Raw genomic sequence first — 124148 nt, forward strand, 5'->3', positions numbered from 1 at the left:
CAACTAAGTTGGATTTCCAAATATTTTGATGACAGCAAACAGGGAGCGTGGAAAGATTCAGCCCTTCATATTTTTAATAATTACCGACATGCAAATCAAGGAAATCTTATATTTCTCACCACGCATTCTTCAAACTCATTAAAAACTCTACCCACCTACTACCGTCAAACAATAAAAACGTGGAGTCATCTCTATAGAAAATTCAACAACCACAAAAATCTTACCATCGAGGAAGTACTAAACCAACCCATATTCTACAATCCATATATAAGACACGAGCGTAAAATCCTTAAACCATCACCAGAATCCACAAACAACAGCATAATCAAGATAGTCGACATTTCAAAAGTATTTGCTAACGGCTTTCTAGAGAGTCAACTCCTCGGTATAAAGCAACACCTTCTAACAAAAATAATAAATTCACTACCACCGAAATGGAAACACCTCATAAATTCTCAAAGCCAAAATTACGACCACAACAAAGCACTAACATCTATTTATCTAAAAAAACTCACCCTCTCTCAAATTTATAAACCTCAAACCAAAAAATGTATACACTATCTCCAAAAATGATGCAGAAATAAACCTAACAGGAAAATTTTACAGATGGGCAGACTACTATAAATATAGCATGAGAAACATAACAACAAAAGACTGGTCCCAATTATTTAACTACATCCACAAAAGTAACATCAACAATAAAGCAGACGAAATTAAATACAAACTAATACACTTTGCAATTCCAACCAACTCGATTTTTAAAAAAAGAGGCTTTGTAACAGACGATCTCTGCCCTCAATGTATGAAAAAAACGGAAAACCTTCCCCATATGATGTTTAGATGTGAAAAAGCACAACCACTTATAAAATACACACTCGCTCTTATTCATAAAATCTATCCACATCATCCACCTCTTAGAAATACATTCAAAACTTTACTTTTTCCTTTAACACCTGTAAATAGTTTTTATATTGGAAATTTAATTCTTAACGAACTTTTATATAAATTATATTGTAATAGAATGAGGTCGTTCCATGAAAAGTCGATGTTTGCTAAAGTGAGTTTGTTAGAGGAATTCCAAAACAAAATCAAAAAGATTTTGTATGAAGAATTCGAAATTTCAAAAATATCAAACAGTAAAGAGTTTTTTCTTTTACAATGTGAAAAAATCTGGAGCGAAGATAACAAAATTAAAATAGATATAAACAACAATCTTTTTCTAAACTAAAATGCCCAGATTATTTTTGGAACTTTTTCGATTATTTTCGAATCTTGCTTTTTATGTTTTTCTTGTTTTTTTTTTTTTTTGTTTGTTTTGTTTTTTGATTTTATTTCATTTTCGTTTTTTGTTTGTGTATGTGAGGTCTTCATTTTTTTATATTAAGTATTTAACTCTTGTGAGTTTTAAATGTGACTTAGTAGTGGAACAGTGGACCGTCTTATAATTAATGCCATTGTATTCATTATTAATATCTCTACAAGGCAGACGCCGGAGGAGAGAAATAAACAACAATATGATTGCTAGTGGTTTCGATTTAAAAGGAAACTTCTTTTAAGTTTTATAAACGGTGTAAATCGTTAATAAATCCGAAGACGGCATATTAAAACATTTTTAATACTCAAAGTTTTTTTGCAACTTTTTTGATTATAACTTAGATTTCAATGCGGTAGAAATAAAGGTATTATTTTGAGGTACATGAAACAATACACAGTTGATTTATGAACACTCCATTGCGCCTTTACCTTATATTTATATCTGTAAATGGCGTAAATACGATTTGGGGGGGGGGGGGGAATCAGGGCTCAATTATAAAAGAAAGAAGACACTAAACTAAAAAAAAGGTAGGTACGTTAAAAGCGTAGGTTCTTTTATTGAGGTGGAGGGTACTAAAAAGGGGAGGGGAAGAAGGATTAAAATAAAAGCGTACGTACTTAATGAACGACTCCTAATTAGAAATACATTTATACATATACAATTAGCAATGACAGTTAAAATTATGCTTGAATTTTTCGGCTTTTAAGCTAGACATTAGGGGTGTTCAAAAAAATTTTTATTATAAAACGAAAATACACAAGAAAGCCAATATGGAGCAAATATGAAAAAAATACGATTACAAAAAAAAATTCTAAAAATATTGACATTTACCTTGTGCTCAAGCAGCAAAAATCCCGGAAAATGCGCTAAATTGTTTCCAAATTACTTGGCTTTGAGCGCAAGGTAAATCTCAATATTTTCTGAAAACAAAATTTTTTATGTAATAATGACCCAAATTTTTTTTAGATTGCTATGTATTTCGGTTTTTTCATAAATGTTGTTTAAGTTAAAAAAATGATTTAGGAAAAAAATAACTATATGCAAATACGCAATAAAGTTTTATTTTTTTGACTAAATTTTGCGAAACTTTATTTTATTTTAAACAACAAATACGAAAAAACCAGAATACACAATAATCTAAAAAAAGAAATTGGACCATTATAATCACATTAAAATTTTTTTTTTACAAAATATTGAGATTTACCTTGCGCTCAAAGTCAAATAATTTGGGGACAATTTGGGGCATTTTTCGAGGTGTTTGTATTTTTTTTTTTTTTAAATTGATTATATTTTTTATTTATTAGTTATCGTTTAGAATTATTTATATATTTGGTATTCTAGCTGAGAGTTATAGTTACAGTTAGAGTTTATTAGATTAAATAAATAAAAAAAACTTATTGTATATAGTTTAGAATTATTTATTTATTTGGTATTCTAGCTGAGAGAAATAGTTTCAGTGCGACAAAATAGTATAAAATCTTCCATAAAAATTATTTTTGCACTACAAGTTATCTGATAAAAAATAGACGCATAATTTCTTATTGATATTATTTCATTTTAATTTCTTTTTTGATATTTATACATTACATTTCAAGCAAAAGATTGTTTCTTTGTTTAAATAAAATTTATTCTTAAAATTAAAAATATGCAAATTAACAATGTGCTTTTATTTTGATTAGGTATAATAAGTTAGGCTGTTTACCCTTGATAATTTTAGAAATGATAAGATAGTTAAACCTCAAGAATTGATGTTTAAATTTTTAGTCATAAACTAAAAGCCAGGGCAAATTTATCAACACAACATATTTAAAAACGAGACATATGAAGGTTAGTTTTTAATATAAATTATTATTTAGTAGATAATAATATCTACAAATATTCCTATTAATGTAAATTAAGGCAAACTTTTATCAGTTTATATTTATCAAGATGATCACTTATGCTTATGATCTGTTATAAGAAATAATGTTCTCTTTATAAAATTATTTTTAAACTAATGTATGCACTAACTATTTTAGTCCTAAAGTTAATATTTTTTCTTGCTACTTGATATATTTGCGGATTGGTTGAGTTACATATTGTTCTTTGCTGATTTTTTACAAAAATATTGTAGATAAGGTAAGTATGGGTATTAAGGCCCGGCGGGTAATAAGGCCCACTAATCCAAACTTAGGGAAAAAATAAATTGTGAAACTTTTTTTCGACATTAAAATATTAGAGTTATCTGGTTTTATCACTGGCAGCAAAAAAAAATCAGCATTTCTTTACCGCGCGTTCGACAAAGCAAGATTACTTTGTTAGTTTCGTCAAAAATTGCTTAAGTCTAATTTTTAAGATACGTATTTTTACATTTTAAAATATTTTATAAAGCTTCTATTTTTTTCAATTGCATTTATTTGCATTAAGTACTTATTCGTTATCATTACTCATCATGTAATATTTATGCAAGTGTTGAAACAAAAGGATACATTATCGATAAACGTAACAGGTTCAAAGCGGGTAATAAGGCCCACTAAAAATCGGGTGAATATATCGACTGAATCTGGTCTATCACCAGCTTCAGTCACCCAACCCAGTCCCTCAACAGTTTCAATCGATCAACCTGAAATTAATCTTAATGCAAGTTTCAATGATTTAATGCCGAGTTCTGCTAAAAAGAAAAATATGGCTATGGTCGGTCGCAAAAAAAGTTTTAACTATGTTGCTAAAGCCCTAACGAAAGAAGATTTTCAATCTTCTACTTCTAAAGCTGTTAATAATAGAAATAAGGGCAAAGGAAAAGCAAATGTTTCTAAAGACCTGAAAAAAGATTATTCTCAATCTTCCACTTCTAAAGCTGTTAATAAAAAGAATAAAGGCAAAGGAAAACCAAGTGCAAAGAAAAGTAAGTCTGTAAGTGTGGATGTGAATGATTGGTTTTGTTTGTTATGCCAGCAAAAGTCTGTAGAAAGTATGCGACAATGTTGTAAATGTAAAGTATGGTACCACGAGGCGTGCATGGGGTATGATTCTGAAGATGAGGAAGAATTAGTATGTCCATTCTGCGAAGAATAATGTTTTTCTTTGTAACATTTCTTTATTGAATTTTTTAATTTTCTGTTGTTATTCACTGTTGTATAAAAAATTGATTCTTTTAAAGTATATAAATATGCAAGATTACTTATTATTTTATAAATGTGAGATAAACTATGCATTAAAAGAATGTTTCCAAACTTTTTTCTGGTTTTTCTTTATTTTTTTTTTGTATTTTTTTTTACATGGGCCTTATTACCCGCATAAGGGGGTAATAAGGCCCAATTAAGGTATGTTACAAAAACATGAATAACTTTTGTTATAATTATTTCCTCAATATGCAGATAAGATTTTTACATCAAGGAATGATTAATCTTAAGCAGCAATCGAAAATATTTTTTTAAACTTAATTTTTAAAGCCTAAATGACCAAAAGTCTGTTAGGTGGGCCTTAATACCCATACTTACCTTATATGTTTTTGAAGTTCTATGTTTTTTTTAAGGGTAGTTTTTGAGCAAATGTTGATAGATTTTAATGTTCTTAAGTAAATCTGCTTTATTTTGCGTTTAATTTTAAGATTTCTTGCACTCAGTAATAATGGGCTTTGAATATGCAATATGGTTTTTTGAGTCTTTTAATTAGGAGAATGAGCTAAAGCACTGTCATTATTAGTCTGTGTTTATTTCTACATTTAAGCCAATTTTTATGTAAAGAATAAGAGGTTAAAAAACTAATTTTTATTTTAATTCATTTGATGTTTAATAAATTATTCTTGTTCAGAAAAGAAGTGTCAAAACTTATTATATTGTATTAAAGCTTCTAATCTTTTTAACCTTTTTTTAAATTAGTTTTATACAAAAAAATAGATAGAACATAGATAAAAAAATAATGTTTACAATAAACAACCCTTGAAGTATAAATGCCAAATTGGTAGTGTGCAAAGACCTTTTGCTCGTAACAATTGTGCTAAAATTCAGCCTTTGAATATATTGTCAACTTATGATATATTTTTAAATTTATAAGCATACATCAATGCAAACACTCTATAAATATCTATAAATATCTTATCTCTATAAGTCCTAAATCCATCCTTGTATGGAACACTTTCGCCATATCTTGGGCGGATCTTCTAGCGATGCCCTTTCTCTTTTAGACAAGGTGCAAAAATGAATTGTTTTTGCACCTTGACTTGCTCTTGCAGCAAACAAGGAGCTTCTCTTGCAGCCAACCTCCAACCATTATAACATTATTGTAATGTTGCTTTTCTTTCTATTTTTTATAAATACTACAATGGACAATGCTCTAAAGAGCTTGCGTCACTTGTGCCATCTACTAAAATTCATTCTTGTGTTACTCATCATTTAATAAAGTCTAATTGTTTTACTATGACTTTTCCTAAGTGCTCCCAAAATTCTTATTTGTCTAGTTTTTTTTCCTTAAACTTTTTTTTTCATTTGCTTCATCTTGTTTTCCTGATTCATATAATTCACAATCTATTAATTTTTCTGTTATTCGTTATCTTGCGCTATAAATTTCATCTTTTCTGTAACAGTAGTTGCTTGCAGCCTCGTTGGAAATAAAGATGTTAAAAAAAAAAAACATTTCCAATGTTAGCCCAACGTATTGTATTAGCTGGGATGTCCTGCATTTTACACTTTTTTTTTGTAATAAAAAAATTAGCAATACAATAAACGAAGTAAATGATACAAAATTTCCAAAGAAGTAAACTAAAATTAGATTCATCTATAGCCTGCAGTAATTTATGTTTTAAAAACTATTTTATCTAGTTCAAAACATATAACAGTATACTGAACATCAAACAAATAAGATAATAAAGCATATTACTAACCAATCTGTAGAAAAAATAATTAAATATTTATGCTAAGTAATGCAAATGAAGAAATAAAAACTTTACTATACTTAGGTCACAAACAATTCATAACATAACTATTAACAATAACAAATCATTTAGTTAAAGCATAAAAAGTAAATAAGTTTCTCACCAGTCAACCATCACAATTGAAACTTGTTAAACTAATTAGCCAAGCACATTTTATAAGCCTTTTTCCTTTAAGCAGAATCTTTTTCACAATTTTAAACATGCAAGCAATCCAAAAAACATTACGCAGAATAATTTTTGGATTATCGGCATGTTTTTATACTACAATAAAACACATAATGCAAAACTGCCTTCAAAAAATCTTTTAGGCATCAACCAAGAAGAATCCACCCAGTTATTAATTAAATCATATCCTTAAAGTTTTCTAAAAAATAAAAACAACCACAATGCAAAATAAGAAAAGAGTCAAAGAAAAAAAAATCTTACACTACCTCCTGTAAAATTATAAATAACTTTGACACAAAAATATTGCTAAAATTGAACACGTAGGAAAAAAATAGACACTGCGCAGCTCTCTGTTTAAGAAACAAATCAAATCAAAACAACATCATAAAAAAATAGCCAAACAAAATACATAAAAGGTGTAGCAACATATTTCAAGTGTAACAACATTGATCAAGATAACACCATACATAATGGTCACAATATAAGTCTCTATATATAGAGAGATATATAATATATATTATAGAGACTTATATTGTGATTTTTGACTTATAGATTATAAGTCAAAAACCAGGCTTTATAAATACAACATATAAAAGTCATTTTTGACACAAGCTTTGAGCTATTATTCATTTTACTAAAGTGTATGTCTGATAACAATATTATTTTCAACACAAATATTAAAAATTCACTTTATCTTGCAGATAATTCACTAGTAGATATAACTGGCCGATTTGATGGCACATAAAAGAGAACCACTTTTAACTAAATTTTGTGTGTGGAGACAACTAAAAACTTCACCTTTTATCATTGGTATCTCAACTTTTATACTTTGTTTTGGAGCAAAATTCTAAACAATTCAATTTCGCTTTACTCTATCTTCTATAAAGTATAAACGTCATGAACTTATTTCTGAAATTGACTCGCTTCAATTTACACCTTTAAGATGACACAATTTAAAGAAAACAATCCAGTCATTATAAATAATTATTCCTCTCCTAAATGAAGACATCATTTAGGAGAGGAGTAATTATTTATAATGACTGGATTGTTATATAATAGCATTATTGATGCTAAAATTTAATTTAGGTAAAGCCTCATGTAGAGTTCGATGCTTTTAAATTAAAATTAAAATTTTAATTTAAATTTAATTGATTTCTCTAAATCTATAAAAATACCTAGTCTTCTGTCCACTTATTCTTGTCTAGAATATGACCTTTGAAAATTAGCAATTTTAATATAAATAGTCAATTGCGTTTTCCTATTTAAATATTAACTTATTTATATAAAAATAATGTTACCAATGTTATTAAATTTTTTTTTTCGCTTAACCCATCCCATTCGCTTTCAAAATTTTCGCTCTTAAGTTTCGCGTTAGAGACACCGAACCATCTAAATCAAAACAATCCGATTTGGAATTAATTATTATTTTAATGATGGCTTCTTTTACTGCTATTTAGAAATAAAATTGATGCTAGTTCTTTTCAGTACTTTTGTCAGGCATCTAAAGCTGTTTTTCGGGAACTTAACCATGATGAACTTATTGCTGTCGACAAAAAAGAATCTATAAGCAAGAGTATATCAACTTGGTCAAGAGACATTTCACTTTTGCCAAATATATCTCACAAAGTAAAAGCTTCCATAAATTTGTTTATTGTAAAGTCTAATGTTGCTGCTTCTATGAAACGTAAACAATACGAAGTTTTTATACATTTGTGCCAGTCTACTGGTGAAATACTTTATGGTAAATGCCATTGTAAAGCTGGTGCGGGGGGCTGTTGTAACCATGTTGATGCACCACTATATCAACTAGTTGACAATAAAGAGTTAGACATTAAAGTGGTCCCAGAAACCTAAACATGTGCTGATGTTTTACAGATATGACATGTGCCAGTTGAATCATCCAACTCTAAAGCAATTTTGTTTTCAAATTTTGAAAAAGCTGATGTTTTTAAAGACAAAAATAGTACTTGAAAAAGAGTACTAATTTTGTCTTTATGTGTTCCTTTAGTATTGTATCAAGAAAGATGCAAACGATTGACATCTTTAAATTTTGGTAATGTAATAAATAGGTGGAAAAAAATTTTAAAAAACATTTAAAAAAAGCTTTACAAACTAAAAATATCAAAGTAGGAGAAAGCTGTATGTGGGGAAAGGATAATGAAGAAACAGCAATAAAACTATATGAAAGCCTAACGAAGTCAAGTGTTACTCAATGTGGGTTTTTTATAAACCCAAAATGCCCTTGGTTGAGTTGTAGCCAGTTGTTCATTTAACAATTGAAGAAGCGTGTCAAGATAAAAACTTTTATATGAAATTTTACAATGGTATCCAAAATTAAAAATAAAACATCCCTATTATTATCAATGTCAAGGTGTTATGTCACTAACAGAAACTAAAACAATTGATTTTATTGTGTACACAGAAAAATCATTGCACATCGAAACAATAGATTATGATGCAGAATTATAGAATACAATTTTTTTTCCAGAGTTAACAAATCTTTATTTCAAATTTATGTCAACAGAAATATTTAAAGTAAAATAAAATTTACAAAATATTTATAAAAGTTTTCTTATTTTATCTTGTTACACTATTTGCTATCAGCTTTTATTACAGGTTGTAGAAAAGTAACTAAATAACAAACTATGACCCATATTTCATTTATGTCAGCAGCCATTGAAAGTGGAAATGTGTTTTGTAATATTTTTGATTCTTGCAATTGCATGTTCAACATGAATTTGTACAGATGCAATTCTTGTTGTTTCTAATTCTTTTTCCAATGTAAGTTGGAAATCGCCTTCAAGAAATGGTGGTATGTTGGTAATTGATAACTTATTCCTTTTGGTAAGTCATTTATGAAATCGAAACCTCGATCTGCCATCAGACTATCACTTTTTTCTAATAATTTTGGTATGCCACAGTGGTTTGTCATCTGTTTATCGCTTGATCTTCTTGCATATAAATCAGAAACAAATGTAATTGCACCACTTGGTGCAATACTAATCAAATGCTTTGCTGTGTGATGATGTTTATATTTTGAGAACATTGCTGATTGAGTGTGATAACTAGTTGGCATCACAGTAAAAATCTCTGTACAATCTATAATTACACGAGTATTAGGGTATACACTTTTAAAGCAACTAGGCATTGTTTCATTAACTAGTTTTTTTGTTGGCCATATTGGAATTGATTTAAATTTTATGTGCAAAAAATCATACTAAGTAATTAATATCCTATTGGTAGTGCTTGATGAAATAAAACCGTATTGCTAAATCTTCTATAGAAAAGGCGCAAGGTAGTTGAACTAGCACCATAACAAATTCCTCTTCAACATTTAATATACGTGATCTTCTTGTTTTAGATGAAGAAGTTTCACTTAAATCATCAGTGATAATAGAAATCGAACCCCAATAATTGAGTGAATATATTTCTGGTTCTAAAAAATGACTACTTTAAATAGTTCATAATTTTCAAAACCTGTGTAAAATTTGAAATGTTCTCTTGTGTTGAAACCTTTCAACTGCGAATTGTGATAGAAGTATTTTTAAATTGAGTTTACATATAGCTTTGAGTGTTTACTAACTGTTGTTTTTCTTTTATAATGTCCTCAATTTGATCTTTAAGAATTTTATTTCTTTGTTTTAATTTTTCTTAATTTCTGTAGCTCAAAACAGGAGTTAACAGTACTTCACTATAAGGTATTTATGTTGTTTTAAGTATTAAATCAAGGCTATTTTTGGTTTTCCTTGGTTCAGGAGCAGTTAGTTTAATTGTTTTTGGAATATTTGTTGGAGCATTGTTCATATAAGTTTTTTTGTTTCCTTGAAAGTGTGTTGAACAAACTCTGTGTGACGAAGAAGGAATAAAGTCTTTTCTGTTAATTTTGGCTGACCATAACTTTCTTAAAACTTTTTCCTTGGGTATTAGATAAAATGATAAGTTTTTATTGCGGTTAGAATTATTACTTTTTGAACTGAAGTCAACTTCACTGTTAAAAGTGAGTTTAACTTCCCTCAGTGAGATCAAATTTAGTAAAAAGAGTGAAGTTAAACTTTGTGAAAACAGTGAATTTGAACTTTTTGTAAACAGTGGTTCACTGTTTTCACAAAGTTCAACTTTTTTTTTCTTAATTTTTTATTTACGTAAAGCTGATCAATTACTGAGTAAAAGCAATTGCTCATTTTTATTCACCTGGCCTTTTATCAACGTATTTTTGAGTAGTTGCTTTTGCCATGAGCATTTGTTTTTACCTTTTACTTTTACTCAAAGCAATTGCTTGTGAGCGTTTGCTTTTTTTATTCACCCGGCCTGTTGTGCATAGAAATTATATACAAAATCACAAAAAATATTGTAATCAATTCTATTTATAGATAACCAGTTGGAAGTTTAAGAAAATTGCAAGGTCTATTTCAAAATGTGTCTAAGTCGCAAAAAAATGTTTTAAGAAAACATATTTTGATCAGTCATCTCAAGTGCTTATTTCAAAAAATTGTAAATCTGTTCAAAGCAGATTTTATCAAAGTATGTATTTTGTAACTTAAGTATTTAATACATAACTAAATCAACTCTATAACTGTAAAGCTCTTTAATAATAAGTTAAAAAATAATGATCAAAATATATTATCTTAAAACTTTTTATTTGTGACTTTTCGAAAAAAACCAACGGCAACACTACAAAAACGTGGAACTTTTACCAATTATTTGTCATTATAAGACAAATAATTGGTAAAAGTAAATGTGAAAAAAATAATAAAAAAAATAATCTCCCTCAAAAGCTTTTAAGAGATGGGGAAATGATTTATAATTTAAAATATATAGCTGAAAAATTAAACTCATTTTTTCTCGAAGTAGGACCAAACTTGGCAAATAAAATTCCGCAAAGTATAATAAATTTGAATCTCCTATTAAATCAAGTAATTCTATTACGGAAGAATTTAATTTAAATCTAAGCGAGATAAGGAATGATTTTAATAGTCTAAAAGTTAATAAAAGTGCGGGCATTGACAAAAGTAGCGTGAATGTTGTTAAGTCCGTTTTTGAAATTATTCAACCGTCGTTATTTCATATTTTTGACCTTTCCCTAAAACTAGATGTTGTGCTAAAAAAACTTAAAGTTGCCATAATCAGTCCAATTTTAATATCTGGTACCGAAACAAATGTTTCAAACTACAGACCTATCTCCATCTTACCTTGCTTTTCAAAATTACTGGAACCTATTATGACTTATATTGCCTATTATGACTTATAATTATATAGACTTTATAACTATTTAATGTTAAACAATATGCGGTACATTAAAAATTTGATTTTAAGAAAAATAATTAAACTAATCATGCTGTAGTCGATCTGATTAATCATCTACACGATGTATTCAATTGACTATTTTACTTTAGGAGTTTTTATTGAACAATAAAAAGCCTTCGATACTGTTAATCTTAAGATACGTATAAAAAAACTAGAACTCTATGGAGTAAAAAATAAAAACTTACTTTGGTTTGAAGATTACCTGACAAATACTTCACAATGCATTATTATGAAAAAAATGAGAAAGAAAAATACATTACATGCAAAATCATTCCCCAAACTATTATCACTTATATTTCAACCTTCAATTGATCAATATGAATTATCAGTATTTTGTTTAGAAGCCAATGTTACTCCATTATAAAGGAAAGGTTGCAAAATTATCGTTTTGTCTCACCTCTGTTACTTGTAAAATTCTTTAGAAAATAATTAGAGATAAAATCACAGAACATTTATTGCATAATAATCTTCTTGTCAACACAGATTTGTAACAAAATAAATCAAGTACCACAAATCTTTTGGGAAACCACAGATTTTATAATCTTTGCACAATCAAATAAAAAATTGAAAGATATTATATTTTTTGATTATGCGAAAGCTTTTCGATAACGTACCGCATAAACCTTAGTTAAATGATAAAAAACGTTTGCAATATACGTTGTTGATCGTAATAAACGTTATGATCTATTAGATAAGATAAATAAAGTTGTTTTTTTTTCTGATTTTGGTTTTCAATCAGCAAGATAAGATAAATAAGGTTTTTTTTCTCCTGATATTGGTTTTCCATCAGCGAGAGTCAGGGACCATTCTGGTTACTAAAGCCGTTGTTAGGGAACTCGAAAATTAAAATTTTCTAATACCAAGTAGGTCTAGTCGTCGTAATACCAAGTAGTCTAGACGTCGATATGTCTAAATTTTATTGTTTTTTCAGTATCGACATTGTCAAATTGACCAGAAAAATCCATACTTTAAATTTTGAAAGATAAGAATTTTTTGATGGTGAAACTAGTGAAGAAATCAAATTTCAAATTAAAATTTGTCAGAGACGAATTGTTGTAAATGGCTGACATTTGTTGAAAAAAGGATATTGCTTAATTGAGTTATCTGAAAAACACGAGCATCGGTAAAAGGATCGAATCATTTAAATCTTGCAAGAGATTTTTATTTTAACGGCATTGTGTCCAGATTTTAAAATTTAAAAGAGTTAAAACAAAAATTAAAAGTAAAGTTTAAAATTGGGTCAATAAAAAAGTTAAAGAATTAAAAAGCGCGCACATCTTTGTAGCGAGGCATGAGTTAGCGAGGTTGAGGTAAACATTGCGGTCCGTTATAGTTTCGCGCCACAATTGTAAAGTACGATGGCTACTACTGGATTTGATCAATCTGAAGTTTTTTTTTCAGATCCTTTTGGATCTGAAGATAATGCGAATTCGAATTTTAGCTCCAATGTAAATGATACAAGAAAAAAGTTTAAAGACTTTGTTAAAGAGTTTCACGAAGTAAACTTTGTCTTTCCGTACAGGTATACCTCATCATATGTAGGGTTTATATGTAGTTAAGTTGTTTATAATATACATTTTATACTATACATATACTTATAAATGTTTTTCTATGCGATTTAGATAGTTGCTTACAGTAGAAAACTGTTCACTAACAATAACTAATTTTTTTTTAGTATTTTTTTTAACTTTAATGTTATGTATATTCAGGTATTTGATTTATATTAGTACTTGTACTATTGTAAATTTCCTTGTTTGTTTTAACTTATTTCGAAATATATTTGATTTGATTTTGATTTAATTTAATTTAATTTTTTTATTTTTTTTATTTGTATATGTTTTTTGGCTTTTTGACTAGATGTTTTGTTTTTGTGTACTACATTCTAGCATCTTTTTACCGTTTTCAACTTTTCTAGTTTGTTCATTTTGTGCTTTTTCAACTTTTTTTTTTAACTCATTATTAAGTTTTAATGCTCATTAAAGTTGTAGTTAAATATGATTACTTTCATTAGAAATCAGTTTAATTGATTTTTCTGATTATGATAAGATATATTTTATTGATTCAGAATTATATAAAAACAAAAGTTTAAAAATTTAAGAAAATACTCTAATTTGCTGTTAAAGCTAATAAATTTTACACTAAAAATGCTGATATTTTGTTATTTTTATTGTTCCATAGAAAATTTAAAAAAACTCGGTTCTTATTGACACTAAAAAGCATAACTATTTTAAACCCTGGCTATACCAAAACCTATTAGTTCCTGATTGATCTCTGACCTTACCCATGTACTTTTGTTTATGCCTAACATTGTGTCAGTTGATGTATGTACATACATAATAACTTTTATCCCTATAAGTCACTCAATGTATGTAAATTTAATTACACTTATTTTGCAGTTGGTGTATATGCATTTATTTTCGCTAATCCTGTTATGAGAATAATGAAATTTTAAATTTGTTTTTGGTAAAAAATAAGACAAATGATAAAAAAACAAAAAAACAAAGCATTTGTTTTTTTTGGCCCAAAAATATGGATTTCACATAAAAAAGACTTATCATTAGTTTAATTGTAACTGTAATTTACATTACAGTTTTAAACCAAAGTTCTTTTTATTTTAAATCAAAGTTATTTAGGTTAAGTCTAGAAGATTAGGGGAGAATTAAATAAATATGGGGAGAATTAAATAAATCTAGGGGAGAATTAAATAAATATGGAAATATAAAATATTCATGCTAAAGTAGATATAATATATTCACTAGAAAAATTTTCACTTTTTTTTAGGGACCAGCTAAAAAGAAATTACAGTTTAGGACAATATTATTTGGATGTGAGCTTAGATGATTTACGTAGTTATGATGAGCATTTGGCTGATAGAGTTGAAAAATCGCCAGCTGAATGTATCCCTATAGTATGTATTATTGTTTTATAATTATTTGAAATAAATAAAATTGTTATGGGTATGCGCTTATGTAATGTAAACATGATAAGTATATCTATTTAGTTAATTTAATGATAGAGGACATAGGACCAAAAATAATTAAATAACTTGGGAACAAAAATAAGTAAATATTGCTAATTGTATTCAGAATAATGTGAACTTAATAAAGTTATTATAAAGAAGTGCCTTTTTAGTAATATTTTGTTACAGCTCTTTTCCGTATCCCCGTATTTATCCTCCGGGATTTCAGTTAATTTATATTTCTGGGACTTAAAATAAGATCTATTAAAATAAGATTAAAAGTTAGTCAATTAAAAAATCAAAGCTAATAATAGTCAGAGTAATCGTTAGAAAAGTCAATCTGCAAAGTGTTTGAAAATTGAAAGATGACAGTTTCTGGCCAAGAAAACCATTTTCATTATTGTAAGTATTTCAAAACATGTCAAATAATTTAGAGGTTATTTGAAGAATTCTGGGGAACAATTGACAAGTTGTAGGAGAAAAGTGAGAAATAAGTTTAGCAATGGAAACCAAAGTGGTTTTAATAACAATCTTGATAAAAAGGTTTTAATGTCTAGCAATGGACTAACTTATTTCTAGAATGACAGGCAAAGTGATATTTATAGGTTCAAGAGGTGCAATGAAATTGTCATTTCTTGAATTTTTTAGAAAAACTACAGAAATTTAAGAATTTCTAAAAGAATTCAGATTTAAATTTGTCACAGACAAATTGTTGTAAATGGCTGACATTTGTTGAAAAAAGAACATTGCTTAATTAAATTATCTGAAACACACGAGGACCAATAAAAGGATTAAATAATTTAAATCCTGCGCGCGCATCTTTGTATCGAGGCATGAGTTAGTGAGGTTGAGGTAAAAAAATTATATTTTTGCAATTTGTTTAAACTTTTATGTTTATAGGGTGTCACACTTACTTTATGTTTTGAATAGAGGCATGATTGTTTGCTCTTTCGCACAGAGATTTTTATTCAACGTAAAGCACTTTTGAATTTAGATTACTTTAAATCTCTGCGTACAAGCCAATGATGTTTTAAAAGGTCGTTAAAGCAAAATGTTTAAAAGATCTAAGACATTATAGTGAATTTTTTATTCATTCTTATTTTATTTAACAAAACAGCCTGGTTTTTATCTTTGCTTTTAAAATGTTGCACAAAATTAACTTAGAATTAAAAATTAAAATTATCATTTTATCAACATTGTTTTTGTTAAAAAATTTTTTCAATAGTTAATCAATGTTTAATAGAAATCAGTAATTTTTTTTGCTTCAACATTTTTCGCTTTAATGATCCTGAACTTTTTAAAGTTATATTCACTTCGATTTACTGAATAGAGAAAGTACATTACAGTAAATTTACTAATAAACTAATTCAAAACAACCAGTTAAGTTACTACAGTTACTCAAATAAAAAAACTTATCTACTATATTAATTTACTTAATTCAAACACTAACTAAAGTTAGTCACACAAATGTTTCTATATATATCTTACATGTTGTTAACACATAATATAAGGTTTTAACTAAAAATTATTTTAACAAGAAATGTCAAATAGGATATGAAAAACATGATACCATTTTTTAAAATTTTATTTAAAGCCATATCAAGATTAAATATTTTCTATAATTATGCAAGTTGTTTTTAGGAATTTTTTATAAAGAAATCTATTTGAACAAAAGATTTCTTCTTAAAAAAAATCTAAAATTCTCTCATATAAATATTTTTGTAGTTAAAATTTGAAACCAAAAAATAAAAAAAATGAAAAATTTGAAAAGTTTTAATGTTCAATAATTAAAATTTTATTTGCGGCGGCATCCGTTATACAAAATGTCATAGCAAGGGTTATCCTGAAAGTTAAACGTATATTTAGATACAATAACAAAATCAGATTTAGAACATAGTGCAAGTGAGGAAGAAAATTTTATTTAAATTGCATTTTGAATAGTATATTTTTCTTTGTTTCTTGAAAAACTGTTTTTAAAGTAGAAACATTCTATTGCAAAAATTAAACCAATGATTATTGCAAACCTTAAAACAAAAATTAAATTATAAAAAATTTAAATAAAAAAAGTAAATTTTCTATCTGTTCAAGGAAATTTTTTTCCAAAAAAATTTTTTTAGCATATACTTAAACTTAATGAAATATAAATTGATTTATTAAACCAAATATTTTTTTGACTTTTTATTACAAAGCAATTTGAACAAAAAAATTTAATGAAAACATCAACTTAAAAACCATTTGAATGAAAAAGTACGTTAATATCATGTTAGATTTTTGATAGTAATAGCAATAAATTATAAAAAATATGGCATCTAATGTTTTTTTGGTTTGACCTTACTTGTTTGGTCTACAGATATGGATGCTTATGCATTTTTTTAAATTAATTATTTCTATTTATTTAATTTGTTTTATTTTAAACATGTTTATGTTATTAATGTTATAAAAACTTATCTTTATAAAACAGCAACACGAACAGTGTCACAAATTTGTTTTATATTAACACAAGCTCTTTATATTATCAAAACATTGCAGTTTGTTTTATTGTTGTTATATTGCTTTTAAAAATAACAGTTCAATACTCATTAAAAATAACACATGTTTTATCGTCAGCACGAACCTATTAAATAGTTTTCTACAACTAATTAAAGTGGTTTAAATATTGTAATATTTGCATTTTTACTGAAGAAAATCTATTATCAGGAAGTGACTCAAAAATTGATTGCAAGATTTGATGCTCACAGACAAACAAACAGACAGAGACAACGAGTTATTAAAAGTATTGGTAAAAATAACAATTACGAACTAATGTGCAAATGATACAATTTTATACTGATGTGACCCCCCCTTCCTTTGCATTAATTTTTTTGCGTTGTGAAAATAATGGATCTTAGCTTCAGACTACTTTTTTGTATCCATTTCTTGCAATTATCAAATGAGATTTATTATCTAAAAAGTTTTCCTTGTGAAAAAGATTTAAAAAAATGATTTTGAATAGAAATAGTAACCCCTCACTAATGAAAGAGCCGTGGGTAGAGTGAGGCTTAAACTGATAAAGGGAAAAAAAAAGCATTCATGCCTGCATAAACCTAGAAGAACAAAGGAAATCTGAGTTGTGGTGAGTTCATAAAACTGGCTACTCTTCCTGTTCAACCGGTTTCGCTAGGGGGTATCCAACCCCCTATTAAATTAATTTATATTATATAAATTAAATTATATTCAAAAATTAGTCAGCATACTTGGATGTTGGAGTCAGCTAAATTGGATTTGTTGCTGACAGTCGGCAAATGTTAGCCAATGAGGACCTTTTTTTTTTTTTGGTCTTAGCAAAATTTATTTTTTAGGTCTTAGTTGGCAAAAGACCAATACATCACCCCCTCCTTCCCTTAAAGGTCTCTTCGGGATGGCCCTGTATGAGCTCCTCCTGTAACTACAATTAAGTTTTTATTAGTTGTGGTTAAGATTGTGAGTTTTATCTTTCACCAATGACTCAAGAGCCTCTTCTACCCTCTATATATAAAATTAGTTTACAGTTATGACCAGAGCAAGTAATAATTTAATCTAATATATTAAAAAAAAAGTTATAGTTTATATATAAATATATATCTCGATTTTAATAAATAAGGCAGCGTATAACTATTTTTTAAATATAAATATAAATATTTTAGATATAATAATATATTAATATATTATTATATCTAAAATATATTTAAAAAATTGTTATACGCTACCTTTTTTATATAAAATCGATTTATATATTTATAAACATCGTATAACAAGAAATGACTTTTAAAGGTTATATATACATATATATATATATATATATATATATATATATATATATATATATATATATATATATATATATATATATATATATATATATATATATATATATACGGACCCGTAATATGAAATTTTTTAGAAAAAAGGCAGATTATAAATTTTAATAGAATATAAATTTTTCTTTATTTTACAAGTTGTTTGAAATAAAGAAAATTTGCAAATAAAGGGGTCCATCGCACCCTCCTCCTCATATATATTTCAAATTTCATATAAAATTTATCGATGATGTTCAGAAAAAAGCATTTAATTTAGAAGTTTATTTTAACAAAAAAAATAGTTAACATAGTAATAATATAATCTGTGTACATTTTGCCTCTAATTACTGTCTTTGGTAAATGAAATATCATCGTTGCAAATATCATCAAAGGCGTTATTGTCAGAATTATCATTGCCAATAGATTCAGGTGCAATATTAGCCTTCTTTGGTGCCCGACTAGGTATGCCTATTAGTCTGGCTTCTGCCTTGACTGCTGCACGTTTTGCATGCATTGGCATTTGTTTTAATTGATCCCCAAGCGCCTCTGCCACCTTATGGGGGTTAATGCGTTTTTACGAATCTTAGCTGCAAGGTAAATCTCAAAATTTTGGAAAAAAAATTTTTTAATGTGGTTATAATGGTCTAATTTTTTTTTCAGACAATATTGAGATTTACCTTGCGCTCAAAGCCAAATAATTTGGGGACAATTTAGGGCATTTTTCGAGGTGTTTTGCTGCTAAATTTATTTTGTCAAAAAAAGTTTTACTGTTGCGCTAATGTGATTTCAATAATTATATAATTGGGTAAATGCTTTTTTTTTTTTTTAATCGATTCTATTCTTTTAAAGATGTAGATTTTATTTGCTACATATTTGGTTTCTTGTGTATTTTTGTTTTATAATAAAATTGTTTTTGAACACCCCTAATGTCTAGTTTAAAAGCTGAAAAATTCAAGCAAAATTTTAATTATCATTGCTAATTGTAAATGTATAAATGTATTTCTAATTAGAAGTTGTTCATTAAGTACGTACGCTTTTATTTCAACCCTTCTTCCCTCTCCCCTGCATTTTGATATACTCTTTTTTTTGGTACCCTCCACCTCATTAAAAAAACCTACACTTTTGAAGTACCTACCTAACATTTTATGTTTTTTTTAGTTTAATGTTTTTTATAATGTTTTTTTTTAGTTTTTTCTTCTTTCTTTTATAATTGACTCCTGCCCCCGCAACCCCAATCGTATTTACACCATTTACAGATATAGATATAGGTACAGGCGCAATAGAGTGTTCATACATCAACTGTGTATTGTTTCATGTACCTCAAAATAATACTTTTCTAGCACATTGAAACCTAAGTTTTAATCAAAAAAATCGCAAAGAAAATTTGAGTATTAAAAATGTTTTTATATGCCGGCTTCGGGTATATTAACGATTTACGTCGTTTATAAGATTTAAAAAAAGTTTCTTTTTAAATCAAACCCACTAGCAATCTAATTTAGCTATTTTATAAGATATAGGAATTACATGTGATCTTTTATATATTAAAAAAAATTAAGTAAATATAATATAATTAGATTGGATTGCCTGTGGGTTTCATTTAAAAAAGATTATATTTTAAACTTATAAATTTAATAGCTTTTGAACAAATAAAATGTAATATAACTATATATAATCTAAATGTGAGACGCAATTATAATACGTATAGATTTTTTTGACGTAATGTTGCGTCTTAGTTTACACTTATTAAAAGTGCACTGTTATAATTATAATTGTCATGGTTTTTTTTTAACTTATATTTATAAGTTAAAAAAAAACCATACTGGTATTTTTTTAACTTTTAACAATGTACAAAAAGTTATTTCAAATTTTTTTTTATAACAAGTTTGTCACGAAAAAAATGTTTCGATTCGCAAAGTTGCAATTAACTAATTGCAACTTTGCGATTTGAATTTTTTAACAAAAAATTATTTTTCTAAAACTTTTTTTAGTTACTAATGTCTCGACAAATGCATCGTTGAATACCATAACTCATAAATGAGTTACAGTATTTAACAAATTTGTTTAATTAATAATATTGCAAATGCATTGAATACATTTTTAATGCATTGAATACAATATTTTTTTAAAAAACTAACCCACAAGCAATCTAATTCTTTATATATATATGATTTTCACTACAACCTATCTTCACATACTATTACGTATTAATTAAAAAATTAATACTCGAATTTAATGTGTCACAAATTTAATTTATTATACGTTACCTTACGTCTAATTTTTTACTTGTTAGAGTGTAACCAATTGAGATGTAACGTTACTTTAAAAAAATCCATTTAAGACACGTAGTTTAGTTATGTCTCAAATCTATATTTAGTAACGTTACGTTACGTCTCATTTGGTTACACTTTATAAAGTTAAAAAAAAGTAATTGAGGCGTAACATTGCGAATTGAGAGTTTTTTTTTTTCGTAACAAAGTAAGCAATTGAGATAAAGCTATTTTACAATAAATATAAAATAAAAGATGATATTTAGCAATACGGCAATATAAAACAAATATTTACCGCATTTTCAAGTTTATTTACTTAATATTTCATTAAAAGTTAGAGAATGCAACCTTGTTACCAATTGTAACCAATTGAGATGTAACGTAACTTTAAAATGTTATAGGGAATACATATATACAGACTTTGTTTTAAAGAACGTTTTAGCTCATTAGCTCTTCATGATTTTGACGTCTCTTTATGTATTTTTTTTTTATTTAAGGATATTAACTTTTTTAAACTACCACAATAAAATAAATTACCGCAAAACAAGTTTATTTTACTAATTAAGAAAAACAAATTTTGTAAATGTACATATTGTGGAATATCTATTTTGTTTCAATTGTTTTTTATAATTTTAAATAATTAAATTTACTTTTTTTATAATCATTTAACATAAATTAATGTTTTACTTTTCTCTAGATTTTTATAAATGAATTAAAATAGGTTATTATTTTTTTTCATTGTTTCTTAAAATTGCGGCTTCACTTTAATTATTTTTTACTTTAAAAAGTTATTAACAAACAAAAAAAAATTACTTGTTGCAAAGAAAAAAACTCAAGTTAAAAACTTGACCAGCGCCTTTTTTGTGTGATAAACAAAAATTTAAGTTTTCAAGTATCATTTATTAAAAAATAAATGCTGTTGCGCTTTCACTTGTCTTAAAGGGATCCCAAACCTCCGAGACATGTTAAGTTCATATTAAAGAGAATGATTAAAAAAAGAAAAATGTTGGGCTAAATTTTTTTGATTAAAACAAAAGAATAAATGCATACCAAGAAAAGCTAAATTTTTTATTTAGTCGAAGCTCGCCTTCTCCATTTTGTTGTAGGCCAAAAAGTCAGCGTTATATATTATATAAGAATTTGATAATTTGTTCAAGAGCATTTTTAATGTCATGTACTAAAACTCTTAGGAATAAAACATGCTTGAATAAATTATCAAGTCTGTAGATTGCGGCGTATATTATGTTGACTTTTTGACCTTCAACAAAATGGAGAAGACAAGCTTCAATTAAAATAAAAAAAGTTAGTTTTTCTTAATATGCATTTATTCTTTTGTTTTAATCAAAAAAATTTAGCCCATTCATTTTTTTTTAATCATTCTCTTTAATATGAACACAACGTGTCTCTAATTAATTTTTTTGAATTTAGGTAAAATTTAAAAACTTTTTTAATCAAAATTCTTTCTTAATTATAAGGAAATGTTTTTACTTTTTTAATATCGCACAGTCTGTTATTTATATAAAGCTGAACTATTATAAAATATTATTTTTCTAAACTATTATTTTTCGAAAAATAAAACTTATAAATATAAACGTAGACATTGCAAGATCTATATTGTTTCAAGAGTAAATTCAACCAAAAAAAAAAAAGTTATATCCATTAAACAAGTTTTTGTTTTTTTTAAATAATAAAAAAAACAACTATAAAATATTGTTTAAAGTTTGTAATAATTAATGTTTTTTGATTTTTTTGATAAAATAAAAAACATTGTTATAAAATCATTATAAAAAAAACCAAGTTTAAAATAACCCCTAAATAAAAATAAATATGAACGTTTTTTTTTCAATTCTGTAATTATTTTTGTATGTTATGAGAATTTGTCTAAATAAATATTCTTTTTGCAAGATGATAAATAAAAAAATTTTTATTATGATTTAATTTTTAACGGGTCTATACTTTATTTATTTATTTTTTTTACTGAAAAAAATGTTTACTGGAAAAGTTAGGCTAACAAAAATAAAATTTTCATTGTTTTTTTCTTAAATTATTACATTTGTAAATAGTGGGAATAATAAATGTAATTGTCATGCAAACTTTTTTATGTAATCGTCATTCAAATTTCTTAAGTGGTTTTTATAACATTAATTACTTCTTTTATCTTACCTTTTGTTTAAATATTTAAAAATGATAAAAAATGGCTTACGTGAAATGACTTACCACTTACATATAATGGTTTCAGTGTACGCTTTAAAACAAGGCTTGATATATATATATATATTTATATATATATATATATATATATATATATATTTATATATATATATATATTTATATATATATATATATATATATACATATATATACATATATATACATATATATATATATATATATATATATATATATATATATATATATATATATATATATATATATATATATATATATATATCAAGGGGTTACCATAAAACATTGAAACAAGGTCAACAATTTTTTGCTGACCTCTAACACTTTATGGTTGGCATTGCTGAATGTTGACCCTAATTCCAAGGGTTGTATATTTAATGTATGTTTAAATCATATATTTACCATATGCTTACATTAAAAAATTGTTTTTAAATAATTATGAAAAGCAAAAACCTTCTAGTTTTTTAATTAAATATTGCTATTATTAAATATTGATATTTAGTATAGCTGGTTTTTTTGTTATTAACTTTTCTTACTTTGTTAAAGCATAGCTTGCTTTTATGCTATTGACTTGCAAGCATGCCTAGCTTTTTTTATGTTAATTTTTGGGAATTTTATTTTAATTTATTTTTTATGCTGTCAGGGCTAAATAATACTTTGTTGATCTTTAAAATTAGTTTGAAGAGGCAGTTCGTGAAATTCTGGAAGAGATAACGAAACCTAGATCTGCCGATCAAGAAGAGATTCAAGATGTTCAGATAACTCTTCGTTCAGAATCTCATCCTATGAGTATAAGGAGCATGACTGTAAGTTATCGGAATAAAAATTTAGTTGCCTTAAAAGTATGAACAGAGTTTTTTTTTGTATTAATACAATCTTATATAATTTTATCAATTTAAATGTCTTTTATAAAATTGTTTTATGGATATTTTCTAACCTGATATTATTATAGTGAGAATTATTTTAATAATATCAGTTAAACTCTTTGAATTTGTAGTCCATTCTTTTTTGTTAAATAAGAAATTTATTGTAAAATATATTATATATTTTACAATAAATTTCTAGTAATAAAAGTATAGACGTGTAAGGTACCCGATTATAACCTGGTATTAAAAGCACATGTTTAATGATAACTTTATGGTAAATAAAGTTATCATTAAACATGTGCTGTGGAAAAGTAGTTGTGACCTTTAGCCTGAAATCATAGTATCCAGCCAAGCATTCATTATGCTTATCACTTAACCAAGTTTCTGCAGCAGCTTTTTGTTCGATGTTTAAAGGTATTCCTAAAATTAAAGAAAATTATATTCCTGTTTTTTATTTTATAAATGAGAAATGTAAATTTTTTCGAATATTTCTGAAATTCCGGATATTTTTTCAGCTTTTAGTTTTTCCGGATATTCAAAACATTTTCTATCCATGCAAGTTGGGGTATAAGTTTTTGTAATATATTTATTTTTTAAGCTTTTTTACTCATCACTTATAGAAAAATAAAGAAAAGTTTAAAAAGAAAATTAGAAGCCACTCATTGAAAAGCAAAATTAAAAGGAAAATAAGGGAAAATATATTCCGGTTTTTTTCCAGATATTTTACTCAAACAATTTTCCAGATTTTAAAATTATGGCCTGGATGATCTATGCTATTTATTAGTCATATTGTGTTAGTAGTCTTGAATAGATGTTATTGCGTAATGCAAATTATATAAGTTAAAATAATATAATTTTATCTCTGTTCTTTCAATTTTAGGCAATCACCTATAAATGTAAACATTTTTTAAATATATATTCAAATTTTTAACAGTATATTGAAGCCATAGTTTACAATATTTTAATAAATAATAATTTTATTTTACATATCTACCTTATATCACATTTCTTCAGTTGAATTTGAAAATTTTTAGCTTCTCAGAAAATTGCAGCATTATCTATTATTTTCTTGATATTATGTTTTTAACATTTTCATGCTTTTCTATAATATCACGGTAGTGGTCATAATTTTTAATATAGGTCTATAAGCAGTCTACTTGATAGTTCTAACATCTATCATTTGGAAGTTGTTGCATAACTTCATTCCTATCCAAAAGCCATCCCTGAAATTAAAAACTAGTTTAATTTGTTGGTATATTAACTTTAATTCACTAAATAGAAGGGTAAAAAAACTAAAACTAAAAACCACCACCACCACCACCACCACCACCACCACTACTACTACTACTACTACTACTACTACTACTACTACTACTACTACTACTACTACTACTACTACTACTACTTTTAGTCATAATTTATTTTCTCTTTCTTTTTTCTTCAATGGAGATCTTAAGGTCTGTTTCAAAAAGTAATAGTTGATGTATTGAATTATTTATGTATTGTTTTTAAATTGTTATATGACACTGAAAATTCTTATTGTTTTAGTCAGAACATGTATCAAAACTTGTCAAAGTCCCTGGTATAATAATAAGCGCATCTGCTATGAGAGTTAAAGCTACCCGAATTACAATTCAATGTCGAAGCTGCCGTAATACTTTACCAAACATTGGTCTTAAGCCTGGTTTAGAAGGGTATGCTATGCCAAGAAATTGCCCCTCTGATCAAACATCAAAGCCTGCTCCTTGTCCGATGGACCCTTTTTTTATTCTGCCAGACAAATGCAAGTGTGTAGACTTTCAGGTAAGCAAAAATCTCTTATACTTACATTAAAAGTATTAAAAAGCTTTAGTACTTAGTGGCTTAGTTTTTTTACAGTTTTTTTTCAGTGTGTTTTTTTCTTCACATTCCTTCTTATAGATTGTTAGTTAACAGTCTATAAGAAGGAATAACAAATAAAACACAGAAAGAATTATAAATAAGAAAAAAACTTAAAAAGAAGAAGGAAAAAAACTTAAAAAGAAGAAGAAAAAAAAAGGAAAATAAAGCACTAATAAATAAAGATGATATTAATAATTGCAGTAATAATATAATAAAAATAATAATTGCAATAATAATGTGAATAAAAAAACAAATAGTAACTATATCATGACAACTTTAATAAAAATTATAACTAATGATAAAAACAATGGTAAAAATATTAGTATAGTAAAGTTTATAACTATGACAGAAATTAATAAAATAACACTTGCAAAAATTAGGACAATAATCATAAAAACTATTATTACAATTGAATCACTATCACTATCATTATAAATAATATTAATAAGATTTAAAAAACAAAGATAAATTAATGATAATAGTAATATTAGTAGAGTTAAAAAAGACAGTATACAATAAAAGTAATACTAGTTTATATATACAGTAATATAAAAAAAGCAATAATAATAAAAGATAAAATTAATATTCATTAAATATATACTCAAATATAAATTTCTTAATTTGATTTCGATTGAGAAGAAGAATGTTAGTAATAAAAGGGTATTTAGTTAAAATCTTTTTTTTTATAAATGATATTATTTGGTTCCAGTGAGAAATACATTGATGTTTAATAGAGAGCTTGCCATATTTGGTAGTGTTGAAAAAGGAAGTGTGCATGTTAAAATTTTCAGTATTTCGAGTGTAATATTTGTGTGTCACTTGTTTTAATAAAAAAATGTTGGGGAACACAGTGTCGTATTAATGATAGCATACTATTGGCACGTGAGAGTTTTTTATTTAATTGAATTAGTTGATAGTACCATGATAGGTTTTTGTCAAGAAATATCCCGAGGTATTTTATATATTTAGATAGGAAAAGTATTTACCATTAATTCTAATTTTCACATTATTACTATCAATCTTTTTTTTGGAGGATTAAAAATAATAAATTCAGTTTTATTGATATTTAGGAAAAGACTGTTACTATTTAACCAATGACACAAATGATGGAGATCTGAATTAACTTTTTTACAAAGCTGTGCGAGTGATTTATTTATGCATAGAAGATAAGTGTTGTCAGCAAAATGATGAACAGTCTAATTATTTATAGAGAGAGGCAGATCGTTAATATATATTAAAAACAGTAAAGGTCCTAGAACAGAACCCTGTGGTACATCATACTTAATAACTTTACATGTGGATTGAAACCCATTAATCGAGACAAACTGAGTATGATTGTTAATATAGGATGAAAACCAATCATTAGCAATACCCTGTATACCATAGTGATACAATTTTTCAGTTAAAATCTTATGGTCAACTGTATCAAATACTTTTTGGAGATCAATAAAGATGCCACAGGCAAAAGAACCACTATTAATCAGGACTTGATGGCAGAGTATCTGCAAGGAAACTTTGACTCCAAAATCAAAAAAGAGACTCAATTAGGCAAAACTACATGAAAAATGGACGAAAAGAAATATTTGACCCCCCCCCCTCCCTTCCCTACCCCTTATACATTCTTAAGATTACCAAAATTTTAAAAAATACACATTTTTATTTATATTTATATTTTAATGATAAATATTGTAATAACTTTAACAGATCTAATATTATAGTTCTAAAGCTCTAAATTAGATACACAGAATCATTAATGATTTAATATATAAAGCTTTAAAATTAAGTATTTTGTTTATGTAACAGTTGTCAAATCTTACAAATTCTACTGAAGAACTCTCTGTAGTTTTCTTTTGATTATAAGTGGGAAAACGTTTTAAATTGTCATATTTACTATATTTTCTTATTTAATCTTTAGGCTAATTAAAATTTTGTTATCTGCAAATATTTCTAGTTTTCAAATATTTAGTTTATTGAAAACGCAAAACTTTGTTTTCATGTATATTTTTCAGAGTATATATTTCTTAATATTATTTTGTATTATTTGTTCATCTGATTCTTATTTATTGATTACTTAAAAGAGTTAAACTATATTTCAGTCTATATATATATATATATATATATATATATATATATATATATATATATATATATATATATATATATATATATATATATATATATATATATATATATATATATATATATATATATATATATATAATATAAAAAAAATATATATATATATATATATATATATGTTGTTTAGATTGATAGATTTTAAATATCAATTTCTCTGTAAAAGCATCAGTAATTTTTAATTGTACCTCCATTGTTTTAAATAGATTTGAATGACAGTTAAATGGATAGACGAATAAAAGTTTCTAGAGCATGCTGGGACAGATACAGTAAAAGGATGAGGACTCTACTGAATGGCGAGTCAAGCAAGAATGAGTTTCAGTTGATGGAACTAGAGATGAATAGCTCCTTTGAGCAGTGACTTTGAAAGAGATGTAACCTTACAATATATATATATATATATATATATATATATATATATATATATATATATATATATATATATATATATATATATATATATATATACTACTCTTTTAAACTACTTACCCAACATTTTATGATATTTTTTTAAATGGATGAGTGAGTCATTCTTATGTGTTAACCATTCAAAAACAAAAATATTATGGCACCACCTAGCATTCAAAAAGATATTATTATTAAAGGTACTTTTTATTAACAAGGAATGCATAAGATTTTTTTTTTTGTTTTTTTTTGTTAATCCTATCTCCCCAAGGCCGAGAAGGCCACTATAGACAAGGAGGCTACTTAATTGTAGCCTCCTCGTCTATAATGGCCTTCTTGGCCTTGGAAACCCTCTCTCAACTCTATAACTCCAAAACATGAACCTTGACAAACTAGGCCGCTGCGTGGAGAAATAAGATGAGCACAGTACTACCAGGGACGTGGTGGGGATCGAACTCGGAACCTCTCGCTTATGAAGCAAGCGCTCTACCACTACACCACTATGGCATACCACCACCACTACGGCATACCACCACCACTACACCACTACCTCATTTGTTGACTCAGCAAATAGTTTAGGGGTGATACTTGACAATGAATTATCTTTAAAAACGCTTACAAATAAGATTGTTAAAAACTTCTACAATATATTGAGCAAAATATCCAAAATAAAATAATTCTTATCTCATAAAGATTTGTGTACCATAGTGTGTTCACTAATATTTTTTTTTTAAACATCTTCGCTTCCAACAAGGCTGCAAGCAGCCACTGATTAAAGTTGGAAGTTACTGAAAGGAAAAAGATTAAGATTGTAGAGCAAGATAACGATTGACAGACGACTTAAAGGATTGCAAATTATATGAATCAGGAAAGCAAGATGAAGGAAGCGAATTCCAAAGAGCTGATGTTCGAGGAAAAAAACTAGACGAATAAGCGCTTTTGGAGCACTTAGAAACAGTTACAGAAAAAGGATGACACATAAACCAAGGCTCATTCTTGCTTGGCTTCAACAAGTTGCATCCTTTTACAATTCAAAAAGTTGCATCCTTTTACTGTTTAAGGATGACACATAAACCAAAGCTCATTTTTGCTTGGCTTCAACAAGTTGCATCCTTTTACAATTCAACAAGTTGCATCCTTTTACTGTATCTGTCCCTTAATGCTATAAAAACTTTTATTAATCCAGTTTTTGTCGTTGCACATCAAAAAAATTTTATAACTCTTACCCATTTTCATGTTTTTCTTTTTGATACATCCAACAACTTTTTAAGTCTTCAGTTAACTGTTTCCTAGTATTTTAACTTATTCTCTATTTTAAGGTAACTCATAACTTGATAGCAGTTGCTTGCAATCTTGTTGGAAGTATTAGAGTTTAAAAATATATAAATATATACCAGTATTTAATAAATAGTAAATGTAAGTATAAAATTATAATATATAAAGTATTATAAATTTTTTTCTAGCCCCGGCTATCAACCCCTGCTAAATCTTATAATTTATATGTAGAGTCACCCTTCGGAATTAGAGTTGGCTTTCGGCAATGCCAATCTAATTGCTGAACTAAAAGTGTTTGAGGTCGGCAAAAAATTGTCGACCTCATTTTTATGTTTTATGATAACTCCTTTGTGTAATTTTTTTTTTTGCCGACCTGATGCTGACCTCTAACAGTTCATTTTTTCTAATTACGAGGGCTGTAGAGCTCAACCTGTTGCAAATCTTACCTCTGAATTTCAATTTGCTCAATGCCAACAAGTTGTTGATACAAGAAATAATATTGGTATTAGTACGACACTAGCAATAATTACTGATGGTAACCGTGTAAATTAACAATTTTTTGAAATGTTGAAAACAGTTGATAGTAAACCATAGTTAAAAATATCAGGTATATATTTATTATATGATTATGTGCATCTCTTAAAATCTGTACAAAACAATTGATGGACAGAAAAGACTAGTGAGGTTCAATTTTTACACAATAGTGTATTGCTTTTATGGCGTTAAATTGTTTGTTTGTCTGAATATCAATTTCACAACCACTCTCTTTTTAGAACACAAACTTTAAAAAAAATCAAAATATCTCTTTTTAGAACACAAACTTTAAGATTGAGAATTGGCTTTGGCTGAGTGGAGTGATTCTGAAACTTTATATAAAACTGAGTGCAATAGTCTTTTTAAACTCTCTAAACTTACAGCTAAATCAGTTTATCTGAAACCAATAGAGAGACTGTTAAGTTTTGTTTGTGTGCTTTTTGCAAAAAAACAGTAGCATCCATTAGAACACATCCAGAGATTGAAAATAAGGCATTTGAAGGTACTGCTGTGTTTAATGAAAAAATTATTTCTCTTTGGAATGTTGTTAATGTCAAAGCACCTGGTGCTAGCATTTGGTTTAGAAATGAATTATGTGGAGAAATCCTCTCAGTTGGTGATCAACAGTTACAATTGCTATGAGATATTGCTGAACTGACAAATCTTATGAAACCTACAGGTAAGAAAGTAAAACTACTTACGTTAGGTACTAGCAATGCAATAGTGTATACATGTTATGGCTTATTTGATCTAGTAGAAATGTTGTTGAGTATTGGAGCAAAGTATGTTTTGTTAGGTTGGTTTTTAGCAGATCTACTTGAAAAAGCTTTTTCTAAACTTCAACAGGGATTTGGAGGTACTTACTTTATAAATGCTAAATTTGTAATTAAAAAAACTCATATTTAGCATACTAAATTACAACTTAACATTCCTGTTGATTGTATTGATGGTCATACTTGCGACATATGTTCTATGGATATTTCTACTGATAAAAATGAACTGCTGGATAATATACACAATCTTAAAAGCTCAGTTAATATATCTACATTAGTAACTATAGTTTACATAGCTGGCTATGTGCAAAAAAGAAAAGAATCTAAAATAAAAATACTATAGCTATCATAATTTATGTGAAAATTAGTTTTGTAGTTTATTATGCTATTTTCTTGTTATGTTTTTTATTTCCTCTGTAGCCTTTATGTCTCTCAATGTATTTAGATATGTAAATATTTACCCTGTTAAGATATATTAATAAATATTTTTTTTGTATGAATCGATTTTTGTTGGTGATTTTTATTGTTTCCTTTTTTTTAGTTATAGTTCTGTAAGCAAAAAAAAGTCATCTTTCTAATATATAGTTATATTCATTGTTATTGATATTTAATATTAAATTATTATTCTTGATGAAATTTGACATATGAATAAATATAATTATCTTTTAACAATTTTCGGTTTTTCTTTTATATTTGTCTTTATTAGAGATTTGTATTAGAAAACAAAATCATATATAAAAATATATCAATAAAAGTAATAAAAGTTTAATCAGCGTTCAGTTTTTACTGCATTTCGCGTGATGTCAAGGCTTGTTAATATAGAAGGCCGTGTTTAATTCTCATTAAATGTAAAATACTTAATATAATCTTACATTTGTTAATGTAAATTGATGAGTAGTTAAAAGAACACTTAGTTTTAAAATGCATATTAACAACAAACATGTAACTATTCTTTTAAACTTTCAAAAAATTTTTCCTCTTTTAACTTTAATTTTTCTTTTTTCCTTTACCTTGTTATTATTTTCTATTGCTTTGTCTTTCAATTCTTGGATATACTAAGTAGTACAGATGTTCAGTTTTCACTTGTTTTCTTGCTCTTTCAAATTTGGTTTTACGAAATGCTTTAGACAAGGGAGACAATTTTTGTATACTAAATTTTAAAAAAGCAGTTATTAACAATTCATTCTTGTGATGATATTGTTTTGTTGAGAGTTTCTTGAGGTTGAGTTAACTTGTCACTTGCGCTTCACTTTTTAGCACAGTAAAAGTGTCTTTTATATATCCCTTTGATATGCATGTTAGACTAAATTTACTCAGCTTAGCTTCATAAACATTAGATAATTGCAAGGATAGAGTGTTAGGGAAATTGTTTACCAATTTACCATCAAACATGGTTAAATCTAGTTTGAATTTAAAAGTGATGGTTGTCCCAGGTTTCCCTTCTTCAACTTCTAAATTTATCTATAACTACTAGCCTATTCATTTCAGTTTTAAGACATTCATATTATTCGCTTGTCAACTCTTTTATTTTATCTTGGTATTGCAGATGTGTAAGGGCCTACAGTAGTAATGTGTACCAGGCGTCTTCTTGTTGAACCATGCTGATTCTTATCCGATAGTTAAGTGGAACAAATGCTGTTTGAAAATTGTTTAAGCTAAAGGCATCTTCAGTTTTCATTTTCATGGGAAAACTAACTTCCATGGTTTTAATGTTGTTGTCAGAATTATTATTATGACAACAACAAAATCTTTCTTTGTAGGGTCTTTAGAGATTTTCATATTGAAGCTGATTCTAAAACCTCCATCTAGTGTCTCCATGATGTTTTTTCTTTTGTGGTTGAGCCTGAAATTTCTAAGGACTTTATTGTTTGACTCAAATAAAAACTGTTAAAACATCAAATAAAAGTTATTACAATAATTTATTAGAAGCATTGTTACAGTTAAGTGGTAATCCAATCTTATTTACAAATCTGAACTATGGTTTGAGTAGTTTAGTTGAATGAGTATTTAGAAAAAACAAAAAAAAGTAACAAATTAATACCCGCTGAAATTTTGGCCTGTGTAGAGTTTTAAACTCACTTTGCATATAAGTCACAACAGATAAAAGTTTCAGGCTAGAACTTGTGAACTGTAAACTGTAAAAAATTATGATAAACAATAAAAAATTCATTAAATCTTATTTTTATCGTAAACATTGTTGAAATAGCAAATATTCAGAACTTTTTAAATCACTAAACCTTTTTAAAAATGAAAATACTTCATAACATTACAATTAACATTGTATTTACTTCTAATTGAGCAACAAAAGCTCTGCTTTTCAACACAACTCACTGAGCCTCTTTCATTTCATTTTTTCATTTCAGTGGGTTTAGCAGATAGCAAAAAATATCATAACTAAGTTGATCTTATTTAGACTAATATTTTGAGAGGATTTAAAAAGCTTATCAAAATCTTAAATAAATTTCAATTCAAAAGTAGTAAATTTAACTTACTCTTCTTTTGACACTTGCTGAAAGTTTGTGGAGATATTTTATTTTTGTTCAGAATTTATTTGATTTTTGACCTTTTTTATGTTTAACATTTAAAAAAACCTGATATCAGGACGACATCAAAAACGATCTTAGTTTGATTTTCTATCAATGAAATTAAGAAATATGAAATTTGATTTTTATCAATTAATTCACCTAAAAAACAAAAAACTCCCTCTGTAAGGGGGAGGGGGACGCAGGGAATTCTCCAAATTTATTGTATTTTGACTCACTGTGCATCACTACTTTACATTTTATTCCTTTCCTTTGATGTTTTTGTGTGCAAAATTTTTAATGGGTTATTGTATTTTTAGTTTAATTTTATATCTGATGATAATCAAATTAAAATACTATAAGAGAAAAATAGTATGCTGCTGTATTTTATGCAGGTTGCATCAATGCCAGAGTATTTAATAAGTTTTTGACAACCAGTTGGCTTTTTTCTACAAAACTAAAGATATTAATTCCTGCTTTGCTACACTGAAGAAGCTAATGCTGTTGCTATTGGCTTCTACTTCACTTTTGCTCTTGTCCTCATTTACAGTTGATTCTGGATCTGGATCACTAAATCGTGTTTTAGCTAAAATTATTGCTAAAGAGAATGTATTTCTCTTAAATAAGTGTTGTTAATTTTTTATTTTATTGTTTGGAAATTCTTACTCATAAAGAATTATAAAATTTATTCTCCGAACTTGTACATCAGTGTATATTTGAGTAAATAAAAATGTAAGTAAAATGTTCTACCATGAATAAAGTTGACATATTTATCTCTGCTGAAAATTGTGATTTTATTATAATCTTCTTGTTGGTTTCAAGTCAAGTTTCACTCCACTCACTTTTGTTTTTTCCTTATGCAGTTGCTGTTTCCAATTGTAATCATTTCTAATACTTTTTCACAAAAAATCATCTCTTGAAAACTAATATTTGTTTAATCAAAAATCATTTATCATCAAACATTGCTAAAGACCATGTAGCTGTCCTAGGTGAGGATAGAAGTTTTGTAATCTCTGCAAAAAGGTATGTGGTAAAGGGTCATTATTTTCAAATACTAAATCTCTTATTTTGTTTTATTTTTTTTTTACCTCAGAAATTAGGTTCTAGAGATTACTAGGGTGGACAAATCAGTGTAATTGACAAAAGCAAGTCTATCACTCCATCTTTACATGGATCAGGTTTTATTGCCTCCCACAAGCATAAGGCAGAATCAGTTGCAAAGAACTTTTCCTCTAATTCATCTCTTGAATATGACTACAATCTTACTGCCATCCCAAAGAAACAGGTTAATTTACTGTTCTAAATATCTAAATTACCTGTGCTTGTATTGCTGAAGTTATTTTTCACTTAAACTCTTTACAAATTACAAAAATGTTCTTCAGAAGTTTTACCTTTTCTATCAAAATTATTTAACAAGTTTGTTTGAAAATTGTTTTCTTGTCTGCTGTAAAATTTTGTCTATAGCTAATCCCTTTGACTATTAGCAACCAGTTATCTTATTATTATGCGAGGTCTTTGAGTCTGTCTTTATGATCTTCCTTATAGTTTTACCTTTAAAGTGATTCTATTTGCTGATGATTCAATTATATATTCTAGTTTTGAAAAAAAGTTTTTTTTTTTTTATTGCAGTAGGAGCAGGCAGTCTTGAATGCTTAAAGTAGCTGGTAAATTTTAAACAAGCCTCAGATGTTTATTGCTAATAATTATTATAATATTGTTGATAGTTGTATACGTAGCAACACTCTTACTGAATCCTTTATTTTACATCTTCCTGCTTTAACTTTGAAACCATATATTTCATTTATTGCAAAATGAGCATATACTAATTTTGTCTCTCTTTATCTATATTCTAGTTTTGACAGTTTTTGATTTAGTACTTGTACTATATGTAAATATTCCATGAAATGTAAAATCTATTTCAGAATACATTTGATTTGATTTATATTTTACTCCTGTTCTCTTTATTCTCAATCATTCATTACTAATATGTTACCTAGTGAATCTTCATTTTACATTATTACCTTCGATTTATTACTAATTATTATTAGTTATTGTTAACCTAGAGAGTAATAAAGAGTCATGGTGTGTGCTCTTTTTAAATAAGTAAATTAAACCGATGGTTTTTTAGTTAACTTTAAAGCAAAGTTCACATATTTTTTATACATAAAAAAAGATACCAAAAAGTCATAACCTTAATATGTGTGTGTGCATGTATACATAAGTAAAAATGCCTTTTTTTTTTCTTTTTTTTTTTGTTGTAACCTTTTTTTAACTGGTTTGTGTTATTCAAATAATAAAATTTTTAATAAGCTGGATTAATGAAATTATTTAATTTAAGGTTTTAAAGTTACAAGAATCTCCTGATGCTGTTCCAAACGGTGAAATGCCGCGTCATCTTCAGCTTTATGTAGATAGGTAAACAAAATAATTGTTTTATACATCATATCTCACAGATCTCATTGATATCGTGATGCTGTGATCTCAACTTTTACACAATGTTTAATTTTAACTTTATTATTTAATTTAAAGCAATTCATAATAATTGTGTTGATATTTTGTTTCTTTTAGAAGAAATTACTGGCTCCTTAATAATTTCTTTTAAACTTTAAAAAAAAATGGTCTAATTATTTAACTTTAGTGGTTAATGTTTAATATCGATACAAATAATCTTTTACTTAAAAAGTTTAAATATAATGTTATGTTTGGGTTTTCCTTTTTGCAGTTATACTTTATTAATAACATAAATAAGTAAAAAGATTTATTCGAGTTTATAATAGTTATTTTTAGTGAATCTAAAATATAATTATTTTTCCTATACAATCATCTTTAGTAGACGATGGTCGACATGTTTACAATGACCTCAAAGAAACCTTTAAATGTTTATAATTTTGTTTTTAACTTTTTCATACTATTTCAGGTCTTGTTTTAAAGCGTTACACGTAGAGCGATTTACATGCACCTTAAGCAATTTTACATAAGCAGTAAGCGATTTTGGTTAAGCAACTTTTATTCATTTTTTAACTTTTAAGATAAAATAAGTAATTTATTTTAAAAAAAAGTCACATTAACTTTTGAATGACGTTTATGTAAAAATATTCGTTATAAAAGTTTGAATAATAATTATGTTTAAAGTAAGTGCTATTTACTAATGAAAAAAACTCAAGTAAAATTAAAAGTTTATTTGTATTTTATTTTTATTTTATTGTTATGATTGATTTTTTAAGTTTAAAGAAAAGATCATAATGACATAATTTAATTCTGATAAAAAATATATGATTTAATTTAAAACTAAATTAATAAAAATATAATTTCTGAAATGAAAAAATATAATTTAATTTAGATTTAAAAAATATATTTAAGTTTATTAAAATCAAAATTAATGCTTGGGTTTAACTTAACTGCCAAATTTATTTAAAAATATTACTAAATATTATTTAATATTAAATTTTATTTGTTTATAAAAAAAATTAGCTCATTTTTATCGCAATTGTTTTTTCGGTTTTCCTTCCGCAACATTTATTTATTTTTTTTACTCAAAATTAAATTTTAAATAAACGGCTGCATCAAAAATTTGTACAAAATGTAAATTAAACTTTTTTTTATAATGAAAGTTAAATAAAAGCAGATATTTTTTGATAAATGATATATACAGTGATATAATTTTAATAATAAAATAATAAACTTTTAATAAAGTAATTAAATTAACATAATTTTTTTATTTGTTACTCGCTAATTTTTTTAAAATAAAAAATCACTTGTAGTTGCAAAGCCGCAATTAGAAATTTAAGAAATAATCTTTTTTTTTAACATATTTTAATTCATTTATGCATGTCAAGAAAAGAAAAAAAATAGTTAATATCAAAAAAAATTTTAAATGCAATATTAAATTTAATTATTTAATATATAAAAAAAATAAAATAAGCATTCCCTTATAGTAATAATAAAAAAGCTGTTAGATAACATTTCACTTGTTTTGCGGTAATTAATATTATTGCAGTAGTTTAAAAAGTTGATGTCTTTAAAAAATAAAAAAATAAAGAGAATTTTATGATGTCGAATATTGCGTTAAGCTTATGCATTCAGATTTTTTTATTTAAAACAAGGCCTGCTATTTAGTTTTTGAATATTATATTATTATTTTATATTATTTTTTTATCTAAAATTAATTGTCTAGTTAAAAAACTATGTCTAGTTAAAAAAAGCAAAAAATGTTGTTCCAAAGGTGCAATTTTTCATAATTTTTTTTTCATCAATTATTACTAAGAGAAGCATCAGAATTAGTGGTACAACAGTAGCATTTGATGTTTTCTTTAAAAAAGAAAATAGTTTGGCAATATTGGCATTATTGATATTCTTTTTTTTTTTTTTTTCTGAGCATAAATTGCATATAAATGAGAGTATTCGACAGAGATTATTATTACTTTTCGTTTCGAATGTAATAGTTATTACATTCTTTTGTAACTATATAAAATATGATTTATTCAAGTTTTAATTTCCAAATGGGGCTTAAAATGAGTTTAAAAATTTTCTATTACAAACTACTGGAACATGTGATGAAATTTATGAGTTCAAATATTTACAAATAACTTGCCACAATACTTACACTTTCTGATTTTTCTTGGCTAACATATACCAGTTTACATTTAGTAAATCATTGTGTATCAGCTTAGTTTATATTTGGTTGATTTTTTTGAATTTAAAAGTTATACAGTGGTCACAGGTTTCTTCATTGAATAGATTTTTGTAGTGGTTGGTTGGTGTTGCATCTAAAAAGTTGTGTCCAATATAACCCTTTATATTAAAATATTACCCAATACAAGCTAAATTAAAGCAATGAATTATAATCATAGTTTTTAAAAATGAGATTTGACAATTAATCAAAACTTAATTTCGAAAATGCATATAACTAAATTTGGTAAAATCATCTAAATTTTGAAAATGTGCTTAAAATAGTTTCATTGTTTACAATATGCTACTTTAATTCTCTTTGTTGGCGATTATTAAATATGATGTATAACTATGTGTGTGTGTGTATATATATATATATATATATATATATATATATATATATATATATATATATATATATATATATATATATATATATATATATATATATATATGTATGTATGTATATATGTATATATATATATATATATATATATATATAAATATATATATATATATATATATATATATATATATATATATATATATATATATAAATTTTTCACTTCACTTAATTAGATTACTTTCATTTTACTGGTGGTAAAAAATTTTTTCATATATGATTAAAGCTCTTATTTTATTACTATTTAAAAATAATATTTAATATATTATTTTAATAATAGTACAATAATACATGATAATTGTTGTATTTAGAACGTTTTTTCTTCTAACTGTACTTTCTTTTTCTTACTTTCTTGTAAGTTTTTGCTGCGAGTTGCAATAAATGAATGATTTATATAAATTTGAAATTTCTTATATGTCCATTTGTGCTTTTTTTTTTCTTTAATAGGGTTCTTAAAAAATTATTTATTTAATAAAAATCTTGTTTTATGTAACGTTTTTAATTTTATAGTAGCGTTTTATAAAACAATTTTTTTCTTTGTATTCACTTTAAATAGCTGTGTATGAGAGTTAATAACATTATTGTTAACTAATTAACGTTAGCATTTTTAAAATGATTTTAATGAGCAGAGATATAAAATGTGCAATAATTTTCCTTTAACGTCATTAACTTTAAAGGTTGAAGTTCTTATAATGTTATTATTTGAAATTAGCGTATTTAACTAAGATCATTTTCTCTTCCAACTTTACTTTCTTTTTTTTTAAATTCTTTTCATTCTTTTTTTTTTTGTAGCTTTTCCTGCCATTTACTAAATCTTTGCAATTAATAGATTTATTTTTAGTAACAAATAAATATATTTTTAAAACAGTTTAAAATTATCAACTTTTTTTTCTAATAATCAAGGAATTAGACAAAACGTATATTTGAAAATATATTTTTAGTAAAATCTTTGTTTTATGTAACATAAGTAATTGTTACATATGTTTTACAAAATGATTTCTTTTAGTACAGTTTAAACTTTTTTAATATTTTACAAAAATTGTTTTGACATTTTTTTGACTAAAGATTCAAAATTTAATTAGTTTAATGGTATCTTTTTAAACTTCCTTTTTTAAATAATTGAAAATCTGTGCATGTTAATAGCTTAAAATCTGTTATTTTAAACTATTAACATTAGCTGGTAATTTGAATGTTACTCAGTGGATGTTTGTCGGACGTCTTATGAACATGCGTGAGACGTCTTATGGATGTACCCCAGACAATGCATTTCCACTAGGTAGTTATTTGTGTTTCCATTAAAAAAATGCATTGATTTTGTTTAAAATTATTGTGTTAAAAGGAATACAAGTTTGTTAATTTTTCAGCATTAAGTTATTTTTGTATGTATAAAATTCATGAAGAACTATTACTAATAAAAAGATTTAAACAAAATTACCATCCAAAAAAACAATTGACCGTCATTTACTTGTGTTAGCCAGAAGAATTAATCACTCGCCTTCGATTTCTTATTTTCCATGCTGATATATATATATATATATATATGTATGTATGTATGTATGTATGTATGTATGTATGTATGTATGTATGTATGTATGTATGTATGTTTCCCTCTCAGCTGAAAAAGCCCCTCCTACGTAACCTCCTGGATTCAGGCAGGAATGGAAGCTTTTATTCCTTGGTACTCCATGGTTTTCACCCTCTTGTGCAGCTGCTATATCTAATCGTAATCATTTTTTCATCTCAAAAGAACAGCTTTTGAGAATAAACACCTATTTAATATTGCAAGAAATCGATGTAAAAGATGCTGTCAGATGCTAAGCTTCATTATTCTCAGTTCACTAAACCTCGTATCTTATCTCAGAAGTTAGGCTCTAGAGGCTTTTGGAAAATCTTCAACAGCGTTGTTAACAAAGGAAGGTCTTACGTTCTATCTCTCATTCATAGGACTGATCTTATTACCTCTCCCAAGGGTAAGGCTGAACTATTTGCAAAGAACTTTTCTTTTAATTCGACTCTCAAATCGTATGGCCATTCTCTTCCTTCCATTCAAATTAAACAGGTTAACCCATTGTTAGACATTCAAATCACTTCAGCTTCTGTTCTTAAGTCATATCTTGATTAAACTTTTCTACGGCTTGTGGTCCAGACAACATTCCTGTCATAATCTTACAAATTTGTCCCCAAAACTCTTTTCAATTTTTTCAAAAATATTTAATAAGTGCTTGACTGTGTTTTGTTTTCCTGCCTGCTGGAAAATGGCACCCCTCCAATTATCATCCAATCAGTCTTATTTCTGGTTTTAGCAAGGTCTTTGAGTCTTTGATAAACAAATTTCTCACATCCCATTTTAAGTCTAATAACATGCTGTCAGACAATCAATACAGTTTTCAATCCTCTTGCTCTACAGATGACTTGCTAACTCACTGTGGCGAAGAGTCTAGAACTATTGCTCTTGACATATCTAAGGCTTTCAACAAAGATTGGCATGTTGGTCTTCTCCATAAGCTCCATTGTTTCATATGGTGTATCTGGGAAAGTTTTTGAGATTATTAAATTGTTTCTTTCTAACCACTTTATCTAAGTCATCCTCGAACGCCAACACTCTTCTTTATTTCTGTAATTTCTGGAGTACCTCAAGGTTCTATCCTTGATCCTATTTTGTTTCTTATTTACATAAATGATCTTCCCAACAACCTTACATCTAAAGTAGCTCTTTTTGCTGATGACTCAATTTTATACTCCTGTCTTGACAAAAAGTCTTCTCTTTTCGATCACTTAAAACAGGCAGCTGATCTTGAATCTGATCTCACTTCTGTAACAGATTGAGGCTCACAGCTTGTAAATTTTAACTTAAACAAAACTCAGTTATTTACTGACACAGTACTGTTGACATTCCTAAATTGATGAATGGCAACCCTCTCACTGAGTCCTCTTTTTTACTTCTTCTTGGATTACACTAGGAACAACATTTTTGCTACCTGCTACCTGAGATCTATTAAGTGTACTAAAACCATTTTGACCTGCTGCTTCCAAATATGTCATTGAAAACTGTGTATCACATCAGGTTTTAAAGTTATATTGATATCTTGATTTACCATTTTAACACTTTATGGTTCAAAAATATAATGTCAATGCTTCTAAATTTCAGCATAATAACTAAAAATTTTATGTAAATAGTAGAGCAAAAGCAACTATACAGTATCATATGTACAAATAACTTCAGGCAATCATAATACAGTGCATTTTGAAATCAAAAATAATTAGATGATGTTGCTTTTCTTTTGTAGTTGGTATCACACTCTCACTGTAAAAACCAACAAAAATCCCCCATCATGTTGCTGTCATACCTCCCTTGATATCTGTTTTCTATCGTTGCTATTTCTTGGTGAAAATGTTCACCCTGTTTGTCGCTGACTGTACCTAGATTGGATGGGAAGAAACTGAGATGGTAGTGCAACAAGTGAATTTTTAAGGACATTCTGCATCCTATATTCCTGCTTTTTGTCAGTACTCTTTCAACCAACTCTTCATAGTTCTCAGACCTGTGGTTCCCCAAAAAGTTAGTAACCATAGCCACAAATGCATCCCAGGCTGCAGTTGTGTCTTGAAGGTGGGATTATGAATGACTTCAGGAATTCAAGGTGTGGTGAAAACAACTGCACTTATTTTTGCTGGTGTAAGAGTGGTCTTGAACTTCTCTTGAAGATAAGCAAAGCCACTTGAATTCTTTGCCAAGAGCCTTCACAAAATTTTTGAACAGTCCAGAGGGGGAAGTAGTATTTTGGTAAGATCAATATGAGACTCATGTTGTACATTGTATCTGCCAGGCACATGATTAGTTCTTGCTGTCCAGTTTTTAACTGTATAATGATTTTCGTCGTCACGGCTGTTCCATAGACATAGAACGCACATGTACTTGTGTATCCTAGCTGCAATCCAAGAAGAAGGGACACTACTTTTAGATCCCTAGAGAGGCATCAGTTATGATCACTATACTTGATAAGGTTGAGAAGCAACTTCAAATTATCATGTACTTCAAATAATCATGCAAATATTTCATTAGCAAACGCAGTTTGCTAATGAAATAGAAAGCATCACATTCCCATTGTGTAGGAGAACTGCTTTAAGACTAACTTTACTTGAGTCTATAAACAGATGCCAGTCTCCTGGAATATACTCATAGTCCTTTCATTAAACCGTTAATGTCAGTACAATAGCAGATACTTTCATTCTTGTTATAAAATTTAACAAGTTGTACATGCCTATTACAAAAATGTGAAATTGCTGTTATGCTTTGTAACTAATTCCATTGTTGTAAACGTGATCCAAGCAGTTCTGCCTTTTTTGTTAACCCCAGATCCCTCACTAAGTTGTTCAATTCAGCTTGGCCAATAAGATGTGGTATCTTTTCATCATCTATAGGTTCATATGCATCACTCTCCTACTCCCTGTGACTTTCCTCATTATCATCATCACTTTCACAATCAAGGCATACTGGAGGATTAGGAACTGGATTTTGTTCATTGTATGGAACAGGTTTCAAAGCAGAGTCACAATTTGGATTATGAATTGCTGATTTGTTTTTCTTGGAGTATCCAGCAATATTTGCCATGCAGAAGTAGCAGTCTGAATGATGATCTCTTGACTCTCGCAATATCATTGGTACCACAAACGGCATAGACTTTCTTTTGCCATTTAGCCACTGGGTGAGCCCTACATAACAAACACTGCAGCAAATATGTGGTGCCCAAATTCAGTCTTGATCACACACTTTGATGTCGAAGTAGTGATGATAGTCAACCTTCACTTTTCTTGTAAGTTCTTTCCGCTGATCACAGGGAGTAAAATGTCCACAGATATAACAGAAATAATCTGGATGATTCAAGCAACCCCTTTTAACTTTCTTCATATTGTTTTGAAAATACTACATGATTAGTCTAAAATAAAATGAAAATAACATTTAAAAGTAAAGTACACAGCACAACAAGTGTACAACAATATTAAGTAATATAAAAGCTAGCTACAACATGCCTTTATACCAAAAATATAAAAGTGATATAACTCAAAAACCTGATGTGATACAAATATTCTGATCTTTTCTACAAATATTATCATGGCTGCTGCTCAAAGGAGCTTTCATTTCTATTGTCATCATCCAAAACTCATTCTTGCTTGACTCGTCATTTATCAAAGTCTCATTCTTTTACTGTATCTGTCCCTGCATGCTCCAAAAACTTTTATTTGTCTAGCTTTTTCCCTTGCACTTCAACCCTTTAGAACTCTCTTCCATCTTCATATTTTCCTGACTCATGCAACCTTCAGTTTTTTAAGCCTTCTCTCAATTGTTTTCTTGCTCTATTACTCTATTCTTTTTTTTCTAGTAACCAACTTAATAGTAGTTGCTTGCAGCCTTGTTGGGAGTGAATCAGAGTTGAAAAAAAAAATATGTACAGCCCTCAGAATTAGACTTAGCATTCAGCAATGGTGGTCTAACTGCTGATCTGACAGTGTCTGAGGTTGCTAATTTTTTGTCATCTAGTTTTTATGTTGTTGTAGTGGAAATATTTTCTTAAATAAAAGTATGCTTTTTTATGAAATATGTATGATGAAAATGCTTTTTTATGTATTTATATATAGACATTTATAAATTTTTTTGATTTTTTTTTTTAAGTTTTGAGTTCAACAAGCCAAAATGTTTTATTTAAATTCTAAATAAAGTAGTACAGATAAAAAATGAATTACAAACATATTATTTTTGTTTTAAGTAAAATTATTAAGATAAAAACAGAATAAAGAACTTTTTTTTAATTCTGAATAAATAATTCTGAATAAGTAAAACTGGCAAAACAAACATTTTAAATTCTGAACAAATTCATTTAAAAAAAGTAACAGTAAAATAAACCATTTATTTATATTCCAAATAATATATTTAAAATTAAAATGGCAAAACAAACGTTTTATTTAAATTCTTAACAAATTAATAAAAAAAAAAACAGCAAAATTAATGTTTTAATTTAGATTAAAAAAGTTTTTTTTTATGATATAAAAATGTCATAGCAATGCATAGATCAGATGAAGTTTCTATTATCTCATTCTTTTTTATCATCAGAATCCCTCTATCATCATACTTCTTACAACTACTTTAAAGCTAATTGGGACTCTTTCTGTAATTTCCTTTGTGATAGCCCTTGGGAAGAAATCTTTTATCTTCTTACTGACAAATGTGCTTCTTATTCAACTTCTTGGATTTAGGCTTGCATGGAATCTTATATTCCCTCTCGGCGATTCCAAGACAAGCTTCACTCTTCTCCATGGTTTTTCTCTTATTGTGCTGCTGCAATTTCTGATTATAACTATTACTTCCATATCTATCAGCAAAACAATCCTCCAGAAAACAGGCATCTGTTTACTATTGCTAGAAACCATTGTAAAATGGTTTGTCTAAAGCCAAAGCCTACTATTCTCAGGTCACAAAATCTTGTATCTCATCTAAAAAAATTAGGCTCCCAAGACTTCTGGAGAATCTTTAGAAGTGTCTATAATAAAGGCAAATCTGTTATTCCACCTGACTTGCATGGTTCATATTTTGTTATTTCACCTAAAAAAAAAGCTGAATTGTTTGCTAAGAACTTTTTATCAATCTTATCTTTTGATCTCCACTAATTACATTCTTCCTGATATAGCCTGCAAACACGTTGATCCATCGCTTGACATTTCTATCGCTCCAGCTTCTGTATCAATAATGATTTCCTGCTTAGGCTCTTTTGCAGCTTGTGGTCCGGAAAACACACATTTTATAGTATTGCAGAAGTGTTTGGAGCTGTCATCTATATTTTCAAAATTATTCAAGTGCTTATCAGAGTCTTGTTTTCCAGTCTGCTGGAAAGCGGCATCTGTTATCCCTTTTTTCAGAATTTATTGAAAATTTGACTTGTCTAAGATTAGTCCCATTAGTCTTCTTAATATCATAAGGAAGGTTTTTGAGTCTTTAATTAACAAACACTAATCTCTCAAATAATTTTCTTTCTGATAATCGATATGATTTTGATCTTCTTGTTTGGGGCATTTGAGCTTGAAAAGAATGTTATTTCAGCTGCAGCATGGGGCTTTTAGTGACTAGTAAACTTTAACTCAGATAAAACTCTTTTTCTTTCAGCTAATTGTTTTGCAATAATCTAGATCTTTCTATATTTATGAAAAAAATGTACTCGATGAGTCATCTACCCTTTGTCTTCTAGGATTAACTCTTACTTGAGATCTTTCTTGGTAAATATATATTAAATCAATTGCAAACTTAGCTTCTGCTAAGGTTGCATCTCTTTATCATGCTCGCCACTTTCTTAATCCAGGTTCTATTCTTTATCTCTATAAATCTCTAATCGGTCCTTGTATGGAATACTATTGCCATATCTGGAGCGGATTTTCTTATGATGCTCTTTCTCTTTTGGACAAGGTGCAAAAATACATTGTAAACATAGTTGGAACTACTCTTGCAGTTAACCTTAAACTATTATCACGTCGTCATAATATTGCTTCTCTTTCTCTTTTCTGTAAATACTGTAATGCACACTGCTCTAAAAAGCTAGTGTCTCCTGTTTCATATAGTAAAATTCATTCCTGTGTTACTTGTCATTCAATTAAGTCTCATCTTTTTACTGTAGCGGTTCATAAGTGCTCGAAAAATTCTTTTTTGTTTAGTTTTTTTCCTCGAGCATCAGTTATTTTGAGTTTACTTTCTTCATACTGTTTTCCTGATTCATATAATCTGCAATCTTTTAAATTGTCTGTTAATCGTTATCTTGCTTTTATAAACTTCATCTTTTCTCGTCCAGTGACTTCCAACTCTAATTATGGTTGCTTGCAACTCTGTTTGAAATGAAGATGTTTTAAAAAAAATGTGCTGACAGTTTTGCAAATAGCAATTGTTTTTTATTTTTAAAAAGTATAACCGTATAAACTTAAGGTATTCAAGAATAAAAGCTTTAAGTATTGCAAGTAACTAAAAACTTAGAGTATTGCAAGAATATCTGAGCCATAGTAATTTTTTTACAAACAATTTAGTGTATAATTAAATTTTTTTTTAAATAATTTATATACCCTTGTGTTAATAAAATGTGTTATTTAAACAACTTTAATGTTTATATTTTTATTGTTAACAAAAATTTTTATTTCTAATAAAACATAAAGGTGAAATAAAAGCCTTATAGGTTTAAACAGTACATAGTGTTAGTAGAAAAAGTAAACTTTGCTTATTGCACAATATAAAATAATAGTCGAGCCAAAATTTTAAATCAATTGAGTTGAACCTAAGCATTATATGGTAAAATATGAGCATTATATTTTTTATACAAGCTAGCCTATTTTAGGCATATTGCATGCTTTTAATGAATGTTGCAGCTCTCAAGTAATAAAACCAATAATTATATCGAAACCAAACAACTAAATTTTCAAGACTCAAGCTAAGTTAGTAAAAAGTAATGTTTTATAATATTAATGTATAATGGTTGTCACTGTATTTCCAATACTTTTTAGCTAAACGTAATAACATAACAGGTGATGCGGAATTTATCGGACAAATCTTAATTTCATTATTTGAGCATAATAACTAGTTTTTGTGGCTTATCTTTGATTTTATGATAAAATCTGATTATTATTTGAGCATATTAATCAGTTTTTGTGGTAAAATGAGTTTAAATGCAGCTGAACGAGAATCTTTTCGAAAGCGACTAAAAATGTTTTTTGTAAATAAACCTAATATTAAAAAAAAAAAAAAATCGTAAATCATTTTGAAAAGAAAGGATTTGCTCGAAGTACAATATATGATAACCTAAAAAGACTTGAAACTGTTCAATTGTTTTCTGATAGAAAGCACCCTGGTCGTCCGACATCCTGGACTAGAGAAAAGAAAGCCGAATTAACGAGACTTGTCAACAATCGAAAAGGGGTCGTTCAGAGAAAAATAGGTATTAAATTCGGTGTAAATCAGTCGACAATTGGTCGTCAGTTAAAAAAATTAATGTTAAATATAGAAAACGCGAAAAGACTCCAAAATACACTATAGAACAACAAATAAAGGCAAAGAAAAGAAGCAGGAAACTAGTTAACCAACTCTATAACACAAAATCGCTTCTAGTCATCGATGACGAAAAATACTTTTGTTTTGCAGGGGACAACATGCCTGGAAATTCTGGATACTACACAAACAACAAAAAGACATGCCCAGAAAGTGTTCGTTTTATAGGAAAATAAAAATTTCCAAAAAAATTATTAATGTGGATAGACTTTTCTGACCGTGGTATGTCCGAGCCATTGTTTCGCACTTCCAAGGCTGTAGCGATCAATTCATCAATCTATATTAATGAATGTTTAGAAAAATGACTTCTTCCATTTATTCACAAGTATTATGGAGACTTTAACTATTTATTTTGGCCAGATTTAGCAAGTTCTCATTATTCTCAAGATTCTCTAAATTGGATGGACCAATATGTCTATTACGTTGATAAAGAATCCAATCCCCCAAATGTGCCTCAAGCATGACCAATTGAAAAATTTTTAGGACATTTGGCACAGAAGGTTTACGAGGGAGACTGGCAAGCTTTAACAGAGCAAGTTTTGATTGATTGCATTAAACTAAAACTACAAGAAATTGATTTAAACTTTTTACAGTCGCATATGAAAGGCGTCAGAGCAAAATTGAGATCAATTGCAGATGGTGGTGTTTTTTCATATAAAAAATAATATATTTTTATTAAAAGATAAATGCTTTATTTAAAAAAATTTAATAGTAGTTTTTTTTTTATTTATAAATAAGTTATTGACCTTTTTATTTTGTCCGATAACTTCGGCATCACCCGTTAGTCATATGTAAAGTTGCTCTTTGCATATATGAAATGAACTTTGCTCAACCCTTTATCACAAGGCCTGGTATAAAATATTTAAAATAGTGACTAATGTCTTAATTTTTTCTTATAAAAATGTCTTTGATATTGTCTTTTATAAAAAGTCAAGTTCAGTCAATAACACCTTAAAGACCTTACTTTCATACTTATGTCTTATTTCAATAACTGATGTAAGTACTGTACATAACTGATGTAAGTACTGTACATAACTGATGTAAGTACTGTAATTGATGTAAGTACTGTACAAATCAAATATAAGTAAGATATATCAATTTAAATATTATATTGGCATTAAAAAAACATGTTGGACTAATAAAAAATTTAAGTACTATTATTGGGATTCAGTGAAAAATAAAGTAAATCAATTTGATTTGCTTATAAAAAAGTAGAAAAGCTTTGAAAAAATAAATAGTAAAACTTTGTTTGAGAAAACGAGAGAATATATTTTAGTTGTGTAAACTAAATCATTTTAAAAACTTTGAGAATAAATGCTCATATTTATTTTTAAAACCAGGTACTTTTACAGCAGAAAAAACTATGCAGATTTTTGAAGTTAATATTAACCTCACTGCCAGAAATATTAGAATTAAAAATAGAAATGTTTTTTGTTTATCTCAGTAAATATTTTGATGCGGTAAGTTCTTCATTTGTTTTTATATTGTAATGAGGCTTTTTTAAATATAGATACTTGACTGAAAAAGTTGTACCTGGAAATCGAGTTACTGTTATAGGAATTTTCTCAATTAAAAAAAATGTCGCAAGTAAAAAAAGGGTGAGTTTTTAATTTCTAAGTTTTAAGTATTCAAAAAAAGATTATTTTTTTGTTTATTTTGAGCAAAGTTTTCTTTTTCTTTTTTTTATTTTGAATATAAACTCATTATTTAACTAGTCTAGAAATGTGTCAAAATGACTTTTTTAGATGACTGGACTGAGAGTGCATCTAATACTTTTGAAATGACTTTTTCTTTTTGCAGATTTTAATAGTTTGAATGAATTTGATACTGTTAGCTGCTAATAGTTGACCTTGGACCTCATTTTTAGATGTTAAATTACCTAAATTTATCCTAATCAAAATGAAAAAGTATATTTATGTGTTTGTTTTGTGAGAAGTGATGTGTATCATTATCATCAACAACAATACCAAACACATGGACAAAGTTATTGATAAAGTATTTAATAAAGAATAAAAAAAAGTAGATTATTCTTCATCCTAAAAAAGGTTATTCTTTATCCTAGTCGGTTTCAAAATTGTTTAGTTCAGATTGCAGAACAGCTTGTCAAAGATTAATTTGCTACTCTGCTAAAATAAATGCTGAATTTGAAAATTTTAAATTGAGTATAGAGGAAGTCATTACAGCTTATTCTGTAGTTTAAAAAAAATCCAACTGCTTCATTTTACCAGCCTCGCACCCCTTCTTCATCTATTAGGCTGGCGCAGATGTATTTTTAATACGTTGTTTCCAGTTTAGGATGTTGAATGCTGGATCTTTTTGACTCAATGCATTGGTTTTGCTTGTGTCTCTGTTTTTATGACTAGGCAACTCATTCTATTATCTCCTAATGAGGGTACAGCTTCTAAACTCAGTTTTATGGTTCTGAGGCTGGCTGGCAGTCAGGTTTCCAGAACTCTATGGTAGATCTCAGAGAGGCTGATTCATCAAGTCATGTTGCGCTTGGATGGTGTCCCTGTTTGTACTTTTAGTGTGCATTGTGGAGGCCACATTTGGAGCCCTTTGTTACGGCTTAGGGTTTATTAGCAGTAATAATACTATCTATGCTTTGAGTCAAGTTCTTCAATCTAATTTAAAAATGAATAAAGTACCAAAAACTATAAAACACAAAAACCATTATCATCACCAAGTTCTCTAAACCTATCAATCACTAATATTCGTGGTCTTCGAAGTAACTTTTCTTCTGTTGAGTCTTATCTCTTGCAAAGTTCACTAGACCTAGTTGCTCTTTGTGAGACTAATTTGAGTTCGGCTGTCTCATCTTGTGATCTTAGTGCTGATGGTTATCTTCCTTTAATTCGTAAAGACTCCAATAGTCACATGCTTGGCCTGGGCATTTACATTCGTAAGAATTCACCCATTTCCTGATAACCCAACCATTTACCTTCTCTACTCGACTTATGTCTTGTTTCTGATCCTAGTCAGTGCTCAGTTTCTCCACATTCACCCTTAGGTGCTTCTGATCACAGTTTGATCTCTTTAAAATAAATATCTCATTCTTCTTCATCACCTGAATCCCTCTATTATCGAACCTCTTACAACTACAGTAAAGCTGACTGGGATTCTTTCCGTGATTGTCTTTGTGATGGCCCTTGGGTAGAAATCTTTTGTCTTCCTGTCGACAAATGTGCTTCTAACATAACTTCGTGAATTCAGGCTGTCATTGAATCTTTTGTTCCCTCTCGACGATTCCAGGTCAAGCCTCACTCTCCTCCATAGTTTTCCTCACACTGTGCTGCTGTGATTGCCAATCGAAACTGTTACTTCCATATTTATCAGCAAAACAATTCTCCAGAAAACAGAGGTCTGTTTATTACTGCAAGAAACCATTGTAAAAAGGTTTTGTCTAACGCCAAAGCCCGCTATTCTCAGGTCATGAAATCTCATATTTCATCACAAAAATTAGGCTTTTGTGACTTCTGGAGAATCTTTAATAATATCAATAATAAGGGCAAATCTTTAATTCTACCTCTCTTGTATGGTTCAGACTTTGTCACCTCACCTAAAGACAAAGCTGAATTGTTTGCTATAAACTTTTCATCAATATCATTTCTTAATTCCACTAGTTGCGTTCTACCTGATATTGCCAACAAACAGGTTGATCCATTGCTTGATATTCATATCACTCCAGCTTCTGTATCTAAAGTGATTTCCTGTCTAGACTCTTCTACAGCTTGTGGCCCGGACAACATACCTGTTATTGTCTTGCAGAAGTGTTCTCCGTAGCTGTCATCTATGCTCTCAAAACTATTTAACAAGTGCTTATCAGAGTTTTGTTTTCCAGCCTGCTGGAGAGCGGCATCTGTTATCCCTATCTTCAAAAATTCTGGAGAGCGATCTGATTCGTCTAACTACCATCCCATAAGTCTTCCTCCTATCATAAGCAAGGGTTTTGAATCTTTAAATTAACAAACACCTAATTTCTCATCTTGAACCTAATAGCTTACTTTCTGACCATCAATATGGATTTTGATCTTCTCGTTCTACAGCTGATTTGCTAACAGTAATAACTGATAGGTTTTGTTGTGCATTAGATAATGGTGGAGAGGTTAAGGCCATCGCTCTTGACATTTCAAAAGCTTTTGATAAAGTTTGGCATGCTGGTCTTCTCCATAAGCTTTCTTCTTATGGTGTATCTGGCAACATCTTTAAAATTATTGAATCTTTCCTTTTCAATCGTAGTATAAAAGTTGTCCTCGATAGACAACACTCTTCTTCTTATTCTGTAACTTCAGGGGTTCTTCATGGTTCTATCCTTGGCCCAATACTTTTTTTAATTTACATTAACGATCTTCCATATATTCTCACATCTAAGGTGGCATTGTTTGCTGATGATACTACCATTTATTCTTGTCGTGATAAGATACTGACACCCTCTGATTGCTTGGAGGGAGCATTTGAGCTTAAAAAGGATCTCACTTCTGCTACAGCATGGGGCTCACAGTGGCTATTGAACTTCAATACAGATAAAATTCAATTTTTTTCTGCCAATCGTTATCGCAATAATTTAGATCTTCCTATTTTTATGAACGGTGATGTACTCGATGAGTCATCTACTCTTCATCTATTAGGACTAACTCTTACTTTCAATCTTTCTTGGAAACCATATATCAAATCAGTTGCAAAGTTAGCATCTGCTAAGGTTGCATCTCTTTATCGAGCTCGTCACTTTCTTACTTCAGATTAGGGTGGCTCTTAAAACAACATTTTTGAAAAAAAACTGTTCCTACCCCTTTACTTTGTTCTATATAATACCAAAACACTAGGTTTAAAATTTTTTTGAACAAAAAATTATTTTAGGGGTAGCTCAAGACCCTTAAAAATTTGACTGGTCCCTAAAATTTTGAAAATAAAAGTTCTTCTAAAGTATGTCAACCTGGTATTCAAAAGAAGCGATATTATATAAAAACTTCAAAAATAATAATCAATTTACAAAAAAATAACTTTTTTCTTAAAAAAATGCATAAAAACTATTATTTTAAAGCTGAAAATAAAAAAAGTCATTATTTTCAAGTTTTAAAAAAATAGTTTTTTTAAACATGCTTTTTTTGTAAAGTGATTACTGTTTTTGAAGTTTTAATATATTTTCGCTTCTTTTGATTACCAGGTTGACATACTTTAGAAGAACTTTTATTTTCAAAATTTTAGGGACTATTCAAATTTTTAAGGGTCTTGAGCTACCCCTAAAATAATTTTTTGTTCAAAAAAATTTTAAACCTAGTGTTTTAGTATTATATTGAACAAAGTAAAGGGGTAGGAACAGGTTTTTTTCAAAAATGTTGTTTTAAGAGCCACCCTACTTCGGATTCTATTCTCTATCTCTATAAATCTCAAATCTGGCCTTGTATGGAATACTGTTGCCATACTGGGGCGGTTCTTGTAATGATGTCCTTTCTCTTTTAGACAAGGTGCAAAAACGCATTGTAAACATAGTTGGACCTGCTCTTGCCAACCTCTAACCATTATCACATCGTTGTAATGTTGCTTCTCTTTCTCTTTTCTACTATAATGGGCACTGCTCTAAAGAGCTAGCGTCTCTTGTGCCATCTACTAAAATTCATTCTTGTGTTACTCATCATTCAATTAAGTGTCATCCTTTTTCTGTGACTGTTCCTAAGTGCTCCAAAAACGCTTATTCGTCTAGTTTTTTTCCTCGAACATCAGCTATTTGGAATTTGCTTCCTTCATCTTCCTGATTCATACTTTTCAATCCTTTAAGTTGTCCGTCAATCGTTATCTTGCTCTACAACCTTCATCTTTTCTCTTTCAGTAACTTCCAACTTTAATTAGTGGCTGCTTGCAACTTTGTTGAAAGTGAAGATGTTTAAAGAAAAAATAATAATAATAATTTTATAGAAATGCTGAAAATTTTTACTGCAGGTTCTACAAAATATTTTCTGTTTCTAAGATTTAAAAAAGAACACCAAGTTCTTTTTTAAATCTTAGCCCAGACTGTACTTTTCTTTTTTAATCTTGTCTTTGTTTATCTGACTGGTCTCTCCATTAACAATGGTATTGTAACATCTAAACACATATCACATTATTAAAAAAATATATATTTTATGACTTGTGGGAGCTTTTTTTGTACTATTAGTTTTAGTTTTAACATGTTTGCTTTGTATCATAAGTAGCGTTTTATCTAGTGATGCCACAAATATTTGGCTTAATTATTTTGGAGGTTTCTACCTGTTTCGTTGTAGTGCATAAGTCAACTACACTGTGGGCATTTATAAATAGGTTGTGTCACAGCACACATTATTTGTTGACTGTTACACCAAATATTTTAACTACAGTTATGCATAAAAGTTTCAAACCATTCAGAAAAATTCAAAAATAACCAGCTCTGGTATATCTTGCACTAATTCACACTGAAGGTAATTTCAAAAAATGTTATAGATTTAGCATAAACTTTAAATTTATTATATTACTTATTCTAACTCTAAACTTATTATAAATAAAAATTTTCATGACAACCTGAACTTAAAGTATGGTTTAACTTTAATGAAAAAGTTGATTAAATGGTTGCCTTTTTTATTAAGTCGCCAAATAATCTTGATATCTCTAGTTTTATCACTTTTGCTCGCAGCACAAAAGAAATGATTCCTTTACTAGTGCATAAACATGTTAATTCTTGTTATAGTTGTATTTTATAAAAGTTAGTAAAAAGGTTGGTTGTATCATTTATTACTACTGACTACCATTTTATTTTTATGTGTAAAACTAAGTTTAAATTTCTGTTATATAAGTTCATATTTGCTTTTGTAAAAGATAAGCTAAAAAGCTTTAAAGATTTCAAAGAGCCAAATAAAGTTGAACAATATTGGCATATTATTAACTTCTCCTGATGTTGTCAAATAAATAATATTGGCATATTATTAACTTCTCCTGATGTTGTCAAATAAATACTTTATTAGTTTTTAATAGTTTTATGGTGTAATAATTTTATGAATTATTTTTATAAGTTTTAAAAAATTAAAATTAGTGTTAAATCATGTTGTTAACAGTAAATTAAATAAAAATAAAAATTAAAGAAAATAAATAAAAATCTACATAGATCCAAATTTAAAGGAAAAAAGTATTGAGTTTTAAACAAATCTATAAACATATTGTAAATAATATAAACAATACTAATATTTATATTACCTTATGTAGCTAATTACATTACATTTCCAACTACAGGATAAATATTTTTCTTATATTAATATTGTGTTCTTATGATGATGGATTAAATAACAAGAATCAACTAATCATCAAAACATCATCATGTTCAGATGGGTTTTATCTTGCAAGCTCCAAGTGATTGTTAGTGTTCAAAATAATTTTTAAATAAGGTATTAAGGTATTTAACATTTGACATTGAGTAATACATTTGACATATGGCATTTGACATAATGTATAACATTTGGCATCTGACATATAGTATTAATTTTGACATACTTCAGGTGTTCCATAATTTATTAAAGCTTTTAATACAGTGAAAACTTATTACTTAAGCAGTAAGTTTAACACATAAAATATGGTTTCAACTTTATATACTCATACGTTTAGGTAAACACTTAGGTATACTCTGTCTTCATTGAATATATCAGCAATATGGTTCCACCGTATAAACACCATTCTATATCTTTTTCATCTCTGTGTGCGTGTGTACATATATATATATATATATATATATATATATATATATATATATATATATATGTATATGTACACACATGTGTGTGTGTATATATATGTGTATATATATATATATATATATATATATATATATATATATATATATATATATATATGTATATGTATATGTACACACATGTGTGTGTGTATATATATGTGTATATATATATATATATATATATATATATATATATATATATACACACACACACACACACGTGTGAACTCTTCCTGATGATCCAGCAATGGTGAAACTTAAAGTTGAAGAGAAAAGTTAGATAAGTGTTTTTTACTAATTTATATTTATATATATATATATATATATATATATATATATATATATATATATATATGTATATATATATATATATATATGTATATACACATGTGTGTGTGTGTGTATATATATATATATATGTAAATATGTGTGTGTGTTTTGAGTTGAATATATCACATTTATATAAGATAGTTAAAAGTTGTCTCAACTAAATGTGGTGGATAAGGTATAAATAGATTGCTTTTTAGAATTGAAACAATTTAGGATCTTATTGTAGCATCAACATTCAGGTTCATTTTATCATTATGTGTCATAGTGACATTTTAATCAACTTGTGATTTGCAGAAGCTCCATCACAAGTTACTGCAATAACTTTTAAGGAGTTTAATTTGCTACTTCTGATAGTTTTCTAAAGCAAAAGAAAAATTTGACATGCAGCGGCACAAGTTGTGGTTAAGTCAGCTTGATTAATAAAGTATATAATCATACACTGCAGGAGACATAGAAGCCAGTGAATAATCATGCGATATCTTATGTTAGTTGTAGCTAAGCTTAAGTATCGAAATAACTTCATAAAAAGTTTTTATTTTCTGCATTCAACATAGTAGATACTAAATCATTGGTTAAACTAAAAAAATGATACTATCTTTTTTTGATACACTACTTTAGATATGGAAGACTTAAAAATAAAGATTATTCATTTATAGTGCAATTTTCAATCATTTTAATTTAGTTTTCAAAATTTGGTTGTTGATGATATGGAAGAAGCAATAGAAGAAGTTTCCACAGAAAATCAGTACTCTAATTAAAATTTAGATTTTCGTAAAGTAAATGAATATGTTATGACATTGAATATTGACTTTGATCAAATTATTAACATTTTTAAAGCTGTAATAAAAAATTTTTAAAATTGACTTCAAAACATTCTATTTTAAAACAAAATATAGCTCAAATAAAACTCAAGTTAAACAAAAACAAAATATACCTAAAATAATAGAGAAAAAAGCTCAAGTTAAACAATAACAAAGTATAACAAAAATAATGGGGATAAAACTTGAGTTAAACAAAACTTGATAAATTTGCTTAAACATAATAATTAAACAAATTTTAACTCTATTCAAATTAACAAATCCTTAATCGAATTGAAGCTTGATCCTATTTCAGAAAATAAAATTTTTGCACTACAAAACTTGCTTGAAGTTCTTTCACCATGTGAATCTGAATTGAGTAAAAATGATGCAAATCTCATAATAGCTGAAGGAGTTTTCAAATTTGCAATCAGTTCTAATTAGTATATCAAAGAACTGATACACACTATCCAAAAAAATGAATGTATGAAAAGAGATCTAGTTTTATTAACTTTTATAATTTATCTACAGAGTAGAAATATACCAAGTTCTAACAATCATTTTAATATTTCTCAAAAAGTGCAGCAAATTTCATTCGCTGTTAAAATTATGGAAAAAACACATCCACAAATGATTATAGTTGTTTGTATCATTAATATGAGTATGGTAATATTAACCACTTAACGAATTTGCTCGACATATGTCGAGCAAACTTTTTTAGCCAAAAAAAATTTGCTCGAGATATGTCGAGCATTACCAAAAATTGGTATACTTTGAGAGCTAGCTCGCTATATGTCGAGCAAAGCTTCTGATTGGTTATTATGATATCTGATGCGCTTCCTGTACGATAAACTCTTCTTTTTATGACTGCCACGCGCCAGTGTTTACACATGGGCGGTTGGAAGTGCATTGCATTGTTTCGTGACTTTTTTTTAAGTGATTGATAATTTTGCATGAATTATCTGTTGCGTAACCTGCATTGTTGAATTATTTGTGCCCATTTTTTGTGTTACTTATAAATATGATGGATTCCGACAGTGACGAAGGAAGTTTATTGGGCGATACCGACTCAGTTCATGTTAGTTCGTCTGACGATGAGAGGAGTGATTCCAGTGACAGTGAAGGTTTCTCAGACGATGATTCTGAAGAAGATGAGCCTACGCTTGCAGACGTGCGTGCATGGCAAATTGAACCTCAACCAACGATACCTCATCCTAGGTTTCCATTTGTTTTCGGCAAGCAAAATATTCCTGCTGATGGAAATGCATTAGACTTTTTGAATTTATATTTTGACGATGAACTAATCAATATTATTGTCACTGAAACAAATCGGTATGCATTGCAGAAAGGCGATAGAGATTTTCCTAATACCAATGCAAGGGAGATTCGTGTATTTCTCGCACTCGTAATGTTGCAAGGCTTGGTAGTAAAGTCTAGTCATTGGCTTTACTGGTCAAAAAAACCTCTCTTAGACACTCCATTTTTTAGAGAGTGCATGCCTCTCAAAAGGTTCAAGGCACTAAAAAAATATTTGCACTTTGCAAATAGTGAAGACTACAATCCTGAAACTCACCCCCAACCAAAATTGAACAAAATTTACCCTATTTACCAGCTTCTCAGCAATAAATTCAAAACATTGTATAAGCTGGATCGTGACGTGACCATCGACGAAAGTCTAATGCTTTATAAAGGTAGACTCGGTTGGGTGCAATACATCCCTCTGAAACGTGCAAGATTTGGAATTAAATTTTATATGTTATGCGAGTCTTCAACTGGATACGTTTGGTCTACTATTATTTATACGGGCAAAGGAACACAAATGGATGAAAAGTATAAAGATCTTCCTGCAGTTTCATCAAAAATTGTGATGTCTATAATGGACCCGCTACTCAACAAAGGTCATTGTTTGACAACTGACAATTTTTATACTTCGCCTGCACTTGCTGAATTATTGATAAATAATAGAACTGACACATATGGAACCGTCAAGCAAAATAGAAAAGATATGTCCCCTCAAATAAATTCAAAGAAGTTGAAGAAAGGAGAGACTATTGCATTTCGCCGTGGAAAAGTTCTGACCATGAAGTGGAAGGATAAGAGGGACGTCACTTTACTTTCCACTGTTCATTCTTCGGAAATGGTTCAATGTCAACGAGGGCGCGTAGCTACCAGTATTCCCAGAATTGTAAAGGATTACAATGATACGATGGGAGGGGTCGATTGAGTAGATCAGTCATTATCTAGCTACCCCATCATGAGGAAAAAGGGAAAAAAATATTACCAAAAAATTTTTTTTCATCTTCTTGAATTTGCAGTATGGAATTCTTATATATTATATAAGCAAGCTGGACATACTAAAAAACCGTTGGACTTTCGAATGGATCTTATTGATCTTCTTGTATCCACGTATAAAGACAATTCAGTGAAGAGCAAAGGTCGTCCTAGCACAACTCCCTCTCCCCTTCGCCTCTCTGGTCGTCATTTTCTGGATTATGTTCCCCCAACAGAAAAGAAAGATAAGCCGATGAGATACTGTGCTGTTTGTTCACAAAAGAGAAATGCGCTAGGAAAAAAAGTTTGAAGAGAATCAAGATACCAGTGCTCAGAGTGCGATGTTGGTTTGTGCGTCGTTCCATGTTTTCGTGAGTATCACACAAAAGTTGACCTTACGTAAGTCTGCAAAAACTTATTTTCTGAACTAAAGCCTTATATTATATATATAAAGCGTAATTATATATTGAAAGTCTTATATTATTTTTATTGTGTTACTAAGGAAAGAAAAGGAATAAGTTTCAGTTTCATGTCGTATTGGGTTTTATAAAATTGTTTTGAAAATTTTATAAGTGCCTGCAATTTCATTATAATCTCAAGTAGTTTTCTATTATTTCAATGTTCATAAATTTATAGAATGCCTTATTTTATTCTTATTATTTATAAATACGTGAAAGTTTCTTGTAATAAAACTACTTTTACAGTTAAAAATTTGAAATTTTTGTATGCGTGATTTTGCCTAGTCTCTACAATTTTACAGTGCCATAAATGTACATTTACGAAAGTTTATGTAATGTTATATAATTAGAGTTTTTAATAAAATCATAAATTTATAAATTTATTGAAATCAACTTTATATTTTATTGTTTAGAAATAGAGGAAATTAAGTTTGCAACTAGGTTCACTTCAATTTTTCAAGAATTTTGCAAGAATTTTATGCAATATTGCAATGCTCGACATATGTCGAGCAAGTTTTCAAAGGTCAATTAGGAAGGTCATAAATTATTAAAATATATTAAAATTTATTAATTATTATTATTTTCCTTTTTTGCATGGTTAAAACAGTAAAATCAATTAAAAAAAAAAATAGATTTGTTTTTGACACACTTTTGAAAATTAATAGGTTCGTTAAGTGGTTAATAATGCTACCTTTTCTTCATCTGATGCAGATGATTTAATAGAAATAACATCACAAATTGGATTGCAGAAAGAATCCAAAATGCAATAAATTCTATTTCTAATCCACAAAACAAAATCTTTGTTAAATCATAAAATTTATCAAACTTAAGAAAGAATTTTGTCAATTAGATTCTTTTTAAAAAAAAAACGATCAATAACCTCTGGCATTTTGTAACAATATCCAATGACGTAAGATGTAATGAGATCAGGTAATGATAAAATGTAAACATTAGAATGTGGTAGTTTTTATTATTTCAAATTAACATGAGTGATTTTGCCTGTTCTACATTTAAAAAAAGGAGGAAGTGAAGCTTGTTGCTGTATTCCACAATGCAAAAGTTCATTTTACGATTTTCTTAAAATCAAATTTTATGAAAATCATAAAATTTCATAAAAATCTTTGTAAAAAAAAAAGTCAGGAATTGGATTTTTCAGAATACCTAGAACACTGCTTGTCGTAATAAGTGGGCAAAAGTTATTTCCTAATTTAAAAGAAAAAGTGTTAATTTTGATTTCATTATAGGACATTTTAAAAATGAAGACATACATTTTTATCCAATATTGGCAGAAAAACTTTAAAAAGAAGCACTTTCATCTATTTTTGAATTTAAAAAACAAATTAATGTACAATAACGATGTTCGCCTAGAAAGAGAGAATTTATTCAAAACTTTGATATTGAAAATGTCACTAAAAATTAATTTTAAAAACAATGATTTTATAACTAACAATAAAGAACTATTAATTGATTTTGAGGTTGAGAAAGGTTGCAGATGTTGTTTTAAACTACAAAACAAAATTGATCAACTGGAAAGAGAAAAACACAAGTTAAAATCTCAAATGAGTATTTTAGAAGCTAAAAGTAAAAAAAAAATTAAAAATCAAATCAAATATAAATGTAAATATATACCAAGTTATGAAAATATGTCAACAGACAAAAAAACTGTTCCAAAATATATACTGGCATTGAACATAAACAGTATATTAATTTGAACAACTTTTTAAATCCAGGAAGTTAAGAACCCAGAGTTTATTTGGGGGTACCGCTTCTTTTCCGGCAACATTTGGAAGGGAGGGGGGAGGGAGGGAGTTGTTTTTGAGTACACCCTCCCCCTCTCTCTCCTCCTCAAGTTAAAACTGGTGCTGCAACAATGATTTTTAATCATCATTTTAATCATTTGTGTTTATCTTTTTTAGTTTTATCCTAATATGAAGAGTTGATTTAAAAACATTTTTTTGAATACATAAATTTACCAGTGGACGATGTTACTTTAGTTGCATTAAGAAAATTATTTTACTTAAGACTTTAATAAACGCTTATGTTGGAATATACTACGCTGTTAGTAAATAATTATTGAAAATTGTTTAAAGTATTTAAACATTTATTGACTATATTTTAGTAAATTTAATTTTGATAGTTATAAATTTTTTAAATAGTTAGTGATTAAATGTTTAAATACTTTAAACAATTTTTAATCAATATTTACATTACATAATATATTTACATATATTAAATCGCGTAATATTTGTAAAATTAACAAAATAGTTTTACATCTTGTATTCAAATAACTATTCGAATAAAAAACGTAAGCATCTAATAAAAGTATTTACTATTATTTTAATTTTAAAATTTTGACTTATATATTATCAAATCTGTTCATTTAACTTTTAGTAAAGGTTAATAGTTTTAAAGTGATTTTAAGGCGCCTTTGAAATTAAAGATAATTAAAGAAGAGATAATTACAGTAAACATAGTTTTAAAAATGTTATATATTTTTGATTTAAAAACAAATTTTAAAAAACATATTTTAAAAAACTTATATTTAAAAAAATACATTATATTTTTTTAATCATTAAGTATAATTTTAAAAATTTTGTTTAATAAATAAGTTACGTTTACTATGGGTTATTTTAAACAGATCTTTATAAAACTTTTATTAAGTCATTGTAGTCGTTATTCTTATTTTAAAAGTCAAGAATATTTATTTATTCTTTTTATCACCCAAATTACAGGTAAAACAAACAAAGTGTATTAAACTAATAGTTTATACCTTCAGTCTAAAGTCTAATTTAAATTCTTCTTAGAATATTTTTCTCCATGATATTTGTAAATACTAGTCTATGTTCTCTGATATTCCAGAATTTAAAGGAATGGTTCAAAATTGCTGTTATATTGTCTCCTACATTATCACAGAGGCGCTTAATCTTTATAGTTTTTCCCTCTATCAAACACTGATGGAGTTTAGCTCAAGTTGATTGCAAATTTTTATTACTTCATTGATAAATAGGTTATCTTTAGTAACATCAGATATCTAAGTCAAAATCAGGGGAAAAAAAGTTGGGTTCAGTAGTCTGATAAACAGATTTAATTTATTTCGAATGAGGATGATAGATAAGTCATCAATTTTAAAGAAGGAATGCATGTAGTTTTTGCTGAACTTTGATATATTTAGGAGGGATTTTAATGCTGACCTTCCAACAGCGTCCAGTTTATTAAGAAGTGAATTATTACAACAACAAATTTCTAAGACATAATAGATTCGGTACAGCCAGACATTTGAACAATTGTACTATAGTTAATGTTTGACAAAAATGAATACCAGATTTTATAAGAGCTCTGGAGATGGATTGAAACTTAATAATACATATGATTACATTTGCTCTTTGAAGTGTAGCTATATTTTGTGTATAATTTTAGTTATTCCATAGGAATCCAGGGTGTTTCAATTTATTATTGAGGTCTAGGGAAGAGTCGTTTATTTCAATTGTGTTTTTTGTAATTGAACTTTTACTTGATATAATAAACTCGGTTTTTTCAAAGTTTAGTTTAATATATATGTTTTGGCATTGTGACTGAACTCTATTAACCAACTCTTGTAAACCAGAAAGAGTAGGACTTTGTAGGAGTATATTGTTTATATAAGCAATAATACCAGTGTATACATCACTTACTGTTGTTCCAACTTTGCAGTCTGAAACAATTTGGTTTAATATACTTTGAGTATATATATATTATATAAATGTGGTGATAAAATTGATCCTTGCACACCTTAAGACAAATGGAAATGATTTGATTTATGCCTAAGATACGATATATTAGCTGTAACCAATAAGTATCGTGATTGTAGTGCGCAAACTTTTGATAGCGGTGACTTTTTGTTGTAATAGAATTTTTCAAACAACAAATCCCAGTTACATCTTTCAAAAACCTTATTCGCATCTAAACTACAAATATATTGATGAGTTATTATTATTGCAATATTTTATTGTTTCACTTAAAAAGAACTCTGCATGTAGAGTGGAACCAAATTGATGAGAGTGGCTATCTGATGTTACCTAACATTTTTCCATAACAATATATTCAAAGAGATTTGTCAAATATGCAAAAGAAACAAAACTTTCTGAAAAAGTTTTTTTGTAAACTAAAATAACAAGCTAAAGATCAAAAGTTCATTCATTTAAAAATTAAATTTTCGGGCACTTTTTTTTTGAGCCTATACCGCTCTAACAGTACTAAAAGAGGTCTGGGTTTGTCCCTGTCATGAAAAAAAGGTGAAAATGTTAAATACCACAGCTCGGCATTATCTGAAGATATGTACAGGTTAGATAATCGGGCGAAAACTGGTCCAAAAAACAAAATTAAACACAGAAAATCTGTTATTTAAGTTTTTAATGTGGCTAAAAAATGGATTACAATTTTGCACACATCTTGGTCATTTAAAATTTCAAAACCAACAACATCTTGTCAACAAAAAATCAACAACATTTTCTGTATTTTTCTTTGGGAAGTGTACCTATTTAACCTTCATGCAAACAAGTTAATAAGTTTATGCCAGAAAACTTCATGATAACATTTTTATCAACAAGATGCATTATTATGTACTGAATTGTTATGTCAGAAACCTTCATCACTGAGACACCAGAGTTCTTTATTCTCTAGTTATAATCATCATGTAACTTACAAAGGATTGTTAGGTATTTCTCCCTAAAGAGCAATAACTTTCATAAGTCAATTTTATGATAGATCTATTTCTGACAAAGAAATTGTTGTAAGATAGGGTTTTCTTATTCAAGAACTATAGAACAAAAATAATTCAGTTATGGCCAATCGTGGGTTTATCATTTCAGACCATTTAAACACAATCAATGTTAAATTAAATATACCATCTTCTTTTAATAGACAACTACAGTTAAGTAAAGAAGATGCTACAGAATGTCAAACCATCACATCTTTGAAAATTCATATAGAATGTGCAATTCGTAGGATTAAAGTATTTTACCAATTAGTAATGAAATTCCTTTGGTGTTTTATGGTTCAATTAACCAACTATGGACAGTTGCTTGTCTTTTATGTAACTTTCTACCGCCAATTATCAAAAAACCATATCAAAAATCAAAACATTTATTTACATATAGAGGGTAATATACTTTCTTTGGTATTTACATTATTGTCCAATGTTTGTAGTAAAAAATAGTTAACATAAAAATTATTTAACTTGGAAATTAATTTTAAAAAGAACTGATTATCGAAAGGTGTACTTATAATAGCTATTCTTTTAAATATATAAAAAACAAAGTCACAAGATTGGGAATTGCTTAACCCCATTGCCATTTGTATTTGTGTATAATAACCAGTATAATGATTTTTTTTAAAATATGGGTATCCATTGTCTAATCCGATATAAAAGTCATTGTCATTCAAACATTCAGAAATATACATGTGTTTTTTCATTCTAGGACATTTAATTTCAATTAAACATAATGTTTAGCCTCTTCATCGTATACAAGACCGTCCAGACTGACAGAATAAATTTGGTTGTATTACAATTCTAGTTGTCCTAACTGAAATATTACGATTTAAGCTACTTTTTAAAACTTCAATATAATTCTCTCGTGCATATGGCTCATGAGCAAGCCCGTGGTCTAAAGAATTTTGAATAAATTTAAGCAAATCAACTGTTTGTGTGTTATTGATTAAATGATGAACAAAAGTTTCAAATTGTCTTTTGCATATATAAGTTTAACAAGAAGTACTTGAAGTTAAGCAATGTTTTCTTAGATTAAACTTCAGCGGATTTTTATTTTGTGTAACTATCAGCTTCATACTTTCTATTTTGTTTACTTTTATTGATAATAAAAAATCTTTTTGTTTCTCATTAAGCTCCCAGTTGCAAGGTATATAGCAATGCTTTTTATTATAAAAGCCAAGAGATAAGGAAGATAGGATATTAGACACATAAAAAGGAATGGCTTAAAGTTTTTCAATATTAGTGATAAGTTCAAAGCTCTTATTTATTTGGAGTTGATAAGATAAAGGAGAACCAGATGGAAAATTTCCAAATGATGTTTCAATAAAACTAAAATTGTCAGGTACGCAATGAACAGTACTAATATCTTTATTTAAAAAAGCAACATTTGATTTTAAATTGAAAATATTTCTCTTAAAGTTTCTTCTTTATATTTTATTCCCCTCAAGTCGTATAAAGTAAAATGCCATGCTTAAATTCAAATTTTTAAACGTTTGTAAACATAATAAGATTTTTAATTGTTTAAATTTTATGACCTAGAATGCCCATTACCTTGATCTACTTATGTAAGCAATCTCTTCAGGTACATACTCAAGTAAATTTAAAGAATATTCTGCAAGTTCAAATAATAAGGCCCTCATGTGATTAAAACAACCACTATTTCCAGGAGGGCACGAGCAGTATGCTTTTCTAACAGAGCCAGTCAATCTGCTTATATAACATTATAATACATCTAATATGCTAATATAACATAATAATACATCTAATATGCTAATATAACATAATAATACATTTAAATGCTAATAAAACTTAATAATACATTTAAATCACAAACTTAATTTGCTTTTGCATGCTTGCTTTGCATTTTGCTTTGACAATGATACACATTAGGTTATATGAAGTGTAAATACTATCCGACTATATATATCATTCAGATTTAAATCTTTTACTACTTTCAAATGTTTTTTTATTACAATACTTTTGTTTTTAGCATTTTTCATTTTTTTTTTTCATATTTCTTTAATAGTGAACAGTGGCAAGTATTTTAAACTTTTACATCGTGTTAAGGTTTCGTCTGCAGGTTTCGGATTCGGGAGCTATTTGAATTTCTATTTATATATAAAACAGTTGGTATTTCAGTTTAATGATTTTGTAAATCTTATATAACATCTTCTACTTGAGAATTCATATTTTGAACAATTATTTTAATATTTACGTTTTATCATTGCCTGATGTCATTACATCATTATGTCATTGGAATGCAGGATGCGTCTATTAAAACAATTTGTTACAAAACGCAACTTTGTTACAAAATGCTTTAATAACAATTTGCTCAAACTTAACAGAAAACAAAGATTTAAAAGAATAATAGAATCATTCAAAATTAATTATTAATTGCTTTTTTTATTGAGTTATTTTTCATTTTTGGATTTTATATTATATTACTATTAGAGTATTTAATTTTTATATTTTTTTATTTGAATAATTAAAAAGCTAGATTAGTGATAGCAATATTTAATAAAACAACTTTTTTGCATCAAGTTGAAGTTCCTTATTTGCAATTATATACATTGTACCTTATGGTGTCCTAAAAAACAACATTTTTTGAAAAATATATGCTGCCACCCCCTTAATGTGTTCTATATAATGAAGAAACACTTGTTTTAAAAAGAAATTTTAAAACTAGTTTTGATTTTTATAAATACTTTAGAATTAAATGCATTATACTTTAAAATACAATAGACGTCTGCATTTTTACTTAGTATGCTTTCTGAAAATCTGTTTTCTGTGTTAATGGCAAATTTTATGAACTCATAGTTGAAATAAATTTAAGAATTATTACGCAAAAATAATCTCATTATTGTTATTATTGTATTTGCTTTTATTGAACCTTTTTCATTTAAATAAAACATCTTTTAATTTTTCTATTGTTTAATATGAGTTTTATTCTGCATTATCTGTGTTTTTGATCTGTAATTTAGTTAATAGTTTCAACTAGGGTTGTCAAAATATGTGAAAATACCTGCCCAGGTGCCCATTGAACTAATGGGCAGGTACTCAGGTACCCGTTAAAAAGTTTTTTGTATATAAAATAAGTTGCATTTATAAACAGTCAATAAAAGTTCTTTTACTTATATCTAAATTTTAAATATGCTACAATGCAAATTATTTTAAAAGTAAATTATAAAGTAAAAATAACAATAACTTGATTTTACAGAACAGTAACCAACAGGCTGGTACCAAGGTCCAAAGGTCTTATTTAAAACTACAATTCTTGTAGTTCAGTTTTATAGAACTGTTTTTCATCAGAGTTCAATGTTGTTCATGCTTTGTTATGCTATTTTATGTTATTAGATTTTGCCTTTTATTATTATTAGCTTATATTTAGAATGATGATGGTGGTGTTGGAATTCGCAAACCATATATGAGGGTAATTGGAATTCATATAGAAACTGCAGGAGCTGGTCGCAGTTCGGGAAATATTCATTTTTCACCAAGTGATGAGGAGGAATTTTCAAAATTAGCTGCTCGTCCTGATGTTTTTGATTTAGTTTGGAGAAGTGTAGCTCCCTCTATTTATGGTAGTGAAGATGTAAAAAAAGCTGTTGCTTGTCTTCTATTTGGTGGATCTCGCAAACGGTATTTATTCTTGGTTTTGTGTTGGTAATTTTTTAATATAGTTTGAAGCATTTGTATTTTTCTGTTAATTCTCATAACGATTCATTTACATTATTTTGAGTTTTAAACTTTTAAGATTAAAGGTTTATTAAGATTCTGATCAATTACATTAATATCATTAAGATTAATATACAATTTTTTTCTTTCGAAACATTAAATATTTTTTTATTTTGTTTAAAGTAAGATATGTTAATATAACTAATTATATGTAAAATATATATATATATATATATATATATATATATATATATATATATATATATATATATATATATATATATATATATATATATATATATATATATATATATATATATATATATATAGAACCCTTAGATGTTGTCCGAAAGTTTTTTCCATATTTTGTTGACAAAAAGTAAAAATTAAAATGCAAGACCGGAATTTTTTTTTTTTAATAATGATAGACTGCCTGCCCCAACCAAACCCTCAGTCGATGTAGCAGCACTCCCTTGCGGGTCAGGCTATTTGTCAGTCGATGTAGCAGCACTCCCTTGCGAGTCAGGCTATTTGTCAGTCGATGTAGCAGCACTCCCTTGCGAGTCAGGCTATTTGTCAGTCGATGTAGCAGCACTCCCTTGCGAGTCAGGCTATAAGATAGTCGATGTAGCAACACTCCGCGCATGATTTACAGTAAAAAAAAATAAAAATAAAAACATTTTATTAAAAAAAATTAAAATAAAAACATTTTATTAAAAAAAATTAAAATAAAAACATTGTTTATATTGTTAAAAACATTCAAAATGTTTTAAAAACATTCAGAATGTTTTTAAAAACATTCTGGTCAATTAAATTTGCGTTTTTGTGGTTTTTTTAAAAAACGATTAATTTGTAATTAAATTAATGGTTTTTACTTTCGTCCAACACGGAAATGTTGGACGAAAGTTAAAAGTAATTAAAAGTGACGTATATGTTGGCGTAAGAATCACTTTTTTCCTTCCGCTCTTCCCATAGCCAACAAACTATAGATCTATATAGATCTATATATATATATATATATATATATATATATATATATATATATATATATATATATATATATATATATATATATATATATATATATATATATATATATATATATAATATATTAGATGATATAAAATTATTGCACAGTAATTTTATATTATATAATGACTTTAAGCAAGTATAAAATAAGTTTGAGCAAAATAATAAAAAAAGCAGTTACAACATTCAGAATGTTTTACTTTTTCAAATGTTTTTTTTAAAATGTCTAGTTTTGTGTTTTTCATCTTGGTTACAATTATAATGCTTTTCTTTTATAATAAAACTTAATATTATTTATTTTATATTATAAATCTTTATTTAAAATTGTACTTCATTAATGAATTGTTTACTTTTATCTGACATGAAGTACTAAAAGCTTGCTAAGAAATGCAGGTGAAGCTCTCGATGTTTTGTGGCAGGTAGAAAACAACAGGGGTGGCAATTTGACCGGAGCTAGGTTTGTGACAGGTGCTGTATAAACATTTATACATCCTAAAGTATATTTTTTATTCAAAATTCATGTTATATTTTGTATATATATGCATATATAAACATCAATATTATAATCAGCATTACCATCGTCATAATGATCATCATCATTATCATCATCATCATTAACATCATCATTATCAGGCTTTAACACATGTTGTGTTCATATTAAAGGTTATGTTGAAAAAACAGGTTTGAACCAATTTTATTTGATTAAAAATAAATAATGAATGCATACCGAAAAAAACTAATCTTGTCGTTTTAGGCAAAGCTCGTCTGCTCAATTTTACTCAAAAAATCGGAGTCTTTATATTATACGTTGCAATCTACAGACTTCAGTAAATCCTTTAAAGCGCCAAAACAATTTTATTTGTATTTTTCCATACATTGCAAAAAAAAAATTGTTAAAAGTAAAAATAATAAATTGTTTTTATTTTATAGGAGCAACTTAATTTTTACAGATATCTTAATAATTTTTAGACTTATATATCTTACTTATATTTCTTTTGTTTTTAATTTTTAATTACGCTGATTTAATTCAAATTGTCGGGTGATGGGGAAGTTATCGGACAAATCTTAATTTCATTATTTGAGCATAATAACTAGTTTTTGTGGCTTATCTTTGATTTTATGATAAAATCTGATTATTATTTGAGCATATTAATCAGTTTTTGTGGTAAAATGAGTTTAAATGCAGCTGAACGAGAATCTTTTCGAAAGCGACTAAAAATGTTTTTTGTAAATAAACCTAATATTTAAAAAAAAAAAAATCGTAAATCATTTTGAAAAGGAAGGATTTGCTCGAAGTACAATATATGATAACCTAAAAAGACTTGAAACTGTTCAATTGTTTTCTGATAGAAAGCACCCTGGTCGTCCGACATCCTGGACTAGAGAAAAGAAAGCTGAATTAACGAGACTTGTCAACAATCGAAAAGGGGTCGTTCAGAGAAAAATAGGTATTAAATTCGGTGTAAATCAGTCGACAATTGGTCGTCAGTTAAAAAAATTAATGTTAAATATAGAAAACGGGAAAAGACTCCAAAATACACTATAGAACAACAAATAAAGGCAAAGAAAAGAAGCAGGAAACTAGTTAACCAACTCTATAACACAAAATCGCTTCTAGTCATCGATGACGAAAAATACTTTTGTTTTGCAGGGGACAACATGCCTGGAAATTCTGGATACTACACAAACAACAAAAAGACATGCCCAGAAAGTGTTCGTTTTATAGGAAAATAAAAATTTCCAAAAAAATTATTAATGTGGATAGACTTTTCTGACCGTGGTATGTCCGAGCCATTGTTTCGCACTTCCAAGGCTGTAGCGATCAATTCATCAATCTATATTAATGAATGTTTAGAAAAATGACTTCTTCCATTTATTCACAAGTATTATGGAGACTTTAACTATTTATTTTGGCCAGATTTAGCAAGTTCTCATTATTCTCAAGATTCTCTAAATTGGATGGACCAATATGTCTATTACGTTGATAAAGAATCCAATCCCCAAAATGCGCCTCAAGCATGACCAATTGAAAAATTTTTAGGACATTTGGCACAGAAGGTTTACGAGGGAGATTGGCAAGCTTCAACAGAGCAAGTTTTGATTGATTGCATTAAACTAAAACTACAAGAAATTGATTTAAACTTTTTACAGTCGCATATGAAAGGCGTCAGAGCAAAATTGAGATCAATTGCAGATGGTGGTGTTTTTTCATATAAAAAATAATATATTTTTATTAAAAGATAAATGCTTTATTTAAAAAAATTTAATAGTAGTTTTTTTTTTATTTATAAATAAGTTATTGACCTTTTTATTTTGTCCGATAACTTCGGCATCACCCGATAGCTGTTAGAGCCCATACACTACTTCAGCTCACTTTAGCAATAATAATATTAAAAGATCTTGTTATTTATGACGAGATAGCTGCAAGTCTTAATATTACCGTTGAAAATGTCATAAATAACATAATTTCGTATAATGATATCAAAAGTGGTGGCAATAATAAAATATGTGAAGGATTACTTTATGAGTTCAATGAAAAGCTAAAGGAATTTGAAAAACTAGGACCTACAGCAAAACTATGGATATAATATTTTAATATGGTGTCGATAGCAAAGAAATTTATAAGAGCTGAAAACTTGGGAAATTGGCAAGCTTATTTGAACAGCATTAAAGAAATGCTTCCTTATTTCCAAGCAAGGTTGATATTAGAATGGATACAACAGATCAGCATGTAGATGCAAGTGATTCACGAATAAAGAAAGATTCTAGAGATACCAAAAAACTTTATGAGTGGTTTGCATTGCATGACCCTTTCCCAATAGTTAAAGAAATCATATCTATTGCCAGTGGAGTTGTTGGTGATAATAAAGTTAACTGTCATAAAGCTCGTGAAGTTAGAATTGCTTCTATGTCTAAGATGACCGGTCAAACATTTAATATCAAATTAAAACTTTCTCTTTTAACCATGAGTAGTGTCATAAAGGTTCATGATAAGAAAGTACCTGTAGATCCAGTATTTTTATTTCAACGTATGAGTATTACTAAGACATTTGAGGAAGAAATTGAAAAATTTTTTGAATATGAATCAGTCCCCTATCCATTATCACTGTTTGATGAAACTGGAATGCATACAACACAAAAATCAGCTCTTTACAATTGCTTTGAATCAGTGATTATTAAAATTGACAACGCAAATGCCAGTTACAGGATATTTACTACACCACGTTGTGTGGGATCGAGAGGAAACGTTTAACGTTATTTTTGTTAAATACATTTAGTATGTACATAGATATTTTGGTCATGAAATCCCTATAGTAGTATTTGACGGTTATACTGATTATAAAAAAATGTTAAGGCTGCAGAACAGCGTTGATGAACCACAAAAACATTCTCATCTTATGATGTCATTTTTGAATTTATGACGGTTCCAACAGGCCAACAGCAATTCCTTACCAATACTCACAACAAGTCTTGCTTCATTTTAATGTTATGCGAAAAGTTAACAACTGCAAATATTATAATGAAGCAAGCTAATAATGATGCTGATGTCCTCATAGTTAAAACACCCATAGAACAATCCAGTACATCAAATACAACTATCGTTGTCAGTAAAGATATTGACATATTAGTACTACTGACTGCGAGAACTCCAACTGATAAGATTATTTAATTTTTGAAACCCAAGAAAGCTCAACAATTAACAGAAATATATTCATCAAAAATTTTATCTGCTTATCCAAAATGTCAAAATCATATCTTATTTTTATATGCAATTACTGGCTGCGATACTACATCAGCATTTTTCGGAAGGGGTAAAACAACGGTATTTAAATAACCAACTGGACCCAACAGACTGGGGCTGGAATTAAGTAGGTAATACATTGGACCCAATTTAAATTTTACTTCCACCTGCTCCACAAAAACTTCTCAACACCATCTTTTGCAATTGCAAAAAGGGTTGTTGTGCAAAATCTAGTTGCAAAAAAGTCGGTTTATTGTGTTCTCCAATATGTACTAATTGTCGAGGCCAGTCTTGCTGCAATATTGAATCAATTTCAACAAATGAAGATTTTGATGATGCTAATGATGAGACAGCTGATGTATCTTTTTTACATTTCGAGCTAGAAAAAGAAGAAGTAGAGAAGGGAGAAGATGACAAAGAAGAAGCAATAGAAGAAGAAAAAAGGGAAGAGATATAGCATACTATTATATAAAATAATATATAGTAATAATACTAATATATAGTATATAAAACATTATTTATAGGTTATGTTGAATAAGACTTCTTCAATTTTAGATTTGCAATATATCAGGAATAGAGATTCTTTGAAAAAAAAGTATGAAGACAATTTTTGTAGATAATTTATTGATCTAAAACTTTTGCTCAATCTATTTTTTTTTGTTGATAAAATTTACCATTTTCTAGAAAAATTAGAAAAACCATTTTTTTCTACTTTCAACCTTGAATACCTTTTTATGCAGATGCAGGGTCGGTGGGGACTTTTAATATTTTATTTGTAATAATGTCCTGAAAATTTGTACCAAATTTCAGCTCTATGCGAATTATTGTAAACTGAAATGTCTATTTTGACCGGACTATACAATAATGCTACACAATTTCACAACCTTTTGTTATAATAATAAAAATTTTGTGAATAAAACAAAATTTTTCAAAATATTTAATTAAATATATTCTTACATGGCTAAATAAGATAAATTTTGTGAATATGTAAAAACACCTTATGAAAATTTTACTTAACAATAGACAATGCGACATCTAATTTTTTCCTCTACCGTGACATCAAATACTAAAACTTTTATGGATTAAACGCGCTTCAAAGGAATTACCTAAGTCTGTAGATTGCAATGTATTATTTAAAGACTTCGATTTTTTGAGTAAAATGGAGAAGGCAAGCTTCGATTAAAACGACAAGATTGGTTTTTCTCGGTATGCATTCATTGTTTATTTTAAATCCAAAAAACTTGGTTCAAACCTTTTCTTTCAACATTATCTTTAATATGAAACGATACATGTTGGAAGTGTAAGATCCCTTTAACCTTCCTTTTTTATATTGTTTCTTAATATAAACAATCTAGAGCATTTTCTTTCCTTAACTAAAGCTCATACATGCAATATGTAAGGCACTCTCTTCAAGTTTTCTTACTTCTACCACTTCCATTTTCTCCTGAAGCTACCTCTCTCTACATGATGATACATAAATCACTTTAATCTTATCTAACAAACATTCTATACAAGATTTTTTTCTAATCTGTCTAAGATTATGCTTCCTTCTCTTGTCTTTTTAGAGTCACACCATCATCCACCTGATAATCTTTTCTTTTGGCAAATACTATTCCATATGAATACTAAAGTTTATATACATATGTAAAGATACTGTATAACAGCATCTAAATAAATAGCAAACATATATGTTTATATCGATAATATATATGCATAAGTGCGCATCTTGGAAGCTTTTATTCCTTCTACAATAAAAGTTTGGAAGCTTTATTTTTTCTCTTCAATTTTAAGTCAAGCCTCATTCTACTCCACATTTTACACCATCTTGAGCAGTTGCTTAAACATTATTAAACATGTATCATTTATTTCATCTTTTTTATAAGAACATCTCTCTTAGGAATTAATGTCCTTTTACTATACCAAGAATCCAATGTAAAAAGGTCTTGTCTAATGTTAAGCTCTGTTATTCTCAGTTTACTAAATCTTTTATCTTATCTCAGATGTTAGGTTCTAGAGACTTTTGGTTATTCTTCTACAATGTCTAATTAACTCAAGTCTAACATTTATTATCTAATTCATGGGTCTGATCTTTTTACTTCTCCCCAGGATAGGGCAGAGTTATTAAGAAAGAACTTTTCCTCTAACTTGACTCTTGGCGTGGTAGACAATAAAATTGGTAATAATGTGTTCAAAAACTTTGCATAATGCGTATGTAATAGAAGTCATAGGGTAGTCATTATATGAGAGCTGGTTATATATTTTAGGAATGTTATGTTCGCTGATTTCCATAGCTCAGGTAACTATTTCTATGAGGCGGTTAAATAGGATACAGAGTGAGAGGGCACTTTTAAAGCAAGCAGATTTGAGTAAAAGCACAGAAAGATCATCTGGTCCTGACAATCCTATCTTTAGTTTGCTGAGTTGGTTGAGAATCTTAGTGAGGGTAAAAATGGTGGTAATGGTGGGTATGCTTCTCGAATGATGAAGAATGGGAGGTTAGGTTGTTTCTTACTATAATTCACAAACTTTGAAAATAATTTTTTAATTGGATTACTAATGTCTTAGAGATAAAGGTGGTGATTTGTCCTTTTTCGGCTAGCCTGTTCTTGCCAAAAGTCTGTTTTTCCAGAGGAAAATTGTCTGTTATATATTTTGTTTTCTTTTGCTAGTTTACATAATTATAATTATGTAATATTTATATTCGCATTTATAATACTTAAATTCTGCTTTACTAAAACAAAAGTTTTGTTGTAGTATAAATTCCTAATAAAATAGTAAAATGTTGTATTTGTTTTTCAAATTTTTAAACAATTGTCTAGACTTAAAAGAAAAGTCCCCAACGAAATTTAAAAACAGGATTGAACACATCAAGGAATGTGCAAACATAAAGCCTTGAATTGGCAGTAAAACAAACCCCGAGTTTGTGGGTTTGTTTTTCTGTCAATTGAATGATTTATGTTAGCACATTTATTGATTTGTTGAACCCTGTTTTTAAATTTTGTGCTAACCTGATAGCAACCTAAAACAGTTTTAGGTCAGCTATTTTTTGCTGGCCTTATTTTTGCTTTTCCCGAGATATATATATGTGTTTGTTTGTATATACATTACCGGCAATTAATTTTAGACCAGCGGTTAAGAACGGTATTTACATTTCAAAAATAAAAATATCTGATTATCATATTTGCACTTCTTTATTTTTGGATCAAAAATAAATAGAGCACAATAAATAAGTGGATAGAATAGGATATGGATATTTTTGCACCCAAAAATTTGCTTACGTACAAAAGTATACAAAAGTGTGCTGAGTTCTTCCAGCATAAAAGACAATACAAGTATTATTTTTAACTGTTACTTAATTTTGATTAATGACTTGTAATTGATATTGAAAATATAATTTTTCTCATTGGTAGCATCTTGTAGATACTTTTTGTAGATCCAATATAGTATATAATGACTTGCAAATGAATATACAAATATTGTATTATTTGAACTGTTTATTTTTTTTTAGTTTCTATTTTGTCTTACTAAAATGGCTCCAGTTCAAGAATTAAGCTTTGAACAGAGAGTTCGCATTGTTTTACTTGATGAAAAAGGTGTTTCAGAAACAAAAATTGTGGAAAGAATAAAAATATCAAAGACTGGAGTTCACAATACAATCAAGCCTTTCAAGGAAACTGGTCAATATTGTGACTTACCATGACTTGGACAGCCTAGAAAGATAAATGAACATAGTGATTGTCGTATTACGAGATTATCTATGTCAAACAGAAAATTAACAGCTCCACAAATAATGAGAGAATACAATGAAACTGCTGAAAAACTTGTTTGTGTCCAGACAATAAGAGACCGTTTGATGAAAGCTAGACTTAGAGGGTGTGTAGCTACCAAAAACTGTTGCTAAGGAAAGCAAACAAGGTGAAACGACTGCAATGGGCTCGCAAACATGCCAACTGGAAAATAAGTCAATGGAAAACAGTAGTATGGAGCGATGAGTCCAATTTTGAATTATTTGGCAACAAGAGAAGAATATTTGTACGCGGGTACAAAAATGAATGTTACATTCCGCAGTGCATTGTGCCTACTATTAAGCATGGAGGAGGTTCAATAATGGTATGGGGTTTTTTTGCAGATCACAAAATTAGAGATTTGATCAGAGTTATTGGAATTATAAAAAAGGAGCAATACAGAGAAATTTTGGAGAATCGTGCCGTTCCATCTGCTCATCGAATGGTGGTTCGACACCAGCCTGTTTTTATGCAAGATAATGACCCAAAGCACAAGTCTAAACTTTGTACAAATTATCTGAATCAACTAGTACAAGAAAAAACCCTTACTTTAATGGACTGGCCTGTGCAGTCACCAGACCTCAATCCCATTGAGCTTCTTTGGGATGAAATAGACCGGTATGTGAAGAAATTCCAAGTAAAATCTGAGGAACATTTATAGGAGTTACTGCAAAAGGCTTGAAAAGCTGTAACCATGGAAACTTTAAACAAATTAATCTTTCGTATGCCAAGAATATGTGAAGCAGTAATTAAGAAACGTGGTGATTATTTTCATAAACGTAAAGTTTGAAACTTTTGCAAAATAATATAGACCTTATAGTTTAACTTTTTAATGTTTGTTAAGTTTTCTATTTGTGAAGAAAACTAAATAAAGTATATTTCATGAACTAATTTGTAGTTTCTTTATTCACTGAGATCGAAAAAAATATTTAAAAAAGTATAACTGATAGATTTAATTGATTTTTAATAGAATTACTGTTTTCTCGTCCCTGGTCTCAAATTAATTTCCGGTAATATATATGTGTGTGTGTGTGTGTTTATATACATATATACATACATATATGTGTATTTATATATACAGTGTATATATAAATACACATATATATATACACATATACACATGTGTATTTATATATACAGTGTATATATAAATACACATGTGTGTATTTATTTATACAGTCCTCAGAATTAGAGTTGGCATTCATGCCAACCTAACTGCTGACCTGACAGTGTCTGAGGTCTGCAATTTTTGCACAATATAAATCGATTTTTATTTTAAAAAATTTTTATGAAAGCTTATTTTTAGGGACCCGCCAAACATTTAAGAGACTAATTACCATAAAAATATTTTTTATTCAAAAAAATTTTAAATCCAGTGTTTTGTTTAATTATATAGAATAAACTTAGGGGTGTAACAGGAGAAAATTTAAAAAAAAAAAAAAATTTCACCCCAACATTATATATATATATATATATATATATATATATATATATATATATATATATATATATATATATATATATATATATATATATATATATATATATATATATATATATATATATATGTATATATATATATATATACATATATATATATATACATATATATATATATGTATGTATATATATATGTATGTATATATATATATATGTATATATATATATATATATATATATATATATATAGAGAGAGAGAGAGAGAGAGAGAGAGAGAGAGAGAGAGAGAGAGAGATTATGCACAGTTTTTGAAACTGTTTAGTTCATGAAGCAGGTTTGTGCCAATTGTGAAATAAGGAAATGTTCTACTAAGTCAAACTTTGTAAAGTTATAACTTGACTATAATGCAGATTGATATCAGCAGTTTATTGTGCTTGTGTTACCTGCTTATTAGTATACTTAAAGTATAATTAGTTTTTTATACATTAGCAGGTATTTTCATAATACACTCAGAACAATTGCATTTTTTAATAATCAAAAAACTTGAAATATTAAATAAAACAATTTTCAAAAAATTTCCAAAGTTGATGTGTCAAGAAAATCAATCATTAATGGTTTAAATTTTTTTTCTCTTAATCTTAAATATGTCATCTGTCTAAATCTGTCTACCATCTAAAGCTCTCAATCTTAGTCTAAAATCTCTTAATTTATAATTTTGAATCCTATTATTGTAAAAACCGTGATTGCAATAATTAGGAATGCTACTATTAAATAAATAATATATAAATAAATAATAAATAAATAAATAAGAATGTCTTCAGACTACTTTACTTTATTAAAACATTTCTATTTTAAAAATATTAGTAATTTGATGATTTTCAAAAAATCAATATTTCTTTCTCATATATATTTCAGTATTTCTGCATAATTAGAAAGCACCCAACCCACACAAGCACAGAGAAACCTGTTAAAACTACTCAGTTATAAAATTTGCATTTTGCTCGTATTCAGTTTCAGACTTTATGCATTTAATCTAGAGGCTCAGCAACAAATACAGGCTGAATACAGTTATTAAATAACTGTAAAATTTCTTACTTATTTGTAGTTATTTTTCCAACGTCATTTTTGAGTGAGTTCACCATATCGTTTTCCTTTTTTTATGCTTAACTTGGTTATGAAGTTGTTTTGAGTCATAATTAAAGTGTGCTGCAATCTCACTCATAGCTAACAGTTACTGTTCTCACCACCTGGCTGAGTCTTTTGCATGCTACTTTGTGCTTGTTAGGAAGCGCTTAGAGTATTCATCTATCAGCTGCTAAGGTACGCGAGGCACTAAAATCTAAAATTAAGAAAGGCTTGTTAAAAACTGTTATTGATGCTGAGATGACATCATAGTTTGTTTTAATCTATATATACCTCTCTTGGTTGTTTTCTGTGACCTGCGCGTTGTTTGTTACAAATAAATCAATGAGATAAATTATGATAATCTCCCTTACCTAAACTTTTCAGTCCCTGCTGAAAATCTTGGCTAAAATTTCATTCCATTTTATTAGCCTTATTAATTCATGGATATACATTGACTTAAAAACTACCAAAACAAGGAGCTGGAGGTAATTAGTTTTTATTTTGAGATCTAACATTGAACCCAGTTTTTTGGTTGATGAATTGTTCTCTGATGATTCACATGATAAAATCAAAGGAAGGCTTGTCCTAAAGCCCATTTAGTTTTCCTTTGTTAACTATGTTAGGGGTGAATAGTATATTAATTCATATAAGAATATTTTAACAATTCTAAGTGTTTATATAGTCTTACATATGATGACTAAGGTATAACAACAACATGTTATTGAAGTTGTCCTGGATACTAAAGCACTTGATTAAACACAATTTGACAATATATTTAAAAGATTGATTGTTTTTTAAAAATTTTGGTTGTTGCTTTTTCTTTATTGCGCAATGACTTTAATTTAAGTTGCTTAAAAAAATTTTCATGCACTGAAAGAATGCCTTCACCTGCATAAAATATTCAGTAAGTGCATTCTACCTACATAAAATCTAGTTTTACCATGGACAGGTTATTTCGATGCATTAAAATTCAAGCCTTAGTTACTTATAAAATCCATCATGATATGTTATTTGACTATTAAGCTAAAGTCGCAATGTTTAATATCTCAAGATTTTATTCTATCATTTGTTTTTTTGGAATTAAAACCCTATCTTTTCAATGATCTTTTTAAATGAAATTTATATTCTGATATTTATTATTATTTGGATTGCCAATTTTTTGAAATTCAATTCGTATGGAAATCTTAAGTATTTAAACTCCATAAATCCATAAAATTTGAAAACATTTCTGATATAATATTTATATGAAATTTAATGAAACTAATTTATAAATATAAAAAAAATAGTATATAAATGTTTCAATATGTTTTGCTAATTTCAAATTTGTTCTTTAATGATAATAGATTACCTGATGGTCTGACTCGTAGAGGAGATATAAACATTCTATTGCTTGGAGATCCTGGTACAGCAAAAAGTCAGTTGTTAAAGTTTGTTGAGAAAGTTTCTCCAATCGGTATTTATACATCAGGAAAAGGAAGTAGTGCTGCTGGATTGACAGCTTCAGTTATAAGGGATCCTGTTTCTCGCAATTTTATTATGGAAGGTGGAGCTATGGTTCTTGCTGATGGAGGTGTTGTTTGTATTGATGAGTTTGACAAGGTAGAGTTTTTTTGTATTTTCTAACATGCTTTTCATTTATATGATATGAAAACGTTTTGTACAGTTTGCTTGAGTGTGTGTATGTGTGTGTTTATACCATATAGACCTAAGTTCTCAGTAGCGTATATATACATAACATTTGCATTTGTGTATCAACGTATTATTTTATGCATTTGCGTATCAACCTATACATACCTAATATATTTGAACCCAACAACTTTTTCAACACATGATTTTTATAATTACTTCACTATTACATTCCAAGCCTAAATAAATCATGTTATTATAAGTAAATTTATTTTTATTGCATGTTTATTGTTGTCATTTAAAAAAAAGACTATTCATAGATGCGTCAAGATGATCGTGTGGCTATTCATGAAGCAATGGAACAGCAAACTATTTCAATTGCTAAGGTATTTTTGTTTATAGTTGTGCAACCCTCGGAATTAGGAAAAATGGGGTCGGCAATAATTTGCCCTCCTCAATCTTTTAGAGGTCGGCAAAAATTATTTGATATAAAGGTCTTACCATAAAACATAGAAACAAGGTCGGCAATTTTTTGCTGACCTCAAACAGTTTCAGGTTGGCATTGCCTAATGCCGACCCTAATTCTGAGGGTTGGTTGTGTATCTTATTTTATTTTTATAAGTATGTACATTATTTATTTTATTTACTTTATCTAAAATTTATATTTAAAATAAAATGAGAAAAAGTTGGCATTAATGAAACATTGTTTTTAATTTTTTGAAATGAATGTGAATCTAAATAATTAGCCAGGTTAATCTTTTTATACTTTATTGTGATGCTATTGATAAGATGGATATATCATAAGATCTTAATCTATATATTATATAAAAAAAACATTGTTATTGAAATACTAACTAAATCAGACGTTATTGCTGGTGTTTTTAAGTTTGTTAATAATCAAGATTCGGTTAAATAATTTTTAAATCTAACAATGAATCATTTTAAAACTTTTATGATCTAATCCTAATAATTTTAATTAAAAAATGAGCTATCAAAATAAAACTTTTATATATTTTAGCTATAGATGGAATTATAAACTAAAAACAAAAAAGTTTTTTTTTGCAAAGTTGTTATGTTTTAATTATGAGATCAAAATAGCCAGAAATTGGCAGATTGATCAATCTAGGATTCTTTGTTGAACTTTGAAAAGTTAAACAAGGATTATTAACAAATTTAGAAATTTAGACACTTTTAAAAGGAATGCAATCGGTAAGGTTTTCCCAGTAACTTCAATCAAATATATATATTTAAAAGATAGATTATCTCCATCAGATTATCAGTTATTATTGCAATCAACAAGATGAAGTAAATTCAAAGTATTAAAAAGTTTTTATTTATGAATTTATGTAAAGTGTTGTTTTTTCTTAATTGCTATAAATATATCAAGCTATAAAGCATCTATAATATTCAACCTGTGAGATTCTATCAAACATTTTTTCATAACACCATTTTTTCTTGCATTTTAACAGTAAGGCTAAAAATGACATTGAAACTTTTATTTTATTTTTTTACATCTAAAATATTTTGAAAAAGTGTCAAAAATATTTTTATTATAAATTCACTTAAACATAAGCTATACATTCTTTTAATTTTTTTCAACCTGTTTATCTTAAGTTTTTCCTCACAGTAAAATCAAATGTTACTGTAATAAATACTGGATGAGTTTTTTTTTTTTCTTCCTGCTTTTAATTAAAAATCTCTTTTTAACTAATTTAACCGATCTAAACTGGTTGCTAACCGATCTAAACTGATTGTCTAAACTGGTAAAATAGTTGTTTTGTTATTTTTCTCTTTTATTATTTTTAAAACTACTTTTTTATTAAATTTTTCTCTTAAATCTTTTCAAAAATCTTTTTGCCATCATTAGCCAAGTTATTGAAATGACAAGTCATTAAATTTTTTTCATTAAATTTTCCCAAAAAATCTATTAAAATTCTGCCACCATTTGTTAAATCATTGCAATCAATAAACACTTTTCAAAATAAATTATAATCATTATTAGCTCATTTTTTCTATTAAATCGTCAAGAAAATGAAAAAAGAATTTAATGTGATATTGAGAATAAAGATTATAGTGTTAAAAATGAAAAAAAAAACTTTTTATTTTTAGCACTAACTTAACTAATTTTTAACATATTTTGTATCTAAGTTGTTGTTGTTGTTTTTTTGTCGTTTTTTTTTTTTTGCGCAAAAAAACAAACAACTAAAGTACTTAAACTTCATATCGTCATCTCATGGTAAAAATTTCATATTTTCTACACCTACACTTTGTTGCTATTTAAAAATAATGATTACTTGAATTTATTTGATCGACATTTTTAAATAGCAATGAATTTGATGTAAGTTTTTTTTTTTAAGGCTGGTATTACAACTACTCTGAATTCCAGGTGTTCTGTTTTTGCTGCTGCAAACTCTGTGTTTGGTAGATGGGATGATACCAAAGGGGAGCAGGTAGGTTTCGTCTTGTTAAAATATTTAAGAAAATTGGATTGCTTTTCTTATCTTTTTTTTTTTTTTTACTTTTTAAGTTTTTCCTCCCAAAAAAGAAGTTTTTTGGGAGGAAAAACTTAAAAGTATTTTAAATTTATCTACAAAATCATCATAATTTATTAACAATTGCATAATATTCTATTAAGAACATAATGCAAAAAGCAAAATATAACTATTATTTTTTATATTTTATTTCTAAGAAGAGGTAACCTCACTTCTCCAACTCTCCTCTTTAAAAAAAAAAAGCTTATACTAAGTATTTTTAAAATTAAAGTTTTTCTTTTTAAAAGATAGAAGAAACTAGAGGATGTTATTTTCTGTCACAAAGTAGGGTTTTGGTTAAACTCTAATCCATTTGTATTTAATAATCTATGGTCCATGGTTGAATTAACTATAATAAATGAATAGTAATAACATCAAATGTAAAAATTAAATTTTAAAATGGGGCAGGCTTTACTGAAAATTTTACTTCTGAAAAAGTAAAGTAACCTAAACAGATATCTTAAAATCTAAAAAAAAAAAATTTTATCTATTTAATAATTATCAACTTTAATAGTTTAAATATATTTATCAAATTGTTTACTTCAAAAATTAAAACAAAACATATTGATGGATTTTTTGAATCATTTTTTAAATCTTATTTTTAGAATATTGATTTTATGCCAACTATTCTGTCTCGTTTTGATATGATTTTTATTATAAAAGATGAACATGATCAAAATAAAGATGTGGTAAGTATTTATCAAAAATAAAAATAGTTTGTAACACAGGATATGTATAACATAAACCAAAGTATATATGTAAATGCGTTTAAAATTCTAAATAAAACAAAATAACATTAACACAATTTTTTTAATATAAATAACTCTTTGGGGAGTGTGGTAAAGCCCTCAGTTTGTGAATGAGAAATTTAATTCACGCAATGTTCCTAGTATTACCATGCTTAACTTATTTCTTCACACAGCAGTCTTTGTCAAAGCTGGTGTTTAAGACTTAATTGATTTTTAACAACTGTAGTAGACACTGTAGCCTTGTGAGTGGAGAGGTTGAATACAATTTAAAAATTTGTTTAAACGCTATTTCTTTAATTCTTCATAAATCTTAAAAATCGTTTACATTTGTTTATAAATTTAACTTTTTTTTGTTTAAATTTTCTTTAATTTTTGTAAATGTTTTAGGTGGTAAAAGGTAAAAAAAAGTATTTTTTCATTGAAACTTGATTTGATTAAAAAATAGTTTTGCATTCAAGCAAAATCTATTCTTTAAATAAAGGCTTTTGAGCTCTAAGACCATAGCAACAACCTCTTTGTTTGTATATTTAAATAAAAATATATTTAATAATATAAAAATATATAAATAAAATGAAACCAAAAAAGTTTCTTTATATTTTTTTAAATATCTACCTTTATTCTGTTTATAAATTATTTATTGAACCCTCAAAATGGTTGCCCAATGGTTGCTGTCAGTCTTCAATAAGTTAGGTATATACAGTGGGTATTTTGCTATAGAAAGTTTAAGAAAATCTGACATTCTGGATGTAAAGCAATTTGAGAAGAAGTAGACCAGCTCAATAAAACAAACAAACAAAACTCTCAGAAATGATAAAAATAAACTTAAGGAAGGAGAGACAATGCCAGTTGAGCATTTTTGTTTGTTTTTTCATCTTTTATTGTTTAATTTTCTTTTTTCTTTTATTCTGAAAGGTTTTTTTGTCTTTTCACTATGTTTGTGATTTATTGACAAGATTTTGTTGGGAGGCTGCTGAGCTGAAATAGCGTATTTTACTCTCTTACTGTGTTTTGAGCAAAGAACTTTTCAAAACTTTATAAAAACAAAGCAATCAGTGCTATTTTTACATAAGCATATTACTTTTTTTTTTTGAAAAATTTATAGGCATCTTTAATTATTTTAACATTTTTGAAAAAAATACAGTTTCCCCCTGCTTCTACATTAATTTAAAGCTTTTAAAGTTAACTCAATTTTTTGTGGCTATGCTTAACCTTTAAGAAATTTTTTTTTGATAAATATATATAAAGGGATTGTCCATAAATTATGTAACACAAACTTTCACAGATAAAACAAAAAAGATCAAAAGTTTTCCCTTGCAGAGTCTTAATTAAAATAAAAAGCCAAAAAAGCCAATTAAGTTTAATGAAAATTGTTTTTTAAATATATTTTGTATTGCATAATTTATGGGCAGTCCCTAACATTATACACACATCAAATTTTCAATTGTTTTTTGTAACCTTTAAAAATAATTTTTATGAGTTTTTGATATCCAGTGACATCGAGCAAACTTTTTTTTAAATGTTGTTTTAAGAACCACAATATTTATCTTTTTATTCAATTCAAAAAGCATGTACTATAATTTTTATATGCTGATTAACTTTTTCTTTACTTTTTGTTATCTTACAGTTTTATCTAACACATATATATTTTTGCATTATTTATATCAAATTAAATTTTCGGTTACATATTTCATTCTTTTTTTTCTTTTCTTTTTTTGCTCAGGGCCGTTCCAACCTGACTTAGTGCCTTGGGAGAATATTAAGTTGTGAAGCTCCAAAATCTAAATCAAATTGTAAATATGATTATATAGATTTTTTAATATTTGGCAAATATTTAAGACGATAAAAGGTATTGGATCTTAGGAATAAATTGTCTCGGCAAGTTTTACAAGATCAGTAAGGAACGAGGCATGAACTTCCTTTCAAATGCTCTTCTGCTGTGCTCTGTAATAATTATTTGGGCACCTTAAGTAAATATACATACATGCATACATACAAACCTAATTAATATTTTATAAAAAAAATAGTGAGCCAATGGTGTGTGTGTGTATAAAACATATATTAGGTTTGTACTGTCCCAATACTTTTTACACATCTAAAATTTTAGAATGCTGGCTTCTAAACAGTTTTATCAGAAAAAAAGTTTTTTTCTTCTCGTTTTTTATTATTAGTAATCCGACTAAATTTAAAAGCTTAAAAAAGATGCACCATTAATAGGGAAACACAACTTCAAAACTTTTTAAGAAAACTCAAAAGTCAAGATTTCATTAATGATTCGAATTATAATAAAATTTATCCTACTGGTTTTTGTTCTGCTCGCATAAAGGGTCCTCTGAAAATGCATAAATTAAAGTCTTCTGATCATAATATATGTTTTTGACTTTTTGTATTGTCTATTTGTACTTATAACTCATTTGGGTAGATTTCTTTGAGGTTTATTATCTCCATTATTGCCATCTGAATTTTGTATTAAAGATTCTTTAACCTTTGTTAAAGAAGTAAACAAAGTGAACCTATTTAACAGTTTTCTTGTGTCTTTTGATATCACAAGTTTATTCACAAGCATTTCATTACAAGAAACAATAGATATTGCTGTCAATGTTATCATTACAAAAAATACAAATCTTAAAATCAACAAAATTAATTTAAAAAAAAAGCAACAGCACAAATGCACTTTCACTTTAAAGGACAGGTTTATAACCAATTTAATGGCGTTGCTATGGGTTCTCCATTAGTACCTGTGCTTGCTGATCTGTTTATGTGTAATTTTGAAAAAAAATGGGCCAAATTATATAATGAAGTAAAACAGTTAAATTTACAAATGTTATGTAGGTGGCGTTTTTGCTGTTTTCCTTTCAGAAAACCACATATTTTTATTCTTGGATTACATCAACAAAAAACATTCTTCAATTTCTTTTACCATAGAAAAAGAAGAAAACTCAAAAATATCTTTTTTGGACATAACTCAATGTAAGTCAAACAGTTCAACAATTACAACAGTCTTTTATAAAAAAACCTTTGCAGGATTATACACCAACTTTTACTGCTTTACTTCATTTTCATATAAAATAAGTCTTATAAAATGTTTGATTGATAGAACTTTCAAAATTAACAATTTTATCCTTGGCCTTTGCTATGATATTATTATTCTTTTTAAAATTTCAAACGTAATATCTACCCATCTTAGATAATAGAAAAATCCACAAATCTTACTTAAATAAAGGTATTTATGTTTCATGTATGTCTGAAGACCTAACTCTCACTGTTTTAAACTCCTTTATATTGGTCATATATCTGAGCAATTATCAAGAGACATTGTAAGTCGGTTACCATAAGATTGGTGTTCAGTTCGTTTAAAGTGTCTCACTTTTTTTGATCTAAAGATTGCCTTCCTGTAGATTTTAAATCATTTGTCATTTATAAATTTGTTTGTACATAATGTAAATTCTGTTATATTGGCGAAGCTTTTTACCACTTAAAGATATGAATGATTGAATACTACAGAAGGGATAAAAACGCTCTTATTTATAAACATTTCACTCAAAAGAAAAATGTTTTACTAATTATAGTGATGAATGCTTTTAGATTTTGGATTGTGCCGATAACAAAATTGAAAGTATTCATATAGTATGGGAAAAACCTGATATGAATTAATAAGTAAATCATGTTAAAGTGACTATTACCATTTAAAATAGTTTACTGGTTCTTTTGTTATATCTCATTTGTTAAAATAAATTTTATTAATTCTTTTTGTATATATAGGAAGTTTGTTATCAATTATATCACTTTTATTATGTTTATTTTACGATTATATTTGATACCGTTTTTAACAAATATATCTACTAATAATGACTATATGTATTCGAAACATGTTTTAAAATAAGATTAAAAAAAGTTGTCTTATTTTTAAAAGTATTTTCACACTTTGTGCTGAGAAAAAGTTTTGGAAATTATATATATATATATATATATATATATATATATATATATATATATATATATATATATATATATATATATATATATATATATATATATATATACATATACACTCTTGCTTGGTCGTTTTTAATTTTTACATTGTCAAGTCAGCTTTATGTTGTTGTTTTTTTTAGTTTTTTTTTAATTGTTAAAAAAAGACCTAAAAAAGTTATAAAAGTTGTTTTTATTTTTTTTGTTTGAAAGACTGCATGCCCCAACCAAACCTTTGGTCAATGTAGCGGCACTTTACATCTTGTAGCAGCATTCTATAAGATAGTTGATGTAGCAACACTCTGTGCATGTTTTTACAGTAAAAAAATAAAAATAAAACATTCAAAATGTTTTTATTTAAAAAAAATAAAATAAAAATATTTAGTATGTTTTTAAAAATATTCAAAATTTTTTTAGAAACATTCTAGTTCTTTAATTAGCATTTTTGTGGTTTTTTTAAAAAAGCAATAAATTTAGTTAGTTTCTTCAAATAAATATGTTTTGCCATAGATGTCATACAGTAGTAATGTGGTTTTTTTTATAAAAAAACGGTAAGTTTAAGACCTTTACTATTGGAATATATATATATATATATATATATATATATAGAGAGAGAGAGAGAGAGAGAGAGAGAGAGAGAGAGAGAGAGAGACCACGCCATTGGCCATAAATTAGAGCTCGCTTTTTTTTTTTTTATAAAACAATAATTCAAAATAAAATGAAAATTAAAATGTATTTTGTTTTTTTATTTTTTAATATTATAGATAAAATCTATATGTATTAAGTAAATCTAAAAGAAAAATTTAAACATAATGATTTTGATACCAAAAAGTAAAAAATAATGATGTTTTCTTTATTTATAAAAAAAAAAATTGACCAAAAGTTTAGGATATATTTCAAATAATATTTTAAAACAACAGTTTACAAATAAAGAACCATAAAAAAAAATTCAATATTTTGTAGAACAACCTTTCTATAATAAGCATTGATTTAATCTCTTTGGCATTGAATTTACAAGATTTACAGGTATTTCTTTAGGCAAAATGTCAAAAAATTTCCTCATTTCAATTTTTAGTAGTTTAACATTTGAAATTTCAATTTTTTCAAGATGATGATCTAACCATGACCATAAATTTTCAATACAATTTAAGTCTGGGCTGTTAGCAGGCCACATCATTATTGAAATTTGGTTTTCTTCAAACAATTGTTTAGATGTTTTTGCAGTATGGCATGGTGCACCCTCTTGTTGATATATGATATTGCTGTTTTCTTTAAATATGTCGATTGAGGGAAGAAGGCAGTAATCTAAAATTCCAATATATCTATCAGCATTTGAATTCGATAGCATTTGCATTCGATAGCATCCAAATCCTGAATAATTCATGCAGGCCCAAATGCTTACACTGCCTTGCTTGGTTTGTTTTAATGTATAATATGAGTCAAGTCTTTCTTGAGGTAATCGCTGTAGCATAACACAAAATTTTTGCCTATATACCTTAACATTCATTTCACCACTTGCAATTTGACTGATTTTTATGTTGATTGCACCAGGCAATCCTTTCCTTTTGCTGTTTTTTTTTTTTTTTTTGAAAGTCTTGCCTTTTTGCATGCAGATCACCACATATAGTTATTTCTATGAAGAATTCTTCAAACAGTTCTTGCACTCACATTTATTTCAGAAGTATTGTTCAGTTTATGGTAGAGAGCGTTTGATGATAATTTTCTATCATGTTTTATTAAGTAAATTAATAAATGTTCATCTCTCTGTGTTGTTATAGTTGGTTGACCAGATTGTTGCCTATCACTAATGTCACCTGTTTCAGTATAACGTTTTAAAATACCAAGAATCGAATATACGATATTAAGCTTATTGGCTATTTGACATTGAGTCCTTGGTTTTGAAGAAAAATAGATTTGTAGCGTATTTTTTCTGAGATTCTCAACCGTGATTTTGGAGTTTTATGCTGTATTTCCTTGCTCATTTTGTAACTTTTTAATTATTTAATTTATTCATGTTTTTATTAGTAGTATTTCAAAATAAAAAATTTAGAGTTAAAAAATGCTGATAAAAATTGAATCAAAGAAAGTCATCAATATATTAGATTAATTTTAAATTGTCTATATGTATACATATATATATATATATTTTTTTTTTTTTTTGTTATTCACCTCCTCTAGGTTGATAAAGCCACTACAGATGAGGAGGTTACTTAATAGTGGTTACAACCCTCTCTCAACTCTATAACTCCGAAACACGAACCTTGACAAACAAGGCCGCTGCGCGGAGAAACAATTTGAGGACAGGGTGGGGATCGAACTCGGAACCTCCCGCTTATGAAGCGAGCGCTTTACCACTACCGCATATATACACACACATATATATCCATACACACACACACACAGAGATATATATATATATATATATATATATATATATATATATATATATATATATATATATATAAAAAGATTTTAATTTATAGCACCTTGCGAAGCATGTTATGCAAGTTCATCTTCATGCTGGACAGTCTAATCAAGGAATGGAGGGAGACCTTAGTTTAGCTTTCTTTAAAAAGTTTATTGATTATTGTAGAAGGTAATTTTGGGGTAACCTTATAATTAAGAGTAATAAAGTACTGTTTTAAATACTTTGAAAAATTCAAGTTCTTTGATTTTTATATTTGAAACCATTTAGAAAAATATTCAACTTTTATTTTAATTGCAGTATCTTCAACAAAAAAATTGTAGTGAATATTGATTATACTCGAGTTTATTTTTAGTTTTAATTGTTTTTGCGTTTGTTATATTTTAGTTTACTAACTTTAGAAAATGTGGTCCACGTTTATCAGAAAATGCTGCAGAAAAGCTTAAAAACCAGTATATTCTTATGCGCAGTGGTGCCAGAAATATGGAAATGGAATCAAACAAGCGTAATTCTATACCTATTACTGTGCGGTAAGTATTTATGCTGAAATATATATAAGCATTTTGTTATTTGTTGTTGTTGTTTTTGGTTTTTTTTGGAAAATTATTTATGTATGTGATTTTGAAGGTGTGTTTAATCACATGATTGTTTCGAATTTTTTAGAAAATCAGATTCAATTTATAAACTAAATATAAAATGCATAGTCTTTAAATATAGTTTAAATTAATCCTATAGTTAAATAAAGCAAAAATAATTAACTCGAGTTTTACTGTTAAGCATGGTTAATTATGCAGCCATCAAAACAGGTGGTTTGATTTTGAAATAACATTTTAATGAAATGGCATTTTTGCCCAAAAAGTTATTACATTTTGATTTTAAAAATCTTGCGTAAAGTTTTATAAGCATAAAAATGTAAAGCGGTAAAATATGGTAAACTACTAGAGTAGTTTACCAGCCCAAATACGACAACAGTATTCCCTAAACGGATGAATAAGAGATAACATATGCCCAAGACAAAAATTTTTATGTAGACACCATCTCTAGCCTAAACTCAACCAAGAACCCCAAGGTAAAGTGTATCAGGTTATATTTAATGACATGTTACCAGTAGCTTGGTGATCATGATGATCTTGATTCTGAACTGACATGTAATATTTAGTTTTTGTTAACTAATCTGCGATTCTGAGTTGTTTTTTAATCCAAATTCCAAGTATCACATAAAAAGATTAATATCTTTTTATGTTGATTATGCAGATTAGAAAAAAAGATTATCATCTTTTTATACTATGGTTACTGCTCGAACTAAGTACATCATAGTTTTTGATGCACATCGCTCAAGTGATGTACATCAAAAGCTCATTCCAACTCAAAACTCTTGTTCTGCCTAAACTCAATCTCACATAACTCAACATTTAGTAAAGTTGCATTCTTTTACTGTGATTTCCACCATGCTCAAAAAACTTTTATAAACCTAGTTTTTTTTTAACTCAAACACAGTACTTTAGAAGTCCTGTCTTCATGTTTTCCTCACTTGAGCAGTTTACAGTTTTTAAAGGCTTTTCTTAACTGTTTTCTTGTTATTTAACTTTTTTCTTTGTTTTCTGTTAACTACCAACTTACATTATTGATTGCAACTTTTTTGGAATTCGTTATTAAAGATATATAATTTGTATAATTTTATCTCAAATATAAAAAAATAAAATCTGTATTATATTTAGATTTTGATTTAGTTAACAACTACCTGTATTTCAGCACTTTTAGTTTTTATGTATTGGTCCAAAATTTCTAATCTTAATGAACAAATTGAGCAGTGCTTAGTCACACTGCCCAATTTGTTCATTATGAGTGTGGTTAACCATTTGTTAATTGTGAGTATGACTAAGCAAAGATTGTGGGTATAAGCTGTGAAATATTTCCAGAGTTGTTTAAATATGTATTATATCTGCAGATATATATTGCAAAATTGTGATAAATTAGTTTAACATTTTAACTAAGTGCTGAAGCTTGTCCTTGATATAAATATGTCAAAATTGAAAGACCAAGTAAAGTGTCAATGTTTTCTGTATATTGTTGTATTACACTATTGGATTTGAAACCTGAGAAAAACTCAAACTTGATCTAAAAGTAGATGAATTTCCTGCTCAGACTTCATAAAACCTATAGTTTCTATCTTAAAAATCCATACCACTTTTCCTATCACTTCCACTTAGTTTTCTCGCAGTATCTAATTGATCTCTAATCGGTTATCATCTGGATTCATAATTAAAATTTTTTATCAAGCAGGTAAAAAATTAACATCACTGTACATGGCACTGTTGGTACAAATATGTACCATAGTAAAATACTGCTGTTACAAATATGTACCATGAGTTGAATCTTGTAAAAATAACCTTCTCTTTTCCCCTCCCCTCTTTTTTAAATTCCTTACTTACTCCAACCTTTGTATATGCAAAAAGTAAGTTCTATACAAATGATAACCGCTTTTTACACTAATTCTATATGAATAATACACTCAAATTGTAAATGCATGAATTCCTTTTTTCCAGAATTTTTTCTATAATAAAATTCCAGAGTTTTTTTCTATAATATTGACACTATTTCATTCAATTAGGAATATCCGCAAATGGTGTGGCAGAATAGTGTCACAAAATTTTGATTGTTGCAAATTTGATAGTCAAAAATGTAAAAAAGAAATAGTCTCGCAAATTGTCGCATTATTGATTGTTATTCAACAATCAATAATGCGACAATTAATAATAATGTTCAAGTGAATTTAATGAATAATGTTAAAAATAAAAAAGGAATAATGTTGCAAAGAAGTTTATTAAATAGTGTCGAAAATTAAAAAAAAGGAATACTGTTGCAAATAGTAAAATCGGAATAGTTTAGAAAATATATGTGAAAATATACTATATATTTTAATATATCTATATACGAAAACAAAAAAAGGAGTCGTGTTGCAAATGAATTTAATGAATAGTGTTGAAAGTTGAATGTCATAAAGGAGTTCAATACCTAGTGTCAAAAACCACAAAATGATATTAACTATAAATGTGTGTTTAGATAACATGTCAGATGATACTAAAGCCCCCGGCAGCAGGCTATCAGAAGCCTGTTGCCAGAGGGTTCAGTACATACACCAGCTATCTTATAGCCTGCTGCCACAAAGGAGTGCTGCTACATCAACTGAGGGTTTGGGTATGGGTAGCAATCTTTTCTTTCATTCTTTGAAAAAGAATGAGAGAAAAGATTGCTACCCATACTTTTGGGTATTGCTTCAAAGTTATAGAGTTAGGAGAGGGTTACAACCACAAGTAGCCTCCTCATCTGTAGTGGCCTTCTTGGCTTTGGGGAAGTGAATTACAAAAATATATATATATATTCCACACTGTTCCAAAGTTCATTTTTAGATACTAATCAATAGTGTGACTATTCATTAATTTTCATAATGATTTTTGATTTTATGTAAATTTAAAAAAATGTTGGCACATGTATACCAACTGTATCAAAAGGTTTATGTTAGTTATTAACACTTGTTGTTGTTTTTTTTTTTGTTTTTTTGTTGTTTTTTATTATCATTACTATTATTATTATTATTATTATTATTATTATTATTATTATTATTATTTACATGTTTGTTAACATTTATTAACTGGATTATTTTATGAAAATAGAAGTGAGTGTAAATACATTACCCAGCTTCAGTATAACAGCATTATATTATAATTTTTATATATAATTTTTTTAATTATATTATAATTTTTGAAATTTTTATTTAGTTTTGTTTCTTTTAAGACCAAGTTGACATATTTTTTTATATTATATTTACTTGTGTGTGTCTACAAACTTTATTTTTAATATTAGCACTTACATTAAGACACTAAGCACAATTTATTGTTTATTTGCATTACATTTTTATAGTCAATTGGAGGCTGTAGTTCGTATAGCTGAATCTCTTGCAAAAATGAAGCTACAACCATTTGCAACAGAAAGTGACATTGATGAAGCTCTACGATTATTTCATGTGTCCACATTAGATGCAGCAACATCAGGAAATTTATCTGGAGCAGAAGGTTTTACTCCTGAAGAGGATATTGAAGAAGTAAGAAGAATTGAGCAAGCACTTAAAAAACGATTTGCAATTGGATCTCAGGTATTGTATATCCTTAATATGCATTTATTATTTCTTTATTTGGTTCATTTTTCTACAGCATAGATAATAAAAATATTGGCAGAGTAGTATTACTGGAATCCTACTATAGCGCAATGAACCAGAATTCACTTTAGTTTGACAAAAGTTTTTATTTTTATATAATAATGGTTCGTAAACAATTTTTGCTGTATAAACTAATTTAGTTATGATAAGTTAATGAGTAAATTATTTTCACAATTGTTGGCTCTGGAAGCTGTATCGCAAAGCAACTTCACATTAGCTTAGTTAAACAAAGTAAGTTTAATATTATAAATAAAAAAGTAAAATTTTATTTATAATATTAAAATTTTGATCCAATCACGGCTATCTAAAACACAGGCCTATTAATCGTGCAAACCGTAAAAATAACTGAAGGCCAATTAACTCACAAATATTTGCCGAAGGTTAAATATAGTTGCTTAAAATTGGAAGAAGAAAAAATATTTAAGACTTATTATGCCTCTAAAGTGTTGTGTTGCGAATTGCTCTACTAATTATTTAACAGATAAAAAAAAGTGTGCTGTTTACAGATTACCAAAAGATCCAGAAGATCGTAGAAAGTGGCTATCTGCTATTCCAAGAAGCAACATTCCTGATAGCAAATACACTGTTGTATGTTCTGAACATTGGCCTATAAATTTCAAAAAAATAAATGTTTATGGTAAAGAAAGACCCTCTTCTCCACCTTCTATTTTTAATTGTGTTAAGTCCAGCCTTGTACCAACTGCACCTCCAAAGTCAAGAATTATAATTTCATCAACTTCTGGTGCAAGAAGTGTACAAGCTGATCAACTTGAAACTTTTAAACCGATGGACTTTTTGAATTTCAATGATGCGATTATTCATTACCAAAAAAAAATCCCAAAAGATTTATTAAAGTGTATAATTGTCTACAAATGTGATGAAAAAATTTGTTTTCAATCAACTGAATTTTACTGTGGTTTACCAAAGTAAGATAAGCTTTCTTTAAATTATTATAAATTTATAAAAAAAAATTTAATTAATTTTTACTGATTTTCTTATTTGATTTTTTATAGGTTTATACTAAATCTTTCTTCTAAATTAAAATATGAGACGTATCATTGTGGATGCTTATGCTATGTAACAAGTTTGTCAAAAAATCATGTAACTATTTTAGACAAATGGTCGAATTTGGCTGAAGCTATAAGATATTTGACTAATATTGAGTTATCGATAAAAAAACAAGTTATTGTAGAAAGTTTATCTTCTATGAAAGTCTTAAGTATTGGAGATACACTGTATTCTTCAAACACTATTGTTCCAGCTTTTGAATATTTTTCTGTTTCAAGAGCACTTTATAAGCGAATTCGAAATGATTATCAGCTTCCCAGTGTTTCTACTGTACAAAAATTGACATCAAAAGCTTCAAAATTAAACAATGATGAATTTTTTTTGCATGTTTTTTGCAAACTTACTTACCGACAACAACAGTGCATTTTAATAGTTGATGAAGTATATGTTAAAGCTTCATTAACTTATCACGGTGGAGAACTTTTTGGGAAATCTGTTAATCAACCAGACAAATTAGCAAAAACAATATTAGCTGTTATGATTAAATGTCTTTTTGGTGGACCCACTTTTATAGTATGCATGATTCCAGTATGTTGTCTTGATTCAGATTTTCAGTATGAAGTAGTTGATTCTATACTTGGATCAATTTCAAATGCAAATGGAAGTTGTGCTGCGATTATATGTGACAATAATAAAGTCAATGTAAAGTTTTTCTCTCTCTTTGAAACTTTAGAAGAGAAACCATGGCTGACTAAAAATAACATTTTTTTACTTTACGATTATGTTCATATATGGAAAAACATAAGAAATATTTGGATTACTGAAAAAACACAAGAAATTCAATTTAAGGTTGATGATGATAATTTAATTGCAAGGTGGAGTGATCTTAAGAACCTTTACAACTTAGAAAGTAAGACACTTGTGACTCTTTCACGTTTAAATACAGCTTCTATCTTTCCAAAACCTGTTGAGCGACAAAATATTTTTTTGTGTTTGAGAGTTTTTTGTGATGAAACTCTTACTGCCTTATCAACACATCCTAAAATAGACCAAACCAATGTTAAAGGAACTGTTGTATTTCTAAAAATGTTTATAGAAGCATGGAAAATTATTAATGTTCACAAACTGGGTGATGATAAAAGGTTAAGAGACCCATTGCGCTCTGTCATAAATTCGACTGATGATCTTCGTCTGCAACAGATACTTTCATTATCACAAATCTGTGAAGATATGGATTGCCATAATGGAAAAAATAGAATTAAAACATTGACTGTTGAAACATCTAAAGCGATAGTCCATACCTTAAGAGGACTAGTTGAGTTAGCAAAATATTTGTTAAGTACATCACACGAATTTGTAAAACTTGGTGACTTTACATCTGACCCTATTGAAAAGGCATTTAGTAAGTTACGTCAAGGTGCTGGTGGTGCTTATTTTATTTCGGTTCAACAAGTTTTAGAAAAAACTAAAATTGAGCACTCAAAACTACTTTTACAATATGATTCAGACTTTCGTGAGCTTCATGTTGGTCATACTTGCATGAACTGTCAGAGGCAACTAACACAAAAGGAAAGTGAAATATTTGATTCTTTGAAAATATTAGAGTCTAGTTTAACTGACTCTGTTAAAATGGCTTTAGTATACATTGCTGGTTACCTTCAATTTAAGATTGGTTATGAAGATCTTGACACTGATACATATTCATATTGTAATGAGTATGGTGCTTATCTCTTAGACTTAGATAGAGGTGGTTTAACAAAGCCAACTGACATTTTAAGTCAATTTACTTTCTTTTGTTATATACTTTTTATTGCACTGGATATGACTTTGCCAGTTTGTTTGCATTCCTTATCATACTACTTTCAATCAATCAACAATTTTTTTTTTTGGTTATTTTAAGAATAATAAGTGTATGAAAAGTTGTAAAATTTTTACGGTTTGCACGATTAATAAGTCTGTGTTTTAGATAGCCGTGGATCCAATCATGGAGAGTTGAAAGCCCATAATTGAGCCCAGTTTTAGTTATTACATACATTATTTTATACATTACATTGTATAAGGTTTTTCACTGTGTTTATTTCATTCATTTTTGCAACCACAAACTGAACAGTGTTGTGATGATTTTGTTGCTGACAACTTTCCCATAAGCCATAGTGATTTCAGTTTTGTGGAGAACTGTAAAATTATCATAATTTTTAATGGATAGTTTTTCAATTGAGTTAATAATGAAATTCTTCCTTTTTTTTCAAATGAATGTTAATATAAAAAATGGTATGTAAAAGCAGCTGAAGTAATTCTTAAAATACGTATATGTGCTTCAATGTTAACTATAAAATGTTGATACCTAATATATCAATGATGATTTAAAACCAGTTTAATGAGAAAAGTCAGACATTAGTTTTTTGACTTTAGTCCAGTCACTGGCCCACTGTGTAAACTAGTTAACTATTTGATTGGCAATAAGTTATTGAATTTGTTTTTAATTTCATGAATTGTTTTTGAAACCACTTAATCATTAGGAACCTTGTTCCAACGTGGCGCTATTCTTTTGCTAAAGAAGTTTTTGTGGTAACTGTTTTTAGTAAGTTGTCTGTGTTCTTTGTGTGCATCTCTGATATTTGATGATGGTCCATATAAAGCTATTGGGTTAGGATGACACCATTTAACTTTGTCTATGTTTAATTTAATTTGACAATGTTGAGTGAGGTCAGTTCTACTTTTTCTGTTTTTTTGTTGTTGTTTTTTACGCGGAAGAGCATTTATCTAGGAAGTCAAGATAGTAGTAGTTAATGATCTAAATATTTTAGCGAAGTCTTAAAACTTCATTCATTAATATAGCAATAGTTGTTTGCAGTAAATAACTGAGTTTTGTTGGAGTTTAAATTTACAAGCCACTGCGAGTTCTAAGCTGTTACATAAGAGAGATCAAATTTAAGCTTCCTGTTCTAAGCCATCAAAAATAGAAGATTATTTGTCAAGATTATAAGAATATAAAGTTGAGTCATCAGCAAATAGAACTGCTTTAGATGTAAGATTATCAGGAAGGTCATTAATGTATGTAAGAAGTAACACAAAAACAAGGATAGAACATTGAGGCACCCCAGAAGTTACTGGAAATGAAGAAGAGTGTTGGCCTTCAAAGATGACTTTAATACTGCAGTTAGAAAGAAGTGGTTTAATAATCTCTAAACCTTTCCTAAATACACCATATAAATTTCCAAGAAATATTTTAAGTAAGAGTTAATCCTAGAAGATGAAGGGTAGGTGACTTATCGAGAACATTACCTTTCATAAATATAGGAAGATCTAAATTATTGCGATAATGATTGGCTGGAAAAAATTGAGTTTTATCTGAATTAAAGTTGACCAACCACTGTGAGCCCCATTCTGTGGCAGAAGTGAGATCCTTTTCAATCTCAAATGCCCCCTCCAAGCGATCAGAGAGTGTTGGCTTCTTATCATGCTTCTTATCATGACAAGAATAAATGGTAGTATCATTACCAAACAATGCCACCTTAGATGTAAGAATACCTGGAAGATCGTTAATGAAAATTAAAAAGAGTATAGGGCCAAGGATAGAACTTTAAGGAACCCCTGAAGTTACAGAATAAGAAGAGTACTGTCCATCAAGGACAACTTTTATACTATGATTGGTAAGGAAGGATTCAATAATCTTAATGTTACCAGATACACCGTTAGAAGACCAGCATGCCAAATTTTATCAAAAGCTTTATTAATTCCAAGAGCGATAGCCTTAACCTCTACACATCTATCTAATGCACAATAAAACCTATCGGTTATTACTGTTAGCAAATCCATATTGGTGATCCGAAAGTAAGTTATTAGCTTCAAAATGATAGATTATGTGTTTGTTAAATAAAGATTCAAAAACCTTGCTTATAATAGGAAGAAGACTTATGGGAAGGTAGTTAAATGAGGCAGGTTGCTCTCCAGAATTTTTGAAAATAGGGATAACAGATGCAGCTTTCCAGCAGGCTGGAAAACAAGACTCTGATAAGCAATTATTGAATAGTTTTGAAAGTATAGACGACTGTTCCGGAGAACACTTCTGCAAGACTATAACAGGTATGCTGTCCGGACCGCAAGCTGTAGAAGAGTCTAAACAGGAAATCACTTTAGATACAGAAACTGGAGTGTCAAGCAATGGATCATCAACTTGTTTGACAACTAAATAAGGTAGAACACAACTAGTGGAATCAAGTGATGATATTGATGAAAAGTTTATAGCAAACAATTCAGCTTTGTCTTTAGGTGAGGTGACAAAGACTGAACCATACAAGAGAGGTGGAATAACAGATTTGCCCTTATTATTGATACTATTAAAGATTCTCTAGAACTCACAAGAGCCTAATTTTTGTGATGAAATATGAGATTTTATGACCTGAGAATAGTGGACTTTGGCGTTAGACAAAACCTTTTTGCAATGGTTTCTAGCAATAGTAAACAGATATCGGTTTTCTGGAGAATTGTTTTGCTGATAGATATGGAAGTAATAGTTTCGATTGGCAATTGCAGCAGCACAATGTGAGGGAAACCATGGAGAAGAGTGAGGCTTGACCTGGAATTGTTGATTGGGAATAAAAGATTCCATGCCAGCCTGAATCCACGAAGGTATGTAAGAAGCACATTTGTGCTTCTTACATAACTTCGTGGATTCAGGCTGTGCAGGAAGATGAAAGATTTCTACCCAAGAGCCATCACGAAGAAAATCACAGAAAGAGTTCCAGTCTACTTTAAGGTAGTTGTAAGAGGTAAGATGATAGGGCGATTCAGATGATGAAGAAGAATAAGATAATAATTTTAGAGAGATCAAACTGTGATCAGAAGCACCTAAGGGTGAATGTGGAGAAACTGAGCACTGACTAGAATCAGAAACAAGACATAAGTTGAGTAGAGAAGGTAAATGATTCAGGATGTCTGGAAAGCGAGTTGGAAAATTGACTATTTGAGTTAGGGATTTAGAAAGTCAAAAGTTGTGGGCTTTAACGCCTGCAGAGTCACTGACAGTAGAGCCAAGCCATTCTGTGTGATGAGCATTAAAGTCACCAACAATTATGGTATTAGCTGATGGATAAAGAGAGAGGGCCTGGTCAATTTGATCAGAAATAGCATCAAAAAGAGTGCAGTCTTGTAATGAAGGAGAGCGATATAGAACAAAGAAAAAGTTGATAGAATGAAGTGGTGCTAAACAAATGCATATAAAAGAATAGTCTGTGGATTCAAACCTAGTTTCCTGACAAATGGGTGAATTCTTTCGAATGTAAATGTCCAGGCCAAACAATTGACTATTGGAGTCTTTACAAATTAAAGGAAGATAACCATCAAAGGTTTTTTTTTTAAGATTTTAGTTGGCAAAAAACAGATTCCCCACCCCCATTCCCCCACCCCCACCTCCCTCCCCTATTTGTTTTTTTTTTTAATCTCTCTAAGAGATTAGAGATTTAATCTCTTTTTTTTTAATCTCTCTTTTTAATCTCTTTGGGACAGCCTTGCATAGGAGTTATTAATCTGTTATTAGATTTTTTGCAAAATACAATAGTATTTAAAGTCCTTTTCAAAAATAAATTTTTTTGTGGCTGTATGATGTAAATGTTATTTTTTTAAATTGAATTGCAAATATCTTTAGCTACAACATTCCTTCGCTTTTTAACACATAAGAGCACTTTTAAACTCTTGCGTTCAACTATATCTTATATCTATAAAATTTTACAAGCTGATAAAAAAATGAACAATATAAATATAAGACCCTAATGACTTATACCAATTTCCCAAAAGACTATATAATACTAAATTACCAATGTCATAAAGGTATAATCTTGTTGTATCAAAAAATATATATATAGTTTTAATTAAATGTATAAAATTATTTAATTAGAGAAAATTATAGCATTTGATTTTTTGTCATAAAATGGTATATTCCTTATAGTAAATACAAACATTTTAGTCCTTTTACCAAAAATTACTACCAGTGTAAAAGTGTTTTAAATAAAATTATGAATAAAATTAAAAGCTTTCTTTAATTTTGTTATAATCAGCAGAAATTTTATTTAAAAATTATTTATATTACTAAACTTTATAAAGTTTTAAAATTATCTATTTTTTTGCAAACAGTATTCTAATAGTTTTTAATAATGGTTATGATGGTGGTTGTGATAGGGTAATTCTATCACAAACAAGCACTACAGTTCTAAATATTTTATTAAAACAATCTCTATATCACTATATGCCAAATTATATAATGTTAGTAGTAGTGTTAGTACTCGTTCTAGCGTGTTTGACACGGAACCCTTGGCAGCCATTGTAACCGAGGTAGTGACAAGAAAGCGTCGCAGTACATTTTGTGAGAGTATGAAAATTTCTAACGTACGTAAACTTCAAATTTAGTAATGTTAAAACATACTGAAACATTTATCAAGTTTTACAGTTTGACTTTCACTTGAAAATTGCATTGTCTCAAGCACTTCTTAATTTTGTTTTATAGCATTTGATTCTGTTAAAAAAATCATTATATAATTTTTTTTTTAATTTTTGCTTATCGAAAAAGTTTTTTTTTGCGACATTTATTTTTTTACTATAAATATATGCTGCAACCGTTTTTCAAAATGTCTTAACATGCTTATTATATATTTGGAGAATAACACAATTAAAAAAAAATTATTAGGAGAAACTCTTTGTAAAATGTTTTTTGAAACTAATAATTTTTATGAATTTTTTCAGAACTCTTTGAAAATATGTATTCAATAATGTTTGTAGACATCTAAACTACCTTATTTTGTAAAAAAGTCAAAATTGATTTTTTTTTGCTTTCAGACGTTTTGAAAAACTGATGCAATATGGATAATACAAGGAATATGTTAAAATGAAATAATTTGACACAAAATTTATAAGCTCTTAACAAAAGCCACTAAACCAAAAAAATTAAAAGTAATTGAAGTTCAGTGCAGTTAAAAATTTTAGGTATAGTGTTTGCAAAGAGATATATAAATCATTTTTTAATATAAGCTAATTTTTTTTTAAACTTTGTTGCGCTTATCCGTATATAAACATATATAAAAAATATCTTATTTGTTTATATATATATTGTTTATAAAATGTAAAAAATCCACTTATAATTTTTTTATTCAGGATCCTATGTAATTTAAGTAAACTTTTCTAATAATTACGAATCTTTTTTGCTCAAGCTGTTTTGTTTTGATTTTTTGTATGTATGTTATTATTTTTAAAAAAATTGACAAGATTAAAAAAACGCGAAACATATGTCTCATCCAAGTGAAAAATTTGAAACTTCAATTTAAGATTTGCCCCTCTCTTGATAATTTCTGGTTGCTAAAATTATGCCATTTGCTTCTTAGATCATTAAAAATGATAGACGCGGCTTTTTTGTAAATTGTTGAAGCCCCATTTTTTTTGCTTATGTGGTGTCACTTTGTGGTAAAAAACTAGAAATAAGATTTTGTTTAAATTTTTAAAAAAATATTAAAGATATATGTAATATATTTTTATGGGATATATTCTAATAAAGACAAAAACTATTTATTTATTACTATTGTAATAAATACAATATCCATGAAATGATATATGCGTATCAGTTTTATATATTTTTGTACAATTGTATGCAACATAATTAAAATTAATCAAAAAATGTAAGTTAAATGCAAAAGGAAACTTGACGCATAAAGGTTTATTTTGCCACACACCGACGTCAATGCGCAAAATTTTTTTGGCTTAGCTTTTAGATTAGCGTTTAATATTATTCTTTAGTTTTTAATCATTAGAATGAACTTTTTTTTTTATGACTATGTTTTAGTGGTCTAAGATCTTCTTAGTTCCATTTGTATAGCCTTATGTACAAACGTCTGTAAATGTAAATGTCTTTAGCATATGTTGAGTTTGCAGGTATTATATGGAATAATTGCGTATAATATATCTATAAAATGAGAAAACTTTAAAACTTTATTTTAAATTTTAGAAATCTTTTTTGCTATATTATTATTTTTTTACTATAAATATATAAGCAAGATGAAAAAAATTTCAAAATTTGTTATGCTAAGGGGAGGTCTTAAACCCCCCAAAGCAAAACTGATGACAACGCACTTAACCACTATCAATGAAATGCATTTAGCAGAAAAACAAACCTAAGTCTTTTTAATTATAAGTCTTTTATAAGCTCTACGTATGCAGCAAAGGTGCACTTGTTAAAGCTAGGATATATAAGGATAAAGTATAAAAAAAAGTTCGGTTTGGAATAGACTTACAAAGACCCGTATTTTTACAGGTCCAATCTCAGCTAGTGTTTTAATAATGATACCTTAGTTCTTAGTTAAAAATAAGGTTTTTTCAAAAATAACTCCCTATAAGTGAAAAGTATTTAACATAACATTTTAATTGTAGTTCTTATTATTTAATGTTATTTAAAATAAGCTTTTTATTAACATGTAGATAAATATAAAAATAACTTTAATTCTGGCTCTGCATATTAGTTGTGGGATGAAATGGTGAAATTAGTTGTAAAATGATATATTGTTCACAAAGAATCTAGCAAACACCTATTATCACCCTTTTGAAATCTTATCCGCAGATAAAAAGTAATGGCAACATCAAACATCTGTTGGTAAATAAATATTTTAAAGATACACTTGAAAAAACATTTCTCTCAATCTCAAAAACAGTTATGAAATTAAAAATTTTGAAAGTTCATACAAAATATTCAGTCATAAATACAAAAAGAATCAATATAACTAGATTCCATCAGAATTAAGTCAGATTTAATCCATACTCATATTTTAAAATGTTATAGTATAAATATGCTTGTATATAGATGTTGCCTATCAATGAATGTTATTCAACGATGCTATCTAAAGCTACAGTGATTAGAAGATTCAAATCAATTGTGTGTTTAGAAAAGTCAAACTTAAATCGAATCAAAATAATTTGCATAGAACTGAAAGAATTGTGACAAAAATTTGCATTTCTTACTTTATCAATGCAATCTGTAACAGATTATGATAAATATTTAAGAAAACCAAAAAAATCAGTTAACACTACTTTTACTCAATTGTTTAATATTACTGATTTGAAAGGTGTGTGGCTAACAAGTAAAGACAAAAATTTTTACAATATGCAAATAGAAACACAAGGAAGAGCAGGCTAATGTTCTATTCACGTACCTGACCCAACAAAAATTCATCCATCAAAAAGAATCAGAAACATCCAAAATGAAAACTCATCTACATAAGGTACTGATATTAATACTGATTCTGGTACTATGGTTATTGAGACTAGTGCAGATAAATGTTTTGATACACTAATACCCGATACTAATTCCAGGAAGAGGAGGTATTGCACAACTTCATAAGTTTTGAATTATCAACAGCAGCAAAGCTATCATCAAGAAAAGTTGCAGCAGTGTGCAATTTTTTAGTTAAAGATATTGGATTAGATATAGATACACCTAATCATTCATCAATATATAAAGCAATTATGAAAGAAGGAAAAAACTTAAATGTTAATATAAACAAAAAAATTGTAATGAGAACTGGTGCTTCCATTTTGATGGAAAATATTTTAATTATGATAAACACCAAGTAGTGGTTCTGAAAAATGGTACAAAAGAAGTAAAATTAGCTGTTCTGTCTTAAAAGATGGTAAAGCAGTAACAATTTTTAATGGATTGGTTGAAATTATTGACTCTTGATTTATGGAATTGTATAAAAGTAATTATAACAGATACAACTGCTGTTAATACTGGTAAAAAAAAAAATAGTACAGTAGCTAGACTACAAAAAAAAATTTAGTGACCTTGGATTTGATAATCCGTAGTATGTTTCATGTCAACATCATGTTCTGGACAGAGTTTTGAAGTTGGTCATTGATTCTGTATGTCCTGAAAAGTCTACCTCACCTGACTTAGACTATTCATTTATTAAATTCCTTCTTGAAAGTTACAAAAGTCTTGTCGAAACATTTGACAACAGTGTTCCTTCTTTAAATTGCAAAATTTTAGGGTGGAGAGATGATATGAAATTGCTTTACTATCTTTACAAAGTTTATCTTTTTTTAAAGAAAATGGATATTTTCCTAAAATAATTTTCCTAATACATTACCAACTCTTCACTGTGCAAGATGGAATTCAAGAGCAATTTATGCATTTTTAAATTATTTTCTTGTTAACTCATCTAAAAAAATTACAAACCACTTCAACAACTTGAAGTAGTTTGTAATTTTGTTAGTGGTAACTGGCACAAAATATGGTTTGTGAAACATATTTTTAATGAAAATGATTTTAGTGATCTTTAAGAAGATATTGAGAAAGTTGGTAATTGCCAGAAAGCTCTTGCTTGTTTGAAAACGCATTGGACTAAAGAACCATCATTTATTGCAAACATCCAGTGCAGTTTTATTTTGTATTTATTAGCAACTTGTGCACGAATGCGTGTTTTGCGATTTTTATGCGAAATTCGAGTAGAGGATAAGTTCAGTTTGACTTTGATTTAAAGCCTCAACAACTTTAAACAAAGTAGAGATTACGCAATGGGCATAAGGTGTAAGACTAAAACACGTATTAAAACGTATCAATACGTTTTTCAGTAGTAAAATTTTAAGTTTTTCAGTAGTAAAATTTTAAGTGAAAAATACTTCAGCCTTTTTTCTCAAATAAAGTCAATTTAATCAGGATAGGGTTAAATTAGAGAATGAGATTAAAGTTATTTTTTTAATTATCTCTTAATATTTCATTGTAAAGTTTTACTCTTAGTATTTCTTATTAATTTATTGGAACATTTTACACTTTATTTATGTATGTATATATATATATATATATATATATATATATATATATATATATATATATATATATATATATATATATATATATATATATATATATATAATTAATTTATTAATTTATTTTACTTTTATTATTTAAGAATTGTGTTGGCTATTACTTTTTTTCATTTTAGGTGTCTGAACAAAGAATAGTTGCTGACTTTGTAAAGAATGTAAGTTTTTCTATTTGTACGTAATTAAAATCTGTTTCAATTTGAAAATAATAAAAAATTTTAATATATTGATAGAAATATAACGAGAAAGCAGTTTCGACTGTCATTCATATTATGCTGAGACGTGGAGAGTTGGAACATCGATTTCAAAGAAAAGTACTCTATCGTGTTCGATAGAGACTTTGCTGTGCTAAAAACTAAGAAATTAATTGAGTGTGAAATTTTTTTTCGATCAAAGCATTTTTTTCGAATTCAAGGCGATCAACTATTTGATGAAATCAAAACAAATTATTGGCATTCAATAAAGTTAAAGCAGTTTTTTTACTATCAAATTAAAGTTATCATGTTGTGCTGAGGCTTTTTTACATAAAATCAATTGATAAAGTCGTTTTAAAGATGCAACGATAGTAAGCCAGTTTTTTTACCAACATGTAGTAAAAGTTGTAAAAATTTATTATTATTTTGCATTGGAACCGTTATTTCCAATCGTTATTGTGGATAAACACGAGAAAACTATTTACTAATATTTGCCCATCAGAACTTTGATTCTGTTGCATTTTATTTGTTTCATGTAAACAGTCGGCGTTCTAACATTAATTATACGATTTATATTTATTTACTATTATATTTTAAGCAATAGTTATACGACAGGGTTTTTTTAAAATTAATTGATCAGGCATTATTTTAAAACAAGTTTTGTATTAACCAAACGTTCCTTGAGTTGCGAAGGTATTTATTAGGTTAAGCCAAAAGTGTAACAAAAAATAATTAATGATAAGGTGTCCTATGGATTTCACTAATATGAGTTCTCATTCAAAATTTTAAATGTTCTGGATGCTTGTAACAGTTACAAGTAAAAATCTATTTTTTAAAAGAATTAGCAGTTTTATTTTATTAATATGGTTAAGATATTTTAATTGATAATTTTAAACATAGATAATACATATATTATAATATAAAAAAATCAGTTTAACAGATTTCTGTAGATAGCATTTAAAAACTAATTCCTGTTTAAGTGTCCTGTTTAACACATTAATACTGTTGATGTGCAATAGAAATGCTTTTGTTTATTTTTAATCATTATTTTATTCATAATCACATTGATCAGTCCTATTAACTCCCACCAATTCTAAAAACTACCCATCCTTACTACTGTTTACTATAAAAGCTAAAAATGGACATGTAATACTGATCAGGTACAACACAAGAAAGCCTGTCTATCTCCTTGAAACTCTACTAAGTCTCTACCTAGCAGGCAATCGCCCGCTATTAATCCTGTTATCAGATGCATTTACGCAAAAGATGACATCATAGTACCTTGATGAATGTCACCTAACTCAGCTTGTCACATTTCTAACGTAACGTAGTAGTCGATACGTAGAGCCCACTAGCACATTTCACCTGATCATAACAAATGAGCCAAACCGAGCTATATTCATCGAACAAGGTGACTCGGCGACTTTAGGCCAGACACTGCTTCATTGAAGGTCAACTCGCTTTTTTTTTAGAAGGCCTTGATAACTCACCTACTTTGCCGCTACAACCTCAACTTATTTGAAGCTGAGCAAACTAAGCAGCGATATCCGCGCTCATCGCAGCTGTTAATTGGGAAACAGAATTCATTGGTCTAAATGCAGACGAATAACTACCAGTTCCTAGTAAACGTATATAAGGAAGCCATCAAACTACATCCATCGACAATTTTTTTCTTCACTGAGAAACAGGAGCAATGGGTAACACCAGTTCTTATTAAGACACTCAAGGCTAAACGCACTTCTTGGGCTAAGTACATTAATGTAGGTCGCGATACGCTCAAATACTCAAAGAATCGCACCGCAAGCAAAAACGTTACTAAAATGGTAAAACCTGCGAGACACGACTACGAAGAAAAATTCGCCTGGGAGTACGAAAGCAATCCTAAATGCTTACATGCACATATACGAAGCAAACAAACCGTCAGGAACACTATTACCTTGCTAGAAACAGGTAATAACAACATCAATACCAATACTGGCGATATATGCTCATTGTTGAATAACTATTACCAATCGGTTTTTGCTTTGAAAGTCGTACTGAAGAAATTTGTGTCGTCAACCCAGCATTTTTTTTTATTGATATGATACAAAAGAACCTAAGCCACCTTGATGAAAGAAAGTCAATCGGTTACGACAGCTTACATCTACGGGTCCTTAGTAAATGTGCAACTACCCTTGGCAGACCTCTTTCCCTTATCTACAAGTGCTCGTTCGCGACTGTTGTTGTTCCTGACTTGCAGATAAAATCAAATGTAACGCCTATTTTTAAGAAGGGGAGTAAACTAAATGCACCAAACTATCGGTCAATCTCGCTCACATCCATTCCATACAAAATGATGGCAAGTATTTATCAAACAAGCATAATGGAACACTGTGTTGCTGCGGCTTAATTACAGGGTTTTGCAAAGTTATAAGTGCATGTTTGCAAAGTTATAAGTGCGCGTTCGTAAGGTTATAAATGCACGGAATTAATTACTGTCTTTTCGATATTTTTATTTGTAGAATTTTTAATTTTAGAGGTTTCTTTTCTTTCTACTGTAGATGACGTAAAAGGTATATTATTATCACAATTTTTTACAACACGACTAACAGCATTTCGAGATTGGATTTCGAGATCGAGATGGAACAGCAATTACGAGCGTTGGATATTTCCTTGATTGAATATTTTTACAATTTCTCATTGAAATAATCGTATTTTTAGTTTTTTCTGTAATTATTTTCCGTACTTATCTTTTCACTGATATATAAAATATAAGGGTTAAAATTAATTTTATAAATGCACTTATAACTTTGCAAACGTGCACTTATAACTTTGCAAAACCATGTACTCCAAAGCATCATGACTTTGTTCATCTAAAGGGTTGCGATGGGTTGCAAGAGTTGCGAAGACGTTTGACTAAGTACTGCATAAACGCCTTCTTCAAGTTAATATCTAACGGTACTCAAGGCGTGCTCGTAGACTGGATCTTAGCTTGGTTACGCAACTGAAGTCAACGAGTGGTCATCAATGGCATTATATTTGAATGGCAAGCGGTCACTTGTAGCGTGCCTCAAGGCTCGGTCTTGGGCCCATTGCTCTTTGTATCTTCATTAGAGACTTTCAATAATGGCTTTGTATCTTCATTAATGACCTGCTGGACAGCATCACTCATCATATGAAACTGTATGCTAACAACAGTAAAATTATTGACATAACTAAAAATGAGTCGGACAGCATCACTCTCCAAGCTGACATCGACAAGCATCACTCTCCAAGCTGACACTCTCATCACTCTCCAAGCTGACATCGACAGAGCGGTAGAATGGTCACATATTGGCTCGTGCATTTCAACCTTGAAAAATGCAAATTAATGCATGTTGGCTGTGCATATAACAAATTGACGTATGAATATTCAATGGCTAACGTCGACGGCACGCGTTGTCCACTCAAAAAGACTAAAATTGAAAGAGACCTTAGTGCAATGGTCTCCAATAACCTTAACATTAGACCACAAGAGAGTCAGCCACATCAATAACCAATAAATGCCAGGGCGACTCGAAAAACATTTCGCAGTCGCATTTTTTATTTATGGCGGAACTGTATTTCAGTTACATTCGCCCCCACCTTGAGTTTGTTGTGTAAGCATTTCGACATTGCTATTCTTGAGCAAGTCCAACATCAATAAAAAAAAAAATATTATTTATTAAACACCTGTCCTATGAAAATCGACTGCAACAGCTTGGTCTAACAACGCTTGGAGAACGCCGTAAATTTGTTTTTTTTTATCACTGAATGAAAGAAAATAATAATAATAATAACAATAATAATAATAATTGTTTTAGATTGCTGGTTGATGAAATTTTAAGATTGTCTTAAAACACACTCGACTGGAAAACTTTATTTAGTGGCTTCTCAAAGAACGAAAGTTACCATGTCTTTTGTCAAAAAAGAAAATACACCTGCAAGCTTTAAATACCAACTAGGATCACCCTTTTTTCGAAGTTGCCAACCCATGGGTAATACAGACAGTTAAAGAGGCAATAAATAAAAAAAGAACTTTGTGGGCAAAATATCGAGCTACTTGGCGCTTACGCACAAAATCCTTCGTAAAAAATATAACGAACCATGCAAATAGGTTGCAAAAAAAGTTAAAAAAGGTGCTAGAGTACGAATCAACAATAGTTCAAGCCCTAAACAATAACCCAAAACTGATTTACGCCTATATTAACAAAACACAAAAAGTTAAACACCAAATACGAATTTTAGAGGACAACACAGGTAGAAATCAGGAGGAAATACGTCGAATTTTAAATGACTAATTACAATCGGTTCTCGTAATCGAGCCACAAGGTCCGATGCCAGAATTCAAACTAAGGATGGAAGTGACAAGTACGACGCAGTTAATTGCACGTCATGAGTACAGAAAAGACTGGAAAACCTTGACGGGAATAAGAAAATGGGCATCGATGGGATCTATCCAAATCTATTCAAAATGTGTGCAGCAGCGTTTTCTGTTCCACTTACCCTTATTTTTCAGGCTTCACTATCTAAAAATGTGCCAGACAACTGGAAGCGCTCAAATATAACACCGATATTCAAGAAGGACTTTAAACTAATAACATCTAATTACAAACCAGTATCACTCACTAGTATCCCTTGTAAAGTTATGAGGCGTTTTTTTTTTTTTTTTTTTTAGGTGCCCCAAGAAGTCCTTACGGTCTTGTCATAGAACACTGCGGAAGTGCATTTAACCAGGAAGTTTACGCCTCCTTCCTTACCGTGACGCGAAAATTTGTCCAGAGCTAGTTTTGAACCTGGATCTCCTGCTTATAAAGCAAGCGCTCTAACCACTGCGCCACGGCCGTTTCGTTCAAGACCAAATTTTAAATCATTGTATTATAAACGGTCTCATATCAAAAAACCAACACGGTTTTGTTTTCAAAAAGTCGTGCTTGACAAACCTTCAAAACTTCAAACCTTGACAAAGAAGCTATGTAACAGGGATATGTCAAAGACGTAATCTTCACGGATCTGGCAAAAGTCTTTGACAGAGTTCCACACAATAAACTTCTCCGCAAAATTCAAAACTACGGAATCAAAGAGGAGCTTCATGCGTCAATTAAAGCATGGCTCTCAGGAAGGCAGCAGAGAGTTGTAATCGGAGAGCGTACATCATATTGGAAAAACGTTATTAGCGGCGTACCGCAAGGTTTAGTCTTAGGTCCATTACTGTTTGCTCTGTACATTAATGATCTTTCAGACATATTGAAACATCAGATCCAGCTCTACGCTAATGACAGCAAAATTATTGGCGTCATAAAATCGACTGGGACGCGGAAAGTTTACAAGCAGACTTAGACTAAGCCATTGAATGGTCACACTGCTGGCTCATGATCTTCAACGTTGAAAAGTCTAGATTCATGCATACTGGCCAAGAAAAAAATGTATCAAAACAAGACAATTTCATGCCAGGACCAGACGGCCTGCTACTTGCAATTAAAGTTACTCATTCAGAGAGAGATCTCGGAGTTCTTACCTCGGATGATCTCAATCTTAATCTTCAAGTTTCAGTAGCTGCATTGAACGCTAACCGCTAAAAAACACTTATCGCAGCCGTAGATTTTACAGTAAAAAGAACTGTACACCATGTATATTCTTCCTCACCTAGAGTACGCTAAGCGTGGTCACCGTACCAACGGGCAGACATAGAAGTGCTAGAAAAAGTTAAAAACCGTGCTACAAAAACCATTTTTGAGATCAAGTATTGCACCGCCGAGCAGCGAAGAGTCATGTTAGGTCTTACGACACTTGAGATTTTCTTTTACGAGGTGATTTAATTCTGATGTTCAAGTTCCTGTGTGAAATCGATGAAATAAACTTTCACGTACCATTCAATTGTCTTTCGTTGTAGTTTTGCTCATCGGTTACTTAGTAAACCACTAGTGGCAGAAGTTAAAGTTGACTAACCGATGACTAGTCGATAATTACATGTTGGAAAATTATCAGCATTTGTTATCAAAGTATATTATGCGTGGTCATAATCAACGAATTGCACAGCAAAGAGTACTCAATTGCATGCCAAGAGAGAAATTCTTCACAAACCGTGTTGTGTTGCATTGGAATACCCTGCTGCAAATTGTAATTGACGCGACTTCGGTCAACATGTTTAATAATCGACTTAATGAACATTTAAACCAGTTAAAAGAGAATTTTAAACGATAACTGGAAATAAAATCTCTTCACATATGTTTCTGGTATTCTATTATGTTCCTAAAGTATGGAACTTTTTAAAACTGTTAGCATAGTTGTGCCTGATGCAGCATATCTTCGTTGATAATATAAACATAGCGAACATTTATGATTTTTCAAAAGTCTATAAATTTCTTACGGATTGTTACAAACGTTTTTAATTACTGATCACTAAAATAAATTAAACTATAAAAATCTGATAATTTTGTAAAATCCATCATGAGCGTATGCTTCATTTTGATTAGAAGATCCGTCATGTGTGTATTGGATTAAAAAATCTTAAAACACATAAAAGATCATAAGGAAAGAGTTTTTGTTGATAAATTAACAGTATCAGTTACAAGTTCTGAAGTTTTATTAAACAATAATTTACTTCTTGGGGTTGTTCCTGTGAACATTCGAAAAGCTCCAGAATCTCTTAGAATATTTTGAAATATCATAGCTGTGCGTACTGACACAACAGTTTCAAATACTAGAAAGAATTCAGGAGCAATAATAACTCTAGTCAGAGTTTTAGGACAACCGGTTCTCTCTCTCTTGTGTCGGCATTATATTACTAAAATATAAAATATGTTTTTTATAAAAAGTATTTTAAAAAACAAACTGTGCAATTTTCTAAACAGATGTATTAGGATTTAAAGCAGGCTTGTATGGATAGTTATTACCTAGAGGGTTAAGTGTCATAATGATTGTGCAGAGAAAAATATTATTCTTATCCAAGAACTTATTGACACATCCCACAGTGAAGATCAATGCCAAAATATATTGCTGGTTTTTTGAAAGCTCTGAAAGTTGCCAAAAACATGCCACAATCTGAACCCTGTAAATAAAAAACATGGCACAGCCTGAACTCATGTCAACCAAATGCAGAGGTGTTAGAAATTGATTGTAATCAAGTGAATTTTTTTTAAATGGATTTTCGTTAAAGAATACAATGTCAACAAACAGTTTAAAATTATGTTTTTTTCGTAATAAAGTTGAAAATGTTCTATCAGTGATAGTATCACAAAAATTATGTTTCCTTCGTAATAAAGTTGAAAATGTTCTATCAAAAAAAGTCATTTCTTCATTAAAACTCAAATTTAAGCTGTTTCCAATAGAAACATAAAATACTTTTTAGAGGGACTTTTTATATGGTGTGTAATGGATAGAAAACCTTAGCATATTGAATTTTTGAAGGTAAATTTTTAAATTTGGGCCACCCTAGAATGTTTTTGTTTGATTTTTGTTAAGAAAATAACGAACTTTTTAAGATTTTTATTCACACAAAAAATCCTTGAAAATTTTTTTTTTTAATTAAAAGTATGGTTCTTAAACAGTTGTCAAAAGAAATTAGCTAATCCTCTCTAGATAAAGTAAAATATCTAAAAATATTGACAATACAGCCGCCACGCAAACTATATACGTTATTTGTATCAGGCTAATTAACGCAATATGCGGTAGGCCCAACTGCAAGTTTAATTGAGTTGCGTCAATTAGTGAAAGATGTGGTCCAGCTGCAAATCCCATACATTTCGGCCAGCTAACGCAAAAAACGGTTGTCCCAATAATACTGGCTGCTTGAGTGGTCAACTTACTAATATTTATTTAATATATAACAACCAATATGGGTTCAAAAAAAATTAACAGAACGTGAAATAATCAAATTTTTAGGTATAACTAAATTGTTTGAAAATTTTCAAAATACTTTTCATAGATTTAGCAAATGCCTTCGATCACAATTTCCTAATATTAATAAAACCAAATGGGTTTTCTTCCGTTTTAAAAAATACAACTAATTGACATGCTTTTTCTTTTTATTGACAATATACTATTAACAAAAGTAAAAGTTTTTTTTTTTTTAATTAGGTTAAAAAAAGTAAAAAGTTTTACCAATTTTTTAGACATATATACAGTTTTTCAAAACACCTCAAATTTCGTTCATTTCGAATTAATTGTTTATTTCAAGAAAAATGCAATTAAAAAAAAAATAATAATAAAAGAAACTCTTTGTAAAACGTTTTTTAAAACTAATGATTTTTATGAACTTTTTTATAATTCTTCAAAAATATTTATTCAATAACGTTTATAGGCATCAAAATTGGGTTCTTTTGCAAAAAAAGCCAATCTTAAATTGTTTCTGTTATTTCGATGGAAACAGGCAAAATAATAGGTGTTGAAGCTATGAACGAGTTAAGTATATAATTTGTTTGTTTTTTTAGGTTTGCATATATGCATATATATTATATTGCATATATGCATACAGGCCCGCCGTGAGCCTTTGCGGCGCCCAGGGTCAAAATATCCCAAGCGCCCTACTGAAAGTGAAAGCTGATCTAATGATCCATAATTCAATACATATAATAAGCCATTTGATAACAAATCAAAGAGGATAAAAGAATACAGAATTTTTTAATTTTAATTAATGAACATTTGAACAGTTTATTTCTAGATAATTGCAATGGTCTTTTGACTTGGTTATACACTCATACATAAAATGATAAAGTCGACACTAGAACATGGTAGAAACAGACCAAAGACAATCATTAAACACTATTGGATGTTAAGAGCAAAAATTTGTCTAGAATACAACAGCTATTGTTGTTTCAACTTCAGAGGAAATTGATCTTTCGAGCTTTACTCATGGCGAATTTGGAAATCACTTCACCGTAGCACAACTTTTTGGCAAGATCATGCTCAATGGAAATAACCAGAAGATTCGTGAGTCGTTCTTGGCTCATTGTAGAACTCAAAGCTGTCTTAACTAGAGCAAGCTTACTAAAAGATCTCTCGCCTTCCGCAACAGAAACAGGGATGGTGTTGAAGATGCGCAGCAAAATGCAGACTGATTCGAAGAACAGCTGAAGATCTTTCTGGTCTCCCCGTTGAGAGAAGTTTCGTAAAAAATTGATTCAGGAACCTTCTTCTTATTAGAATCTTTCGGGAAAGCTGAATGATTTCGAGGAAGCCCCTGTAGAAGCACAGAATCTCTTTCCACTTTGGAAAGATGTGCTGCCCACAAAGCAGGATCATTGGAAGGAATGGTAGTGATGGGTTCTTCTGTTGGCAACACCTGAGAATAAATTTTAAAAAATATTATTTTATTAGCTTAAAAGTTTATTAACATCATTTCTTTTAAAGAGGTAGAACTTACCAAAATATTCTCTTCATTCACAGCTACCATTCCGATTTTTGATAGGGGCTCTCCCGAGCTTTCAGAAATGTCAGTGACATCGTTTTCAGTTCTAACCTATAAAAATAAGTTAAAAATTTATATAACATTGAATTAATCAAATGGGAAAATATCCTTTCACGGGGAAAACTATTTACTACTTGAATCGATTGACTTGGCAGGAAAGAGTTTGAAGCAGTAGGACTTTCATCTTCTCCTTTTTTTGTAACTGTAATACCACAGTCTTGAAGAGTGCGTTTGTTCTTTTCCTCATTCGCAGTTCTTTGAGCAGCATTCTTTCTTACTTGACAACCAGAATCTTTCTTTTTAAAACCAGACATGTTTTAATTCTTTTTGAAACAGCATCCGCTCATAAGCAAAGAACTGTTTGAATTTCTTCTTGATTGGGTCTATCAGACTATCACATCGATATCACGTGTTTCAAAATTGTTTCAAATTTGAGAGATTTTAAAAATTAGAAAAATAAATTTAATAAAATTGTTTTAATATTTTATATCAATATCAAACTACATGGATTTAATCTAATCTCTTTTTTTAATAAAGTAAAAAATCTCCGTTTTTAATTGAATGAAAATCTCGGTGCACTAAAGTTATTTTAAACATTTAATTCAGCGGGTTGTTAAATTAATCATTAGTATTCACTTTATTTGCGAGTTTCTGCTATATAAAAAGAATCGCTTTATTTAAAACTAATGTTTTGAAAGTAATGCTAATTTCTTAGTTTTAAAGCATTAATTACTTTTTTTATTTAAAAAGTCCAATTATGAAGCACTTCATTACAAAGTTGAAAATTTAAACTAAAAAAAATTGACCGGCCAAAAAAAGCAATTGACCGTCTATTATATGTTTTAGCTGGTCAAATTGACCGGCTGCTTTTGATTTCTTATTTTCCACGCTGCTTTCCAGTACTTCATCTTTTTTTTAAATAAACATGAAAAAAAAAATTATTTATATTCGGCTTCGTGCGCCCCTGTCGACCTGGCGCCCGGGACAAAACAACCCAGTAGACCCCCCCCCCACCCTCACGGCGGCCCTGTATGCATATATATGTTTATGTGTATGTATATAAACGCCCACCTAAATTGATATATATGTATATACAGTACATACATACATATATATATATATATATATATATATATATATATATATATATATATATATATATATATATATATATATATGTATGTATGTATGCATCTATTGTATATACATATATATCAAATTAGTTGGGCGTTTATATATATATATACAGTATCGGACAAAACGAGTGCAACCAAATAATGCTAATTTAGTTTCTTTATATAAAAGTGCTGCGTTTTTTCAATTTAGTGAAATAACTATGTAACTGTTAAGAGATAAAGTTCTTCAAGTTTTATTCATCACAAAGTTCATTATTTGTACACGAAAATTAATAAATTATTCAAAAGTATTAAACAAAAGTTGATTTCCTTTTCGACAAAACGAGTGCAACTCGACAAAATGTTGACCAAGCTGTATTTCGCTATCAATATTTCGTGGCAAATCCTTTGTTGTCGATCACAGCCTTGCATCTTCGAGGCATTGATTCGATCAGGTGATCAATGAAAATTTGTGGAATCGCTGCCCAGGCCTTTTGGATTTGTTCAAACAGTTGATCCTTATTACAAACACCTTCACGAATAATTCTGCGGTTGACACCTCCCACAGGTTCTCGATAGGTTGAGATCCGGAGATTGAGGCGGCCAATCCATCACCGATAGGTGGTTATCTTGAAACCACTGCTTGACTACTTTTGCAGTGTGTTTCGGATCGTTGTCTTGCTGAAAAACCCATTTTATTGTCATATTCCATTCAGCATGAGGTAACATAACATCTTTCAGGATATTTTTATACATGGAACGGTCCATTATTTCATCGTTTCGATGTATTGGACCTAAACCGTTAGCAGAAAAACACCCCCAGACCATTACATTGCCTCCACCATGCTTCACAGTCTTATGGCGGTAACGTAAATCGAGGCGTTTTCCGGCCGGTTGACGTACACGGCAAATGCCATCGCTCCCAATGATGTTGAACTTTGATTCATCACTGAACAGGACAGTTCGCCATTTCTGCACATTCCAGTCAATATGAGATGTAGCAAACAGGAGTCTTTTCTTCTGGTTTTTTAGTGAAATCAGCGGTTTCTTTGAAGGGCGTTGAGAAAACAATCCGGCTTCAACAGCACGTCGTCTGATTGTTCGGTCCGATACAGGCAGCTCTAATTGCTTTTGTATCTCGACTGATGATATCCAGGGATCCTTCTTGACGGATCTGACGATCATAGAATCCTCTCTAGAAGTGGTGGAACGCGGTCTTCCACCTTTGTTATCTGCTGCCAACTTCCCCGGAGAACGATATTTGGAACATAGTCTTGATACGGTCCATTTTTTCACGCGGTATTTATCACAAATACTTTTTTGTGACATTCCACTTACGTAATCGCCAATAATTTTCTTTCTTAGTTCCAATCCAAGACTGTCGGGAGCTATTTTTGCACTTGAAGTCATAAAAATGATAAAAATAAATAATCACGCTTCTCAAAGCTTACCGTGTTACATTTACCTTGTGATGATACAATAATGCTCTGTGGAACACAACTTCTTGGTTGGATGTGGACTGTATTGATGTAATGAAACACTTGCTGTATTTCACTTCTTGTATTGATGTTCTTCGATAAAACACTTTGATAAAACTCACTTCGATAAACTGTCTTGATAATACTGACTGATTGACTTCCATATACTGACTGAATTACATGTCGATTTACATGTCTCTTATATAGTAAAATGAACCTGTGTGAACCTGTTCTGGAAGATTCTTGATGCTTCTTTTCGATGCTTCTGGAAGCTTCTGGATGCGTTTAAATACTTCTGGATGCTACTGGATGCTTCCAGATGCTTCTTCTGGAAACTTCTGGAAGCTTTTGCATGCTTCTAGAAACTTCTGGATACTTCCTTTAATTATTAAAAAACTTCCGTGACGTTGACACGGACCAGACTTAAGAAAATAAAACAAACCAAAGATTTTGCACTTGTTTTGTCCGCTGCAAAATGGCACTTGTCAACGAAATTCTGCCTGTGTGCTGTCACCTGTCAGCTGATTGCTCATGTCATGGCATGCTATGACTCCAGACTCCAGAACTGTTTGCTGTGGTAGTATAGTTTGTTTCGTTTTTAAGACATGTAAAATTAGGAACACTTGTTAGCATTGTTCGATGTTGGTTGCAAATGTTTTGTCCAATACTGTATATATATATATATATATATATATATATATATATATATATATATATATATATATATATATATATATATATATATATATATATATATATATATATATATATATATATATATATAAATATATATATATATATATATATTATAATATATAAATATATATATATATATATATATATATATTACATACTAGAAAGATTGCTATTTTTTAAAATTTTAAAATCTATTTGATGTTACATACTTTAGATTTTAATAGGTATTTCTCAAAATATAGGTATGTAAAGCATGTTTTCATAAAGAACATCTTAAGAAAGAAAACCTATTAGCTTATCAAAAATGGCATGATAAACATAAATTTACTTTTAATTACCAAGTACTACCTGGTGGAATGGAGCCAGAGGGAGCCCACAGAATATGAAGTAGATCTATTGAAAAACATAATCTAATGATATACTGATTTCTATGGTGATGGAGATAGCAAAGGTTATGATGCTGTAAAAAATGTTTATCAAGGTGTTGTTGTAAATAAACTTGAATGTGTTGGCCATGTGCAAGAAAGAGTTGGAACACATTTATGAAATTAAAAAAAAAAAGAAATAGATCTTAGTGGTCGTGGAAAATTGACCGATGCAACTATTAATCGCCTCCAAAATTATTATAGCATTGCAATTTGTCAAAACAAAAATAATTTGAACACTATGAAATCTGCTGTAAGATCTACACCTTATCATGTTGCTTCATCAAAAATGAAAATTTATATTTTCTTCACTGTCCAGAAGGTTCAGATAGTTGGTGTCGGTATAATCGTGACAAAGCAAACCATACCTCAACATACAGACCTGGTCCTGGCTTACCAATATCTATTGTTTGGAAACTTAAGCCAATTTATGATGAATTAAGTAGTGATATTTTTTTTAAAAAATGTCTGCATGGCCTTACCCAAAATAACAAAGTCTTTTAACATGACAATATGGGAGCGTATACCAAAAGGCCATTATGTCTCGCTTACACATCTTCAATTTGGCACTTTTAATGCAGTTGCCTATTTTAACAGGGTGATCTTACGACAGTGGTAGACAAGCTAGTGTTTTAGTTTAAGAAAAAATAAATTTAAGACCTGGAAAGTATTTGTTAGAAGGCTGAAGGAAAATTAGTCAAAAGCAAGTACTTAGCCGTATATAAAAACACAGAACGGGCAAATAAACGCAGATAAGTAGTTCGTGGATAAAAGAAGAGTCTATATGACAAATCTCTTGAAAAAGAGCAAAACCCTAATACTGGTGCATTTTAAAATTTAAACTTTCTTATTATATACGGATTTCCATATTTATTTACACTATTTTGAAATTTTTTATGTTTGCATTTTTGAAAGCTGTTTTTCTCAGATGAAGAGTTTTTAAGATGCCGGCCATATCTAAATAACTAAAAGTGGTGTTAAGCTAAAATTTTAAGTATGAATTTGTTTGATTGTCTTTTGTGATTTAAGCGTGACAGATTTTTTTAAAAATTGAATTCAGTCCTTTAATAGGTAAACAAAGTCATAAAATTCGGTCAAATTTTTTACATGTACTTCGGTCCAATATATTAGCCTATTAAAAATTATTATGAAAAATCTGCTTCACTCATATCACAGAACTTGTGTACATCTTCAGATACGTTGGCCAGGGTCTTTCAATATTTTGGTGTTTTTGACACCTGCTACAGCTACCATTTCAAAAAAAAAAAATTTTATTTTTTTCATTTAATTTTGTTATTTAATTTAAGTATATGAAATTAAATTTATAAAATATTGATATTTGCTCAAAAAAAAATTTTCAGGGGTTTTCCACCAAACAATTTTAAATTTTTTTTAGCCAAACTTAAAAGAAATTTTTTTTTTGGCGTTTTGAAAAAAAGTTGTAAATCTTGATGAAAATTTCTCGTAGAAAAAATACCCAAACAATTTGTGCAGTAAAATATCAAATGATTATATGGAATAATATACAAACTATTTCACTTTACTGTTTGTAAATGTTTTACCACTTCAATTATGCAAATATTGCGTTTGGTAGTCCAAATAAAAAGAAATTTAAACATCGTCAACAAACCCATATTGCACGCCTTACAAATTTTTGATTTATTCCATATATAAAGTTGTTACAACTTCAACCAAAAACTAAAAAAAAATTGTATTATATAAGTACTCACTCGATTTTTTCTATCTTTCTAAATTTATCATATTTCATAGAAGAATATTTACCATTTTTTCTATGCATCTTTATTTGCTTCAACATTTTTTTCCCTATCGACGTGGTTTTCCGAAAAGAACTTCTCATTATTGATGTTCTTTTAAGTTGATGTTGAGTGTATAACTTTTATTTTGTCTCTTGAGAGTGTATAACTCGTAGGAAAGTGTATAACTTTTATTTCGTCTCTTGATAGTGTATAACTCGTAGGAAAGTGTATAACTCGTAGGAAAGTGTATAACTCGTAGGAAAGTGTATAACTCGTAGGAAAGTGCATAACTTTTATTTCGTCTCTTGAAAGTGTATAACTCGTAGGAAAGTGTATAACTCGTAGGAAAGTGTATAACTCGTAGGAAAGTGTATAACTTGTAGGAAAGTGCATAACTCGTAGGAAAGTGTATAACTTTTATTTTGTCTTGTGGTATTTTTACAGCAATTGTTTTAAATTTCTTTTGTTTTTTTACCAACTCTACCTCTTATATCAATGTTCTTAATATTTAGTTTGTTTTCAAATGATATACTTAATTTTTTAGCTTCATTGATTTCTTAATCGTCTTAGAAGCCCATCGAAAATAATTTCCTTTTGAGTCTTACAGCTAAAGTAACTTATTCCTTTATTTTGCTTATATTTTTAATTTGCTTATATTTTTATTTTGCTTATATTTTTGATTTGCTTATATTTTTAATTTGCTTATATTTTTAATTTGCTTATATTTTTTAATTTGTTTATATTTTTATTTTGCTTATATTTTTGATTTGCTTATATTTTTAATTTGCTTATATTTTTAATTTGCTTATATTTTTAATTTGCTTATATTTTTAATTTGCTTATATTTTTAATTTGCTTATATTTTTATTTTGCTTATATTTTTAATTTGCTTATATTTTTAATTTGCTTATATTTTTAATTTGCTTATATTTTTAATTTGCTTATATTTTTAATTTGCTTATATTTTTATTTTGCTTATATTTTTAATTTGCTTATATTTTTATTTTGCTTATATTTTTTTTCTCTTATGACTAAAGTAACTGAATATTTTCCTCAATATCTTTAATAAAATATCTTTAATATTATTTTCTATTAGGCGATATTTACTTATTTGGCGATTTCTTTAAGTTTAGTGTATACTTTTTGTATTCTTTTTCATCGAACGCAAATTTTTTTGATTTTAGGTGGGTTCACAGGAAATATTTTTTGTTGAGTAAAGCAATCTAATTTAATTTTATAAATTTAATTTGAGTAACAATTTATTATTAACATATTTTTATACTCGGTACTTGCAATATTATTTTCTGATAGAGAGGCTTGTGTTTGAACTATAATCTTTAGACAAAAACAGAAACATTTTATTTTAAGTCCTTTGAGAGACTTCTTGATGCACCTAAATAAAACTAAAAAAAAAAAAAAAAAAATTTTATTTAGGCCTAAAGTACATTTAAGTCTAGATTTTAGAATTAATATGATAACTTGTTCAGTAAAAAAAGACTGGAATCAATTTTGTAATTGTAATTTTTAGGGGGTAACATTCAAAAAAAGACTTATAAATATCGATAAATATTCATTAAAATATTAAGATTCTAGTTCACACTTTAGATATTTATGTATTGAACAGTTGGGCTCTTAACTCTTTTACTCTTATTTTTGTTGTTGCTTTTTTTTATTATTTATAAAAATGATTCCAGTCTTTTTTTACTGAACAAGTTATCATATTAATTCTAAAATCTAGACTTAAATGTGGTTTAAGCCTAAATAAAATTTTTTTCTTTTTTTTTTAGTTTTATTTAGGTGCATCAAGAAGTCCTTACAGTCTTATTGCAGAACACCGCGGATGGACATTTAATCGGAAATTCACGGCAGTGCTTGCCCAGTTGTGGTGTTTGAACCACGGATCCTTTGTTTCTGAGGTAAGTGTGCTACTACTACATCACGGCTGCACCAATTAAGTATACGCTTAAGTCTAGAAAAAAGATTAACACCGAATGATCGTTCATAATAAAAACAAAATTGCAGAGTTTACTCCCATTTCTAGAAACCTTTACATAAAAAATTTAGAATATGTTTAGGAAATATATTTGGGAAGTGGCGTATTAGTCAGACCTCTGGCTTCAGAACTGAAGGTTGTGTTCAAAACCAGCTGGAGCCATATTGACGAAAAAAAAATACTTCTTTTCAAAAACAAAGCAAAACAAAACAAAAAAATTGACGCTATTTTGATAAGTTATTATTTTAAAAACTTGCGCACAGTTAGCCTCTAAACTAAATTTTTTTATTAATGCTAAACAAGATAACATACTAAAACAGTGGTTGTAGACAAGTTTTCATACTTCTTTGTTCCGTTGCTAGGGAAGCTAATTAATACCATATCAACAATACGCAAAATAGAAGCTAAAAGACATTGAAAATAATTAAGAATAATACCATCATTTTCAACAAGGTTCAAATTCTCTAAAATCATATTTAAAAACTTTTTTTTCTCTTTTTTTTGATTTTATACCTTTATAGTTTAAAAATGTTACTGCCTAGAAAAAAATTCATTTAAATATCTATTTGTGGGTAGGGTACTCCCCCCCCCCCCCTCTTCTCCTCGATGGTGTCGGTCTTAATTAAACACAACATTAGTATTGGTTGACTAAAAAGTAATAAGCAATTATTCTAAAAATATTCATGGAAAGTTCTGGAGGCTTCAACATGTCTCCATGATTTAAGTATTTATCGTTCTATTAAACAAATTAAAACTTCTACATTGAAATTTCTGTATTCTGCAAAATGTGGACAATGTTTATGTACGCGCACCGATTAGATGTAATCGGATAGGTCAGACTTTGATGTCTGAGGTGAAAGTGAAGCGTTAACATTACAAGATGGATTAGGCAAATTGATGGACATGGGTTCAGAGCATTTAAAGCAGCCAATTAAAAACTGCCAAACGTATACGCTGCTCAGCAAGCAAACTCAGATACGTTTATAATACTATAGAATACCACTTGTACAAAACGACCTCTAAGGTCGAAACATTTGAATGTTTTTTCAATTTTTAAGCTTACGTTAAAATGTTCAATGTTAAAAAAATTTATTCATTATTTAAAAATT

At 28.3% G+C, this 124148-nt stretch overlaps 1 protein-coding gene across 1 annotated transcript; it reads left to right on the plus strand.

The window, feature by feature from the left end:
- The first annotated feature begins 12969 nt into the window (after positions 1-12969).
- LOC100203585 (DNA replication licensing factor mcm5-A) lies at positions 12970-106823 on the plus strand. Its single transcript, XM_065805188.1, has 16 exons — positions 12970-13218; positions 14478-14604; positions 23602-23730; positions 25339-25593; positions 35655-35731; positions 48971-49058; positions 67184-67434; positions 79935-80190; positions 80538-80603; positions 82575-82667; positions 83354-83437; positions 89950-90062; positions 90293-90421; positions 93813-94044; positions 106095-106133; positions 106209-106823. The coding sequence occupies exons 1-16, from the start codon at positions 13055-13057 to the stop codon at positions 106308-106310; spliced, it is 2205 nt and encodes a 734-aa protein (XP_065661260.1). The 5' UTR covers positions 12970-13054; the 3' UTR covers positions 106311-106823.
- The last annotated feature ends 17325 nt before the right edge of the window (positions 106824-124148 follow it).

This window comes from Hydra vulgaris, chromosome 09, assembly GCF_038396675.1.
Source record: "Hydra vulgaris chromosome 09, alternate assembly HydraT2T_AEP".
Taxonomy (NCBI): Eukaryota; Metazoa; Cnidaria; class Hydrozoa; order Anthoathecata; family Hydridae; genus Hydra; species Hydra vulgaris.

What these genes read in the sequence shown, in the direction of transcription:
- LOC100203585 (XM_065805188.1), top strand. Translation starts at nt 13,055, where the DNA reads ATGGCTACTACTGGATTTGATCAATCTGAAGTTTTTTTTTCAGATCCT. An exon ending in CAGCTGAATGTATCCCTATA is followed by an intron (nt 14,605 to 23,601) that starts GTATGTATTATT and finishes CTTTAAAATTAG; the next exon opens with TTTGAAGAGGCAGTTCGTGA. An exon ending in ATGTCGCAAGTAAAAAAAGG is followed by an intron (nt 49,059 to 67,183) that starts GTGAGTTTTTAA and finishes GCTTATATTTAG; the next exon opens with AATGATGATGGTGGTGTTGG.